The 105534-nt window shown below is 41.2% G+C and overlaps 1 protein-coding gene across 1 annotated transcript; it reads left to right on the forward strand.

The window, feature by feature from the left end:
• The first annotated feature begins 19148 nt into the window (after positions 1–19148).
• LOC124594300 lies at positions 19149–78874 on the forward strand. The gene is made up of 4 exons (XM_047132663.1): positions 19149–19195; positions 62873–63224; positions 63336–63770; positions 76720–78874. The coding sequence occupies exons 2-4, from the start codon at positions 62892–62894 to the stop codon at positions 77113–77115; spliced, it is 1164 nt and encodes a 387-aa protein (XP_046988619.1). The 5' UTR covers positions 19149–19195; positions 62873–62891; the 3' UTR covers positions 77116–78874.
• Positions 78875–105534: the final 26660 nt, after the last annotated feature.

Raw genomic sequence — 105534 nt, forward strand, 5'->3', positions numbered from 1 at the left:
ATTAACTCATCATCAACGTGAGCCAGACAAGCTATCAGCGGACGGTTGCCCTCTACCCAATGGGATGGTACTCATGCCAGTGCCCTGCAATGCTGATGACAAGCCACACATCAAACTGGCAGGCCAGCAGTAGACCAAGGCCCTCATATCGGCAGTACGCTTCTTCTCCTTGCTATGTCAGTCTCCTCCTGTCACACGCCTCCACCTAGGTGACCCAGACACGGTCGGCGTCTTCTGCAGCGAGAAGGCAAGACGGTTGTGCAAATGACATGACCTGCTGCCCCCAAACAGGAGTCTGACGGGAGGAGGTGCAGATGGCAGGTCCACTGTGCTGTGGCACCAAGTCCCACAGGTAGGACTTAGTGCAAGAGACAGCTGCCCCAAACCAGTCTTGAACCCACAGCAGCAGCTGGCGGCAGCCACTCATGTCATCGTGTAGCACAGCCCTGGCATCTTGTTAGTACTGCAGGACTCCAACTGAATCTGCCTCAAAATTTATACAGCTCCAGTATGCATTTGTTGTACTTATGCCTAGCACCTGCACCCTTAGCACATGACATGGTTCATATGACTCAAGTGCTAATCATTTTGGATTACACATCGTGGAAAGCCCTGAGAGACAATTACTCTCTAAGCTGGTACACCTCGCAAAGGAAGCTCATTTGGGTTATTGCACAAACGTTACCAAGACCAATTTCGACGAAAATATATAACTGTATGAGAAAATAGTTAAATGCCATTAGATAAAGAAGCTTAAACTGTGCTTAGGGATCATTGCATGTAACTGACAAGTTTGTAAGTGCAGCACACAAAGCTTTCAACCTGAACTATTAACTGTCATGATACATAACAGTTTTTTTCCACGGTGTGATCGGATAAGAAGTTTATTTTCTTGTTGAGTACTCGGGTGATTTTGACTAGAGTCATCACTGGCTTAGTGTCCTACCTGAATATGTTTAATTTTCCAAGCATATCACGAAGGACATTACACTGTGCTTCTTGGAGTCGCTACACCCGCATCACTACAGAAACTCGCTGAATCTATGTCAAGAGGACGTGCACTTCACTCAAGCTGAATATCCCAATGATTTTAAGCTTCAGGCCGTGATGAAGAAAGAGGTCTTTCCATACTAATATCTGGATTCGGTGAAAGAACTCAATCAAACCACACTGCCCAACATAACTACATTTTACAGTAATCTTACAGACAATGCCATAACAAATGCTAAATATTGTTATTCAGTGACTGTTTGGCTAGAGTTTAATATCTCTGCTATAGGGGCGGTATGCAAAACTTTATATGGACACAGACGTACGCTTACTTGCAGACATTTTCGAAAAATTCGATAATGTATTCATCGAATACAGGGCTTTCATGAGATGAGGTTTTCGAGACACAGATGTCAATGTCAAACTCCTAACCGATGTAGACATGTCGTTTTTTGAGAGTGGGATTCATAGGTACGTTTGTCGATATTAGTCTATTATCACACCTAAAAGACATCAACAAAATATCCGGCGATTTCAGTTACATCCTGTAACTTAATGTGAACAATTTATACAGACGTGCCACTCCATCTTAGCCAAATGAAGGGTTTAGGTGGCTATTTCATGACGAAATTGTCAGCTTAGGGGATTTCTGAGATGTGGTGGCGGATTCTGATGTATGATAGTCTACGCCACGGAGGTGGACATGACGTATCCTATATATAATTTGCATGATTTGCACAGCAATCTACTGCTTCCTCCAGAACCTGAGTTTCTTGAGATGGTTCCCTTAAAACCTGGCTACAGCACTGCGGGATCAAAAGAGATATATAATCCATCATAAAAACGACCAGCAAAGTTACAGTTTGGTGATGGATTGATTAGAATCCTCCTCACTTTTAAATTTAATCGGACATTGCCTGAAGAAATTCATTGACGTTAACACCACACTGAGGGAGCTTTTGTGATGTGTGGGTTTTGAGGAAGATTTTTACAGATTTTGGGAAAACGTTGGAAAATGTTAAAAACCACCATGAAATGCACATAACAAAGAAATGGGATGGGCTTTAGAAAACTTATATAACCAGGTCAAGTACTAAACAGGCCACACACTTTTACAAAGCATTCATCACTCTGGAGGTGGCTGTAGTTTCGGTACAATCTACCCAATCACCACATGTAGGAGTTTCGTTATGAGTTTGCAAAGACAGATTTTGCAGACCCAAAACTACTTTCCATAGATTCATTTACTGAGCGAATGGTTGTAATCTGTATGAAGTAATAGAGTACATGTCTGGATATGTGGCTAATAATGCTCATGGCATAATGCCTGCAAACAACAATGTATTTGCAAATGGGTAGCAGATTGAGGAATTTGTGAGTCTCACTGGTACTCATAGTTATCATCTACTTGGAAAGCCTCTCCTCCTCGGCATACAATGCATCAACTTAATAATCATGAAGTCATGAGATACAAACGGTATTGCAGCTGAAAATCGGCATGGCAACTCGATAAGTGGGTCATTTGTGATAATGGAATCAGAAACCTGTCATACACAAATAACTTAGATTATAGAAAATAAGTAGATGCATTTATTTTCAATTAAACGTGATGTACAAAACAATTTACTATACACACACACACACACACACACACACACACACACACACACACAACCAAAAACTAGTTTGTTATCATGTATTCACTGCTTTTCTTACTTACAAAGAACATACCTTCTTTCCTAAGCCCAATCAAGGGTATGTATATACTGTAAGTTTGACCTTCCTAGCACAGAAACAGTGATAGATGAATGAGTTGAAATCACTCAATATGAAAGGAAGTATTCATGTTTCAATGAAAAATGTGCGGTTTGCAGATAAAGTGTAACTCAGTTCACAAATAATTGTATGAGGTTTTGCATATTGTGCCACATGTATTAGTCCATTGGAGCAGGTGATACTTGATCATTGCTGGTTCCATAGATGTATAGGAAGCATGAGTAAAATACTTTTTCCTGCAAAAGATGTTTGCTCTAGACAATATATGCAGATGGAATTTTCACATACTGTGAATATTTTTTTACTATATAACCTTGATCAAACCTTACACTCATGTATAGAGGGGCCTTTTCAAGCCTACTGGTAAAGACAGAGGGTGATGGTTGACCACATTGTTATAACGCTAATGTATTTTAAAAAGTTATTTATTTGTTACCCAACTTAATAATAAATTTACGCTATGTGAAGCACACATAAAATGTTTGAATCTCTATTTTCTTCTTCAAACTTCTTCTTAAGCCACTGGACTGATGGGTACCGATATGATTCTAGGTTATCAATTGAAGCATAGTTGTAAGTATCATGTTTCCATGAAGCTTTTCTGTCACCTTTCATAGACATGATTGTATCTGTATGATCAATTATTCGAAGTGATGTCAGCATATATTCATACCCTAACCCAGATTCATCCAGAGTATTCCATAGTAATGATGCCATACTCATAATGCACTTTTTTGGCATACTTTATATCTCTGTATGCTTTCAGTAATGCAACTTTTGTGGAGAACACTGTAAGAACACGTCGAACATTTGTGAATGCAATGAAAGCAATATCCTAAAGTAATATTGGTCCAAATTCGTTGTACAAGATAATGAAGATTGCCCTTTATGGTGTCATTGTGAAATGCTTTAATGTGATATAGCATATATTATACTACTCGTTACATATTTCCTATGAGTGGTGAATAATTAATCACATAGTTGTGCAGCATTAATGTGTGTGTTGGAGTGTCCTTGGGAAAATTTTCCGAAGATTAAGATTTTATGCGAACATGTATCATCCTTGAATCCACAGTTTTGTTTTGTCTTGAGCAATCCATCGTGATAATGGGTACCAATTCTTTAAATTTCTGTGGGCTGAGTGTGTATCGGAAGTCATCATCTCTTAACACCCTCATTGCAAGAAGAACAAAACTTCCCATACATGTCAAACAGTAGTATACAGATGTCATTACCCCAGCCTAGGTGTAAAGTATCACTTAGGTAGAACCCTAAATTAATACATTATGGTAAGTTTCAGCAGTTGTTACTTGTTGTTGAATTCAGTTGAATCACATTTCAGGGGCTCCCTGTCCTCTCGAGTTGCAGAACTATAATATTTAATTGAGTGCTTCTACAACATCCAAAAAAGTTTTGCATCATCCCGGTTCCAAGAGTTCTGGAGCCTGTACAGAAAATTGGAATAGTTGTCAACGTAAACATCATTTCCACCCTTTTTATCGCTCATGAAAACCACACATTACATGCTATACCACCATACAACGAGACCTTCAGAGGTGGTGGTCCACACTGCTGTACACATCGGTACCTCTAATACCAAGTAGCGCGTCCTCCTGCATTGATGCGTGCCTGTTTCGTTGTGGCATACCAACCACAAGTTCATCAAGGCACTGTTGGTCCAGATTGTCTCAGTCCTCAAAGGCGCTTCGGAGTAGATTCTTCAGAGTGGTTGGTGGGCCAAGTCGTCCATAAACAGCCCTTTTCAATCAGTCCTACACATGTTCGATAGGGTTCATGTCTGGAGAACATGCTGGCCACTCTAGTCGAGCGATGTTATCTTGAAGGAAGTCATTCACAAGATGTGCACGATGGGGGCGCGAAATGTCGTCCATGAAGACGAATGCCTCGTCAATATTCTGCCGATAAGGTTGCACTATCGGTCGGAGAATGACATTCACGTATCGTACAGCCGTTACAGCACCTTCCATGACCACCAGCGGCGTACGTCGGCCCCACATAATGCCACCCCCAAAACAGCAGGGAACCTCCACCTTTCTGCATCCGCTGGATAGTGTGTCTAAGGCGTTCAGTTGACTGGGTTGCCTCCAAACACGTCTCCGACGATAGTCTGCTTGAAGGCATAAGCGATACTCCTCGTTGAATAGAACGTGATGCCAATCCTTAGGTGTCCATTCGGCATGTTGCTGGGTCCATCTGTACCGCGCTGCATACTGTCGTCAAAAATGGACCTCGCCATGGACGTTTTAATAGGCGATGTTTATCTGTTTGTGATTGGTTTTTTTTTTTCATCAGTCTACTGACTGGTTTGATGCGGCCCGCCACGAATTCCTTTCCTGTGCTAACCTCTTCATCTCAGAGTAGCACTTGCAACCTACGTCCTCAGTTATTTGCTTGACGTATTCCAATCTCTGTCTTCCTCTACAGTTTTTGCCCTCTACAGCTCCCTCTAGTACCATGGAAGTCATTCCCTCATGTCTTAGCAGATGTCCCATCATCCTGTCCCTTCTCCTTATCAGTGTTTTCCACATATTCCTTTCCTCTCCGATTCTGTGCAGAACCTCCTCATTCCTTACCTTATCAGTCCACCTAATTTTCAACATTCGTCTATAGCACCACATCTCAAATGCTTAGATTCTCTTCTGTTCCGGTTTTCCCACAGTCCTTGTTTCACTACCATACAATGCTGTACTCCAGACGTACATCCTCAGAAATTTCTTCCTCAAATTAAGGCCGGTATTTGATATTAGTAGACTTCTCTTGGCCAGAAATGCCTTTTTTGCCATTGCGAGTCTGCTTTTGGTGTCCTCCTTGCTCCGTCCGTCATTGGTTATTTTACTGCCTAGGTAGCAGAATTCCTTAACTTCATTGACTTCGTGACCATCAATCCTGATGTTAAGTTTCTCGCTGTTCTCATTTCTGCTACTTCTCATTACCTCCGTCTTTCTCCGATTTACTCTCAAACCATACTGTGTACTCATTAGACTGTTCATTCCGTTCAGCAGATCATTTAATTCTTCTTCACTTTCACTCAGGATAGCAATGTCATCAGCGAATCGTATCATTGATATCCTTTCACCTTGTATTTTAATTCCACTCCTGAACCTTTCTTTTATTTCCATCATTGCTTCCTCCATGTACAGATTGAAGAGTAGGGGCGAAAGGCTACAGCCTTGTCTTACACCCTTCTTAATACGAGCACTTCGTTCTTGATCGTCCACTCTTATTATTCCCTCTTGGTTGTTGTACATATTGTATATGAGCCGTCTCTCCCTATAGCTTACCCCTACTTTTTTCAGACTCTCGAACAGCTTGCACCATTTTATATTGTCGAACGCTTTTTCCATGTCGATAAAGTGTCTTGATTTTTCTTTAGCCTTGCTTCCATTATTAGCCGTAACGTCAGAATTGCCTCTCTCGTCCCTTTACTTTTCCTAAAGCCAAACTGATCGTCACCTAGCGCATTCTCAATTTCCTTTTCCATTCTTCTGTATATTATTCTTGTAAGCAGCTTCGATGCATGAGCTATTAAGCTGATTGTGCGATAATTCTCGCACTTGTCAGCTCTTGCCGTCTTCGGAATTGTGTGGGTGATGCTTTTCCGAAAGTCAGATGGTATATCGCCAGACTCACATATTCTACACACCAACGTGAATAGTCGTTTTGTTGCCACTTCCCCCAATGCTTTTAGAAATTCTGATGGAATGTTATCTATCCCTTCTGCCTTATTTGACCGTAAGTCCTCCAAAGCTCTTTTAAATTCCGATTCTAATACTGGATCCCCTATCTCTTCTAAATCGACTCCTGTTCCTTCTTCCATCACATCAGACAAATCTTCACCCTCATAGAGGCTTTCAATGTATTCTTTCCACCTATCTGCTCTCTCCTCTGCATTTAACAGTGGAATTCCCGTTGCACTCTTAATGTTACCACCGTTGCTTTTAATGTCACCAAAGGTTGTTTTGACTTTCCTGTATGCTGAGTCTGTCCTTCCGACAACCATATCTTTTTCGATGTCTTCACATTTTTCCTGCAGCCATTTCGTCTTAGCTTCCCTGCACTTCCTATTTATTTCATTCCTCAGCGACTTGTATTTCTGTATTCCTGATTTTCCCGGAACATGTTTGTACTTCCTCCTTTCATCAATCAACTGAAGTATTTCTTCTGTTACCCATGGTTTCTTCGCAGCTACCTTCTTTGTATCTATGTTTTGCTTCCCAACTTTTGTGATGGCCCTTTTTAGAGATGTCCATTCCTCTTCAACAGTACTGCCTACTGCGCTATTCCTTATTGCTGTATCTATAGCGTTGGAGAACTTCAAACGTATCTCGTCATTCCTTAGTACTTCCGTATCCCACTTCTTTGAGTATTGATTCTTCCTGACTAATGTCTTTAACTTCAGCCTACTCTTCATCACTACTATATTGTAGTCTGAGTCTATATCTGCTCCTGGGTACGCCTTACAATCCAGTATCTGTTTTTCGGAATCTCTGTCTGACCATGACGTAATCTAATTGAAATCTTCCCGTATCTCCCGGCCTTTTCCAAGTATACCTCCTCCTCTTGTGATTCTTGAACAGGGTATTCGCTATTACTAGCTGAAACTTGTTACAGAACTCAATTAGTCTTTCTCCTCTTTCATTCCTTGTCCCAAGCCCATATTCTCCTGTAACCTTTTCTTCTACTCCTTCCCCTACAACTGCATTCCAGTCACCCATGACTATTAGATTTTCGTCCCCCTTTACATACTGCATTACCCTTTCAATATCCTCATACATTTTCTCTATCTGTTCATCTTCAGCTTGCGACTTCGGCATGTATACCTGAACTATCGTTGTCGGTGTTGGTCTGCTGTCGATTCTGATTAGAACAACCCAGTCACTGAACTGTTCACAGTAACACACCCTCTGCCCTACCTTCCTATTCATAACGAATCCTACATCTGTTATACCATGTTCTGCTGCTGTTGATAGTACCCGATACTCATCTGACCAGAAATCCTTGTCTTCCTTCCACTTCACTTCACTGACCCCACTATATCTAGAGTGAGCCTTTGCATTTCCCTTTTCAGATTTTTTAGTTTCCCTACCACGCTCAAGCTTCTGACATTCCACGCCCCGACTCGTAGATCGTTATCCTTTCGTAGATTATTCAATCTTTTTCTCAAGGTAACCTCCCCCTTGGCAGTCCCCTCCCAGAGATCCGAATGGGGGACTATTCCGGAATCTTTTGCCAATGGAGAGATCATCATGACACTTCTTCAATTACAGGCCACATGTCCTGTGGATACACGTTACGTGTCTTTAATTCAGTGGTTTCCATTGCCTTCTGCATCCTCATGTCGTTGATCATTGCTGATTCTTCCGCCTTTAGGGGCAATTTCCCACCCCTAGGACAAGAGAGTGCCCTGAACCTCTATCCGCTCCTCCGCCCTCTTTGACAAGGCCGTTGGCAGAATGAGGCTGACTTCTTATGCCGGAAGTCTTCGGCCACCAATGCTGATTAATTATCAAAATGTAGGCAGTGGCGGGGGCCGAACCCGGGACCGAAGCCGTTTTGACTACGAATCAAAGACGCTACCCCTATACCACGGGGTGATTGGTAACATATAATTTTAAACAGTTCCTATGAATGAAAAATCAATAGCAGTTGAATAACAGGATGTACTGCCTTTAAAAATTTTGATTCCTCCTCATCGCTTACAGAAATACACTATGTGATCAAACGCTTCCGGAACCTGGCTGAAAATGACTTACAAATTCGTGGCGCCCTCCATCGCTAAGGCTGGAATTCAATATGGTATTGGCCCACCCTTAGCCTTCATGACAGCTTCCACTCTCGCAGGCATTCGCTCAATCAGCTGATGGAAGGTTTCTTGCGGAATGGCAGCCCATTCTTCACACAGGACTGCACTGAGGAGAGGTATCTACGTCGGTCGGCGAGGCCTGGCACGAAGTCGCCGTTCCAGACATCCCAAAGGTGTTCTGTAGGATTCAGGTCAGGGCTCTGTGCAGGCCACGCCATTACAGGGTTGTTATCGTCGTGAACCACTCCGCCACAGGCAGTGCATTATGAACAGGTGCTCGATCATTTTGAAAGATGCAATTGCCATTTCCGAATTTCTCTCCAACAGTGGAAAGCAAGAAGGTACTTAAAACATCAATGTAGGCCTCTCATGTGATAGTGCCATGCAAAACTACAAGAAGTGCAAGCACCCTCCATAAAAAACACGATCACACTCCGAAATTTACTTTTGGCACTACGTCCAGAGGACGTTCACCAGGCATTCGCCATGCCCACACTCTACCATCGGATCGCCACAATGTGTACCGTTATTCATCACTCCACTCACCGTTTTTCCACTGTTCGGTGGTGCAATGTTTACTCTCCTTACACCAAGCGAGGCGTCGTTTGGCTTTTACCGGCGTGAAGTGTGGCTTATGAACAGCCGCTCGACCATGAAATTCAAGTTTTCTAACCTCCCTTCTAACAGTCATAGTATTTGCAGTGGATCCTGATGCAGTTTGGAATTCCTGTGTGATGGTCTGGATAGATATCTGCCTGTTACACATTACGACCTTCTTCAACCGTCGGCGGTCTCTGTCAGACAACAGCCGAAGTCGGCCTGTACGCTTTTGTACTGAACGTGACCCATCACCTTTCCACTTCACTATCACATCGGAAACAGCGGTTCAAGGGATGTTTAGGAGTGTGGAAATCTCGCGTACAGACGTATGACGCAAGTGACAGCCAGTCACCTGACCACGTTCGAAGTCTGTGAGTTCCTCGGAGCGACCCATTCTGCTCTCTCACGATGTCGCTAAAATGGGGTACCTGGCAGTAGGTGTCAGCACAATGCACCTAATATGAAAAAGAATGTCCGGATACTTTTGATCACTTAGTGTATAAGTCACTTTCCATGCTATTTTCTCATACACAGTTTTATTCTCTTCCTGATCACCTTGCTGTCCCTGTATATAGGAGTTTTTATCATTGCATTTTGTGCGAGAATTAGTTGTTCCTTGGCGTTCATGTTAATACATCCTATTTCTCTGAAGTATCCGACTAACATCTTGAGTGGTATACATGTGATAAAATGCTGTCAGTCACCTGTGGATCTGTTTATGAACCATTCTACGTGTTGTAGGTAACTCAGTGTTGCTGAAACTTATGTTTGAAGGATCGATGCGATTCTGACATTTCTTGTGTGGTCAGATTAAACATCTTTTAGTTCATTTCTTATTTGTTGTAACAGAAAGACTAAAGCATTATGTGTAAGTTGCTAAGTCGCTGTAGGCTCTCCATCTTTTTCAGAAATTATCTTAAAAAATAGAGTAAGCTGGTGCTTGGAATTATTAAAGTATACTGATGTTGAATGAGAATTCTAATCTCATTATTACTACACATCGCTGAAATGAAAGGTTTGTAGGAGAAGTATTTCTGACGTATCATTCATTCATCATATTGGACTCTGGTTGTTATGTTGAATGAATGGTTTTTGTACCTTAAAAGTTTACTGCTCCTATTTCAGTTGTAGATGTATGAAGATTTCTTCACACCGAAAGTCGAATAGATGTGCATTTTGGTCTAGGGTCTGAACAGTCACCCGCAAGGTATATGCTGTTGTCAGACACTTCAACGATATTTTATCCTAGGCCGTTTGTAGGGAAGAACCTGCAGACTGTATGAATCAGTTTATCCTTGAGATATGTACTCATTCCAGTATTACAGTCCGTGTTGATTGTGATAACTGGTAGTACATCATAGTACATCAACAGATTGAGTGGACCTGTCAAGTTCATCACTATTATTCTGCAAAACCTGGCTACTTGAGAGACCTAGTTGTGGTCTTATTGAATGTTTGTATCGAAAGTCTATTGTCTGTTCTGGTATTTTTTTCCATTTTAAACTGTTATCGTCATCGGGTGGTCTGACTTGCCGCAGGTTTTGACTGCACAGCCCTCCATGCTTCTCTGTCTTCTGCGTTCCTCTTCATTCGTTGGTACCCTCCTCGTGACCTACTGACATCATCCAGTATCAGGAACCTTCTTCTGCCCTTCCCTCTCTTTCCCGGAACTAAACCTTCAATTTGCTCTACTACAAAACAATCTCTCCTTACACTGTGGCCTATCCAGTTTAGTTTCCAGTTCTTCAACGTCAGCAGCATCCTCCGTTCTTCTCCAACTCTCCTCAGTACTTTTTCATTCCCGACTTTATCAGTCCAGCTGATCCTCTCCATTCTACACCATATCCACATTTCACAAGCTTCAATTCTCTTCTCACACTGCTTTCTCAAAGCCCACGTTTCTGCTCCATACAAGGGCATGCTCAATACTAAGCACTTAACCAGTCGCTTCCTTAATTCCTTGTTTAAATAACTAGTTAGGAGTCTTCTCTGCTTTTGAAATGCCTCTTTCGCCAGAACCATTCTCACTTTGATATCTTGCTGGCAATCCATGTCTTCGTTAATCCAACTTCCCATATATTTGAATGCTCTTGCCTGTTCTATGATTTCTGACACCAACTTAATTTTCATTGTTCTTTACTCTAGGCCTATGAACATACTTTTGATTTTCTTTTTGTTAATATTCATACCATATGCTGCACAGGCTTCAGTCAGGTCATTTAGCATTCGACTTCTAAGAACCATCGGCGAAAGATACATAGAAAAGGAGACAATAAGTGTATGTTGTCTTTATTGTCCTCGAAAATGCCTTTGATAGAGTGCAGTAGGATAAGCTGTTCGATATCTTGAAAAAGAAGGGAGTAAAGTGGAAGGAGAGGAGCTTGATCGCAAATCTGTACCTGAATCAGAAAGCTCGGGTACGAATATGTAATGGGATCTCTGAAGACAGCACGATTTTGAAAGGTATTAGGCAGGGTTGTTGTCTCTCGCCCATCCTATTTAACATCTGTCTGGAGGAAGTACTGGAAATCTGTTTGCATGGGATAAGAGGCCTCAGGATAGGTGGGCGGAAAATTTATGTATAAGATTTGCAGATGACATGGCGATCCTCGCAGAAAATCCAGAGACGCTGCCTCAAACGCTAAATGACATGAATGAAGATTGTGCAGCATATGGTATAAACTATCATCGTTTACACATAACTCAAACCCATTTAGATATTGTTTTATAAATGCATTTAAATCATCAATATCATATGAGCCGGGGGATAATACCACAACTTTACCATTTCCTACATTCAGTTCATTATTTGCCTTGATGGTATTAGGAATGCTGTTGTATGTTTCCAGCCTTACTTATGCACACTCCTTTTTACAGCACTTAAATCAACTGGTGGAAAGTGTTTCACATGTATAACTGTCTATCGCTCTTTTAAAGGCAGGGCGTACATCACCACTCCCAAACCTCAACTGATGCTTAGATATGCATTGTGCTTGTGTTTATACAGTTTTCAGGAGGAATATGAAGTATAAATAGCCATATCGCTATCAAAGTTTTTGTGATGTCGATAATTATGAAAGATATTACTGTTGGTAATGTAATGGCACAATTCTCCTGTTGACTGTAAGTCTCTCAATGAATCAAAGCAGTAGAAATCCTTCTTTTTTCTTTTACACACGTCAGCCAAGTGGTTCCAGGTCCAACTCCGGCATGTAAATTTACAATCCTGCATTCTTCAAATTTCCACATACTCTTCAGTGCCATATTCTGCGTTAACACTCCACCAAACTGTGGTATGTGGAATTTTTTGCGTAATGTTATTACAACTTTCTGCGTCATAAACCTGCATTTTTCACTATTGGGGAATTGGCCTATGCTCCTCCACATAATGAACCAATAGCTGAGAGCCCCAAAAGTGTGGAAATTAGGAATGAGATAATAATAATGACAGATCCCAAGGTGGTTTAACCAGTCCTTCTCCTCCTTATCCCTTTCTGTTTCAGGATACATCTAGTCACTGACACTAATGACTGGATGCAGTTACTTAAACTTCCCTCAGTTTCCTTCTTCTTAAGTGGGTGACAAGTGGTGCTCATACATTGTTGGAAACTTATCCTTTTAAGATTGCTACACATAGCTCTATTAACTGCAAATTCAATGTTGTCCTATACCAGTGTCCCTTCTCGCACGTATTTGTTTGGTTTTATCAGCTAGATTTCAGTTTTCAGCATGACATTCTGCCAAACATTTATTTGCAGCGTATGTGATATCGTGCTGTTTGTGTGCCTGATCCAAGAGATTAATTCCCTTATCGCCATGTACTAGCCACTTTTATAGCTTTATTCCGGGTTACTACCGGCTATGTGAGTGAATGCGTAATTTTACCACTTATTCAGTAACCAAAGATATCACTGAAAATGAATAATGTTATGATACGCGATACCAAATCTGAGAAGAGGAGGGTGGTAATGCTAGATTTTAATGTAAGTGATGGCAACGAATATGTACTACATGATCTGAACATTGAAGCACCTTTCAGTGCAGTGACTCAAATTAAAATCAAATTAAATCACTGTTAACAGTGAATGATGGCTGTAAGACATTTTTGTTCTCACAACATCTACTACTCATTAGACTGTTCTTTCTGTTCAGCAGATCCTGTAATTCTTCTTCTAGGGCGCCTTGCTAAGGTTCGCGCGGCTACCGCCGTCGGAGGTTCGAGTCCTCCCTCGGGCATGGATATGTGTGTTGACCTCACCCTAAGTTAGTTTGAGTCAGATTAAATAGTGTGTAAGCCTAGTGACCGATGGCCATTGCAATTTGGTCCCATAGGAACTTACCACAATTTTTCAATTTGTAATTCTTCTTCACTTTCAATGAAGACAGCAATGTCATCAGTGAATCTCACCAGATTCCACCTTGAATTTTAATTCCACTCTTGAATCCCTCTTTTATTTCCCTAATTGCCTTCCACTCTGAATTTTAATTCCACTCTTGAGCCTTCCTTCCATTTCCATTATTGCCTCTTCGATGTACAGATTGAGCAGTAGGTGCGAAAGAGAACGTCCCTGCCTTGTTGTTGTTGTTGTTGTTGTGGTCTTCAGTCCAGAGACTGGTTTGATGCAGCTCTCCATGCTACTCTATCCTGTGCAAGCTTCTTCATCTCCCAGTACCAACTGCAACCTACATCCTTCTGAATCTGTTTAGTGTATTCATCTCTTGGTCTCCCTCTACGATTTCTGTCCTCCACGCTGCCCTCCAATACTAAATTGGTGATCCCTTGATGCCTCAGAACATGTCATACCTACCGATCCCTTCTTCTAGTTAAGTTGTGCCACAAATTTCTCTTCTCCCCAATTCTGTTCAATTCCTCCTCATTAGTTATGTTATCTACCCATCTAATCTTCAGTATTCTTCTGTAGGACCACATTTAGAAAGTTTCTAGTCTCTTCTTGTCCAAACTATTTATCGTCCATGTTCCACTTCCACACATGGTTACACTCCATACAAATACTTTCAGAAGCGACTTCCTGACACTTAAATCTATACTCGATGTTAACAAACTTTTCTTCTTCAGAAACGCTTTCCTTCCCATTGCCAGTCTACATTTTATATCCTCTCTACTTCCACCATCATCAGTTATTTTGCCCCCCAAATAGCAAAACTTATTTACTACTTTAAGTGTCTCATTTCCTAATCTAATTCCCTCCGTAACACCCGAGTTAAATCAACTACATTCCATTATCCTAGATTTGCTTTTGTTTATGTTCATCATATACCCTTCTTTCAAGACACTGTCCATTTCGTTCAACTGCTCTCCCAAGTCCTTTGCTGTCTCTGACAGAATTAACAATGTCATCGGCGAACCTCACTGTTTTTATTTCTTCTCCATGGATTTTAATGCATACTACAAATTTTTCTTTTGTTTCCTTCACTGCTTGCTCAATATACAGATTAAATAACATCGGGGATACACTAGAGCCCTGTCTCACTCCCTTCCCAACCACAGCTTCCCTTTCATGTCCCTCGACTCTTATAACTGCCATCTGGTTTCTGTACAAATTGTAAATAGCATTTCTCTCCCTTTATTTTACCCCTGGTACCTTCAGAATTTGAATGAGAGTATTCCAGTCAACATTGTCAAAAGTTTTCTCTAAGTCTACAAGTGTTAGGAACGTAGGTTTGCCTTTCCTTAATCTTTCTTCTCTAGTCGTAGGATGAGTATTGCCTCACGTGTTCCAGTATTTCTATGGAATCCAAACCGATCTTCCCCGAGGTCGGCTTCAACCAGTTTTTCCATTCTTCTGTAAAGAATTCGCGTTAGTATTATGCAGCCGTGACTTATTAAACTTATAGTTCGGTAATTTTCACATCTGTCAACACCCGCTTTCTTTGGGATTGGTATTATTATATTCTTCTTGAAGTCTGAGGGTATTTCGCCTGTCTCATACATCTTGCTCACCAGATGGTAGAGTTTTGTCAGAGCTGACTCTCCCAAGACTGTCAGTAGTTATAATGGAATTTTGTCTACTCCCGGGGCCTTGTTTCGACTAAGGTCTTTCAGTGTTCTGTCAAACTCTTCACGCAGTATCGTATCTCCTATTTCATCGTCATCTGCATTCTCTTCCATTTCCATAATATTGTCCTCAAGTACATCGCCCTTGTATAGACCCTCTATATACTCCTTCCACCTTTCTGCTTTGCCTTCTTTGCTTAAACTGGGTTTCCATCTGAGCTCTTGATATTCATACAAGTGGTTCTCTTTTCTCCAAAGGTCTCTTTAATTTTCCTGAAGGTAGTATCTAGTATAATATGCCTCTACATCTTTACATTTTTCCTCTGACCGTCCCTGCTTAGCCTTTTCTCGCACTTCCTGTCGATCTCATGTTTGATAAGTTTGTATTCCTTCCACCTTTCTGCTTTGCCTTCTTTGCTTAAACTGGGTTTCCATCTGAGCTCTTGATATTCATACAAGTGGTTCTCTTTTCTCCAAAGGTCTCTTTAATTTTCCTGAAGGTAGTATCTAGTATAATATGCCTCTACATCTTTACATTTTTCCTCTGACCGTCCCTGCTTAGCCTTTTCTCGCACTTCCTGTCGATCTCATGTTTGATAAGTTTGTATTCCTTTTTGCCTGCCTCATTTACTGCATTTTTATATCTTCTCCTTTCATCAATTAAATTCAATATTTCTTCTATTACGCAAGGTTTTTTTACTAGCCCTCGTCTTTTTACTTACTTGATCCTCTGCTGCCTTCACTATTTCATCTCTCAAAGCTACCCATTCTTCTTCTACTGTATTTCTTTCCCCCATTCCTGACAATCGTTCCCTTGAGCTCTACTTGAAAGTCTCCACAACCTCTGGTTCTGTCAGTTTATGCAGGTCCCATCTCCTTAAATTCCCACCTTTTTGCAATTTCTTCAGTTTTAATCTACAGTTCATAACCAATAGATTGTGGTCAGAGTCCACATCAACCCCTGTTAATGTCTTACAATTTAAAACCTAGTTCCTAAATCTCTGTCTTACCGTTATATAATCTATCCAGGCCATGTATACAACCTTCTTTCATGAGACTTGAACCAAGTGTTAGCTATGGTTAAGTTATGATCTGTGCAAAATTCTACCAGGCGGCTTTCTCTTTCATTTCTTACACCCATTCCATATTGACCAACTACGTTTCCTTCTCTTCCTTTTCCTACTATCGAATTCCAGTCATCCATGACTATTGAATTTTCGTCTCCCTGTCTTACTCACTTTTTAATCCGAACACTTCAGCTTTGGTCTTCCACTCTTATGATTCCCTCTTAGCTATTGTACAAATTGTATATTACCAGTCTCATCTTATAGTTTACTCCTTTTTTCCTCAGAATTTCGAACATCTTGACCCATTTGACACTGTCGAACGCTTTTTCCAAGACTCATAGATTTTACACACCATAAATAAGACCAGAATCTCTTTGGATTTTCTACCAGGTTTCGAGACAAAGTTTCGTTGTGGAAGCTATTATAAGCAACCTGCAGTGAAATCCGCGCTAAATTTCGAGTTTTTGTAGAAGATCGCCAGTCTTGGAGATTCTGGGTTCGTGTAAATTTGGCATGCATTTTTTGTTGTTCCTGCAACAACGATCTGACCTATTTTGTGTACCATGGGTGATCGGTTCCGTCGTTTGTTAATTTATGTGGCACAAATCTTTCAATTGCTGTCGATTCTGTTTCTCTGAGTTCAAGCCTCATGTGGTCTACGTTTACAATGCTGACGTCGAAGGAGTGCAGATTGCCTCTCAGGAAGGCATCAAGCGAATGTTTATCTACTTTTTCGAATAGATGTGTATTTCGTTTATTTTCGGTGGATTTGGGAGTTACATTATTGAGTCTCGCTGCGACTACTCGGTCTTCACTAACACCGCTATGAATTTGATGTTCATTATTAGCTCAGGATTTTTTTGTTTCTAAGATGTCAAGCGTGTTTTCACAACTGTTTACTATTCGAGAACTAATTGCTCGAAAGAGTTTTCATAGAATGCGTTTGGCAAAATTCCTTATGTTTTATGCATAAGTCGGGATCTAAACATGTATTTTTGCGAACATATTGAGGGTAAACTAAAGTCACCACCAACTATAATAGTATGAGTCGGGTACGTGTTTGAAATTAAACTCAAGTTTTCTTTGAACCTTTGAGCAATTGTATCATCTGCGTTGGGAGGTCGGTAAAGGGATCTATCTATTGTTTTCTTCCAGTTGCCAAGAATGACCTCTACCCATACTAACAGGAACTATCTTATCTACAAGATAACTACTTCTAACAGCAACAAACACGGCACCGCCAACTGTGTGAAGCCTATACCTTCTGGCAGACCCAGGACTGAAAAGAATATTGTCTGGCGTCTCATGTACCACGGTTGCACTATTGTTTCACATTTTTACCTGTTTTAACATTAGTTAAGCATCCTTGTGGTCTCACATTCTAATATGCGCCTGAAGGTGAGACGTGTCCTGAAACCGGGCGGTGCTTTCCTTTTTAGATATTAATAATTTGTACAGCTGTAGCAGATTTTATCATTTACAATGAATAACAGTTGTGGATGTCCCGTGAAGAGAAAAAAACAAACTGTATCGTTGTTTCATTGTATTGTTTCATTAATGTGTAAACAATCAGATGTTTCACTTTGCCCATCTCCACTCACAGACCTTCTACATCTACATCCATACTCCGCAAGCCATCTGACGGTGTGCAATCTCTCTGACTTTATCCTCATGGTCTCTTCGCAAGATATACTTAGGAAGGAGCAATATACTGTCTGACTCCTCGGTGAAGGTATGTTCTCGAAACTTCAACAAAGGCCCGTACCGAGCTACTGAGCGTCTCTCTTGCAGAGTCTTCCACTGGAGTTTATCTATCATCTCCATAACGCCTTCGCTATTACTAAATGATCCTGTAACGAAGCGCGCTGCTCTCCGTTGGATCTTCTTTATCTCTTCTATCAACCCTATCTGGTACAGACCCCACACCGGTGAGCAGTATTCAAGCAGTGGGTGAACAAGTGTACTGTAACCTACTTCCGTTGTTTTCGGATTGCATTTCATTAGCATTCTTCCAATAAATCTCAATCTGACATCTGCTTTGCCGACGATCAACTTTATGTGATCATTCCATTTTAAATCACTCCTAATTTTTGTTTGTCTGCAAGACTTTGACTATGTTTATGTTTGCTGTGAAGTTCCTTTTGCTTCCGTAGCAGTTTTCTAACTCTGTTGTTGTACCACGGTGGCTGTTTTCATCTCTTACGATCTTGCTTGGCACATACTCATCTAATGCATACTGTACGATGGTTTTGAACTTTGTCCCCTGATCCCCAATACTATCTGTACTTGAGACATAACTTTTGTGTTGAGCCGTCAAGTACTCTGAAATCTGCTTTTTGTCACTTTTGTTAAACAGAAAAATGTTCCTACCTTTTTTAATATCTCTATTTACGGATGAAATCATCGATGCAGTAACCGCTTTATGATCGCTGATTCCCTGTTCGGCGCTAACCGTTTCAAACAGTTCGGGTCTGTTTGTCACCAGAAGGTCTAAATATGTTATCGCCACGAGTCGTTTCTCTGTTTAACTGCTCAAGGTAGTTTTCCGATAATGCACTTAGAAAAATGTCACTGGATTCTTTGTCCCTGCCACCTTGTGTTGTCTTGAGCAGAGGCGCAGTTTACTGTTCACGCTTCGAGCGAGGTGAACGGCCGGGATATCCCCGCTCAGCTCCGGTGGGCGAGCGGGGGGGGGGGGAGGGGGAGAGATGAGGGGGAGGGGGAGGAGAGACCGCCAGTGGGTCAGCGAGGCAGTGGTGCCGGCCTTGGCGCGGGCGTTGTTATCAGCTGGGCGGGTACCGCCTACCGGCTGGTGATGTGGGGGGGGGGGGATGCGGCGTGGCAACTTATAGCCGTTTCTCCTCACTCGCTGCGCAGGTGCGGCCAGAGCGGAGAAAGCGGCGCGCTGGCGGCTCCACACGGGTGAGTTCCGCTGGCGCTCAGCTCGCGCTCACACACTACAGTCATGGATAAAAGGATTCATACACCGTTGCTCACGCAGAATAAGTAACTACATATCACCACCAGAGATGTTATTTGCTAAACTAACGATAACCGGGTTTTGCTTCCTAATCTGTAACCTACAGGGTGAACATTAATTAAACTGAAAAACTGCAGGGACGGACTCTAGACTGAAATTGGAAGAGAAAATGTCGTGTGAACATGTATCCGGAAACTGACGGTGTGCGTACAAGGACGATAATTCGTCCGCGAACACAATGCAGAGCTTCATCGCATCCACATCACAACAGATATTCAAAGCGTCCTTCATGGGATGCAATGCACGCGGTTGACGTGCAGAATACATGTAAACCTATATGCGAGTGCAGGCTTTCTCGGCGAATTTCATATATGAAGTCTTCACGGGTTGTCAGCCGAGTAGCATCGTCGTCTCGTAGCAACGTTACGATGGAATGCGTCTCCATCATCTTCAGGCGAAGTGACTCCGCCTGAAGATGATGGAGACGCATTCCATCGAAACGTTACTACGATACGACGATGCTACTCGGTTGACAACCCGTGAAGACTTCATATATAACATGTAAACCTACTTTGGCTTACACTGTGTTGGTGGGCAACTTGCCTGGAGCTTGTACTGAGCTTTGTCTCAGTATCCTGTAGACTCTGGTGTTCAAATCTGGTGTACTCACAGTCCGCCACCTCCTTGTACGTTAATCTATCTGAAAGGACACGTGATCACAGAGGACACACGATCACCCAAATGACCAAGAAGAAAAGGCTTGAAATGTGGTGTGATGTAGCTGGTATCCGTGAGAGTACTTGTTTTGGTATAACAGTGCTGCCTCTCGATTGATTTCATCTGTTGGTCATACACAAACAACATCTCGGCTTCTGTCCGACTTGAACACAGGACCATTCTGCTGCGTACTGTACCGTGTGTCAGTCTCACAGCCTTCAACACACAAAGAGCATACGGCAGGTGGCCGAGGAACTCTCATTCGTCAGCGCCATCTACAGTGGCAACGATGCATTTCCGGATACATGTATACCAGACGTTTTCTCTTTCATTTCCAGGCAGAAATCTGTCACTGAGCTTTGTCGGTTTTATTAATGTTTACCCTGTATAAAAGGATTAAATAATTATCCTTCTGCATAAAGTAAATAAAAATTCTGTACCAGATGGCTTCACATAGAGCGGAGAAAACTATTCATACATTCTAGCTTTTTTTTCATGCTGCACGTCGAAATTTTTATTTTTATTTATGCACCCAGACGCGTTTCGCCTTTTTTACAAAGCATCTTCAGTGGTGTCGGGTAACGTCTAATTCACAGCATATAAGCGAACTGCCTTTTTCATCTGGGTAACTGGTGGACACCTTACAGTTCACTTTCAGTTCACTGTTTACGTTACACATCACTGAACAGTGGTGTGTAACGTAAAAAGTGAACTGAAAGTGAACTTTAAGATGTCCATCTGGTTGCCAGATGAGAAAAAGCAGTTCGCTTGGATGCAGTGAATTAGACGTTACCTGACACCCACTGAAGATGCTTTGTAAAAAAGGCGAAACGCGTCTGGGTGCATAAATAAAAATAAAAATTTCGATGTGCAGCATGAGAAAAAGGCATTTTCTTTGAAACAACTGCAATTTATATACAGCTGCTGCGAAAATGGCCACTACAAGAAACGTATTATTCAAAGAAAATTATAAGTATATGAATTTAATGGCAGTATTAATACTTTGTAACCATTCATCTTCTTTGTATCACTTCTATTAACCTCGCTGGCGTGGAATGCACCAGTTTTTTAGCAGTCTCTGAGATAATCTTTTGCCGTTCTCGTTGTAGACCTTGTTACAGAGCAGTCGGTCGTTTTATCACAATTTTTTCACTCGTAAACCAAAGATGTTAAATTGGATTTAGGTCTGCGCTCTGTGGTGGAAACTTCAGAACATGGGCAGTATGGTACAACAATGACAAACAAGCAACTTCCGCAGAAAGTAGTAATCTGTGCCCAAGCCCAAGCTACCGCCACTTTTTCGAAGATTTTTCTTTAGGAAATTTAAATACTGGCATCTATTCACCTTACCTTCAATGAAAACAAGTTGTCCAGCAGCACATACGTTCCCATACCATAACTCCTCCACAACCGTGCTTTACTATGGGTTCAACATGTTTGGGAACCAGCTCAGCATTTGGACGTCTTCACATCAAAATTCTCCCATCATGTACAAATATGTTAAATTCACTTTCATCTGTGAATAGTATCTTCTCTCAGAAAGTTGCATTCTTGCTTACATGTCCTCGAGCAAATACAGTTTCTCCTTCTTGTTGCCGTACGGTTTCCTTCTAGGTATCTTAGCTCCGTAACCTCCACTACTTAAATTGTAGCAAACAGTCGTTGGTGAGATTTCCTTCCCAAACTGATGATTAACATGTGCAGACAATACAGAAGCTGTCTTTTTTCTACCATCCTCATTAACATATTGCATCCTCTTTGCACTACCTTCTGTGATTGAGCTCTTCTTTCGCTGTTAATAAGAGAATTTATTTCTCTAAATCGAGTTATTATGTACTGCACAGTTGCCCGACATCTTCCAATAATATTAACTATGTCTGAAAATAATTTTTCCTTTTCATATTGGCCTTTCATTTTGCCTTTCGTATTGACCTTTCCTCTACAGTTGTTTCCTACGCTTTGCGGCACATTTTACTCTTGCACGGCATTCATCGCATATCAGAACCAACATGCACGAGGTGCAGCTTGCCTCTGAGGCGTTTCTTGCTGTAACCAGTTCGTTGGTCATTTCTACGTTTACATTTCTAGTTGTGTGTGAATACTTTTTCTCCACTGTATGAAGCCAGGTGGTTCAGAATTTTTAAATACGTTTTGCAGATGGCTTTAGTTAAGCTTTCTATATATTTATATTAGGAAGGAAACCCAGTACTATTATTTTACCAAAGAACTTCTCTGATTACGATCTTTAGTTCTAATAAATAAAGGATTCTATATGAACAACAACTTTTTTCATGACTGTATTTTCATAAGGGGATCCCAAAAAGGGATGTAGTACACCGATTTCCTAGTATCACTTCTGGTTTGTCAAGTAAACCTCCCAGTATCGATTCTGGAAACGCGGTCCTGTACGCGAGTCAGGATAACGAGGTGTTTGACGAGCTAGTTGTTTATAAAAGAACTGCCATAGCATCAACCCAAAATGAACTAGCTTGTCCGTGCCTTCCGTTTCGTTAGCAGTTGCCAAATAGCTCTGCGCACGACAATTATGGTTTCTAACGTTAATGTTGCCATTCCTTTTCATCATATGCTTTCTTTATGCTAATTATTTTTCATAATTCACACAAGAATATCCGTAGCTAATAATGAAAATGAGCAGCAAAATGATGAGGTTATTACGTCCCAGCAAGCCGAACTCAGTACTGAAGAGTAACGAAAAACATTCGAAAGAGCTCATTAGTAAACTAAATAGCTGTTGCTGCCGCAGCCGTATTGGGTTTGCGTGTAATGGTCAACGTAAACGATAAATGTATTTGACAAACTCACTCTTATCTAGTCACGGATTTGCCAAGCAAGTCCGTACACGTACAAGCAATGTTTGTCACTGTAACTTCGCTTTACAAGCAGACGCTGTCCGTGTTCGTGAGTGTTTTGACAGTAATGAGAATACTCACAAAAGCAGACAAAGCCAAAGCAGTCCTGACATTGACTTTGGAACTATGTTTGAAGAAGAAGAAGAAAACAAGACACTGGTCCAGGGAATGGTTTAAAATGAGAGAACCTGACGATTATATCAATTATGTGCGGATGGACATTGAAACTTGTAGTAACTTCACCCTCACGTTGAAAAAGAAAATTTAGTCTCTTCTTCTTGGTCCTGTAATGACAGACATTCATTAAAATATCACAGCGTGGAAACTTATAGCCCACATCGTCCGTCTAAGAACCAGAGATTTCCTTTATTACACTGGACGCCCGCTTGTATGTTATGCATAACATATAGCTTTTGTTCATAACCTCTTCCTACGTAATATATGCCTCTACCATTTTGGTAACTGACATACTATTTCGTTTTTATCCTTGATCGTGGTTTCCATAGTTGCGAAAACTCACGATACAGTGAAATAGCTTACAATAAAACAATTTTTCCTTAAACATATGCGGCAAAATGAAATGATCGTGTGGAACTGCTGGCGTGACGTCAAGTTCAGCGATTTGCGTGTCGGTGATAATGATGCTGACAACACAACACCCAGTCCACTGGCGAGGAAATCTCAGACGCCGCCAGGAATCGAACCCGCGCCACTGTATCGTAGGCGAACCCGTTACCACTCAGATAAACAGTCGGACAACATATGCAGCGTATCATTGACACAAACGATGTCCACCATCTTATCAAACTCTGTCAATTAAAATTTCTCACAAACTCCTCAAGCACAATCTATGCTGGACAAATACGGCAAACAGCACTGTACACGGTCAACTATTTGGCAAGCATAGTTAAGTTTGAGAAAATGTTTGATCGTTTACGGGGGCCTTAACAGCTAACTGACAACGACGACCCTATCCGTTATAACAGTCAATCACTTTGTTATTCTGATCCGGGTGTAGCTGCCGGACTTCCTCTTCCAGAAACGGTTGCTTTCGCTCCCACCCAAACGCAATCTGTTTTTGAAATGTGCTTGGGTTATCAGGTTTCGTCTTGCTTCTAAAATTGTTCGGCTAGTTGGGACGCAGTGACTCTTCGTGCAGTGAAGAACAAGTTGAATTATTACAGCGAGCATAAAGCTGTCTACTAATAATATCTAATTGAAGAGGAACCGAAATTGTAATTACCAAATCAGGAATCGGAGCGACCCAATTTCCAGACGCCGTTGTGCAAAATAACTGACGATCGGAAAACTGATGTTTGATCCATCCAGAAAAACCACTTTAATCCTTAACCTGTAAACACAACAATCAAAAAGATTTTCATAATTCTGGTTTCCTTTTCTGGTGTTCTTTTACAGCTCACCTATCTGTCACTTCGTGGATAGAGTAACAATGAACAGCTTGAAGACCGGTGACTATTTAGTAAAAACTTTCTAAGGCCAAGATAGGATAAATAATTCTTTATTTACAACCGGTTTCGACAGACTTCGCTGTATTTTCAGGTCTTTAAAAAAATTTAATATAAATGTGTTCATTTTGAATTGGAAACTCAAGCCAATCGTAAAATGTAGCACATTATGCAAAAGTTACCTTTAAATTAAACATTTAAAATCAAAAAGCGCCTTGTCCCCGTAGCCATGTCCATATATGTAGCGCTCATTGATGATTGTTGCGTCGTAAAAATCGCAGCACACAATAAAATGTATAGTAGCACATCTGTTTACATTAACTGGATATGCTCTAATCATTGTGAGGTACATGAGTTATATCGTATACGCCGTCTAAGGTGGATCGTTAATGATTAGAGCTACTATGCATTTTATTGTGTGCTATGATTTTTGCGACGTAACAATCATCTGTGAGCGCTACATACACTGAAGCACCCAAGAAACTGGTAAAGGTATGCGTATTCAAATGCAGAGATATGTAAACAGGCAGAATAAGGCGCTGCAGTCACCAAAGCCTATATGAGACAGCAAGTGTCTAGCGCAGTTGTTAGATCAGTTACTGCTGCTACAATATCAGGTTATCAACATTTCTAAGTCCACATCTACATCTACGTGATTACTCTGCTATTCACAATAAGGTGCCTGGCAGCGGGTTCAATGAACCTCGTTCAAGCTGTCTCTTTACCGTTCCACTATCGAACGGCGCGCGGGTAAAACGAGCACTTAAATTTTTTATGGGAGCCTTGATTTCTCTTATTTTATCGTGATGATCATTTCTCCCTATTTGGGTGGGTGCCAACAGAATGTTTTCGCAAGCGGAGGAGAAAACTGGTGATTGAAATTTCATGAGAAGATCCTGTCGCAACGAAAAACGGCTTTGTCTTCAATGATTGCCACTCCAATTCGCGTATCATGTCTGTGGCACTATCTCCCCTACTTCGCGATAATGCAAACCTAGCTGCCCTTCTTTGTACTCTTTCGATATCATCCGTCAGTCCCATCTGATGCGGATCGCACATCGCAGAGGAATACTTCAGAATCGGGCGGACAAGTGTGGTGTGAGCAGTCTCTTCAGTACACCTGTTGTACATTTGAAGTGTTCTGCCAATGAATCGCAGTCTTTGGTTGGCTCTACCCACAACATTATCTATGTGATCTTTCCAATTTAGATTATTTGTAATTGCAATCCCTAAGTATTTAATTGAATTTATAGCCTTCAGATTTGTGTGACTTATCACGTAATCGAAATTTAGCGGATTTCTTTTAGTACTCATGTGAATAACTTCACACTTTTCCTTATTCAGGGTCAATTGCCACTTTTCGCACCATAGATATATCTTATCTAAATCATTAGTTTTGGTCATCTGATGACTTTACAAGACGGTACATGACAGCAGCCGGCCGCGGTGGTCTAGCGGTTCTGGCGCTGCAGTCCGGAACCGCGGGACTGCTACGGTCGCGGGTTCGAATCCTGCCTCGGGCATGGGTGTGTGTGATGTCCTTAGGTTAGTTAGGTTTAAGTAGTTCTAAGTTCTAGGGGACTTATGACCTAAGATGTTGAGTCCCATAGTGCTCAGAGCCATTTTTGAACATGACAGCATCATCCGCAAACAGTCTAAGACGACTACTGGGATCGTATCCTACGTCGTTAATATAGATCAGGAATAATAGAAGGCCTATAACACTTCCTTGCGGAACACCGGATATTATTTCTGTTTTACTCGATGACTTTCCGTCTGTTACTACGAACTGTGACCTTTATGACAGGAAATCACGAATCCAGTAGCACAAATGAGGCGATATTCCATAGGCACGCAGTTTGGTTAGAAGACGCTTGTGAGGAACGGTGTCGAAAGCCTTCCGGAAATCTAGAAATATGGAATCAATTTGACACCCCCTGTCGATCCTGTCGATAGCATTCATTACTTCATGAGTACGCGCTCTACTTCAAACTTCTGCAAAACTTTGCCGGTCTTGGGGATTTTGCGTTCTTTTAAAATTGGCATGCTTTTTTCGCTGCTTCCGCAACAGCGATCTGACCCGTTTTGTGTGCCATAGGGGATCAGTACCATCCCTTAGTAATTTATGTGGTATATATCTCTCAATTGCTGTCGATACTATCTCTTTCAAATCATTCCACAACTGTTGAACGCTTACGTGATCAGATGGGAAGGAGTGCAGACTGTCTCTTAAAAAGGCGTTGAGAGCATTTTTATCAGATTTTTTAAACAGATAGATTTAAGTGAGTTTGAACGTGGCGCTATAGTCGGCGCTCGAGCAATGGGACGCAGCATTTCCGAGGTAGCTATGACGTGGGGATTTGCCTGTAGGACCATTTCACGAGTGTACTCTGAATATCAGGAATCCGGTAAAACATCAAATCTCCGACATCTCCGGAAGAAGATCATGCAGCAACGGGGCCAACGACGACTGAAGAGAATCGTTCATCGCGACAGAAGTGTAACCCTTCCGCAAATTGCTGCAGATTTCAGTGCTGGGCCATCAACAAGTGTCAGTGTGCGAACCATTCAACGAAACATCATAGATATGTGCTTTCGAAGCCGAAAGCCCACTCGTGTACCCTTGATGAGCGCAAGACACAAATATTTACGCCTTCCTTGGGCCCGTCAACACCGACTTGAACAAATCATAACTAGAAACATGTTGCCTGGTCGGACGAGTCTCGTTTCAAGTTGTATCAAGCGAATGGACGTGTTCGGGTATGGAGACAACCTCATGAATCAATGGACCATGCACGTCAGCAGGCGACTGTTCAACCTGATGTAGGCTCTGTAACGGTGTGGAGCGCGTGCAGTTGGAATGACAAGTGACCCCAAATACGTCGAGATACGACTCTGGCAGATGACATGTACGTAAGCACCCTGTCTGATCATCTGCATCCATTCATTCCATTGTGCATTCCGACGGACTTGGGAAATTCCAATAGGACAATGCGACACCCCACACATCCAGAATTCCTACAGAGTGGCTCCAGGAACACGCTTCTGAATTTAAACACTTCCGCTGGCCAACAAACTACCCAGACATGAACATTACTGAGCGTATCTGGGACGCCTTGCAATGTCCTGTTCAGAAGAGATCTCCACCCTCTCGTACTCTTACGGATTTATGAACAGCTCTGCGGGATTCATCATGTCATTTCCCTCCAGCACTACTTCAGACATTAATCGAGTCCATGCCACGTCATGCTGCGGCACTTCTGCTTGCTCGCGTGGGCACGACACGATATTAGCAAGGACACGATATTAGCAAGGTGCACCAGTTTCGTTGGCTCCTCAGTATGTATGGACATGACCATGTGTACAAGATGCTTTTTGACTTTAAATGTTTTATTTATGAATAACCTTTGTATAACGTGTTTCATTTCATCCACTAACATGAATCTGGCCGTGAGTTTCCAACTCGAAATGAACACGTTTCATAGCAACAGTTTTTAAATACCTGAAGATGACAGCAAAATGTCGAAACCGGTTGTGTGAATAAAGAAATATTTATACGATCATGGCTTTTGAAAGTTTCTACTAATGCTGAGAAAGTTTCTTTCTCAGCATCAGAAAATTCTGTCACCTGGTGAGTGTTATTAAACTTCTCGTTAGCGCAGTCTCGACACGGCGTCTCCGAAAGACACTGTGCACTCTCGTTATACCAACCGGTAGTGGTCAAAAACATGGAGACACCAAAAACACAACTAATTACCATGTCTAATACGGTGTAGCAAAACGGTTGAAGTTCAAAACAGCTTCCATTCACCTGGCAATGGATAAATACCGGTCCTGCACGCTTCCCAAGTGGGTCCTATACCCTGAGGGTATTTTCGTTCTGTCATTGCAACTACTTAAAATAGCATTTTTTTTCACCAGACGCGACTTGTCTTTTTTGAGGTAGAGCATCATCAGCCGTCTGTAATTAAATATATTTACAATTTGATTTGTTTTAAGATCGAAAAACAGTTCGTTATTAATATGTTGCTTTTAACTTACAGTGATTTTCGCTTGGTTTCTCACCTACATCGAAAAATGCCCACTGCTTCTTTGTCGTGTTTTCTGTGTTAGACACTGATACTTGTAGTCTAATTTTTAGTTGCTGTGCAGAACTAGGCGTTTCTTACGTTTTACACAGCACACTTTCTCGTGCAGCACTGTTTTCTGTTTATTTTTATGCTTCTAAGTATGTATTGAGATTTGTGTTTCGTAGTTTTGCCAACGTAACACTGCCACTGGTTTGTCTTTGACGTATACTCTTTTTTTCTTTATTTGTTAATTGTATGTGTGTAAGTTTATTTAACTATGTTGCTGCGAATCTATATACTGTGTAAAAGTAGTGATGTGCGAGAAAGGATGCTGTGTAAAACGTAAGAAATGCCTACTTCTGCATATCAACTGAAAATTAGACTACATGTATCAGTGTCTAACGAAGAAAAACACCAAAGATGTGCTATCAGACGGTATTTCCCTATGTAGGAGAGAAAACAAGCGGAAATCACTGTAAGTAAAAACAAACATATTTTTAAAGAACTGTTTGTCGATCTTCAAAACAAATCAGATTGTAAATATCATTAATTACAGACCACTGATGATCCTTTACCTCAATAAAGCGAAACTTTACTGCTGAGAAAAGCACGTTATTTCTTGTAGTTGCAACGACAGAACGAAAATACCCTCAGGAATTGCAAAGCAACTACGGACAATATGGCCACACAAATGAAGAATCCTACATCATTCATCCTGCAAAATAGTGACCAGTTCAGATAACGATGGTGAAAGTGGATAGCGATCACGCATCTTCTCTCCAAAGTAGACCACAAAGGCTGAATAATACTGAGAGCTGGTGACTGGAAAGCCACAATTCATTGTGATGCTCAGAAAATTGCTCCTCAACAACGTGAGCTGTGTGGACAGAGGCCCTGCCAGCTAGGAACACAGCATCCCCACTGGGGATCTAACATGGTACCACTGGAGGGATCTGATCTGCCAAAATGGTCTCATAATCTTAGGCAGCAATGGGATCTCGCAGAATAAGGATCGGGTCCATGGAATACCACGATATGGCCTCCCGAATCATCTCCAAACCTTCGCCATGCTTCACTTTGGACGTAAACTCGACCAGAAGTTGGAAACAGTGTGAAACAAGTCTCATCCCACCAAACGTCATTCTTCCATTACTCCATAATCCGAGTTTTATGGCTTCGACACATCAGTTTCCTGTTACGCGCATTTGCAATCGCTGATTGATGTCGTTTTAGTGCTGATAGAGTTCGCGAGTGCGACATTCAGTTATGCCGTGGTTTTTGCAGGTGTTGTCCTCTTATTTTTCATCACAATCCTCTTCAATTGCAGTCTGTCACCACCATCCACGACACATTTTTCTCCCCGTTGTTACGAAGTGGATGACGAAAAATGGTTCAAATGGCTCTGAGCACTATGGGACTTAACATCTGTGATCATCAGTCCCCTAGAACTTAGTAGAACTGCTTTCACCTAACTAACCTAAGGACATCACACACATCCATGCCCGAGGCAGGTTTCGAACCTGCGACCGTAGCGGTTACGCGGTTTCAGACTGAAGCGCCTAGAATCGCACGGCCACACCGGCCGGCGAAGAGGATGACATTTTTCCTCTTTGCCTGTATGCAGTACAAATCTTCGATACGGTGCCTCATGAAAGACCAAACACGTCGACATCCTCGGTTACGGAATCAACCACCATAGGAGCACCAACAATGTTCTCACGTTCAACTTCACTTACCTTCGACATAATGCACTCACTGCTTCCACCTTAGACTGAAATATATCGGAGAAAGTCCAAGGAAATATAAATAACCCACCAACAAAGTCTCCTTCAACACCTCTGTTCGAGCAGTTCCTAAGTGCCATTCACCAGCGTGGGACGGTTGCGAAATTCCGTCAACACAAGAGAGAGAGAGAGTGAGACAGATGAGGGGCTGGCGGGGGCGTGACGGGGAGGAGGGGGAGGGGGGGGGGGAGGGAAAGTGACGCGTTTCGTCACTTGTTTGCTTACGTGACGCGTGAGCGTCACCGAAATACTCCGGTAACTCCAATAGGATATGCTTCGATCCAGACGTTCAGAGGCTTACTCCGAAAATTTGGTGGGCACGTATTCTAGTAAGAGTCAAAAATATGTCAATTCTCCCCACTTACACATCGCATAGTAAGAACGTAAATAAATTTCGGGAAAACGACACCTAGTCAGAATCCCATGGTCCTACGGGTCTGTTCACGGAGCACGATATTTCGTAACTCAGTTGGGATACTGACAACTCTCTCTGTCTCTCTCTGTCTCTCCCTCTCGCCCCACCCCTCTCTCTCTCTCTCTCTCTCAGTGTGTGTGTGTGTGTGTGTGTGTGTGTGTGTGTCTGTTTTACGAAAGGTGGAAGAAGTTTTTGTTATAAAATCCTCACTAAAAATTATTATCCATTAACGCCGCTTCACACACTTAGCTGACAGCCGGCCCAGTGACCGTGCGGTTCTAGGCGCTACAATCCGGAACCGCGGGACTGCTACGGTCGCAGGTTCGAATCCTGCCCCGGGCATGGATGTGTGTGATGTCCTTAGGTTAGTTAGGTTTAAGTAGTTCTAAGTTCTAGGGGACTGATGACCTGAGATGTTAAGTCCCATAGTACTCAGAGCCATTTGAACATAGCTGAGCCGGCCGCGGTGGTCTAGCGGTTCTAGGCGCTCAGTCCGGAACCGCGGGACTGCTACAGTCGCAGGTTTGAATCGTGCCTCGGGCATGGATGTGTGTGATATCGTTAGGTTAGTTAGGTTTAAGTAGTTCTAAGTTCTAAGGGACTGATGACCTCAGAAGTTAAGTCCCATAGTGCTCAAAGCCATTTGTACCATTTTGTAAAAGTGTATGTTAATTATGTTTCACATTTGCTAGCCTGAAGTAGACCGTGAGCCATTCTCGTGATGTGATGGTTTTTCCAGTATGTTTCTTTTTTTTTCAGATGAACTTCCGAGTTGTTCAGTAGTAATTTGCATTAATTTTCTGACATTCTAAAATACTTATTAAACTTTTCTCGGTCGTCCATCAGTTCACTGTGCAGAGTGGCATATTCTCTTTCTGTTGCTTTATTTTTCCACAACTGATGGATCAACTTCCGTTTTTTCACTTACTTTTCCTTTTCTTCATGCAAAAGCGAACGGCTTGAGATCGTCGTCCGCGAACAAAGCCACCATGGCCGCTCTAGTGCACTGTTACACGCCGGAAGAAACACTGAGCAATGTGAATAGGCGTCACTGTGGCACCATGGCTGGTGTAATCACGGGCCGGGCCTGTCACTGTCTCGTCACTGATGTTTGTGCAGCGACCTTGATGCGTTTCTAGAATTACTGCTTCCTTATTACATTAAAAATGCACGTTGGATACTCCCTGCAACAAGTACATCAACCTCGACACACTGAAATACTAACATCTCTCAGATAACTCGGCAGAATTAGGAAACGTTGATCGCAGCTGAAGTGTCTGATAGCGGAGCAACCATTAACGCTGCTTGCATCACGTACCTTGCATTCTTGCCCGGCTGCTGCAGTTACCGATTAGTGAGGTGAATGGCCGGGACTTTAAAGTGATTTGGAGGAGACAGGTGCGGATACGACGCCGCCAGTGGGTCAGCGAGCCGAGCGCTTGCGACCTTGGGGCGGCCGCTGACCTGGTCGCTACTTGGTGCCTGCATCGTGGATTGGGGGGTCGCGACACGCCCGCCCCTCACTCCAGATCGCAGCTTAAAAAGGCGCAGCTCTGTCGTTCCAGGAAACAGTAGTCGCTGGATGTTCCCTAATAGCTGTGTCTCCGCACTGTATCTGCAAACTGCACTCCTAATCTGCAATTTCTGGAAGAGGTAACAATGAATACTCCTAACTGCACAGTATTTTATTAGGCAGTAATGAAGATCTTAGCATTTCGTGGAAATACTCGGTGCAGAATTCTTGTAACTAGTAGCGGGTGACTGAACTCATTATTCTATATGTCCACATCCGCATGTACGAGTATGTCTACGATTATATCTGATACACACTGTGGTGGTGGGGGAGGAGGGGGGGGATAACAGAAATAACAGTATGTGACTGTGGATCCGTCTTGATGCAAAATACTTATGTTTTGCCGGCCGTTGTGGCCGAGCGGTTCTAGGCGCTTCAGTCCGGAACCACGCTGCTGCTAAGGTCGCAGGTTCGAATCCTGCCTCGGGCATGGATGTGTGTGGTGTCCTTAGGTTAGTTAGGTTTAAGTAGTTCTAAGTCTAGGAGACTGATGACCTAAGATGTTAAGTCCCATAGTGCTCAGAACCATTTGAACCATTTTGAACTTATGTTTTATATTTGTTTATTCCCAAACTACACTACTGACCATTAAAATTGCTACACAACGAAGCTGACAGGAAGAAGATGCTGTGAGATGCAAATGATTAGCTTTTCAGAGCATTCACACAAGGTTGGCGCTGGTGGCGACACCTGCAACGTGCTGACACGAGGAAAGTTTCCATCCGATTTCTCATGCACAAACAGCAGATGACCGGCGTTGCCTGGTGAAACGCTGTTGTGATGCCTCGTGTAAGGAGGAGAAATGCGTACCATCACGTTTCCGACTTTGATAAAGGTCGGATTGTAGCCTATCGCGATTGCGGTTTCTCGTATCGCGACATTGCTGCTCGCGTTCGTCGGGATCCAATGACTGTTAGCAGAATATGGAATCGGTGGGTTCAGGAGGGTAATACGGAACGCCGTGCTGGATCCCAACGGCCTCGTATCACTATCACTCGAGATGACAGGCATCTTATTCGCATGGCTGTAACGGATCGTGCAGCCACGTCTCGATCCCTGAGTCAACACATGGGGACGTTTGCAAGAGAACAACCATCTGCATGAACAGTTGGACGACGTTTGCAGCAGCATGGACTATCAGCTCGGAGACCATGGCTACGGTTACCCTTGACGTCGCATCACAGACAAGAGCGCCTGCAATGGTGTACTCAACGACGAACCTGGGTGCGCGAATGGCAAAACGGCATTTTTCTCGGATGAATCCAGGTTCTGTTTACAGCATCATAATGGTCGCATTCGTATTTGGCGACATCGCGGTGAAAGCACTTTGGAAGCGTGTATTCATCATCGCCATACTGTTCGACTGGTGCGCTGGCCAGAACGTCCTCCAAATCTCTCACCAACTGAAAGCGTCTGGTCAATGGTGGCCGAGCAACTGGCTCGTCACAAAACGCCAGTCACTACTCTTGATGAACTGTGGCATCGTGTTGAGGCTGCATGGGCAGCTGTACCCGTACACGCCATCCAAGCTCTGACTCAATGCCCAGGCGTTCAAGGCCGTTATTACGGCCAGAGGTGGTTGTTCTGGGTACTGATTTCTCAGGATCTATGCACCCAAATTGCGTGATAATGTAATTCATGTCAGTTCTAGTATAATACATTTGTCCAATGAATACCCGTTTATCATCTGCATTTCTTCTTGGTGTAGCAATTGAAATGGCCAAAAGTGTACTTTCAACGACAGTATTGCCGTCATCAGTGGGATCTTTAATTCTAAAACATTCAAAAATAGCGTACTTATAAACACTGAAAAACATTATTACATGTGTTCTGTTTCGTTCCAAATCATTATCGCCTGTAAATCGTATTATAATACCTTATTTATTTTACGTCACAACGTGGTTTTTACGTTCATTGTTACTGTTTCCGGCACATTTTCTGTATTTTTGTTGCTGTTTGTTCGGCATACAACATGTCATCTGTAACTGTAAGAATGGCTCCTAGAAAACAAACATGAAAAAGTGAATTTCTGTATGTCAGCCTTATACTATTGGGATTTCTGTAGTGTTTTGGATATAGTTTTGGTGTGTACTAAGTTGTTACTTAGTCTGTCATGTACTCACGTTCATTTGATGCCTTGCAGCTACTTTTAAACACACAAAAGCATAATTTTTGCACCTTTTTCGTAATCCATAACGTTATACGATCTTGCTGTTAGCGTGTGCCGCGAGAATGTGTTGCATATTGCGAGAATGTTTTGAAAGTTGTAGCAGGAGCTCATCACTTCGAATACTGTTAAAAAATAGCTTGTGTATTCCTCCATTAACCAGATCACTGCGCTGCTTTTTCGCCTGACGTTAGTAGCTTTCTTATGGTCTGTAGACAATGTTAGTCGGTACATTGTTTGTAGAAGTTCGCGCTGTTTGAGTAATACTCTGGGATAATTTTGCAGCAGCTAAGCCAGTTTTCAGAATACGAATAACGGGTCATTAGGATAATGTTGTTGTTGTTGTGGTCTTCAGTCCTCAGACTGGTTTGATGCAGCTCTCCATGCTACTCTATCCTGTGCAAGCTTCTTCATCTCCCAGTACCTACTGCAACCTACATCCTTCTGAATCTGCTTAGTGTATTCATCTCTTGGTCTACCTCTACGATTTTTAGCCTCCACGCTGCCCTCCAATACTAAATTGGTGATCCCTCGATGTCTCAGAACATGTCCTACCAACCGATCCCTTCTTCTAGTCAAGTTGTGCCACAAACTTCTCTTCTCCCCAATCCTATTCAATATTTCCTCATTAGTTGCGTGATCTACCCATCTAAGCTTCAGCATTCCTCTGTAGCACCACATTTCGAAAGCTTCTATTCTCTTCTTGTCCAAACTATTTATCGTCCACGTTTCACTTCCATACATGGCTACACTCAATACAAATACTTTCAGAAACGACTTCCTGACACTTAAACCTATACTCGATGTTAACAAATTTCTCTTCTTCAGAAATGCTTTCCTTGCCATTGCCAGTCTACATTTTATATCCTCTCTACTTCGACCATCATCAGTTATTTTGCTCCCCAAATACCAAAACTCCTTTACTACTTTAAGTGTCTCATGTCCCAATTTAATTCCCTCAGCATCACCCGATTTAATTCGACTACATTCCATGATCCTTGTTTTGCTTTTGTTGATGTTCATCTTATATCCCCCTTTCAAGACACTATCCATTCCGTTCAACTGCTCTTCCAAGTCCTTTGCTGTCTCTGACAGAATTGCAATGTCATCGGCGAACCTCAAAGTTTTTATTTCTTCTCCATGGGTTTTAATACCTACTCCGAATTTTTCTTTTGTTTCCTTCACTGCTTGCTCAATATAGAGATTGATTAACATCGGGGAGAGGCTAGAACCCTGTCTCACTCCCTTCCCAACCACTGCTCCCTTTCATGTCCCTCGACCCTTATAACTGCCATCTGGTTTCTGTACAAATTGTAAATAGCCTTTCGCTCCCTGTATTTTATCCCTGCCACCTTCAGAATTTGAAAGAGAGTATTCCAGTCGACATTGTCAAAAGCTTTCTCTAAGTCTACAAATGCTAGGAACGTAGGTTTGCCTTTCCTTAATCTGGCTTCTAAGATAAGTCGTAGGGTCAGTATTGTCTCACGTGTTCCGATATTTTTACGGATCCAAACTGATCTTCCCCGAGGTCAGCTTCTACCAGTTCTTCCATTCGTCTGTATAGAATTCGCGTTAGTATTTTGCAGCCATGACTTATTAAACTGATAGTTCGGTAATTTTTACATCTGTCAACACCTGCTTTCTTTGGAATTGGAATTATTATATTCTTCTTGAAGTCTGAGGGTATTTCGCCTGTCTCATACATCTTGCTCACCAGATGGTAGAGTTTTGTCATGACTGGCTCTCGCAAGGCTATCAGTAGTTCTAATGGAATGTTGTCTACTCCCGGAGCTTTGTTGCGACTCAGGTCTTTCAGTGCTCTGTCAAAATCTTCACGCAGTATCTTATCTCCCATCTCATCTTCATCGTCTTCCATTTCCATAATATTGTCAACAAGTACATTGCCCTTGTATAGACCCTCTATATACTCCTTCCACCTTTCTGCATTCCCTTCTTTGCTTAGAACTGGGTTTCCATCAGAGTTCTTGATATTCATACAAGTGGTTCTCTTTTCTCCAAAGGTCTCTTTAATTTTCCTGTATTCAGTATCTATCTTACCCCTAGTGAGATAAGCCTCTACATCCTTACATTTGTCCTCTAGCCATCCCTGCTTAGCCATTTTGCACTTCCTACCCATTCTTCTTCTACTGTTTTTCTTTCCCCCATTCCTGCCAATTGTTCCCTTATGCTCTCCCTGAAACTCTGTACAACCTCTGGTTTAGTCAGTTTATCCATGTCCCATCTCCTTAAATTCCCACCTTTTTGCAGTTTCTTCAGTTTTAATCTACAGTTCATAACCAATAGATTGTGATCATAGTCCACGTCTGCCCCTGAATATGTCTTACAATTTAAAACCTGGTTCCTAAATCTCTGTCTTACCATTATATAATCTATCTGAATCCTGTCAGTATCTCCAGGCTTCTTCCATGTATACAATCTTCTTTTATGATTTTTGAACCAAGTGTTAGCTATGATTAGGTTGTGCTCTGTGCAAAATTCCACCAGGCGGCTTCCTCTTTCGTTTCTTACCCCCAATCCATATTCACCTACTATGTTTCCTTCTCTCCCTTTTCCTACTGACGAATTCCAGTCACCCGTGATTATTAAATTTTCATCTCTCTTCACTATCTGAATAATTTCTTTTATTTCATCATACATTTCTTCAATTTCTTCGTCATCTGCAGAGCTAGTAGGCATATAAACTTGTACTACTGTGGTATGCGTGGGCTTCGTATCTGTCTTGGCCACAATAATGCGTTCACTATGCTGTTTGTAGTAGCTCACCCGCATTCCTATTTTCCTATTCATTATTAGACCTACTCCTGCATTACCCCTATTTGATTTTCTGTTTATAGCCCTGTAGTCACCTGACCTGAAGTCTTGTTCCTCCTGCCACCGAACTTCACTAATTCCCACTATATCTAACTTCAACCTATCCATTTCCCTTTTTAAATTTTCTAACCTACCTGCCCGATTAAGGGATCTGACATTCCACGCTCCGATCCGTAGAACGCCAGTTTTCTTTCTGCTGATAACGACATCCTATTGAGTAGTCCCCGCCCGGAGATCCGAATGGGGGACTATTTTACCTAAGAGGACGCCATCATCATTTAACCATACAGTAAAGCTGCATGCCCTCGGGAAAAATTACGGCCGTAGTTTCCCCTTGCTTTCAGCCGTTCGCAGTACCAGTATAGCAAGGCAGTTTTGGTTAGTGTTACAAGGCCAGATCAGTCAATAATCCAGACTGTTGCCCCTGCAACTACTGAAAAGGCTGCTGCCCCTCTTCAGGAACCACACGTTTGTCTGGCCTCTCAACAGATACCCCTCCGTTGTGGTTGCACCTACGGTACAGCTATCTGTATTGCTGAGGCACGCAAGCCTCCCCACCAACGGCAAGGTCCACGGTTCATGGGGAGGATGTAAATCTAGAAACTCCTATAAACCCCTGTTTAAGAGTTCAGGTATTCTACCGTTACTGTGTATTTACATTATGGAGATACGTTTTCTAAGATTAAAGTAATGGGCAAGGAACAGCAGACTATTTATACAGTGATAGGCGTCACAATAACCACGTCGTCGTGATTGTTACGTTCAGACCGAAGACTGGTGTCACGCGGCTCTCCACAACATTACCGAGCGATGTGGCGCAGCGGTTGGCACACTGGACTCGGATTCGGGAGGACAACGGTTCAGACCTTCAGTCAAATGGCTAGATGGTTCCTTTGAAAGGGCACGGCCAATTTCCTTCCCCAGAGTTCCCCAATCCTATAGGACCGATGACCTTGCTGTTTGGTCCCCTCCCCCAAATCAATCAATCAATCACTCAATCCACAATATTCTGCACAAGCCTCTCCATCTCCAAATAACTACGCAACCTACATAATTTTGAACCTGCTTATTGTATTCATCTCTTAAATAGCTTAAACTGCGTAAAAAAATAAGTACATTCCAGTAGTAAATGTAAAACAACAAACAAAAAATGACAAAGAAAGGAAGTGAAATGAGAATAAGCAAGCGACATAGGAGCAGGCAAGCGCAGTACACGCCTTAGCAGCGACTTTCGGAATGGTATAACATGCACAGCCACGTGACCTCTGAAGCTGGTAGAGTATGGTGACGTGATATCAATTTCCGGTCTGAAACGTCAGCGCAGCCTGGTGTTTTACTGGTGCGAGACACTGCCCTTATAGAAAACACGCAGTAACGAAACAATTAGAGTGGTGACGGAGGAAAACGTATCACACTGTCAGATATTTCAAGACACTTGTACGTATACTGTCAAGTGTTTCAGTGTGACCTCGTGAATTATTTCGATACACGCTGTGTCCCAAATCGAAAACCGACACATACGGACCGATACCTGCACAAACTATCACACCACCATCTGAGCCAGGGAAGAGGCATGATTAATACACTCGTAACGAGAGCAGGACGAATATGTGAGCAGCAGCACCTCAAACGCGAAATGCAACACCTGGAAAGTGTTCTGAGAAGCAATGGGTACTCCACAACTTATATTAGAAGTGTAACAGAGCCCAACACTCGGCAAAGGAGAAAAGGGACCCACTTGAAATTTTGGGAATTACCGTGTACCATGCACATGCGGAAAAGTTTATGTCGGAATGACTGGACGATCAATCAACACCAGGATCAAAGAACATAAGCGACATTGCAGGCTGGAGCAGGTGGAGAAATCGGCCGTGGCAGAGCACGCACTGAGTGAGACCGACCACGTAATAAAATTCGCCGACACGGAAGTTCTTAGCCGCCCGCGGCGGTCTAGCAGTTCTAGGCGCGCAGTCCGGAACCGCGCGACTGCTACGGTCGCAGGTTCGAATCCTGCTTCGGGCATGGATGTGTGTGATGTCCTTAGGTTAGTTAGGTTTAAGTAGTTCTAAGTTCTAGGGGACTGATGACCACAGATGTTAAGTCCCATAGTGCTCAGAGCCATTTGAACCATTTGAACAGAAGTTCTTGCTGTAGAGAAACACTATAACACCCGCTTGTTCAGAGAAGCTGTAGAAATAAAAAACACGTGAACAGCTTCAACAAGAAAGAGGAAAGCCTTAAGGTAAACGGATCCTGGCTTCCCGTACTGCAGCGAACGTCAGTCGCAGGTAGCAAGTGGAGAACCGCACCGGAAATGACGGCGGAGAAGCCCTCGGACGTTGGCGCGCCAGGTACATACAGTCTGCGGCCGCGAGCTCGGCTCCAGCTCACCACCGGCAATATATACGGCAAACAGTTATCTTTTGACGTTTGTTTCAAAGATCATACGTACAACAGCAACAAATCGACGGTGAGACTTCGCCTTAGTAAAGAAAAACGTTGTGTTATTAACGAGAATGAAAATTAAAAAATTCTGCGCAGAATTGGTAAAGGAAAACGCTTGCGTATCCTTGAGGAACTACAAATTTATTTTGTTGGACGGAGAGACCTCGATAAATTGTTAATGAGTACGCAAGGAATGAAATGGTTCAAATGGCTCTAAGCACTATGGAACTTAACTTCTGAGGTCGTCAGTCCCCTAGAACTTAGAACTACTTAAACCTAACTAACCTAAGGACATCACACACATCCATGCCCGAGGCAGGATTCGTACCTGCGACCGTAGCAGTCGCGCGGTTTCAGACTGTAGCGCCTAGAACCGGTCGGCCACCCCGGCCGGCGCAAGGAATGAATATTTTAATATATTTAACGGCGTTTTATAAACATACATCTTTCCAGCTGACGTCTGGAGCTGCTTACAGGTGCGAGTACAGACGGGTCGAGTTGAGGCCCAAATGAAAGGAAGACTTAGACTTTCTCTAGTGACGTAACAGCTTGAATGCTACCCACATGCACAAGTGCCAGTAGTTCATGGTGAAATTTCCAGTATCAGATTCCAGAACGATGTATAAACCGTCATATATGGTGCATTTCATGTAGACTGCATTGCCCTGAAAACAAGTTTAGCAGGGGTAATAAAAACTATATACATTTTGCAGTAGTATTACACTACATATAACTCACCTTCCAAGTGCAGCCTTGAAACCTTATCTGAAGTGAAAAATGCAGCTTTTATGTCAGGTGGTTCAAACATAATACACAGGTATCTACATTTAGTCTGAAAACATGACTGATTTCCGTTTACTGTTGTTTACATAGAGATTGATCTTTAATTTTAGAATAATCGTTCATGAAAATATTTACCAAAATGCGACATCACTTTGAACTCATTTCTTTCACATCTTTGTTATAAGTAAATGTCTTAGAAGTCAACTGTCATTTCGAGAAGCTGTTTAAATAATTCTCTATATTTGGGCTGCTTAAGAATGAACCTTCAGTCATCAGATGTAAGTATCTGATGCAACTGGTATCCTCTAAGGACAATTTGAATATTAACTCAGAGGCTGCGTTAAGGCACATCTCCACATAGTGAGTAAATATGAGGTAATGTCACTGTCTATCTCACGTGCAGTGAATTAGTCACCACTGGCAACAAGCCCTCTACACCTATCGCAACCATTAACGAATTTCAATGAAGAAATCGGTCTTTAAACTCCTATGTGTAGCAGCTTATACTGAGGTAACAAAAGCCATGGGACACCTCCTGGTATCGAGATGATCTCCTCTTGCCCCTCGTAGTTCAGCAGCTCGACTTGACATGGACTCAACAAGTAGTCAGTCGGAAGTCTCGTGCAGAAATACTGAGTCATGCCATGTCTATAGCCGTCCAAAATTGTGAAAGTGTTGCCGGTGCAAGATTTTGTGCACAAACTGGCCTCTCGATTATGTCTCATAAATGTTCGATGAGTTTCATGTCAGGCGATCTGGGCGGCCAGATCATTCAGTCAAATTATCTAGAGTGTTCTTCAAACCAATTGCGAACAATTGTGACCCGGTGATATGGCGCATTGTCATCCATAAAAATTACATAGTTGTTTGGGAACTTGAAGTCCACGAATGCCTGCAAATGGTCTCAAAGTAGGCGAACATAACCACTTCCAGTCAATGACAGGTGCAGTTGGGGTACAGGACCCAGTTCCTTCGATGGAGACACAGCCCACACTATTATGGAGCCACCACCAGCTTGGACAGTGCTTGTTGACAGTTCCACGGCTTCGCAGGACCTCTGCCACACTCGAACCCTTCCATCACCTCGTACCATCGGGACTCATCTGATCAGGCCACGGTTTTCTAAGGTTTAACCGTTATGATCACGAGCGCAGGAGAGGTGCTGTAGGTTATATCGTGTTGTTAGCGAAGGCACTCGCTTCGGTCGTTTATTGCCATAGCCCATTAACTCCAGATTTCGCCGCACTGTCCTAATGGATGCGGTCGTCGCACGGCCCAACTTGTTTCTGTAGTATTTCACGCCGTGTTGCTTGTCTGTTAACATTGGCAAGTCAACGCAAACACCACTGCTCGTCGGACACTGCTTTGTCCATGGTGAGAGGCAATGCCTTGCATTTGGTGTTCTCGGCACGTTATTGATGCTATGGATTTCGAAAAACTGGGTTTCTAGTGATCGAACGAGGCCGGAGCGCACCGCCCGCCCGACCTATGGCGTGAAAGTGGAATCGTTGGTTTAACGCAGACACACACAACAGGGACTATTGACAACATAGGCCGCACGAAGAAATACCAAGACCAGAGAGGAAAACGAATCCGGATACCAAGACATAGCAACTATCAGGGACCACAGCAACGATGAATGGATAAACCATCACGAGCGCTGTCGGTACTGGACCGCGTTCTGAGCCTTTTTCTTTTCCTTTATTGAGATTCGATTCCCCCCGAAGGGGGCGGGCTGGCAGCAGCTTAGTACGCCGCTCGACAGCCTACAGAATTTGTTTTAAAAAAATGAAGATAAATAAATAATAAAAGCAGGCGATAAAATCGGTGATTTAAATGGTACAATGGCGGGAAATTTTGGAACTTAAAACATAAAACAAAGGGTTGACGATGCAAATAAAAAACACAGGAAGCAGACAGGTAAAATAATAGACAGACAATTAAAAAACTCGGCGACAGTCTGGTTTCTATTCGTAAGAGATATAAAAATCACACACAGCGACAGCATGATTTCTGTTCGCAACACTTTGGAAAGACGGCGAACACTGCACAATCACTTCAACACTGCACTAAAAAGTTGGCACAAATATGATACACCACAGCTGAGGGCAGATGGGGGGAACCTGGACAGATGATGGGAAAGAAAAATGGGAAGGGGAGGAAAAATGAATAGGGGGGAGGGGGGAAAGGAGCCGACAGAGGACGAGGACTCATAAGGGGGGTGCGGGGGGGGGGGGGCTGGGCATAGGCGAGAGGAAGAGGTGAAAGGCAGAGGAGGGGAATGCAAGACTCGAGGGAAGGGAGGAGAAGGGATGCAGAGTGAGGGTGGGTGGGGAAAAAACAGGATGGAAGGGGGGGAGGGAAGAGGGAGCCTGGGCAAAGGACAGAGGAAAGGAGGGGAAGTTGAGGATCAGAGTTGATAGGAGGGATAAATGGAAGGAGAAAGGGCATCATCTGGGAGGGGGAGTTGATGGAAGCCACCTTGGGAAAGGAGATGAAGGGTGTGAGATGGAGGGTAGGCGGGGGGGGGGGGGGACACAACAGTGAAGGCAGAGGGCGGGGTTGGAGAAGAGCAACCAGGGGATGAAGTGAATCAAAGTGGCGGGAGGTGTAGAGTATGCGGACATGTTCGAGGAATAGGAGCAGATGGGGAAAAGGAATCAGGTCATAGAGGACCCGCATGGGGAATGGGAGGCGTATACAGAAGGCGAGGCGGAGTGCATGGTGCTCAAGGTTCTGGAGGGACTTACAGAATTTGGGGGGGGGGGGGGTGGATATCTAGGTGGGACTGGCATAACAGAGGATGGGACGGATTAAGAATTTGTAGGTGTGGAGGATGGTAGACGAGTTCAACCCTCATGTCCAGCCAGGCAGGAGTTTGAGGAGTCGGAGGCGGTTGTGGGCTTTGGATTGGATAGAGCGGAGATGAGGGATCCAGGTGAGGTAACTGTCAATGGTGAGGCCAAGGTAGGTGAGGGTAGGGGGAGGCGGACAGCACGGGTGCAGATGGTAAGGTACGTTCTGAGCCCCTGCGCTGCCGGCTTTATAGGACCGCCGTGAGCACCGATCGCCGCCGCGTTGGATGTGGCCCGCGAATAGCGCCGTGCCGACGATAGCAGCGCTCCCAAGTTATAAGGGCGCCGCCTTCTGGCCTTCCGGCTCTCAAAGGTGTCGAGCCAGGATACTAGAGAATTTCCTAACGATTTCCGAAATGGAATGTCGCATGCATCTAGCTCCGACTACCATTCCGCGTTCAGAGTCTATCAATTCCTATCACTTGGAACGGAAACCTTTTAATATAAATTACCTGAGTGCAAATGATAGCTCTGCCAAACCACTGCCCATTTATACCTTGCATACATTATACTAGCGCATGTGCATGTGTGCATATCGCTATCCCATGCCTTTAATCACGACAGTGTATTTAAGACATTCTGAGATTTTGCTATTCAGTTACATGTTCATGAACGTTCTCAAAATGCCTAACATGGAGTCGTTTCTCAGGACTTCCTACAGAAACAACACTGATCTCATTTTTAAAGCAAAGATCAATTTTTGTTTCTTGTCAGAATGTAAGATTCACGAAGCTAACACATGGCAACAGGGACCACATACAAGGTGCGACAATAAAGTAAGGAGACTGATGTGAAAGAAATGTTGCTTACCGTTTTAGTCAAGTTTAGTTTTGTCTCCTCCAAAGTAGTTCCCTTCTGATTGCACAAACATTTTGCAGCGCTTCTGCCATTGATGGTAACAGTTCTGGAACTCATCTTCTGTAATATCCTCCAAGACCCTCATCACAGCTTTTTGGACATCTTGTGTTGTTTGAAAATGGTGTCCCTTGACCGCCATTTTGACCCTTGCAGATATAAAAAAGTCGCACGGAGCGATATCTGGTGAATAAAGTGGCTGTGGTAGTACTTCAGTTTGTTTTGAGGTTAAAAATTGCTGTACTAACAGAGCAGTATGGGATGGCGCATTATGATGATGCAGAACCCAAATCTTTCTCATACCAAGATCTTCAGTTATTATTAGACGAACCATTCCTCGATTGATGTTCAGTTCTTCTGCAATCATTTCACGGATAATCTTCGGTCGTGCGGTAGCGTTCTCGCTTCCCACGCCCGGGTTCCCGGGTTCGATTCCCGGCGGGGTCAGGGATTTCCTCTGCCTCGTGATGGCTGGGTGTTGTGTGCTGTCCTTAGGTTAGTTAGGTTTAAGTAGTTCTAAGTTCTATGGGACTGATGACCATAGCAGTTTAATCCCATAGTGCTCAGAGCCATTTGAACCATTTTTGATAATCTTCGATCAGATCGTACGAGTTCACGCACCCTGTCCAAGATGACATCTGTCCGTGAGGTTGATGGTCGTCCACTGCGGTCTTCATCTTCAGTATCCGTTCTGCTTTCACTAAACGAAAAACTTGAGCTCACGACATAACCTCCTGTCCAAAAGCCTTCTGAGGCTTACTGTAAGTTGTCGTCGAGTTTTCACCCAATTTAACGCAAAAAGAAATGGCATACCGTTGCGCAGTATTATGCGGTTCATTTCCGTGACGAGAGGCACAAACACGTGTTAACTTATTACAGCACAACTCACGATTGAGCAGTTTCATCGATGTGCCGCTTGGAGTAGAAGCAGCTTATAGACCAAGGTCGAAGATATTGTGCCTACACAAGCCTGTAGGGTTGCCACATTTTGCAAAGAAAATCAGTCTCATTACTTTATTGTCGCACTTCGTATAAGTCTAAGGTGAGCAAACCTAATCTGTAGACGGTCTGAGAGAAACTTACGCAATAACAGTTGCCGATTTATGTGGATATAACCAGTCTTTTTTTTCTAATTTTAATACAACTTATTTTTTGTATCACTTACGTTCAAACCACTGCAGGGTCACCATCAGATGGAGGTGTTACAGGAACATTATCTGGACTATGTGCTGCTAGAAGTTACGGTCTTGGTGACTGCAGTGCCTCGTGATATCTATGACAAATTCATTCTGATAATGCACATTTTGCAAGTTGTTCACATACATACACTGTATTTAGCTATATGGGCTGTGGGAAAATCTAACAACAGGAGAATCAAGACTTTTCAGATATTGTTTTACATATGCTGAAAATTTTGTGGGCTAATAAGGTAAGAAATAAGGAGGGGTTTCCAGAGCAACGACGCGAAAAGAAATACGTGGTAAATCCACCAGGAATAGGGGACGGGATGGCCGTACACTTGCTAAGGCATCAGGAAATAACTTCTGTGATGTTAGAGGGAGCCCTAGAGGTTTAACAAAATGGAAGAAAAAACAAAGAGGGATTGGAAAACCTGCACAGACAACAAATGATCGCGACTGCCTGGAGGTAATGCCGTTCCGCGTCAAACCACCACGAATGCTGATCGCCAGTACAGCTAACACAAATGGGGCTCCTAACGCAGTACAGCTGGCAGGTGTAACACTTCGTAAAGCCTCAGTATTCAGGCTGTATGGGCTATTTGCAACTGATCTCTCTGGATACCGATAACGTTGGCGTTGCTCTTGCATCAGCACTGTCACAGTTAGAAATACATTAGCGCTCTGTTCTCAACGCGCAGCGTGATCTTCATAAAAGCCAATTTATCCTCTTACTAAGAGGACGACGATATAAGAAGCTTAGTATTACTTGCCGGCGCAGTCGGAAGCCTCGCGTACGGAGACCTTCAGCGTCTAACATTAGTGCTGGTGTCAATCTGTGTGTTCTCAGGGATCTTCATGCTCAGATCTAGCAAGCGAACGTAGCAGTTGTTATGAATGACAAGGTCTTACATCAGCTACGATGTACCGACTCGAAGAGTATCATCGTCTCTGTCCGGAAGTTTTCGAATTTCTTTTTTTTTTCTTAAATCATGATCTGGCACAATAGGTATTTCGCTTTATTGAAACTACCAGTTTCGTTCAAGGAACAGGCCCTCAACAAGGAAAAGAATAACGAGGGCAGCGGTAATGGTCTGCTGTTTGACCGAAACCGGCAGTCCCAATCATAATTTTTGAAAAAAGATTCTCAGGTAAAGTGACTGATGCAGCAGTTCTCTTGGAACTGAGTCTGAGAATCTCTCTTGCTCCTTATCCTAAGAAACCTTGGAGCGGTTCCTCGGAGCTCTTGTTAGAGCGTCCACCCACGGCCCTTGGTGTTTCTTTATATAAACTCTCCACAGCTGTACCCGCCTCCGTAGCCTACGCCGCCAACGCACACTCGCGTAACGTCGCTGGATTCAGAGTTGGCCCAGGCTCGAAAATCGGTAAAGTGGAACACATGTGTCGCACGAATCTAACTAGATCTACGTTTTCATGTGAACCTAGGATTTTCAGAAACAAATTTTTAACTTTAGAATGATTTTATCAGAGTGGAAATTACGGTAAAATCGTAAGAAATCGGTACCGAAACGCAGTTAACGCAATTATTGTTCTGACAATGAAAAACATGAAATAGCGCAAAGAACTTTTCAACATAACATTTTAAGATGGCTTTGACGTGTAACACATGAATGTTTTCTACATTCTATGAAGACTTCTGGAATATATCGTCCCATTACTGTACAAAGAAGCAGAATTACTGAGGTATGTATTAATGCTCCAAATTAATATCTATAACCTATGAGAAAATTGAGCTAGTTACTTCATACATTCCTGGAATGGCGAAGATTGATCTGATTTTCGTGAAACAGACGAGCTGTGTCATCAATAAACACACGCAGCCCCGTTTGATCGCTCACAGCCCTCTATACAGGGTGGTCCATTGATCGTGACCGGGCCAAATATCTCACGAAATAAGCGTCAAACGAAAAAACTTCAAAGAAAGAAACTTGTCTAGCTTGAAGGGGGAAACCAGATGTCGCTATGGTTGGCCCGCTAGATGAACCCTCATTTTTATTACATATTCGTGTAGAACGTAGAGAAATATGAATGTTTTAATTGGACCACTTTCTTCGCTTTCTGATAATGGCGCTGTAATACTCACATACGTATAAGTACGTGGTATCACGTAACATTCCGCCAGTGCGGACGGTATTTGCTTCGTGATACATTACCCGTGTTAAAATAGACCGTTTACCAATTGCGGAAAAGGTCCATATCGTGTTGATGTGTGGCTATTGTGATCACAATGCCCAACGGGCGTGTGCTATGTATGCTGCCCGGTATCCTGGACGACATTATCCAAGTGTCCGGACCGTTCTCCGGATAGTTACGTGATTTAAGGGAACAGAAAGTTTTCAGCCACATGTGAAACGTCAGCCACGACCAGCAACAAATGATGATGCCCAACTAGTAGTTTTAGCTGCTGTCTCGGCTAATCCGCACATCGGTAGCAGACAAATTGAGCGAGAATCGGGAATCTCAAAAACGTCGGTGTTGAGAATGCTACATCGACATCTATTGCACCCGTACCATATTTCTATGCACCAGGAATTGCATGGCGACGACTTTGAACGTCGTGTACAGTTCTGACACTGGGCACAAGAGAAATTACGGGACAATAAGAGACTATTCGTACGCGTTCTATTTAGCGACGAAGCGCCATTCACCAACAGCGGTAACGTAAGCCGGCATAATATGCACTATTGGGCAACGGAAAATCCACGATGGCTGCGACAGTGGCACATCAGCGAACTTGGCGGATTAATGTATGGTGCGGCATTATGGAAGGCTAATTGGCCCCCATTTTATCGGTGCCAATCTAAATAGTGCAATGTATGCTGATTTCCTACGTAATGTTCTACCGATATTACTACACGATGTTTCACTGCATGACAGAATGGCGATATGCTTCCAACATGACGCATGTCCGGCACATAGCTCGTGTGCGGTTGAAGCGGTATTGAATAGCATATTTCATGGCAGGTGGCTTGGCCCGCACGTTCACCGGATCTGACGTCCCCGGATTTCTTTCTGTGGGGAAAGTTGAAGGATATTTGCTATCGTGATCCACCAACAACGCCTGACAACATGCGAACATGCGTGGTCGCATTGTCAATGCATGTGCTGACATTACGGAAGGCGAACTACTCGCTGTTGAGAGGAATGTCCTTACACGTACTGCCAAATGCATTGAGGTTGACGGACATCATTTTGAGCATTTATTGCATTAGTGTGGTATTTACAGGTAATCATGCTGTAACAGCATGCGTTCTCAGAAATGATAAGTTCGCGAAGGTACATGTATCACATTGGAACAACCGAAATAAAATGTTCAAACGTATCTACGTTCTGTACTTTAATTTAAAAAACCTACCTGTTACCATCTGTTCGTCTGAAACTGTGAGCATATGTTTGTCACTATTACAGCGCCATCTGTCACAAAAGGAAAAAAGCGATCCAACTAAAACATTCATATTTCTTTACATACTACACGAACATGTGATAAAAAATGGAGGTTCCTATTTTAAAAAACGCGGTTGATATCCGTTTGACCTATGGCAGCGCCATCTAGCGGGCCAACCATAGCGCCATCTGGTTTACCCCATCAAGCTAGACAAGTTTCCTTCTTTGCAGTTTTTTTCGTTTGACGCTTATTTCTTGAGATATTTGGCCCGGTCCCGATCAATGGACCACCCTGTATAGTCTAGCAAGTGACTTTAGCCTTGGCAGTAGCAAGAATAGCCTTTCATGCCAACTAAGAATTACGGAATAAGTGTATGTTTATTTGGTGTTAAATGTAGAAGATTCTCCAAGTAATTTTAAGATGTTTGTTCAAATAATCAAAATTTTATGAATAAACAATTAGTCAATTCAGTTGAGCGTGCGTGTCTTGTGTTGGACATGTAGAAGATTCTCCAAGTAATTTTAAGATGTTTGTTCAAATAATCAAAATTTTATGAATAAACAATTAGTCAATTAGTCAATTGAGTCGAGCGTGCGTGTCTTGTGTTGGACATAAAATATATGAGTATATTTGGAAACGTCTAATAGACAACTTCAGCGCTACCATTGTAATGAATATTAAACGGTATTGGAATGGCGGAAACCTTGACAATTTAATCTCTCAGATAAACAACTGTCCTTTATCACATACAACACACATGAATACAGACGGTAGTTGACAAACGAGAAGCCAAGCTTAACATTTAATTGAACCAATCTTGGAATCTGCTCTTTAAACGAATGGCATGTTTAAAACGAATTTGTGACACGTGCAGGCTGACACTTTTGCGGAGACTGAATATGTTGACATGGGGCACAAGACACTTAAGGTAGCTTTTGCTTTAAGATTCGTTGGCTTCGGTAACTCACAAACATTTCAACCTAACGTAGACCTCCATCTAAGTCTGTGTCGCCGCGCGGAGGGGCCCACGTGGTTTGAGGCGCCATGTCACGGAGTGAGCGGCCCCTCCCGTCGGAGGTTCGAGTCCTCCCTCGGGCATAGGTGTGTGTGTTGTTCTTGGCATAAGTTAGTTTAAGTAGTGCATAAGTCTAGGGATCGATGAACTCAGTAGTTTGGTCCCTTACGAATTCAGAAACATTTGAACATTTCTTAAGTCTGTGTCAACAACCAGGACATTTTCTTTGATATTAGTTGGCTTAGCCAACTTATAGACTATCTGCGGAATGTCGCTTATCCCAAGCTCTGCAGAAATGTCTTCCTGCAAAAGTGTCAATAACCAAAATTGTTCCAACCACACTGGAAACAATTTCCTTTTCATTTGCCCTTCTTGGCTAAATTTAGTGTTTAACTCGGCTTGTCGTTTGTCTGCTTGTGCCTGTATTCGTGTGCGTTTGCTGTGAACACTCAATCGAAATTTGAAAATAACAGTAACTCTTCTAGAAGGTGAAGAGTCTTACTCAATCCATCACTCAGGTGTGACACAGAAACAAGTGATGTGCTAGCTCATAAAAATGCGTAACAGCTTCCTAGTGATTCAAAGACGCAAATACGCACGCTGCATAAGAAAATTTTGTCCAGGGAACCTGATGCTAACGCGCCTCAAAAACACGTGTAGCCTTGGTAATAGCGTCTTTTCGACCGAGTATGAAGGGCCACACATTTCTTCAGGCTTTTCGTTCCCAGATGTAATCACTTTTTCATAATTTAGATCCCCCCAGATATACCAAATTGTTTATATGTTAACTGATAAATTTCACCCACTGTTTCAAGCAGTCCGCGATACTTTCTATGGAATCTATATCTGGCCATTTAGCGTTCCAGTCAAGAAAAGCGAGTAAGCTCTGTGAGCACTGCTATTGTCATCTTGTCAGACAGCCTACTCTCCATGAGCGTGCAGTAGGAAGCCCGCCACTTGTCCACCAGCATTCGTGAAATAAAACTCTAGTCAAGTTCAGGTGATCTGAACGAGTGGCCCCAAGTCATGGTACGAAAAACTTGTCTAGACTGAACTACACCTTCGACACCCTTTACATCATTTGGAAAGCGCCAGAATGGTGATTCGTAGCACTAACTGTAAATGTCCGGTCTATTACTGTCCAATTGCTATGCTGTTTGGCCCGTTGAAGAATTGAAGCTTTATGTGCTGTTATCAACAAATGGATCTTTTTTTTTGCGAGATATCAGATTTCAGATGTGTGGTGTCATCCGAATTTAGGTAAAGTTGGTACCTCACGACGGAACTACGAGGTAAGGACAGTCGTTGCCAGACGCAATCACGAATGAGAGACGTCGACGAAGACACGTCTCCAGAGGTTCCGTACGCCGTCGTTGCGGGAAGTCTGCTTATGTCAGAACGCAGCGCCGCTCAGTCCTAGTCTTTGATAGCCGAGTCTGATAACAGCAACATAATAATTAATATCGGGGCACCGAGTTAGTATCATTAGTCAGAACTGTGTAAGAAAGTTAATAGTCAAATGCAGTGTGTTCTTTGACTGTCATTCGGTGCTGTTCAAGCGTCACCGTGTTCAGTGATAATAGTGAATATATAGGGTGATATTGCAGCTTCTTAGGGGCTGTAGATGAAGTTTTGATAAGAAACAGATATTCGGAAATGTACCGTTTGGATGTAGAATCAGTCTGAGGATCGGATCACTTTCAAATCTCCCGCTTCACGTAGTCACATAACTGACTCAGTGAGCTCTGACCCGTGTGCTGCAGGAGCACATTTCATGGGCAGTACGTGCCCTCGGGTTCTCCTCTACACGACGAAAGACTTCCTGTTGAAAGTCAAGAGTGCAGCGCGTCCGTGGTGCAACACAGACAACCCTCCTACACTCATGCTCATAAATGAAGGATAATCGCAGAATGTGGTGCCACACACATGGCACTACAAAAAACTGGAGCTAACAGCTTAGGCACATAGGGAACACACACGACACAGATCTGTAAGTCCACGGTATTGATGAAAAGTTGAGAAAACCGTCCCGAAACACATGTACTACAAAACGCCACTGTTTCCTGCGCATGTACCCCGACATCAGTATGGGATAAGATCACCATGCACAAGTACACAGGTCGCCCAACGGGTTGGCATACTCTGGATCAGGTGGTCGAGCAGCTGCTAGGGTATAGCCTCCCATTCTGGCACCAGTGCATGTCTGAGCTCCTGAAATGTCCTAGGGGTTTGAAGACGTGCAGCGATACGTCGACCGAGAGCATCCCAGACGTGCTCGATGGGGTTTAGGTTTGGACAACAAGCAACCCACTTCATTCATCTGACATCTTCTGTTTCAAGGTACTCCTCCACGATGGCAGCTCCGTGGGGCCGTGCGTTATCATCCATCAGGAGGAAGGTGGGACCCACTGCACCCTTGAAAAGGCGGACATACTGGTACAAAATGACGTCCCGGTACACCTGACCTGTTACAGTTCCTCTGTCAAAGACATGCAAGTGTGTACGTGCACCAATCATAATGCCACCCCACACCATTAAACCCTGACCACCATACAGGTCACTTTCTAGTACATTAAGGGATTGGTATCTGGTTTCTGGTTCACGCCAGATGAAAACCCGACGAGAATCACTGTTCAGACTATACCTGGACAAGTCCGTGAACATAACCTGGGACCCCTGTTTCAATGAGCATGCACTGTGTTCTTGACACCAAGCTTTACGGGCTCTCCTGTGACAAGGGGCCAGTGGAATGCACCTTGCAGGTCTCCGGGCGAATAAACCATGTTTGTTCAGTCGTCTGTAGACTGTGTGTCTGGAGACAACTGTTCCAGTGGCTGCAGTAAGGTCCCGGGCAAGGCTACCTGCAGTACTCCGTGGCCGTTTGCGGGCACTGATGGTGAGATATCGGTCATCTTGTGCTGTTGCACACTGTGGACGCCCCGTACTGTAGCGCCTGGACACGTTTATTGTCTGCTGGAATCGTTGCCATAATCTTGAGATCACACTTTGTGGCACACGAAGGGCCCGTGCTACGACCTGCTGTGTTTGACCAGCCTCCAGTCGACCTAGTATTCTACCACGTCATAACGTCACCTGATAACACCAGGGTATCAATCAAATCACACCAGACGTTCACTGAGAACCTTACTTGACATGTTGATTGCCTGGTGTTATGTGGATTCTCCATCGCCCCTGTATGAACAATGCTGGTGTTCATGATACCATTGCATACAAATGTAGCCTCATCTGTAAATAAAGTGCACTGCACGACGCCTCTTTGTACAGCCAATCGTTCGCAAAATTGTTGTCTTCTTACAGAGTCACCTGCATGCAGATGTTGCGTAGGTTGCACATAGAACGGGTGCAAGCCCTCGGAATGTAACGTACGCCACAGTCGTGTTTGTGGCATATCGAGCTGACGCCAATGCGCCGTGTGTCGGTGGCGGGTCTCTGTTGTACCAGTGCGTGATGACTGGGTGTTGTGCGACGTCCTTAGTTTAGTTAGGTTTAAGTAGTTCTAAGTTCTAGGGGACTGATGACCATAGATGTTAAGTCCCATAGTGCTCAGAGCCATTTGAACCATTTTGTTGTACCAGTGCAATAATGTCTTCTCTTTCCTCGGCTGACCGGTCGGCTTCACGTTCTGATGTTGCGTGTGCACTGGGTAGTGTTCTGGATTGATATAATGCTGAAAAACTTGGGATATACCCTGACACAGGGGGTTCATCGATCAGAGAAACGTCTGTGGTCTTCTGTCACAGCTCCACGGGTACTGCGTTTACAGTATTTGTACACAAACAGCATGTCTGCATGTTCTGCATGGGTGAATGTATGTGGCATATTGGTATTTACGGATACAATGGACCTGCTCAGTGAAACAACACTCAAGTACTACACCCAGCCGGTCGGTGTGGCCGAGCGGTTCTAGGCGCTTCAGTCTGGAACCGCGCGACCACGCACCTATAGCGCCATCTGGTTTCCTCCTTCACGCTAGACGAGTTTCGTTCTTTGAAGTTTCTTCGTTTGATGCTTATTTCGTGAGGTATTTGACCTGGTCACTACCTATGGAACACCCTACATATGCGATTAACAACTAAAAATAGTTTTAGTGAAATCATATATGCTTTAAATCTCGTTCTACAAGATAGCACAACTACCGAATGTGTAGCAATATAATGTGTGTGTGTGTGTTTAAACATATTTAATAGTGCGTGCAGCTGAATGCGTCTAGCAAGCGTTTCAGTTGGACACGACTTAGACGGTTTGCCGGTCCCTGATCTAGCACAGGCAGCTTAACGTGGAATCCGAACCACGTGTAATTGAGAGGTAAAGGCTAGATAAATAGAAGAGCGAAAATTTCCATGGGCCGACAGGAATTCGATTCCGTCACCTGTCGATTTTCACGCAACTCTTACCCACTAACCTTACATATGTAAAAAAATTAAAGGAATTTGCATCCAGTGACGCCTGTGGGCTGAGGATGACACGGAGGCCGGTCGGTACCGTTTTGCCTTCCAAGGCCTGTTCGGACGGAGTTCTTCTTCTTCTTCTTCTTCTTGATGCTGCTTTGTATGATGCTCGAAATTATGAATAGCAAATGAGACTACACGGTCTATATAATCCACCAAACAAATATCCTCTGCCACTCTTTAAAATTCTGAGGTTCCGACTTAAAACATTGAACTTTAAATTCTCAATGGGCACTTCATTTTCTGTACAGGGTTTCGAGCATCCTTCAAAACGCATCAAATGATTCTCTAATTTGTTTTATTTCTTACTTTTATGCAAATGGTGTCACAGAATAATTGACCTTTTTCTTCAAAGCTTGTAGTTCCAAAATTTTTTATTGACGATATCACACCAGTGAAATGTCTGATGCGAAAATAACTTCCCTTTGAAGAAATGAACTTTTTGATACTTCATTTAGATTGTTACCAGCTGATATTTGTGAAATATTTATATTTTTACTCAAGTCACTCATTAATGGCTCTGAGCACTATGGGACTCAACATCTTAGGTCATAAGTCCCCTAGAACTTAGAACTACTTAAACCTAACTAACCTAAGAACATCACACACACCCATGCCCGAGGCAGGATTCGAACCTGCGACCGTAGCATCACTCATTAAGTTTTTCCGAATTACCCTAATTACGTCCAAGCAGTTTCGCAAAACTTTGAAAAACTATATCTCACGCTGTATAGTTTGATACCCCATCTGCCCATTTCTAACTCTTCGTCCGGCTAGGAAAATTGGGACAAAAATTCATTGTGTAATATTTAGGAAGTTTGAAAAAAAACTTAAGGTAATCATCTAAATCTAATATAATAATCAATCCTGATTGCCATTTTGTCAAATTAAAATCGCGTGCCAATGGTAGACGGTTTCGATCAGATCTGGATCATCGTCAGATCATGTCTCTGCAATGCAAAAATGTAATTCTCCTTAGAGGTTAACAGACGCCAAAATTATGCAGTCAATGTACAGAATATATCATGGATGCGCGATCATAATGAAAGAGAAGGAGCTATGTACCATTATGTGGTGAGCATGGTGAGCATAGGTGACAAGCGGTGCGCTGACAAATGTCGCCAGATACCTCCGGCTAGGGCTGTGCAAACGATATCGCGTTCGAATAGCTTCGTGATACGCCGCTGCATTCGATACAGTATCGAGCTTGTTCGAACAATCACATGACTTTTGATTCGCTCGGCGGGTGTGCAAGGAATACGCAGGAATACTACGAACTAGACACAACAGTAAGCTATGACTCTTCATAACTGGAGACTGGGTGAAACAGTGGAGAAAATAGCATTGAATCCTACCAATGCATAAACTCCTATTGTGTTTGATCAAATTTACGAGTTCCCATACAGTATTTGGTACGTTTGATGTATAAACATTTATGCTGCATTTTAAGGAAAGATATTATTTATTAGCTGCGTTTGTTACGGATGACCTGCACCCTAGAAGATATTTCAGTCAGTGTTTCAGTTATTTTTCGTTTTTAAAATGCATAGTAGATTAAAAACGTTAAGACAGATCGTTGTGATAAACCAACAAAACCCACTAGATGGCAGGCCGGTCAAAAGATCGAAAAGAACCCGAGATTTCTCGAAGTGTGAGTTAAACTGTTCGAACAGCGGGAGTCGTGCTTAAATAGAGCCCTTCCTCAGGCAATTGCTGAATAGCGTCAAAAAAGGAGAGAAAAGGAAAAAAAGAGCTACGCGTTATGAAGGGGAAGCTCCGCCTCTCACCTGTTGAATGATCTCATCGGGAGCCAATAGCGCTTAACGTACAATGGCAACATACGTCAAAACGTAAATATCAATCGAGATAGAAAATAAGAACAATATGAAAGATTACAGAAACGTAAGTTTGCCGTAAGAATAATTACTATTCTATTTGCATCTCGATTGATGTTTTAAGTTTTCACATACGTTACGATCTTATGTTAAGCTATTGGTTCCCGATGACGTTATGCAGAAGGCCAGGGGCGGAGCTTCCGCTTTATAACGCGTAGCGTTTTGGTGCTGCTTATCAGTTGCTGGAGGTGTCCTTGCGACACACGTCATCGTTCCGCTCATCGTCTCTGGTCGACAACTAATGGTGAGAAAGCCCTCTATATCCTACTGTGTTCTTGTCTCCATATTTTATTGGCATGGGGAGGCTACGACAGATTTATTTCAAACTTTGTACAATTAGAACGCCATCAAAACAAAAATAATCTGATAAGCTGAACTACTTCGACAATTCCGAGAAAATCGCAAGAGAATTTTTATATGTCTTTTATGTAATTGAAGTATCTGTGCGTACGTGCTGCACGTTAAAGTTCACGGTGGTCGAGTGGTAATCTTCGAGGTATGTTAGACAAACGTGTAAGAGGTGACAGTTCAAGTCCCGCTTAGTCTTAATTTTTAATCTATATTTGTTTCGTCATTGGCCATATCATTTAATTTATGACGTTTGAGATGCAGTATAATTAAAAAAACACATGTATTTGCGTAAAGTTTTAGTCCATTTCATGTTTTTGACTACTTGCTATTTTTAGTATTAGGACAAACATATTTATAACTATCGATAAATAAATGAAGACACACTTAGTTTTGCTGAAAACGTATGCCTGTCGTGATTTGCGAAATCCATTATACATTCACTCTGGTAAGGTACCCGGAACTAGTTCGCACATCGACGCTTCAAGCAGCAGACACAGAGGCAGGCCCCATTTGGCAGTTAATCTGCGTAGTGGTGAGACGCTGCTAAAGTAAAATGTTCAAATGTGTGTGAAATCTTATGGGACTTAACTGCTAAGGTCATCAGTCCCTAAGCTTACACACTACGTAAATTATCCTTAGGACAAACACACGCACCCATGCCCGAGGGAGGAGTCGAACCTCCGCCGGGACCAACCGCACAGTCCACGACTGCAGCGCCAGACCGCTTTTTTTTTGTGTTCCCATACTTTTGTCCACCCCCTTTTCTTTCTTTTTTTTTATTGAACAAACGGAGAGTACATATATATATATATACACAAAGCAAAAGTTCTTCAAGGTACCAGTTAAACATATACAAATGAGTGTTAGGTAAACAAATTATTAGAATAACATTAAATACAACAAAATAGAACATATCCTGTTTTCCTTTTTTTTTGTTCTTTTTTTGTTTTTGTTTTTGTTAAAAAATTTGTATTGAACAAACTAAAGTACATATATATTCACTATGCAAGAGTTCTTCAAGGTACCATTTAAAAATATACAAATGACTGTTAGTTAAACAAAAAAAATATTAAAAAAGAAAAACATTAAATACAACAAAATATTACATATTCTGTCTTCTTCCTTTTTTTTAAAAAAAAAAAAAACAAATTTGTGTTTGATTTTGGTCGATGCATGAGAACGTGGATACGGGTGTTGCATCATGTGACAGGTAGGCATGGTACACCCCAACTTTGAGGGGGGTCAAGGAAGACGCTGCGGAGAAAACCGGCAAAAGTTTGTCGGTAAGATGGTTTTCAGGTGAGGGTGCTATGCGCGGTCACAACTTTGTACCAGAAGTCAAGGACTGTATGCGGACCACTCTGAAAGAGATATTCTAAAGCCTGTCCTCGAAACCAGATTAGGGTATGGTGCTTAGCAAGAGGGTAGTGAAATGTCTGGGGCAACAACAGGAAATCCGGGGTTACTGTCGTTGGCGGGGCACGGAGGTAAAAGCCCACGATTCGTTGGATGAGGAACCATACGTTTTGTTTGAGGGGGCACGTAAGACGGTGCTCGTCGGTGTCTTCGAGCTGACAGTCAGGACAGAGTGGGGAGGTGGCCAGTCCCATGCGATAAACTCGACTATTAGTCGAGAATTTTCCATAGACTATAACATACCAGAGTGCAGACACAGACGACGGTAAAAAGGGTGCATGAGGAACCATACGTTTCGTTTTAAGTGGCACGTAAGACGGTGCTCGTCGGTGTCTTCGAGCTGACAGTCAGGGCAGAGTGGGGAGGTGGCCAGTCCCATGCGATAAAGTCGACTATTAGTCGGGAATTTTCCATAGACTATAACATACCAGAGTGCAGACACAGACGACGATAAAAAGGGTGCATGCACACACCCCAAACCGTGCGCCAGTTAATGTCAGGATGCTGTAGCACCATGGGGTCGCAAGGGTTGGACAGCATAAACAAACGATAATAATCTTTTTTACGGGGAGGACGGGTGACTGGAAGATCGGCCCGAACGTAGCTGAGTGCTATGAAACAATTGGCGACGTAGTACAATAATGGAGAAATAGGTGCCACATTGATCGGTGGATCGAGAGAAGCTGGTCGGAGGATATCTAAGAGATTGCGTGTTAAGGACGGGACTGGCCCCTGCCAGTGCCGCAACAGTGTGTGGACAAAGAGTGCAGAAGAGCGTGCCCGCACGTTGATCAGTCCGAGGCCACCTTTTGCAGGAGGCAGTGTTAGAGTGTTGTAGCGGACTTTGAAAAGTGCCCCTGCTGACACGAAATATCCAAAGGCTGATTGGATGCGGCGGCCAAGGAGTAACGGCATTGGGAGGATCTGGGCGACGTGTACCAGTTTAGGGGCGACATAGATGTTGACATAGGACACACGTTGGAGTTGGTTTAAGTTACGGTGCACTTGACCGCGGACATGGTGCCGAATCGACTGCAAAAGCCGCCGGTAAGCCAGGGCCACTGTGCGGTGTGTGGAGCTCGTAAATTCGATACCCAAGTAACGAAGGGTGGCACTGACTGGGAGTGAGGTCGGCACCATAGCCGGGAGGCCGCGTCCAATGTGCATCATAGTCGATTTACGGACATTAACAATGCTACCAGAAAGACGTCCATACTGGTGGATCCATTAGATGGCGTCATTGAGTTCCGTGGAGGAGCGGGTGAGAAAGTGGAGATCGTCCGCATAAGCCCTACAGTGAAAGGTGTGGCCACGCAAAGTGCGGCCCTGCAGTCTAGGGGCTCAAGTGCAATGGCATATAGTAAAGTAGACATAGGGCATCCTTGACGCACAGAGCGGCGTATAGGAATCGGTCCTACAAGCCTCCCATTGACTTGTACCATCGAGACCGCGGGGAGTAGTAACCGGCGAATGGCATCGACAAAAAGCAATGGGAACCCCATACGTGTCGCCACCATGAGGAGGAATGGGTGTCGAACGCGATCAAAGGCACTCGTGAAATCGACGGATACCAGTGCTGCACGAAGGCGACAAACCGACGCCAGTGCGATGAGGTCACGGCATTCTCCTAGGGCTGTTTTTAAGGTGGCCCCACAACCACGTGCAGTCTGCTCAGGTGAAAGGACCGTAGGTAAGACGGTGCGTATGCGCGCTGCTAAGAGGCGTGCATAGATTTTATAGTCTGCATTCAGTAGTGTAAGGGGGCGATATGCAGAGACATGAGACCCTCCCTTCGGTTTAGGCACAGGTAGAAGAATGCCAGTGACGAATTCAGGTGGAATCGGGAAGGACAGAGTAAAGAGTTCCTGAATCATTTCCGTCCAGCGAGGAAGCATTAACGTGGTGAACGCCCGTTAAAACTCCACTGGGAGACCATCTGGTCCGGGTGATTTGTTCTTGTCCCCTTTGTTGATCGCATCTACCACCTCTTCTGCGGTGATTGCAGACATCATGGACGTTGACTCCGCTACGGTGAGGGTCCGATCAGGGGAAGGACGGAGATCAACAGGAATGGGCGTCGCCATCGGCTCATCATCATAAAATTGGCGATAATGTTCATCAAAGGCAGACACGACTGCCGCCTGTGTTGTGTGGTGAACACCATCGGAGGTCGTGATGTTGGGGTCGAAAAGCCGACGTCGACGACTATGGTCGGATGCGGCATGGATTGTGGGTGGGGTTTCGTCGTGGAGGAGGTCTTGTCGTCGGGAACGCACCACGACACCATGCAGTCGTACACGTTGAAGAGAGAGGAGACGAGCTTTAGTACGTTGTCGTTCCCTGTGGGTGTCAGGTGATGGAGGGAGCGCATCGAGCTCACGGAGGATGGCGTAGTGAAAATTTGTGGTGTCTCGATGCCATGCTGCTGCTTCCTTGCCACATTGTATGAAGCCCTTTCTGATCGCAGATTTGGCACATTTGAGCCACCAATGGAACGTGGATGTGCACTGCGGAAGGCGTCTTTCGCAAGACGCCCATGTAGTGGCAATACATTGTCGGCAGTGTGGATCATTAAGGAGGGAGGTATTAAGCTTCCAGTAACCTCTGCTGCGCCACACTGACTGAGGTGGCAGAGCCAGGGAGCAAATGACGGCGCAATGGTCCGAAAATGCAAGGGGCCATCGTTCAGCTTGGGCGACTTCATTGCCGAGGTGAGCAGAGACATAAAACCGGTCCAGTCTGCTCGCAGAATGTGCTGTATAATGGGTAAAACCAGGGGCATTGCCATGAATTTTCTCCCAAACGTCCACTAGATGAAAATCTTCGATTAAGGTGAGCAGCGCCGGGCATGGCGAATAACCAGGCACTTGGTCCTGCGGATGGAGGACACAGTTGAAATCGCCTCCCATGATAAGGCGATCATAGCGTCCAGAAAACAGGGGCGCCACGTCATGTCCGAAGAAAGTGGACCGCTGCCGACGGTTCGTGGAGCCAGACGGAGCGTAGATATTGATGACGCGCGTGTCGAAGATGGTAACAGCCATGCCTCTTCCACAGGGAAGGATTGTCGTGTCCGTGAGTGGGATTCCTTCGCGTATGTAGAAAGCCACTCCACGCCCTGATTGATCACATGTGGACGTGTATGAGTCGTAGCCGTAGACTGGTGGTAGTGTGGCAACGCGTACTTCCTGAAGAAGGGCGACGTCGACGTCAGAGGCCCGAAGCATGTCACATAGGAGTTGCAGCTTAGGTGCAGTGCCAATCATGTTGATGTTCAGTGTGGCAAACCGGTACGTTTGTTTCAGTGGTGGTGGACGCGCATCTACCATCACCAAGGGAAGTAAGAGAAGGGCACCGACAGGAAGTCCCGTCCCATCAGCTGCAGTGCCTCGCTTTGTTGTTAACAAGCAGCCTCGTCCGGCGGAGGCAACTCATCCGGAGGAGGGGGGCGTACCTTCCTCAATGTCGTCGGCACATGCTCCTGTGCCGCGGGTCTGTCCAATGTCCATGGGAATTGCGTCGTGGTGAGAGAGATCTGGAGTTGTCGGCGGGGAGACAGGCGTCTCAACCGGCGCACCGATCGTTACATTGTGCGTGGCGACCTCCATAGTGATCCCGTCCTGCGAAACGTCTTGTTCATCGTGGAAGTTGTCCGCCGACCTCTGCGTGGAAATGTCGGCTGCTTGGGTGTCGTCTTCGTCGTCGCGGGTGGCAACGCTCTGAGAGCCCGTGGGTGAACGGCGACGGCGTTTGCGCCTACGTGGCGAGCGTTGTTTGCGCACGTGTTCCTCAGTGTCGGACGACGGCAAGGAGGAGCGTCGACCTGGTTCGAAGGCGTCGGTGGGTACAATGAAATTGTCAAACAGGTGTTGTGAAGATGTACTGGTCTCCTCAGCGTCCGGTGTGGGAGCCTGTTCGGCGGCAAGGTAGTCAGGTGGGACGTCTGCACCGTCCGTTGACCGTTCGGCTAATCCCGCGCGGCGTTGCTAAAGTAGCAAGAAGTATTAGTGTAGGTGCAGTCACAGAACTTACACTTATATTACAAAAATGGAGTTTTTAGCTGGAGTCGACCCACCGCCTTACATATGTTCGTCTTCGGAAGCTCGAACGCTAACCACTTTCTTTTATTTAGTTTGATCTCATTTTGCTCGTGATGGATCGTTTTATGTATTCGGGGTGGACGTCCCATGACGTTTGTTCAAGTCAGTCGTCATTGCATTGACTCTGTTTTTTTTGTTACAGAGGGCTGCTAACCCTCTGACCGAACACTCTGAGCTACCCTGTCGGCACCACTAGACCACCATTAATGTCTGTAGCCTACGCATAGATACACCAGACATATGAACCTTCCCTTGCGATTTTCTCGGAATTGCCGCAGTAGTGCACTTTACTACTTGCACATTATGTTGTTTTAATGACCAACTAAGGGTGAACAAAGTTTGAAGTATATCCGTCATGACGTCCCCTGGTGAGTATATGCATTGTATAAATTTGACAACTTTTAGCCCCGCGGGATTAGCCGAGCGGTCTGGGCGCTGCAGTCATGGACTGTGCGGCTGGTCCCGGCGGAATTTCGAGTCCTCCTTTGGGCATGGGTGTGTGTGTTTGTCCTTGGGATAATTTAGGTTAAGTAGTGTGTAAGCTTAGCGACTGATGACCTTAGCAGTGAAGTCCCATAAGATTTCACACACATTTGAACATTTTTGATAACTGTTACCCTGTAAGGAGGGTTATTATTTTGCGTTCCAGAGACATGATCTGAAGATGATCTGCGTATGATCGAAATGGGTTACCACTGACACGTGATTTTAACTTTTAATAAAAAGAATTGCAGTCAAGAGTGATTGTCACTTAAAGTTAGGTAACCAGAGCGCTATTTCATTACATTTACGTTTCAAAAAATTATTAAATCACGCAAATGGTGAAAGTGTTACCATACTGAGGATGTACATTATAACTGCCAAACGTAGTCGTTCCACACCCCACTGAAAAATCGTAGTTACGATGGACGGAACGTGGGAAATAGCTAGCCAACCATCTCCCTTCTTGTGCTTTAGGTATTCGTGACGAATCATCATGTCTTCATCAGAAAAGAACGCTGTGGTCACGCCGGCCTGGGTGAACGAGAAATTCGTAAAGAAAGCGCTCAGTGAAGCGGAGGGCAAGCAGGTAGCAGAGGTGTCGTGTGTGAGGGTGGAGCCGGCGGTGAAGCCGGGGGCCAACTTCATGAGCTCGCTGCTGCGGCTGTCGTGCGAGGTGCGGCTGGCCGGCGGCGGCGCGGCGGAGGCGCGCAGTCTGGTGCTCAAGGTGGGGCTGGGTGCGGGGCCCATGGCCGACCTGGCCGAGGAGGCACAGGTGTTCGAGCGCGAGGCGCGCGTCTACCAGGAGCTGCTGCCGCGGGCTGAGGAGGCGCTGCGGGCGGCGGAGGGGGGCGGCGGCGGCGAGTGGCGGCCGCTGGCGCCGCGCACCCTGGGGGCGGCGACCGGGGGCGACGGCCGGCCCGCCTGGCTGCTGCTGGAGGACTTGCGCGCCAGCGGCTTCCGCACGCAGCCACCCGGCGCGGGGCTGGACCGCGCGCACTGCTCGCTGGGCCTGCGCGCTCTGGCGCGCCTCCACGCCGCCTCCGCGCGCCTGCTGGAGGACTCGCCCCCGCTGCGGACGGACGCGCTGTTCTTGCGGTCGCCGCTGACGAGCCGCCAGGCCTGCGACCAGTTGGCCAGCATCGTGCCGCGTCACGCGCTCGCCCTCTCCGCCGCCCTCGCCGCCAGCGGACGGGGCGCCCTAGCCGACAGGTACGAGGCGGCGGCCGAGCGCATCGTGGGCCGCCTCAGGCAGCTGGACGGCAGCGGCCCGCCGGCGCTGCAGGTGTTGCTGCACGGCGACGTCTGGAAGAACAACTTCCTCTTCCGCTACTCGGGCCAGCAGCCCACCGACGTCCGCCTACTCGACTTCCAGGCAAGTGGTACCGCACTGCCTACTCTTCTAGCTTAGCGGGACGGTAACACAATGACTAAACGTCAACAGGACGGTATGCAACCGTGTTCACACGAGTGAAAACACCAACAGGACGTCAGTTTTCGTAGACCAGTAGCGAACAACAAAAGTGAGGTTATGAGATACCGCCCACATTACAGAAAGTCAGATATACACTGAAACTTCCTGGCAGATTAAAGCTGTGTGACGGACCGAGACTCGAACTCGGGACCTTTGCCTGTGAGGACGGGGCGTGAGTCGTGCTTGGGTAGCTCAGTTGGTAGAGCACTTGCCCGCGAAAGGCAAAGGTCCCGAGTTCGAGTCTCGGTCCAGCACACAGTTTTAATCTGCCGGGAAGTTTCATATCAGCGCACACTCCGCTGCACAGTGAAAATCTCACTCTACAAATATACACTGTCCATCAAAATTACAAGATCACTTTTCGAAACCCCGTAAATGTTTCCCATTCCAACGCTTAAGCATATAATTTGACTCAAAGGTACCCGTTTATAACCTTCCTCTGTACTGGTGCAAAAAATGGTTCAAATGGCTCTGAGCACTATGGGACTTAACATCTGAGGTCAACAGTCCCCTTGAATTAGAACTACTTAAACCTAACTGACCTAAGGACATCACACACAGCCATGCCCGAGGCAGGATTCCATCCTGCTACCGTAGAGGTCACGCGGTTCCAGACCGAAGGTCCTAGAACCGCTCGGCCACAACGGCCGGCTACTGGTGCAAAAGCTTGGCGCGCTGCAGCGTCACCGTCCGGCTCGGTGATACTTCAAACGCCAAGGTCTCGACATTTACGGAAAAAAGGCTAGAGTTCAGAAGTTCATTTGAGGTATAAGTTGACTTAATTATGTGATTTTGACACCAAATTTCGCCAGAATACTGCCAAGTGCCACCGTGGACGTGTTACTAGATGGGAATTTCGTCACAGCTTCTCTTACCAACATTTCAACCCTTATTTTCGCGCCCGCGCGGTGGATCGCGATGTCCAGAGTTGAAATCATGCGGTTTCCTTATGAGTGGCTGAGACATACCGCCGCTCAGACTCGACACGAAAGGGCCTTTAGGCGGTGGCATGGCATAAAGAGCGTCACTGAAACAACGCCTTTCCTTGGGGTGTTCACCCCCATACATTTCAGGGTAGAAAATGACAGTTTGCTGCGCAATAAACAAAAGGACGACGTTGTAGACAGCCTTTGGCACTCTTGATGTCTCCTGTGCGATTCATCTGACTTGATAGACATCTCGGAACAGCAGTCTGAAACGTCTCTGTGGAGTCGTTTCATAAGACGCTTGTCGAATTCGGTACAACTTACTCACTTCACTACCTGATTTTAACTCAATTCATGAACTCTTCCAGAAAGACTGAGCACTCAAATAACTCCTGTTGAATAATATATGTGTGTTTTAATGTGGGGTTTCGGTTTTGTTTTGTGGGAAACGCTGAGTTGGTTATCGTCTGCTGGGAACAGACGATGTTGCTTCTAGTTCGAAGGAGAGCACAGGATGGCTAATATAGGTTTCCAATACCTGAACAGAGAGGTTTACCCATCTTAGTCGAAGGCTGTTTTTTGTGTGTGAGGTTGGTGACGGAGGGCTACCCCTCTGGTAGCTTCCGCTGCACGGGGAGCTAGGTAATCTCGAAAGAGAAAGGAGCACACTTCGGTGAATGCTTGGTGAGTACGGATCGTAGCTCTTAAGGGGAGTTTCAGGTGATGAGAAGCAGGTTGAATTAGGACTTCGTTATGTTTACCTGTTGAAATACTTCAGCTTAATTGAAGCGTGTAAAGTGCCATGATTATATTGCTTTAAATAGGCGATTTTTGGATGTTTGAGTTAAAAGTGCGGAAGTTACTTTGTTCATTTTGAACAACGATGAAGTAGAATTTCAAACGGTAAAACTGATTAGGAAAAGCTGGTTAGGATCACTTCAACCGTACGTGAGTGTAGTACTGTGTCGAAGCGAGTATGATTTTTAATCTTATTTTTTGTGGAAGTTGCTTTTGTCTTTGTGTATCGATTTTGGCCACGTGTTTGCTAATCAATGCCCCTTCTGGCCCACCACGGCAGCGCAATACGCTTTATTTTAACTGATTGTTTAATGAGCTATAATTTCTGCAAGAATATCTGTTCTTTCGTGCGCTTTCTACAAAGCAGCGCAACAGTTTGATTCGGAATGCACCACGTGCTCTAGTTCGGCCGTTTGCAAGCAGCAGACGCAGTTAGTATGTTGAATAATTATCGCACAACCTCGTGCATTGGTTAAACCTCTGTCCAGAATACTGCATGCGTAGAATCGTAATGCGAATCTCACTGAGATATTTTTATGGTATGAATGAAGAGGAGATGATAGTATCATTGTCTCCCTCTCCCGTTTTCTGTGTTTCTTCTTGCTGTAATTAAATTGTGCTCTGTTACATTCTCACGCAATTCTTACTTAAATATTTCTAGTCAGGCACCAGTTATGTGTAGTTGGGATGTGCAACCAAATACTTAGATATAATTAATAATCTACGTGAAAGATAAATTCTGTATTGTTGTTCTTACCCACTTACTCCGATTTCCAATCCTGAATTAATCAAGTTGCTTCATGCACGACATGCAGTGCTGCTTATCTGGCTACTTAAATAAATTTACGTACTTGTAATGAAGTTATTAAGGTAATTAAACAAATAATTTTCCAGCTCCGTTTTTTTTAAATGGTTAGGAAGGGCTTGGGCTGGTGGCGACCCTGAATTTCTGAATTTTTATCATTATTTGTGTGAGAGAAGTAGCTACAAATGCGAGATAACGTATATGGCTCTGTGAGAAAAGTCGTAAAGATAGTAATACGCTACAAGTCTCATGAAACATGATATCACCCCTTGGGGTGCAGTGTGATCGGAGTTTTTTCTCTGGTGCAGGGCGTGGAACCACTAGGGACCGTTCAAAACCATTCGACGAAATCTGAATATGATCCGATGCAGCGAACTTTCCCTCTGCTCTATGCTTTTTCAGTGCTTCTGTTCCATACCCTCCTGTGACGTGATTACATGCATGCATAAAACAGAAAAACACCCCTCTAAGACCTCCCTCCCTCCAGTTCAGCAAAACCCTCGGTGGTATCTGACCACATTTATTGTTTTGAAAATGTGCTTGTTCAGAGAAAACCTGCAAAACACTCCTGAGCGTCTGCAGGCACACAACTGGCCTCGTAGAAGTGTCAAGTGGTTGCCTGCCTCCAGGCAGCTCGAGCTACATCACATTTTCTCCACAAAGACACATATGTTTTTAAAATTCTCAGTAAATGTGGGTGGTTTGCTACAGATAGTTTTGCCAAACTCGGAGGTTTTTGAGGAACCCTTCGCCGATTTATTCATGCCTGTGTCGACGTCACACCTCCCCTGATCACGCCACAGGAGCGCGCAAAACAGGAGCACTGAAAAAGCGTGATGAAACTTCGCTGCTTCAGATCACGTTCGCATTTCGTCGATCTATTTTGAACGGTCCCTAAGGATTCCATCCGGTACACAAGAGCAAAAATCGGGATCACACTGGACTCCAAAGTTTTGAGACCAAATTCAATGAGACTGCAGCCTCGAAATGTTCTTTGAGAACGGTAGAACTGCGCAGAATGTGCCGGGAGTGCCACAGGTTGTCCTTCTGCTCGTCGAACCACGAACTGATGTTTCCGACCTTAAAATGTGTGGGAATCAACGTCCTGAGGGAAGTGGTGGTTTCATTGGCCTCCATTATACCGGGTGATCAAAAAGTCAGTATAAATTTGAATCCTGAATAAATAACGGAATAACGTAGATAGAGAGGTACAAATTGACACACATGCTTGGAATGACACGGGGTTTTATTAGAACCAAAAAAATACAAAAGTTCAAAAAAATGTCCGACAGATGGCGCTTCATCTGATCAGATTAGCAATAATTAGTATAACAAAGTAAGATAAAGCAAAGATGATGATCTTTACAGGAAATGCTCAATATGTCCACCATCATTCCTCAACAATAGCTATAGTCGAGGAATAATGTTGTGAACAGCACTGTAAAGCAAGTCCGGAGTTATGGTGAGGCATTGGCGTCGGATGTCGTCTTTCAGCATCCCCAGAGATGTCGGCCAATCACGATACACTTGCGACTTCAGGTAACCCCAAAGCCAATAATCACACGGACTGATGTCTGGAGACCTGGGAGGCCAAGCATGACGAAAGTGGCGACTGAGCACACGATCATCACCAAACGACGCGCGCAAGATATCTTTCATGCGTCTAGCAATATTGGGTGGAGCACCAGCCTGCATAAACATCGTACGTTCCAGCAGGTGTTTATCAGCCAGGCTGGTGATGATGCGATTCTGTAACATATCGGCGTACCTCTCACCCGTCACGGTAGCAGTTACAAAACCAGAATCACGCATTTCCTCGAAGAAAACAGGCCCGATAACGGTAGATGTGGTAAATCCAACCCATACCGTGCCTTTCTCGTCGTGCAATGGAGTTTCCACGACAGTTCTAGGATTTTCGGTAGCCCAAACTCTGCAGTTGTGGTCGTTGACAGACCCTCGGAGCGTGAAATGAGCTTCGTCAGTCCACAACACGGTACTCAACCAATCGTCATCTTCCGCCATCTTTTGAAACGCCCACACCGCAAATGCCCTCCGCTTCACTAAATCGCCAGGTAACAGTTCATGATGCCGATTGATTTTGTACGGATAGCATCGGACGGTACGCCTAAGTGCCAACCAAACAGTAGTGTATGGAATGCCGGTGCGACGTGCGACTGCACGAGCGCTGACTTCCCTGTGCATAGACGAACCAGCCACAATCTCCATTTCTTCCTGAACTGTCTCAGCAGCATTACGCCTTGTGCTCGGTCGGGCACTACGGGGTCTATCGTCTAAACAACCCGTGGCTTCGAAATTCGAAATCATTCTCGCCACAGCTGCATTTGTCAACGGACCTTTACCCGTTCGAATCCCCTTCCTTTGGCGATAGGATCGTAACGCTGAACTAGCACATTCCCCATTCTGATAATACAGCTTCACTAAAAGTGCCTTTTCAGGTAACGCCAACATGCTGCGACTGCTGGCGCATCTGATTCTCTCTCTCTCTCGTTACAGCTCCTTTTATACACGATTGTCATGAGCAGTCACTGACGTTTTGCTGTCCAGCGCCATCTGTCGGACATTTTGTGAACTTTGTTTTTTTCTTTTTTGTTATAATAAAACCCCATGTCATTCCAAGTATGTTCGTCAATTTTTACCTCTCTTTCTACATCATTCCGTGGTTTATTAAGTTTTCAAATTTATACTGACTTTTTGATCACCCGGTACTTTCCCTTGAGGGCTTTACGTTTCGATTCTGAGCAGCTGAGTATCTGAAATGTTTTCATCGGCCACTCGTAAGAAAACTACGTAATTTAAATGCTGGGCATCGCGATTATTTCCTGCACCGCAGAGGTCTCAAAAGGAGGGGTGAAATGTTGGTAAGGGGCGGACTGTGACGACCTTCACATAGTGTGACACGTCCACAACGGCGTTGGGCAGAGTTGTGAAATTTGGTGACAATGTCACATCGTCCAGAAACTTTACACTTCTGAGCTCTGCCTTCTTTTCGCATGTGTCGACTCCTGGCTGTTTGAAGCGTTTTCGAGTCCGTGGGTGGCGTCCCAGTGCGCCACGCTTTTGCACCATTACAGAAGAAGATCGTAGACATCTTTGAGTCAGATCTAAAACTTATGCGTCGGAACGGGAGACAATTACGACGTTTCGAAAAAGTGATCCTTTAATTCTGTTGCGCAGTGTAGTATCAGAAATAAGGAAGTAGCAATGGTAGAGCTTATTAATACCCGAAGCAAAATTCATAATTTACGTTCTTGACGAAGGTCGAATAATAAATCTCCCACTGTGCTGAGGAATGAAAGTGTATCAAGGTGTTATCCACACAGTTCAAGACACCGACAAGTATCCGTCCAACAAAATGTACGCTTAGAAGCCGGCCGGGGTGGCCGAGCGGTTCTAGGCGCTTCAGTCTGGAATCGCGCGACCGCTACGGACGCAGGTTCGAATCCTGCCTCGGGCATGGATGTGTGTGATGTCCTTAGGTTAGTTAGGTTTAAGTAGTTCTAAGATCTAGGGGACTGATGACCTCAGCTGTTAAGTTCCATAGTGCTCAGAGCCATTTGAACCATTTTTTTACGCTTACATACGCGTCAAACGGAATTTAAAAGACCGTATGTAGAGTCTCTTTACCTCATCCATTATGTTTCGTTTTCGTTTCAAGTACCAAACAACGTTGAAAACCACTGTATTTTTATCCCTAGCGCTAACTTTTTCACAGCTGAAAAACGTTTTTCAATTAAAGTTGTTTTAACTATTTTTGTTATTGTGTATGTGCAGTGCAGGCATTTTCTTTGTCCGGTTATTGTAAAACGTAAATCATTTTTCCCTTACGGGTATTTGACCTCTTTAGTCGAAGAACAGTCACAGAAAATATTTGTAAGTCCTCATGGAACATAATCAATCTTTCACGAAAACAAACATAAAATAAATACTAAGCAAATAGAAAAACTTAAGAGACTGCTGGTACCTAAGTGATTTGAGTGAGAACAGATTAACTTCCAACGTTAGCAGACGTCGTCATTGTCCCCCAGAAAAGTCCCTTTTCGTTCCGACCAGTCCCGTTGACGTACTGTGCGCATGCCGCCGATTGAAACACGCTGTGGGAGGTTTTGACGTTCCGTTGCACGATGTCCAGAGCGAATCGACCTTAAGACACTGGACATTCGGGAGGAACATGATTCAAAACTGCCATCCAGTCATTCTGATGCTTCCACCCTCATATGATTACATTGAGTAAACTATCTGTGATATTAGTGTTACTGACCGCTTCAGAACTCAAAGGATTTTTTTGACAAAATGTCTTAGGTAAAGTCTGAATACTGCTGAAACATGGAAGAGTGCAAAAAGGAAAAAAAAAGAGTCGTTTCAAAAGATGGAGAGCAGGTCATATAATTTTTAGAGTCCCAATAAATATAAAAAAAACAGTTATGCACCTGTCGCTAGCCCTTCTTAGAAGTCGAAAATGGGCCATATTTAGTTGTTAATAAAACTTGCAAAGTTACGTTCCTCTTATTGTCGTGTATTCTACTAAAGCCTTACCACATATCATCATTCTGCTCACCCACAAAATTATGTACGCCTAGTTCGGAGGAGAAATCCTCCCAGTGTCCCCTACAGACTCTAGGATCACTAAGCAGAATCCTCCGTTGTAGTGTGCGATGTTTTGAGCTTCTTTCAATAGCTCCTTAAACGTTATCTGTGCGTCTTCTGTGCGTCTTCTGTGCGTCTTCTGCGCATCACAAAGCCTCCGTTTTATTTGCAAACTGACGATTACCGTTCGATCTTCCTCAGGGTACTGCAGAAATGCGACAACTACAATGAAAATTTCTTTCTGTACTCAACTACAAAACCAAACCTGGGTACTAAAGCTGGTACAACTGTGTGTGTACTTTGTAGAACATATGTTCATTTTAAATGGTTATTCAAAATACAATAATAACTAATCACATTACACCTAAAATTATTTTACGAGAAGTTAAATAGCTGTAATACTCTGCAGCACGATGATTGAGCCCGCATCTCGTGGTCGTGCGGTGGCGTTCTCGCTTCCCACGCCCGGATTCCCGGGTTCGATTCCCGGCGGGGTCAAGGATTTTCTCTGCCTCGTGATGGCTGGGTGTTGTGTGCTGTCCTTAGGTTAGTTAGGTTTAAGTAGTTCTAAGTTCTAGGGGACTGATGACCATAGATGTTAAGTCCCATAGTGCTCAGAGCCATTTGAACCAAGCCACTATGATTGACATGCAGTCCTACGGGACCTTTTACATTGATCACTCATACATCTTTCACTGTTTCACTCTTCAAATGCTTTGTGCTGTTCACCTAATCAACTGTCAGGACGTGCAACAGGAAAAACAAGTATGTAAAATCTAATGCGCCTAGGACGTCGTCATAATTGAGGACGAAACTATTATCAGTTTGGGCGAGGATCGGAAAAGGAAATTAGCCACGACTTTGTTGCATTGACAACGCTGATGTTGAGTATGTTGATAGAACGTTTTATGTTCTGAAGATAAGCTGTGCATAATAAAAACCTCAAGCGGTGTGTAATTAATTAGTGATAGCACAGATGACTACAGACTTTCACCAATCACCGTTAACTACATTGTAATTCCCTGTCGTAGTTTACAAATTTATAAAATGGTGAAGAAGATGAATTCACGTTATTGCGAAGATATGGAGTAGAAACAGTAAGCAGAAACGTGTTTATGGACACGTTCACACGCTGCCCGAAGGAAAAAATGAATTTATGATATGTTTTCACGTATTTACTCGAATTGACTACACCAACCTTCCCCACTCGTACTTTTCTTACTCCTTATGTATGCTCCCTACACGGATTCCAACCAAATTCCGTTTCGACTCCTGGTGCCCGTCACTCCCTAATACTCCCACTTAGTTTTTTATTATGTGTCCGTGCCATTCCTTGTACATTAACGAATTTACTTGTCGTTTTCCTGAGATTCCGTGCAGTCATCCTCTAAGCCTCGCCTGTTTTTCCTCTAACAATGCCTTAGCCATGCACCCTGATTTAGCCTCATGATCTTCCTGCTGATTCCATTACCAAGCAATACTTACTGCTGAATTCTGATGGTTAAAGAATTGTTGTAAACTGCGTATTATGAATTTATGTCGTATTCTGAGGATCCAACAAGAACTGGAACGCGTTGTTCTTTACACAGTGCTTTGTTGTTCAATGGCAGTTAACAATATATCTACGATTAAAGCTTTCAGGAGATGGTAAGACACAAATTTTCGTCGTAAATTGTTTGGGGTAGGTGTGGCATAATGAGCAGCGACGTAGATTTTTTTTCCTAACCTCCGTGTTTTCTAATAGTTTCTGATACATTCTTACCAATAAGAATATTTTATAATAATGGAAGTTATGTAAAAATCAGTGTACTCAGACTGAGGAGAGATTTAATGAGACTGGGTTTATGTACAAGAGTACTTACACTGCTTGTAGAAAGACATTTTGCACATTCTTGTTTCAAGTTTTGTATTTCACATGTTGTAAATATTCTGCTGCTGAACAGAAACAGAGATGAAGTAAGAATGACGTTAGGGCTTTACTGAAAAGTGAGAATGATGAAGTAATTTTTACCTTGTGAAGAGAACTATGCTGTATTTTCATGGCGCTACTTCTAATGGAAATTTCATAAGCCGATATCCTTACTAACTGGACGTGGGGCTTTCCTTTTTGCCTTATACCATGTTCATGGATATTGAAATTTTTCTTTATGCAGACTACCGTCAGAACAACATCAGTAGCATGTGGACAAGGGAAGAAACTGTTAACCTAATCAGAAAGCAAAGTTTAAAGTGTTTTCTTCTGTGAAGTACCTCTCATTGTGTTTACCTAACAACAAAAATGTTGGCTTACTTTGCATGTGTTCACTCCTGGGAGCGTATTGAATTTTCTTCTGAGGCTGTGCACCTGAAGTAAATAAAGTGTTTATTCGTCAGAGACGAACAATGAGAATCTTGTGTAAATTAGATAACTATTCACATTGCCAGAATCTTAGAATTCTTTGGCTCACTTCCCACAACATTATTTCCTGAGTGGATTTTGTTACTGAGAATAGTAATCAGTCACGGCTGAACTGTGGTTTCCACACTTACAATACAAATCAGAAAAGTAACTTTCATGTAAACTTTACCTGGTGGTCTAGGGTTCAAACTTGATTATTTACTGTGGTGTGTATATTCAACAAGTTTCCATACAACTTACAGATTTTGAAATCCCTTTCAATTAAAAAACAACTAAAAGCATTTCTCATCAGCTACTCTTCCGAATGATCTGCGTATGTAGAGGCAAGGGTTGAAAAGTTCTGTTAGCGACAGCAAGAGCAGCAGTGTTGGTTGTATATATTAAACATGATCGTTTCGGGTTACAGTTATTAAAATTTATTTTAATTTTTATTTATTGTGGTTGTAATTTCGAGTATTACTCGCCTTCATGCAGATACTGAAATCCAAATATGCACACTAGCATAAATGTAGCCTGTTTCAACGATCAAGCGAGTATGAACGGTGTCAAATCAAGGAGTACATAAATATAAACACAAAACCAGATAAAAACGATGGTCGAAAAATACGACATCTATCAAGTGGGATCATACGAGCGACAGACATATGTTAAAGCGGTGGATTTTATCTGTTTTCGTGTTTATTCATGTAGTCCACGATATGGATATCACTAGTACTCGTTTGATGTTTCTTTTTTTCTTTATTTCTGTTCCATTCCCTTCACACCAGATGGGTGGTGGTCGGCTGTCAGCGGTACAAGATTCCGCTTTTCAGCCAAGGGCTTAGGAACATAAACAAAGACGAAACACACCTGACTTTTTTAAAAGAAGGGAAGTTCCACGTCTTTTTAAAATTTATAAAAAGATAAAGTTTCTTGCTTTCTTGCCCTTTATAAAAAAAACATTAAAGCTGTTGATTTTATTTGTTTGGATTTAAAATCTAAAGACTAAAAGATTAAAAGAAAAGATATATTTTTTAAAATACTGAGAAACTGTGTTCTAAAAAAATAAAGAAAGAAAGAAAAACTGGCTGCATTTTCACTAAAATCTGAAGGGATTTCACTGGGAGAAACGGATACGGGGAAGAGAAAATCTACATCTACATCTACATCCATACTCTGCAAGCCACCTGACGGTGTGTGGCGGAGGGCACCCTGAGTACCTCTATCGGTTCTCCCTTCTATTCCAGTCTCGTATTGTTCGTGGAAAGAAGGATTGTCGGTATGCTTCTGTGTGGGCTCTAATTTCACTGATTTTATCCTCATGGTCTCTTCGCGAGATATACGTAGGAGGGAGCAATATATTGCTTGACTCTTCGGTGAAGGTATGTTCTCGAAACTTTAACAAAAGCCCGTACCGAGCTACTGAGCGTCTCTCCTGCAGAGTCTTCCTCTGGAGTTTATCTATCATCTCCGTAACGCCTTCGCGATTACTAAATGATCCTGTAACGAAGCGCGCTGCTCTCCGTTGGATCTTCTCTATCTCTTCTATCAACCCTATCTGGTACGTATCCCACACTGCTGAGTAGTATTCAAGCAGTGGGCGAACAAGCGTACTGTAACCTACTTCCTTTGTTTTCGGATTGCATTTCCTTAGGATTCTTCCAATGAATCTCAGTCTGGCATCTGCTTTACCGACGATCAACTTTATATGATCATTCCATTTTAAATCACTCCTAATGCGTACTCCCAGATAATTTATGGAATTAACTGCTTCCAGTTGCTGACCTGGATTCTATATGGATGAAGGTTGTGATTAACGTTGTTTGGATCCCACAGATATCAATTATGGAGATGAGAGTAGATCTTGAATTTGATAGTGGGAGGAAAGACAAAAGTGAGGAGAAGTCTGCTGGGTTGAGCAGTGGTTGGGAGGGAGAGGGTGGGTGACGAGGAAAAGAGAAGAGTGAGGAAAAAGAGAGGGAAGAGTGAGGGGGTAGGCCCTATGTATAGTGAGATGGGTAGGGTAGAGTTACTGTTGACAGGATGGATAAATATCATGGCGAATTTTATTGTCTGGTTTTAGAAGTCGGTTGAAGTTACGTTGGGATAAAATACGGAATTTATGTATGTGTAGGGACAGTGGGATGTATTGGTAAAGGCGCGGCAGCATATCGGAATTGATGATCTGAGGGTAAACAGTAGGGTTAGGATTCTAGCTTGCTGACAGCATAGGATATGTGGAGATGTTTAATGTGCATCAGGAGGGGTCGAATATGATGAGGTGGTAGGCGATACAGGTAGGCGAATGATGCAAAGAAATAAGGCTGAGTGCATTACGTTCACGGATTTGGAGGCACTAGTAGGTGGAGCGATACAACCATGTCACATTTTCGTAGGGGAGAACTGGTGAAATAAAGGATTTGTGTGCCGGCCGGTGTGACCGAGCGATTCGAGGGGCTGCAGCCTGGAACCGCGCGACCGCTACGGTCGCAGGTTCGCATCCTGCCTCGGGCATGGATGTGTGTGATGTCCTCAGTTAGATTTAAGTAGTTGTAAGTTCTAGAGGACTGATGACCTCAGATGTTAAGTCCCATAGGGCTCAGAGCCAATTGAACCAAAGGATTTGTGGATGCGGAGGATAGTTGAGTGGTGTAATCCCCGAATTCGGCCAGTCAGTAGTTCAGTCTATTGTAGGCTTCCTCTTGGGTGGTTAGTACCCGAGGCTTCCATCTCAGTTGCTGTTTGACGGGTGGTCCAAGATATTTTAGTGTATCCATTAACTTGCTTAAGTTATGGACTACCGGCTGTATTTACGCCTGTGTGCAAACTTGCACTTGGGATTTGTCCCTGAAAATGAGAAAAACAACGAATAAAAAAACAAATTTTGACAACGGTAAGCGTAAGCGACCATGTTTTGTAATTACATGATTACTATGGACTCATTCAACATTGAACTGTTGTTCACTGTAAAGCTGCCTGGCAGTTAGTAATATACTGTCAACGGGATTCTATATTAAGACATACTGATAACATTGTTTCAAATACCACTGCATTGAAGCAAATATTACGCTACAAATAGAATATGAAGGGTAAATATCTAGTGTAACTGAAGAGGAATACCATTAAGTAGTGTACTGACAGTCCATTGTTAGTACAGCGAACTCATTATGTTTCTACGATACCCATGTCTTTTGTTAACGTGTAACGTAAGTTGTCCTACATCAGTGAAGGTTATCCTATTTGATGGGATCTGCGAAACGCCATTAATGAATTAATGAACAGTCTCTTTACCTTCTACTTTTCACCAGATAATAACAGATTTCACTTCCAAATCCACAGATGGTGAACATTGGAGCTCCCACGATAGATGTGGTGCACTTCCTGTACGCAAACGCCAGCGAAGAAACCCACCGCCAGCACCTGGAGCAGCTGGTGTCTGAGTACCACGGCACACTGCAGGCCACCTTGAAGGCGCTGGGGCTGCACCAGCAAGCTGACGCCTACCCACTGCAGGAGCTCCGGAGGGACATGGACCGCTGCACTCCCATCGCCCTCCATTGCGCAATCCTCAAGGGCGTCATACTCGGGGTGGAGGCCCACGGAGTCGACATACAACAGAGCTACAGCAGCGAAGACAAGCAAGCTGAAATACTCACCAAGGTTTACAGCAACCCTACATACCTCAGTTGCATCGAATACTTGTCTCCTCACTTTCAGAAGCAGGGCGTGCTCTAGTTGACCGTAAACTCGCGTACAAAATGTTTCTTCGACTGAGGTACAAGTAATATTAATGAAAAATGTTTCGACTTACGCGCCCAATTGCCCAAAGACAAATATTTGTTCAATATTTTTGACTATCTTAGATTAAATTTAAATTGTAATATCCATGTTGTCTACATCTTGCTCTACATCATTGGGGAGAAATAAGATTGCACCACAAAGCAACTTAATTCTTGGAGGGCACCATACCGTAAGAAAACTGAAATTAATGCGCATACAGTGCAATGTGTTGATATGTTCTGTGAGAAGAAATGGGCACTGACTGCTCCATTAGACCACCTAACAAAGTTCAAAAAATTCTTGTAAATGAAAATGATAGCATTCTGTCTTGTGTATGCTGCAGGTGAGTCGTGTGTACAGAATGTTTAGTTAAATTAAAATGTACAGTGGAATTGATTACGCAATGGCAGTGAAATGTTAAAGTTCATCAGCTGCCTCAGTTACAAGAATTACTGTTGCTACGTAGATCAAGTACCAATTTTTATTGCCATTAATGTTTAAGAACACTTGAGCCCAGACTATGTAAATTTTGTGTTTTCATGAATTATAAGATTTACTAGTGTGCCAGATATGTGACTACTCGACATTTACAGACTTTTAAAAAAAAATTTAAATTGTTTTTTGAAAATACACTGATTTTTGATTAATTTGCCAGTATTACTGAAACTTTTCAGGTTATATTTGCATGGTTGCATTTAATCTCTCCCACTGTAGACTTACTTTCTGCTTTCGGAACATGGCTGTCTGATCTATTTTTGTTGACGTGCACAATGGACTATGTCGGACGGCAACGGCTGACTCCAGCAAGGGTGTGTATCATAACACTGTCGTGACTGAGGTGGCATCAAGTGTCTCACGTCGTAACAAAAATTCTGAACACAGTCTTTACGTCACAAGAGCCCAAATGGCTCTGAGCAGTATGCGACTTAACATCTGAGGTCATCAGTCGCCTAGAACTTAGAACTAATTAAACCTAACTAATCTAGGGACATCACACACATCCATTCGAACCTGCGACCGTAGCGGTCGCTCGGCTCCAGACTGTAGCGCCTAGAACCGCACAGCCACTGCAGCAGGCTCAAGAGCCCACAAGAGAGCATCTAACCAATATTTAATTCTGAAGTCTAGAAATTTGTATCACTAATTCAATTCATAACCGAAGTCCTGACACCGAAATGATGCTCCCTATAAAGTCTCATTTTCTCTTGTTTGCATAACATTCTACTAATATCACGCTGATATGTCAATAATACCACCAATTCAACCGTTTGTTAAAAATGTTGTAGCATCAGGTGATTTCCATTGCCAACTCTTTCTTTGCTCTATTTTTTACTGTTTCTGTCGTAGGTACAATAATATTATACTTAACACACAAAGTGAAACACATTTGGGTCCCATTCACAGGCAGAAAAGCATGGCGATCGGTCGCCACGACCGTGTGTGTCTATCGTCGACCAGTGTGACAGCATCCACCACAAGAACAAAACAAATCAAAACAAGTAATCAAGGAAAAAGAGATTGAATAAGAAGTGGTGTAATCTGTATAATGGACCTTATCGAATTATTCAGATACCTCATGCTGGAAGTTACCTTCTCAGAGATGAAGTACATAGAAAAGTAAAAGTAGTTTATCCTCATTTTGAGTTAAAAAGATATTTTAGTTAGTTTATAAGAAAGAATTTTATATCAAGAGATTTGTAAAGTGATACAAGATCAAGACAGTTCATATTTTCTATTTAGATTAGTAGATTAATAATTTGTAATCGTTAGTGTTTTCTTAATTAAGTTTAATTAAGTCAAGATGGATTAATCAATGAATATAAGTTCAACTGAGTTATTAATTGATCAAACCATAAAAAAGAATAATATATTGGAATTTTAGTCGATTAATTATGTGTTTGTTTTAGATTAAGATGAGTGTTTATTTGGAATATTGTTGACATGTTTTGTGATAACAAAGGCACCACATATACACACGCAAGCACAATGAAAACTACACTCAGGATTAATGGGGATAGGAGATTAATTTTAAAATAAGATCACTTATTTTGGGGAAAGCAAACGAAGTTGCTATGGAAAGAGACCAAGTAACCATGAAGGTACCAGATAGTGAGAACTATTTTAAATGACATAAGCAAAACAATTAAGTGATAATAGTGTGAACAATCCAAGAGTAATAAGCTAAAGAAGTCTCCATAGAATAATCAGACACCATTCAAACTATTGGATGACATTATTAGGCAGAAACAAAATATACTGTCGTTAGTAAACAGTGAACCATTAGTGTTGGGTGGGTGTGTGCACAAAGAGAGGGAGTGTAGTAAGTTTTTTAGATTTACGACTGTGATGTTGCGGACAGCCAAGCTGCAGGCTGCACTAAGCTGTGGTTCAGTGTACTGCTGATGTCACCACAGGAAAACGAGATCAACCCTCGACCAGCGACAATCGGATCGTAATCGCTGCATTGTACGATCTGATGCAGTAGCAGCGTCGCCAGCGGTTCGGAGCGGAAGAACAGGCTTCGAACTGGGCCATGTCTCGCAGACCACATGGTCCAGTGCTGTCGCAGAGACAGTGCGACGATGCGACGTCAACAGTGCAATAAAATGGATTATTTGAGTTATGAACATCACGTTCATTTTCTGTAAAGGACGATGTATATGTATGAATGGTGTACAGTTCAAATTTGTAAATGTATGTGAGAATGGAAAACCCAAAATAAGGACCCGAAATAAGTAAGGACTTCGAAGTAGGAATGAAATACCCACTTCATCATCCAGGGGGCAAGTATAACACGCCAACGACCCCCTCACAGTCAATTAAGACAGAATATCATAATATGAAGTAGGAAAGCGTTATCTTGGCAAATACGACATCTTAGCCGATAAGCTAACACCAAGAAGTTTTGATAACAACAACCTTATACATTACGGAGAGTTTTTGTTATGAAAAGAGGAGGAAGAACCCTCAGATTTAATTAATGTACAAATAGGCAAGTGATAATTGCAATTAAAATCTTGAAAGCTAAGTCCAAGGTCACGTTAGTCAGAGATATCTTTTATGTGTAAGAGAGTTGTAAGCACAATGAAGAAATTCAATGCGCCTACAATACTCTTTCACAGAAGAAGTCACTTGCTGGCTCTCATCCTGTAAAGACGTGCGAGAACAATTCTTGTCTTAGTTATTGAGAGTACGGAACGCGACGAGATTTTTTTGAGTTCAGGAGTATTTCTTGCGTGACGTGATTCACGAACTTCAGAAACTGATTTTCTAAGCACAGACACGAACTGATAGATGCGTTTAACCATGCATAATGGGTTAATTGAACGTTATTGACGAAACTAGTGAATGTTGGACTTGACTTGCAAATAGTTGGAACTAAAAGAAGAGTGGATAGTATATCAAAGGACTACACTCAATTAGTCTCGAGTTGTACACAATTACACGACTTCACGAAGATAATACAATTACATTGAAGAGTCAAGTTGTCGTAATTGTCAAGAAACTCAATTTTAATAGAACTGACTTTACCAACCAACTGCGTGTGCATGTGGTGCGAAAGCTATGAAGTATTTAGTGGCCAAAGAACAATAAACTGTTCGTTCCAAGTGAAATATCAAGCGTGGACTACATTATTAAGTGATTTAATCAATGATAGTTAACCAACGACTGTTCAGCAGGGACAATTTAATGTGAATATCAAAATACCTAATTGAAAAGAGAATTTTAGAACAATTTGTTTTTAACGTTACGGCATAGGTTCACTCAGACGTGATCTCGCTTCGTACAGGTTCAACAACTCAATAGCAATGAGCCAACAACGTACGAGAAGACTGATAATTACAACGTTTCCTTGCAATTGGTGGTGTGTATGATGCGGATGTCATAAGATTTAACAACTACTGCATATCCAGGCAATGAATCATTCAATCTTAAATCAGAAGAAGCATCCATCGTACAAGTTCACATTTCTGTCTCCCGTTCACCAACGGCGACCTATGTTATAGGCATACATTTTTTCTCTTAAAAACGAAATTTTCCATTATTTTACTGTTACATTCATCTTTCAGTATTGCTACCATTCTTTTGTTTACTTGGGGAATATTGTATATATTAGCTGTTGGATGGTCACTAGTACCAAATATATCAGTCATTGATTTCATTTCATCATAGAAATCTTCGGACTCCTGTTGTATATGTAACTATCTATTTTGATAACATAACTACATTTTCTCACCATTTGTTGATTCCATAGCTCTATAGTGAAAATCATACATCAGTTCTTTAGATAAATCAAGTACACCCATTCCAACATAAACTGTCTTATTAAACACAATTTTTGTTTTATTCATATGGATAGCAGCAAGATTTTCATTAAATGTATTATCTATTTAACGTTTCGCTTTGCTACAAGCACTTCAAATTTTTCTCCATCCAAAACTAATTTTATGTCTACATTGCTTTATATATTTTCCATCTTTTTCCAAATATAAAATTATTCATCAATTTGTAGACATCTTTTTCAAAATCATTCTTTGCCTTAGTTCTCAAATCTGTGTTCAAATTTATATATTTTTTGACTAATGAAATTCTTTAAATTTTAAAGCTTTATCAATTATTATTCAAATTTATATATTTTTTTGACTAATGAAATTCTTTAAATTTTAAAGCATTATCAATTTTTGCTATCTTTGTTCCAAGATACAAATACTATTTAAAATTTCTGTGGTGAACTACATAATTATGCTTGCCTCACAGAGTGGTTAATAACTAGCTTTCCTTAGATCCAGACACAATTTTACTTGCTAAATCTTTATGGCATCATGGAAATTTTTTGGATATTTTAAATCTAATTGAATATATATCCAAGTGATGACCTGCTAGAAATTTCACTTATTTTTGTAAAATTGAATGAAATTGGATGATCCCAGTCAGACCTCTCATATGGTAAATATTGACTCATAGCCTAGTCATATCAATTATTTGCATTTAAATATGCTAAATATTTCAACCACTTTCTTACATCATAGTACTTCATATATTTATTATTTGCTTTCACTTTCTTCTTACAATACTTGTATATACTCCCTCTTATTCGTTTTTCAAGTATTAAAATCATATTGTAATCATGTATTAATTCAAGTGTTTGTCCAGACATATTTACCACACCATCAATAGATAAATCATGTGCAGAAAATGCCAAGATAGGTCTAAATAATAAGCTTTTATACAAGTCTGTCTAAAATTTTCAAATACATCAGCCAAAAGAAAACATCAGTTTTAAGATATTAAACATGTTAGTCAGAGATTTTTGTATTAAATTTTTTCGAAACTTATTGTGCATGATTATAGTCTTTATCACTTATTTCACAGTTGTTCAATTTTTTCAAAAGTTCATGTCTTGATGGATGCTGTTTTTCTTCCAATTTCTTCCAACTATTCATGTAATCTTGCAGATAGACAACTTTCTTAATTACCAGATTTACTAGCGTTTTGGGAAAAAAATGTTTTTCATTTGATCCTTTTTCAAATTTGATGAAAGGTTATCAAGACTTGAAATCATAAATGAAACTGTGTCAAAAACCCTCATCTTCATGTTTTCTGTCTTCTTGCCAAAACTAATATATCTGTCTTTATTATTTGGTATTAAATCTATATCCTTTCTATCATAACCAAGTTCTTTTACAAATAAATGAGAATCATATCCAGATAAATGATGTAGATAAATAGATATAAAATTTGGGTGTTTTCACTGTAAATTACAACCATTATATAATGTATTATATATTTTGTAGTCCAATGTTCATGATGAAGAACTTTTTTGTTCGTTTGTAAATAATGACATCTACATAATGAACAAATTTTTGATCTTGCATGTCTTGATTGTTTTTCAGATGTAAATGGTCTCATTTCTTAAGTTGCAGAATAACTTCTAGTTTCTTCAACCCCTTCTTTCACAGATTTAATATATTATTTATGGCAATTTGGCTAATGATAAACAACCGGATCTTTGTAGTGTCCAGTTATATATTTAATGTAATAGAAATAATTTGGCTTTTGGTTCTTATATATCATTTATATGAATTTTTGGGGTCAGGTTGGGAACTATCTGTCTTCAACAGAAACTCTCAGTATCAGCATAAATAATGAACAGAACTTTCTGCGTATACTGATAATTTTTAAAACTCATGTGTTCAGCTTTCTATCATAATTTAACTTAAAGTGTCTTGTTAACTTAGCAATGTGATTTAATTTTTCTTTACTATTGAAGAGGAGTAAACACATATCACAAATTAATTTCACTTTGTCATGTTTTGTAATTTGACTTGAAACAAGCCTAGATAAATTTTTTTATATGACAGTAGTGTGAACTACTTTCATTTGTGAAACAAGGGGATTTACATGATTCTGTCTTTTAGACAGTGTTACTTTTAAGAGAGACAATTGATAATTTTCATCAAATGATTAAACATTACTAGGCACATTAATTTAGTTTTACTTTTCGGAATATTATCAACCACTACAGGAAATTCAGAATTTTCGAATTTCTGAGCAATACCATGACCAATATCTCCATATTTTATGACTCTATCCACATTTTTATTCACAGGTTATAATACAAATTTTATCACATACAGAAATTATATTTGACCTTTATTTATTACACTAATACAATCTTTCTAATATTTTATTGTTTCTGGCAAGCCAGTACCAGATAAAGCTCTTAATGGAACATACCTATTAATTCCTAACTCTAGGCCAATAATTCTATTTAAAGACCAAACAGAACCACAAGGTTGAAAAGAAGATATTTGTGAAAAAACACTTTATTCAACAATCTTAAATGAGGGGTTCATGCAGATATGATGTAGGCCACAAGTACCCATTTTCTATATTTTTCTGTTTTTGGTTACTTCATTACATTGTTTTTTATAACCTATCATTTTGGTACTTCTAGCAGGTGTCATTCAGGAGTAAAACATTAACGGTGTAACTTGTAGACAACTATTTTGATATTAATTGAATACAAAATTGGTGTAACCCACTTTGGATTCATTTATTGAAGAAAATTTTAGTGATTTTGATTCAGATTGAGATGAAAAATGTGTTTCAAAAGCTCCTTCATACAAAAATAACTCTGATTATGAAACTGCCCAAAGGGAGCTTAAAAAGAGGAAATTTGAAAAGACAGGCCAGTGCTGAAACAGCAAGATTACGAGCATCTGTTGTGCCTATAACTGATCCACAAAGTAAAAGAGATAATCCTACTTTCACAGATCGTGGAAATGATGGACAAATGCCAAGTACTTCAACTAAAACAAGTTCCTGTCCTTGAAGTAGATGAAATTCCTGATCTGGATGCAAGTGGAAACATTATTGATGTTTCCAGAATGAGATTTTCACTCTGCAGCGGAGTGTGTGCTGATATGAAACTTCCTGGCAGATTAAACCTGTGTGCCTGACCGAGACTCGAACTCGGGACCTTTGCCTTTCACAGGCAAGTGCTCTACCATCTTGGCTACCGAAGCACGACTCTCGCCTGGTCCTCACAGCTTTACTTCTGCCAGTACCTCGTCTCCTACCTTCCAAGTTTCATTATTGATATTGAAAATGACCCTCCTGCCATTCAAAAAAAGGCTGGAAGGAAAACAAGGAATATTGATTCTGGGAAAGAAATGAGAAGAAGATAGAATGTGTTACTGGCAAGTACATGAAGTTTAGTTTCTATCATTGCAGTTCTTCTAGAAACTGTGAGGTTAATGTTGCTGCAGAAGACAGGCAGTGCAGTTTTAAAAGGTTCTATTCTGTTGGCAAAGAAGGTGAGTTAGCTCAAAAAAGTTTTATCTGTGTACTTGTACAACAAACAGTGAAAAAGCGGTCATATGGAACAACAGAACCACATCTTGCATTCACTTGTACATACACCTTAAAGAAACAGGGTGGTACTAACGTTAATTTGTGGTTTCCAAAACAACTTTCATATTTCGTGTGGCTTTTTAAGCTTCCTTTTGGCAGTTTCATCCTGGTAATTCTTACAAACAAGAGGAGAAGTCGCCTCAGACAATCGTGGTAAATGTGAACCTGCAAATAAAACTCTTGCAGAAGTCAAACATCAAGTCAAAGAACACACAGATTCATTACCAAGCTACCAGTCACTAATCCAGAAAGGAAAATCGAAATCGAGAATGCCTTAATCCCGAACAGATCATTGCAAAAATGCAACATTTGTATTTGGATTGGTTCAAAGAACAAGATTACAACCCCATAACGGAATCTCCCTACTGTCAAGTATTTACTTCAGATGTCACTCTTTCATTCCATCCACCACATTATGATATGTGAAAAACTCGTGAAATTAAGAAAACAGAAATAGCACCTTTAACTGATGAAAATACTGGAACTATCACAGCAATAACTGAAATGATAACCTCCCAAATGAAGGAAGATGTAGAACTGGCCAGATATGATCCTGAGATGTTTTTTGCATTTGATTTTTTTGTATCAAGACACTCTTCTTTAGTGTGTGACCACGATTTCTCATGTGTAGATAATGGGATGCTGAAGAAACAATATATTTTTGATTCTGAAAGTCTTATTAGAATTTGGGGGGGGGGGGGCACATAAGAAAGGAAATAAATTTCGAGTCACTCATCTATAGGAAGACAATTTTAAAAGCATCAAGCCTTTGAAACATATAACTGTTAAAAATAAACTATGTGTGAATGGTGATAACATCACCTGGCTTAAGATACAGTGGCTGATATTTCACAAGGCAGAAAGCTTTTGAAATCGATTTCTGTGAAACAGTAAATCGAGATATGCCATACACGTCCATGAATTGCAAGAAAACCAAAAAAGAACATCAAATACATAAACCAAGTTTTCTCACACTTTTGAAATTATCTGAGATGAAAAAACTGACAATAACACATGCTAAAGCTAAAGATTGAGAAAACTGATGAAATATGTTCCTACCATTCATCACAGCTTTTATGAAGGTATTATTAACTCACAGGCTACGCTTCCAGAGTCTGGTACAGGCATACCTTTGAGTGAACAAGACGAAAATGAGTGATTGCTTGTTTACTGGGAGAAATTCCTAGACATTTTTGTAATATTACCTTAAAAAGCCAAATTATTTTGAGCAATAAAGTCAGTAAAGAATGAAGTTGTACTTTGCATCTCATGGTTGTAGCAAACTGTTAAATAAATGTTTATTTTCTTTAATACACACTGTTTATTTCCATCATTTTTCTTACAACTATGACAATGTAGGTTACTTCACTCTAGCTGTAAATACATATTTTATCTGTAGAGAGCAATAATGATGTATAAAAGTACTAGTTGGAGGTAAAATGGTGTAACCCACAATTTTGGCACTGAAAACCCATTCTATAACTTCAAGTAGAGAGCAAATATATACATTTAATAATATCACTACAAGTAAAAAGAACAATATTTTTAGCAGTAATTTTTAATTTATATGGTTTGTTAAAATTTCACTCCCTTTTTCTAAAACCAGAAAATTTGAGGGTAACACCAATTTTTACAGCAAACCCCTCAAATTTTTTTAATTGTCTCTTTCTCTTTAGTGATTCTGTAGTTTCCTGTTTGAAATATAAATTCCATAATATTTTCATACGTCTGCATCATGTATGCACTAAAAATTTTAATTTAAATTTCAAGCCATGTTGCATTCTTAGATAGTGTTTCAGAATTTTCAGAATAATCGGCTTAGATGCATTGAATAAGAAGTGTGGGTCAAGCAAGGTTAGATTGTTTTCGAAATTTATAGTCCATAGTCTGTTTTCAAATGCTGTATCATTGATATAATCTAATTATTCTTATGTTTCATAATTTCCCCATACACCATTAGAAAAAGGAAATATTTCTTTCAGTGGTTTGCTTTATTATTTTGGAAAATTTCATCTTCATTGGAAATTGTAGAATAAGCTAATCGTTTCCAAACATTTACACTGCAGTGTCTGTTAATGAATACTAGTAGATCAGATTTTCTTAATTTACTATACATGATTAAATTATTTTTTCCACAATAATCACCAAGTTGGGCAATCGTGAATCACTCCATTTTCGTCCCTTATTTAATATAAAAAAGTTACTACGGCATTTTAAAATGGGCTTTCGTATTTTTGATGCATTCTAGAGTAATTTTTTTACATTTACTTGCGTGTTTGTCTAAACGTGATAGATCTGAATAATAATATTCTATTTCTTTACCCTCTTGACAGTCAACACATTTTTTTTCATGTTATGTGTCTTAGTCTGTTGTTCATCGTTTTTGATCGACAACAATAACTTTGAATGTTCTTAACTCACAATTTGTCATAAATCTTTTCATAATAATATATAGAAACGTTTTTTCCACTCGTAGGCGGAATTTGTCTACTATTGAACACTCTTGTGTGGTTGTCATTTATACATTGTCTACACATTCTCGTATAATCCCCTTCTGTGTATTTTTGTAAAGTAAAATTGTCGATTGACTCCTGGGATATGCAAATTTACACATTTTAGATTGAATGGCTTCCACTTATAAAGAAAAAAAATTCTTAGATTTTTAGTTTTATTAATCAAAATTATTTTTATTAAATGGAGTCAGTCATCAACCTTGCCAGCAACAAGCTTACATATAATAATAAAAAAGTGTGTTTGATTATTGACAAAAGGAATAACCTATGGTAAAATGTATGTCAAGTTGCCAATCTTTTAGGATATAAAAGTCGTAGGAATGCAACTAAAGACCATGTACCTAATGAAGATAATAAAACTTGTAATGAACTGAAAAATAGTTCACATGTTTATGAATATATATAACCTTGTACAGTGTTCATTAACAAAAAAGACATAAATTCATTAGTAGGAAGCATAGGACATTCACTTCAGAAAATGAAAAATAAAAGATCATTAGTGATGTTGATTTAAAACTAAATTTAGTTTCTTGATCAAAGGAACAATAATTCATTAGTATTAGTATTAATAATTTCGAGAACAAAAAAATTGAGAGTTCTCTACTGGAAAGCACAGAATAGGATTACGTCAAAAAATACAGAATTGTGTTTGAATGCGATGAAAATGGTCATAATGCCCAAAATATAACTGCAGAAATAAAAAGACAGAAATTCATAGAAGAGCAACTACCTTGTAAATTTATTCACTTCAATCCTGATGATGAAAACTTAAATTTTAATATCATCATTGAGGATCAATAAATAAAATGAAAATACAGGCCAGATGTTTATCAATGAAGTATGTTTATAAAATAATAATAAAAAGTATTTCTAATGAAAATTATTTTTAATAAATGGAGTGAGTCATAGACCACATCAACAATAAGGTTACACATAATAATGACTAATGATAAAACAATCTATGGTATTACGCAAATCAAGTTAGTGATCTTTTAAAGTATGCTTATTCTCGAGCTGCTGTAGAATTCCATGTTAAGGAAAAATATTGTAAAAGATATGAAAATTTCAGTAGTGCTACAGTAGTGCTACCAAAATAAACACAAAAATAAACAAATGTTACCAATGAGCCTGTTCTATATGTAATGACTTTTGCAGTAAATTCCCATGCTTGGCTTTCTGAACAAGTTTTACCATCAGATTGCAAACATGGAGAATGTAATTTAGAGATGTATCACGGTCAATTTAAAGGGAATTGTAGATAATGCTTTAGACATAGTACAAGAAAGAGACATTGGTACTTTATTACCTCATGTTGTTCCTCAAAGATTCGATCAGAATTGAAACCAGTTTTTATTCTTTTAAAATTATTTGATGAAGACTTTGAATACAATTGTTATGTAATTTGGGCATTACAACAATTTACAACGGAAATTGTATAGAATCTAAGATAGAACTCCAAATTGTGAAGGAATGTTAGAACGTAAATATTCAGTAAATTTATACCAAAGAATTAAAGAAACTTTAAGAATTGCTTGTTGACACAGTTATTTTATTACTTTGCAGAACTACAGGTAACACACCAACAACTGATTATTGATATAATTAGTCTTCATCAGATATATTTTTTAATGTCGTTTCTATACTTTGGACATATAGAATTGTCTAGATCTTCCAACCACTTATTAATATAGACTGTTTGAAAAACATGATTATATTTTGTTTTTATGAAATGAAAAATTTTCCCCAATTAAGCAAACAGAACAACCTTTTTCTGAACTAAATAATATTTCATAAGGTTTTATTATCATCCCAATGTAATTTATTCTGAAATTCTCTCATTAAATCTTCAGATAATTTTTGGTTATATGCTATAACACTGCAATTTATTTTATTTTAAATTCACACGTAGAGTCCTCAGATAATTCTTGGTCAACTGGTAAGTATTTCCTATTTAATTTATCTTCTTATTCTCACATGAAGTCTTCTAATAATTCTTGATATGCTGATATAATATCCCAGCCCATTTTATTTTGATATTATCTTATACATTTTTCACATAATATTTGATACCTTGATATATAAGATCAACTTAATTTATCTCATGAGTCACTTATGAAATTTTCTATGAAATCTTTCTCCAACAGATGCTTTTAAATCATTAAAAGCTGAATAATGATTAATAATATATTTCTTCATAAGTACCCAAAAATATTTATTGTAGAATTCTTTGCCAATATCTCTTTGTAAATTTCTTGAAGTTCTCTATGTAAATATTTTTCGAAAAGCATTAACTACATTTTTATTAGTTTCATGTTTAATTGGAATAGACCAAGCATATTTGGAAAAAATATCAATTAGAGCTAAGAAATATTTACATCCTTTATTTATTTCTGAAATTCCTTTTTATTTACCAGTATCCATTTCTACTAGATTGACATGACATAAATTGTCTACATCTAGTGATATTACATCTATTCTTTTAAAATTTTTTCTCATTGGTTTACGTAATTCATCAATAACTTTTTCAAAAATATGTCCTGTAGGACTAAGTACTTCTTCAATGTGTATGCAGACAGTAATGGTGAAGCAGTGAGAGCTGATACAATCTCTGCACTGCACACAGTAATCAGACTACACCCCATAACTCATAAAAATTATTTAACAAATTTACTCTTCTTAGTTTTAGATATTACACAAATTCTTTCAGTTGTTTGTCTTCTACGTTTTGTTGCTATTCTATTTGGATGATTTGTGTTGGCAAACAGTTTCAACATTATAGGCATCAAATATAACAATCTTAAGTTTCATTTCTTTGATTATCAGGAACTTTATCCACTTTCATTTCTTAATTCGTACTAATTAATGGCTCTAATGACTTAAGTTGACTTTCTAGTAAATTTATCTTATTTCATGTGTGATAAAGGCTTGTTTTCATATTATTTATTTCTTTATTATAATGTTCCATGATGCCACCATAAATCCTTATTCTTTGCTTAATAACTGTGGGAGTCTTCATGTATTCAGGTTTTCTAGCAAGACTAGCTGACTCATTTTCTAATTATTGTTTAGTAAGTGCATCATAAACTTTCACAGGACATTTTGTATCTACTAGCATTCTACCTTCAAAATCAATATAACCTTTTGATGCTTTAAAAATGTCACTTAATTCATTTTGAAACTGCTTAGTTACACTATCTATTTTTCCATCTACTAATGATCTTAATGCTGTACATGTATTATTGACATAAGCTAGAATCTTGTTGAAGTTTTTAATCAAATTTTTTGTTTTTCAATTTATTTATTTCATAGTATTTGACTGAAAGTATGCAGTTTTTCATTCTGATTCCTATTTTTAAAAATTTTTATACGTTTAGTTGCTTTTTTATGTTGTAACGCCATGCCTTAGTTCAAGAAATATTCATTTATTAGATTCAAAATATCATTAAACTTATGATTATCTGACAACAGCTTTAACTCAAATAGACACAGATGGCCACAAATGTTGTTGTTGTTGTTGTGGTCTTCAGTCCTGAGACTGGTTTGATGCAGCTCTCCATGCTACTCTATCCTGTGCAAGCTTCTTCATCTCCCAGTACCTACTGCAACCTATATCCTTCTGAATCTGCTTAGTGTATTCATCTCTTGGTCTCCCTCTACGATTTTTAGCCTCCACGCTGCCCTCCAATACTAAATTGGTGATCTCTTGATGCCTCAGAACATGTCCCATCAACCGATCCCTTCTTCTGGTCAAGTTGTGCCACAAACTTCTCTTCTCCCCAATCCTATTCAATACCTCCTCATTAGTTATGTGATCTACCCATCTAATCTTCAGCATTCTTCTGTAGCACCACATTTCGAAAGCTTCTATTCTCTTCCTGTCAGAACTATTTATCATCCATGTTTCACTTCCATACAAGGCCACACTGCATACAAATACTTCCAGAAACGACTTCCTGACACTTAACTCTATACTCGATGTTAACAAATCTCTCTTCTTCAGAAACGCTTTCCTTGCCATTGCCAGTCTACATTTTATATCCTCTCTACTTCGACCATCATCAGGTATTTTGCTCCCCAAATAGCAAAACTACTTTATTGCTGTGTCTCATTTCCTAATCTAATTCCCTCAGCATCACCTGACTTAATTCGACTACATTCCATTATCCTTGTTTTGCTTTTGTTGATGTTCATCTTACATCCTCCTTGCAAGACGCTGTCCATTTCATTGAACTGCTCTTCCAAGTCCTTTGCCGTCTCTGACAGAATTACAATGTCATCGGCGAACCTCAAAGCTTTTATTTCTTCTCCATGGATTTTAATACCTACTCCGAATTTTTCTTTTGTTTCATTTACTGCTTGCTCATTATACATATTGAATAACATCAGGGAGATGCTACAACCCTGTCTTACTCCCTTCCCAACAACTGCTTCCCATTCATGACCCTCGACTCTTATAACTTCCATCTGGTTTCTGTACAAATTATAAATAGCCTTTCGCTCCCTGTATTTTACCCCTTCCACCTTTAGAGTTTGAAAGAGAGTATTCCAGTCGACATTGTCAAAAGCTTTCTCTAAGTCTGCAAATGCTAGAAACGTAGGTTTGCCTTTCCTTAATCTATCTTCTAAGATAAGTCGTAAGGCCAGTATTGCCTCACGTGTTCCAGTATTTCTATGGAATCCAAGCTGATCTTCCCCGAGGTCGGCTTCTACTAGTTTTTCCACTCGTCTGTAAAGAATTCATGTTAGTATTTTGCAGCTGTGGCTTATTAAACTGATGGTTCGGTAATCTTCACATCTGTCAACACCTGCTTTCTTTGGGATTGGAATTATTATATTCTTCTTGAGGTCTCAGGGTATTTCGCCTGTTTCATACATCTTGCTCACCAGATGGTAGTTTTGTCAGGACTGGCTCTCCCAAGGCCGTCAGTAGTTCCAATGGAATGTTGTCTACTCCTGGGGCCTTGTTTCGACTCAGGTCTTTCAGTGCTCTGTCAAACTCTTCACGCAGTATCGTATCTCCCATTTCATCTTCATCTACATCCTCTTCCATTTCCATAATATTGTCCTCAAGTACATCGCCTTGTATAGACCTTCTATATACTCCTTCCACCTTTCTGCTTTCCCTTCTTTGCTTAGAACTGGGTTTTCATCTGAGCTCTTGATGTTCGTACAAGTGGTTCTCTTATCTCCAAAGGTCTCTTTAATTTTCCTGTAGGCAGTATCTATCTAACCCCTAGTGAGATAAGCCTCTACATCCTTACATTTGTCCTATAGCCATCCCTGCTTAGCCATTTTGCACTTACTGTCGATCTCATTTTTGAGACGTTTGTATTCCTTTTTGCCTGCTTCATTTACTGCATTTTTATATTTTCTCCTTTCATCAATTAAATTCAATATTTCATCTGTTACCCAAGGATTTCTTCTAGCCCTCGTCTTTTTACCTACTTGATCCTCTGCTGCCTTCACTACTTCATCCCTCAAAGCTACCCATTCTTCTTCTACTGTATTTCTTTCCCCCATTCCTGTCAATTATTCCCTTATGCTCTCCCTGAAACTCTGTGCAACCTCTGGTTTAGTCAGTTTGCCCAGGTCCCATATCCTTAAATTCCCACCTTTTTGCAGTTTCTTCAGTTTTAATCTACAGGTCATAACCAATAGATCGTGGTCAGAGTCCACATCTGCCCCTGGAAATGTCTTACAATTTAAAAAAGGGTCCTAAATCACTGTCTTACCATTATATAATCTATCTGATACCTTTTAGTATCTCCAGGGTTCTTCCATGTATACAACCTTCTTTCATGATTCTTAAACCAAGTGTTAGCTATGATTAAGTTGTGCTCTGTGCAAAATTTTAACAGGCGGCTTCCTCTTTCATTTCTTAGCCCCAATCCACATTCACCTATTACGTTTCCTTCTCTCCCTTTTCCTACTACCGAATTCCAGTCACCCATGACTATTAAATTTTCGTCACCCTTCACTATCTGCATAATTTCTTTTATTTCATTATACATTTCTTCAATTTCTTCGTCATCTGCAGAGCTAGTTGGCATATAAACTTGTACTACTGTAGTAGGTGTGGGCTTCGTATCTATCTTGGCCACAATAATGCGTTCACTATGCTGTTTGTAGTAGCTTACCGGTATTCCTATTTTCCTATTCATTATTAAACCTACTCCTGCATTACCCCTATTTGATTTTGTGTTTATAACCCTGTAGGCACCTGACCAGAAGTCTTGTTCCTCCTGCCACCGAACTTCACTAATTCCCACTATATCTAACTTTAACCTATCCATTTCCCTTTTTAAATTTTCTAACCTACCTGCCCGATTAAGTGATCTGACATTCCACACTCCGATCCGTAGTAAGCCAGTTTTCTTTCTCCTGATAACGACATCCTCTTGAGTAGTCCCCACCCGGAGATCCAAATGGGGGACTATTTTACCTCTGGAATATTTTACGCAAGAGGACGCCATCATCACTTAATCATACAGTAAAGCTGCATGCCCTCAGGAAAAATTACGGCCGTAGTTTCCCCTTGCTTTCAGCCGTTTGCAGAACCAGCACAGCAAGGCCGTTTTGGTTATTGTTACAAGGCCAGATCAGTCAATCATCCAGACTGTTGCCCTTGCAACTACTGAAAAGGCTGCTGCCCCTCTTCAGGAACCACACGTTTGTCTGGCCTCTCAACAGATACCCCTCCATTGTGGTTGCACCTACGATACAGCTATCTGTATCGCTGAGGCACGCAAGCCTCCCCACCAATGGCAAGGTCGATGATTCATGGGGGGATGGCCACAAATAACTTCATTAAAACTTTGTATTCATTGTCTGGTATAGTACAACTCACTTGAGTCAAGATATTTTCTTCTTGACGAATATTTCCTCCAAATGAATCAAACACATTTATTAACTTTATTCTTGTAATAACAGATCCAATGTGAGACAGCATGATCAGATGTCTCAATTGGTAATTACCAATTCCAGAGTCATATTGTCTAAGATGATCAAGTGTTTCATCAGTCATATTCCTTTATTTATTTATTTACTATTCAGCTAATGCAATCTATACAAGATGTAGCCTCGTTAAGTTATTAAATACATTTTTAAGGGGTTTTTCCATGCGCCTCTGTCAGCTGCTTTCTTTTGCCAGTTGAAGCGTGCAACTTTCCTGAGTTCCTTATCCCAGCGATCAGGTAGTCTCCCTGATGGTCTTCGTTTTTCTCTGGGACTCCATCTTCCATCTTCCATCCTTCATTCGTGCAATATGTCCTACCCACTGCCATTTTAAAGTCATAACCCGCCCTATAATATCTTTTACTCCCATTATTGCTCTAATTTCTTCACTTTTCTTTCGATCTTTCTTAGTGAGACCTAACATTAACCTTTCTATAGCTCTCCAAGCAGTTCTAAGTTTCCTTTTGAAAAATTAATTTAAAGTGCAAGATTCACACCCTACTTAAAGACCAGTAGGACACATTGATCAAAAACTGTCTTCTTTAAGTAGAATGGCATGTTAGATTTGGAAACTGTTGCACTCCTTCCATAAGCCCTCCAACCCAGTTTAATTCAACGAAAACTTTCAGGTTTCAAATCCCCTTATGCGTCAATTAAATGCCCCAGATAAACGTATTCTGTAACATTGTTTAGGATGTTGCCATTCAGCGTTACTTGTGCTGCAGCTACCAACTTATTATGCATAACCTTAGTTTTATAGTGCAACTTCCTGACAACGATCTGTTAAGTCTTTTATAGAGTACTACATTTCTATCTTACTGTTAGCTAGGACCACTATATCGTCAGCAAATCTCAGGTTGGTGAGCCTTTTACCATTTATCGTTATTCCTCTGTTGTTCCAAATAATTTTGGACATAGCCATCTCGAGAACAGCTATAAATAACTTCAGGGATATAGGATCGCCCTGCTTTACTCCTTTTCCAATAGGAATTTCGCACTTGTTTTTTCCTATGTTGATAGATGTTACAGACATGTCATAAATGCACAATATGTTTATAAATTTTGTTTCCACTCCTTGCTCGTCCAGTGCTTTTATGACTACAGTGTGGCTGACAGAATCAAAGGCTTTTTCGAAGCCAATGAAGACTATGCATACTGGCATTTCACACTCATTGGCTCGACTGATTACCTCATGCCGTGTATTTATATGGTCAATTGTACTGAAACCACTGCAGAATCCAGCTTGTTCTGTGGGCTGTGCAGTCTCCACTAACATTTTAAAGCGACTTATCAGTACTTTAGTGAACACTTTATATATGACAGAAAGTAAGCGGTAGTTCTTCAGATGGTGAATACTTCCCTTCTTATGTAGTAAGATTATGTTTGCTTTGTTCCAGCAGGTCGTGATGCTGCCTTTCTGTATACACCAAGTAAAGACTTTAGCCAGATGGTTTTCTGTTTGTTCCCGTGTAATCTTCAGTATGTCAGTTGTCAGACCATCATGACTCCCTGCTTTGCCATTTTGCAACTCTTTTATGTTTATTCTCGCTCTTACCAGTCTATGGTCACTACCACTTTTAAATTGATTTTAAAACGAAACATCTTTGATCAGTCCTATAAACAACATCTAATAATTTGATCTCTAATTACTTAATGCCTTAGAATATACATGAATTATTTTTTACAGTTTTTTATTCAAGTGCTGGCTTTCTTCTCCATGGTTCAATCATGTCATTTTTGTTCTTCTACTCTTTACCTTTCAGTTTTTTATTTATTACTGTGTTTGCTACTATACAGACTACTGTACTGGCAGCAGCTGAATATGGTAATGCCACCTAAAGTAATGAAAGAAATCCTCCTTTGTGTTTTGTTAATCCAGAATGTTGTTTCTTTTTTATTAGGTATTAAATAACTTTTTTCACAAGAGGTATACCTAATGTTAATGTAAATGTAGTGAGTAAATTACCACTAGTGTTATTTCTCTAACTGCTACTGCTGCTAATTTTTCTCCAATTGAAGGATCAGAAACAGGCTTTCTTTCTTTTGCAGCTACTGGAAGTTTTTTATTTGCCTTATGTCACTTTCCTAAATCTTTATTATCTCTATTTGCAATATCATGTTTTTTGTATGCTTCATCTTGAGGATTTATTCCTTGATTGCCTCTAACGTATGTTTCATCTAATTTCCTTCCTGGACCACAATAATTATAACCAGGGAGATACTTTTCCAATGGGAATTTGTTATTGAAAGTATTAACACACATTTTTCCATATGTTTCATTTTTATAAAAGGTGTGTAGGAAATTATTCAAAAATATCAAACATGGAATTCCCTTAGGATTGTTGATAGTAAAATCACTAAATTTATTTGTTAACATTTCTGTTATTCCCACTTATTCATTACTTTAATTTTTATTTCCAGGTGATTCTTCTCCATGAATAACTGATAACTCATCGATTAAATATCTAACATCATTCACTCAAACATATTCAATTGGGAATTCTGCATTATCTTTTTATTAAGCATTAAGCTAGTTTCTCATTTTCTTCTGAAGAATCTGTATTTTATTGTAACCATCTTAATTTAGGGGAATGGTCATCAACAATTTCTTCTATCAGATTATATTATTACCTTCACTTGATTTTATTTATTTCGATTCTTTTTTTAATTTAATACTCTTGAATGGTACAAAATATCTGCATAATTTGATAAATCAACACCATCAACTTTCTATACCCATGTCATATATAGAAATGTGTTTTCCAAATGATAGATTCATTAGCCATCTGTACCTTATCATCGACTGTTAATTTATCTCTATCCAATTTTGCTAACAAGTTACCTTAGTTAAAAATACTGATAGATTTTGATCAAAAAACTGTCTCTTCACTATGGTTGATATATTTCAAAACTCTTTCGCTTATAGTTAATTTTCTAATATCACCCTCCTTAATTTTTTTAACAGCAAACTCAGCTTGAGTCATCTTTCTTCTATCTTTAACCTCTTCATCACATTTGGCAAGATACATTGTATTCCTTATTCACTTAGCATAAAGTCATATTGAGGACTATCATATTGTTTAATTTGCGGTGTCATATATCAAAACTGTTTACTAAGGATAAAAATCGTTAAGAAAACTTATTTTTAATTTATAGATTTTAAAAAGCTAATATTGCATTCTGCTTTTACACTTATCATAAAATAACAACCACAAGTATATGTTCCACAGGTATCTTCATCACTACACAATGAATAGTTTGTGACAAATTCTTCGTAATTCTTCATATTCTGTTATATGGTAAAGAGCTTCTTTAAGTTCATTTTTGTGTTCGTGTAAAATACTATCACCATGGTCTAACAGATATGCAATATCATCTTTTAAAGTGCTGCTTTAATAAGTATATAAAAATACTAACATATTACTTTCTGTTGTTAAAAAATCTTTACCTCTAACATTCCTTCCTTTTATGAATTTTTCTTCATGTAAGTCTATATGGCATAATTATTTTAATGTGTTCTCCAGTTGATTCTTTTTATAATAACATTCCCGTCCATATAACTTTCTGTTTTATCGATTTTTATAACATAGTTATCACTGTTTTACTCTTCTTTTTCTAAATACTATGTATTTTCTTTATTCTTATGCTATGTGTTTATTTCCTTATTCCTTATTTATTCTGTATTTTCATTATAATATTCATTGGTTCATTAATTTATTTTTTCTATTTTGTTAACATAATATTTTTTATTCTCTAATTTCCTTGATCTCAGATACTGATATCCATTAATCAACTTATTTACATCAATTTTTTGAATTTCAGTATATTCTTTATCAAACAATTCATTTCTATCAGGCCTGTTACCACTTTTTCTAAATCAGTAGGACTTATATTGACATAAAGCGGAATATTTTCACTTCTTGTTCTGCTAGAATCAGGTTTATGACCTCCCATTTTATTTTGCAACGGCTTTGTAGTAGATCCAATTTATACTATATTATCTATTGTATTAATTACTTGTATTTTGCAATGGTTTTGTTCAGTCATATATAATTTATATGTAGTTAATGGAAGCTTTTATAAGATATCTGTATTTCCCTTTGTTAGGTTTTCTAGTCACATCTATTGAAAAATGAGATCATTGCAACATTTAATACACATTTTTTTAAAAAAATATCAAATTTTAATCACCACCAGCAAAACTCATGGTAGATACTATTTAAATGTGCATCATCTTGCATAAAAATATTTTTAAAATTTACATATTCCCTTAGTAGTTGCAAGGTATTTCTTAATATGTCTGAGCTAAATAAAATCAACCTATTCCTCTGTGTCTTCTTCTATTATAATATTTTATAACTATGTATTGATTTCCAAGAATGAAATCATCAAATACTACAAATGAAGTATCTCGGTATTGATCTAGTAGTATAATTCCTTCACTATTTCCAAAAAATGAAGTAATTTTCTCATTATGTTGAGCTTTTTAAACATTCTCATAAATTCTTGATATTTTCTTTGATTTAAACTATTAGAATAAATATGCAAATGATTTATCTTATTCAAGTTCAATAATCCTGCACCTAGAATATAGCTATGAAACATTAACGTTGTTTTTCCACAATAAGTTGGTTCTATTTCAGCATATAAAAGAAAGTTATGTAAGAGTTTACCATTTGTATTTTTTCGTTCTTTTCTGGAATTCTTATTTTTCATTACTAAAGTGTTTTCCATTAACTGAATAAAATTTTATTAATATTAAATGAGTCATTAAATGCATCATCTGTTTCCATTGAGTCGTAAGTCATCTGTTCTCAAAAACATGCAAAAGTTTTAATAATGTCACATTAATCGGTTTTTGTATGACATTTCAAAGTCCAAATATTACACAAAAATAATAAATTATATTGTGATGGAGAACTGACAGAAATTCCTGTGGGCCAATATAGTTTAGGAAGCTTGGAAAAATTTATTCAGCCATGAAAGCTACATATTCACATTTCAGTACATGAAATATTAATTATATTTATCATTGAGAGTGATGTTAAATTGTACATGGATGTAAAAGATAATAATGGAAGTGATCCTGGATGTAGTAACCAAATTATTGAAACAAATAAAAACTGCTGCTAATGATTCGAATTAATCAGCACAAATTTTAATCTAGCTGATAGAATGTTTGTGAAGCAAGCTGATCATTTCCATTGAGAAAGTTATATTATTGCTTCTTTCAAGGCTAATGCTGAATTTGATGGACCAACAAATCGCAAACCACATTATCCTGTATATATGCCAACTTTTTGAATTATAGCTGGATTAGAAATAACTATAGCTGATGAAAATAATACTTTGATTGACTTCAGTGGTGCGACTTAAACAGTTATTTTACAGTGTATCAGTAATTTTTTGGCTTTAATAAATAATAAACGAAAGTTCTACATATTCCCTGTGAATGAAATGTCAAAAAATTATTTAGCTATTCCTAATAAGGATACAGTAATTACCATAAATACAGGAGATAGACAGCTTCGTCCCGATCATCCTCACTTGCACATGAGCTTCAGTATTATTAGAGTTGATTATCAAACTTGTGCAGCAAAATATGTTAAAAAATTAATTGTTAATTACATGGCAAAGCTATTAGATTTCATAAGTGTAATGAAAGGAGATGATGTTATATGTAGAATAGAAGATCCTTTTATTTCATGTAGTTTTGTTGTATTTAACTTCATCTCTTGGTGATAAAATAACTATGGAGCAACATATACTCAATAATGGTAAAGTACAGAGTAAGAAAAGTGAAGTGCTCTATCCATTCAATATGCTTGGTGGTTTCTTTAGGGAGTACAGTAAGTTGAAGTACAAAATACACTTCCAAAAGAAGGTAAAATTGTAGTAGAATCTATGGAAATATTGGTACCTGTTGTTAAATATTAACCAAATTATGAACTTCAGCACCTAGAAAATATAATGAAAAATCCTAATATTCCAGTACCTTTCTATAAAATACAAACAGCTGAGGTAGCAGGATTAAGTGGGAAGAACAATTTCAAGTTAGATATCATGACATGTTATTATTCAGTAAACCTTGAAATAACTTATTTTATTTTCGTTATGTTTCAAACTAATCAAAAAAATAATCAGTTGATTGATTTTTCATTGTATAATCATGTTAAAAATCGGAAAATTTGTATTCTGATTAGAAGGAATGAAATATTTCCTCATTAAATGTGAAATTTGGATCCACCAAATAATTATATGAAGGCATATTACGTATTTCTTGTTGAAAGGCTGTGTAGATATAAATCCATTTCTTTCGGAATTGACTGTTCTATCTCTGTGATAACATGACTCACAAAAGAATATTGCTACTACTCAGAGCACTACTATGAAATTATATGCTACATTCAATGATAAAATAGCGAAGGACATGAACGCCTCCTCAATTACATATAGAAGGAAGATATCCACATTTCATGCAAAACACTGAAAACCTACCGAAAAATTTTAAACTGAAAAATTGAGTTTCTAGTGATACCAGTTTTGTTCATTATTATTTTTCTGAGTAGCCGTTTTCATATACATTATGTCAACATTTAGAATTTTTAAAACTGGTTAATATTTGGCTGAGAGATTGACGAAAATCCGTCTCTTCAGCAGACTGACTGGTGGGAAACATTTCTTAGTTTCTGTCGCTAGAGTCACTTGTGAGTGACTGAAGAATTTATCGCTATGTGGTGCTACGTGGTGCTATCAATCCAGTTTCCTGGATGGCAGCAGAAGCTGGATCTGCTTCAGGAAACCACCAACATATGTCTCATTTTTGTTGTCAAATCAATTTCAGTCCTCAGATACCATATATATATATATGGTATATATATATATATATATATATATATATATATATATATATATATGTAGGGTATTACAAAAAGGTACTTTCAGGAAACATTCCTCTCACACAAAGGAACAAAATGTTATGTGGACATGTGCTGGGAAACGCTTACTTTCCATGTTAGAGCTCATTTTATTACTTCTATTCAAATCACATTAATCATGGAATGGAAACACACAGCAACAGAACGTAGCAGCGTGACTTCAAACACTTTGTTACAGGAAATGTTCAAAATGTCCTCTGTTAGCAAGGATATATGCATCCACCCTCCATCACATGGAATCCCTGATGCGCTGATCCAGTCCTGGAGAATGGCATATTGTATCACAGCCGTCCACAATATGAGCATGAAGAGTCTCTACATTTGGTACCGGGGTTGCGTAGACAAGAGCTTTCAAATGCCCCCATAAATGAAAGTCAAGAGGGTTGAGGTTAGGAGAGCGTGGAGGCCATGGAATTGATCCGCCTTTACCAATCCATCGGTCACCGAATCTGTTGTTGAGAAGCTCGCATTCGGGAGTACGACGGTTCAATCCCGTCTCCAGCCATCCTGATTTAGGTTTTCCGTGATTTCCCTAAATCGTTTCAGGCAACTGCCAGGATGGTTCTTCTGAAAGGGCATGGCCGATTTCCTTCCCCATCCTTCCCTAACCCGAGCTTGTGCTCCATCTCTAATGACCTCGTTGTCGACGGGACGTTAAACACCACTAACCTAACCTGTTGTTGAGAAATGTACGAACACTTCGACTGAAATGTGCAGGAGCTCAATCGTGCATTAACCACATGTTGTGTGGTACTTGTCAAGGTACATGTTCTAGCAGCACAGGTGGAGTATCCCGTATGAAATCATGATAACGTGCTCCATTGAGGGTAGGTGGACGAAACTTAAATGAGCTCTAACATGGAAATTAAGCGTTTCTGGACACATGTCCACATAACATCTTTTCTTTATTTGTGTGTGAGGAATGTTTCCTGAAAGTTTGGCCATACCTTTTTGTAACACCCTGTGTATATATATATATATATATATATATATATATATATATATATATATATATATATATATATGTATATGTATATATATATCTGATTTGTGAATGTTATTTCCTTGCCCTGGAGGGCACAGTGAATACCTAATGGATTTTTTTTTACTTGCCAGTACTACTGTTATTTGCTATCACGAGCCCATCGCAAAGAAAATGATAATGCCCATGCATCAGCAGCTATATCATCTACACAAGTTGTTGCCGAGATGCCACCTGAAGATAAAGATGGATGGATCTATGGATCATGGTTAAGATTCATGTTGGAGTCCAACAGTGACATTCAGTAAAAAAGAAAAACAAGAAAAATTTCCTTTCAAAGGGTTTTGCTGAAATTTTGCATAATTTTGGGGCCTGAATTATTGTTTTAAAGTAGTTCTCGTGCACTCAGTGCTGTAAGCGATCTAAAGTAAAGTGCTTCTTTTTTAACCTTGTTTTAATTTTAGGTAAACGTGAATAATTTTATTTTGCTGATAAGGTACAGTCATCAGACACTGTATATACTTGTCTATCGAAAGTGAGCCATAAATTAGGAATGGGCTAGTTGATAGAATTCGTAAGTAAAGCTACAAATTCTGTTTCCTTGTCTATGGAAATCATACATCTACCTTTAAATGAATCATAATTAGTGTCAGTGGACACACTAACAAATAATATTTCATATTACTTACGTAACTTAATTGTAGAATTGTTTAGTATAGGAATGGTGTTCAATTTATATTTACATGTACATTTAATGTTCATTCCATTTTAATTGCATGTGGTGTGTCAAAAGGTTGTAAGAAGTGCGTTATGTGGTGGGTGCAGCTTGTGATCCCATTGGCTAATAACGTATGCTAACATCGGTGGACATGGTGGTGAGAGATGTGCTCTTGGGAGCTGCTGGAAGAGTTAAGACGGTTATCCTACGGCCATTCGACAGTGAACGATGGTTTGGTTTTTCTAACCTGAGAGTTGATGTTTGGTTACGACCATCAGAGACGTGTTTCTCGCATTCGGGGTGCCGGCTGGTGGTACATTCTGAACAAAGACCTATGATTGTGACTTCGGCTGTCTGAACATGGAACTGTATTTCGTTGTACACGAATTTTAATTTACGCAACTGAGCGTGGTATTAGAAGAACTGGTGTATAAACTCACTTACTGTCGATGTGTGTGAAACTTAGACATTTTGTCCACAAGAATCCTATTGCCCCAGTATACTTCAACTTCGGATTACGTTTCCAACTGTCGCGCGATTTCACTCCCACACCCCGATGTACCTGTTGCTATCCATCAGAAGACTTTCTGCAGGAATTCCGAAACATGTACTCTGTCTTGAAAATGCACTAATCGAGTCATGCAAATGACTGAGTCGACATTTGTAACTTACTTTCTGTAGTCTCTACTATATCGTCCGTGAACACTGTCAGAGAGACATGTAAAGAGATATTTTAAAATTTCCGTCTAGACCAGCAATCGAATCTAAATTTCCTAGATTTCACGATCATCTCCCTTAAATTTTTGCCTGTCGAAGCAACCTTTCTGACTCAAAGTTATATTGTGACTCTCATACGCAGAGGTTCCTCCATCATCGAAGTATTTGCCTATTTCACTTCCATACATGTATCAGTTCTGGTAGGGGCTCGCGTTGAATGATGTTTCTCGCTTAAATCATAGCGTATCACTTTAGACACGTCTTAATATGGTCACTACGATAAGTATGAGGAGATTCACGCAGCTGTTACTTCTTGTTCGTATGAGTAGCTCCCAAAAGGCCAATGAGATGGAACTGAAGAGCCAAAGAAACTGGTATACCTGCCTAAGATCGTGTAGAACTCACAAACACACAGAAGTGCAGCAACACTACATGGTGTGGACTCAGCTAACGTCTGAAGTAGTGCTGGAGGGAGTCGACGCCATGAATCTTCCAGTGCTGTCCATAAATCCGTAAAGTACGAGGGACTGAAGATCTTTTCCGAACAGCACGTTGCAAGGCATCGCAAATATGCTCAACAATGTTCATGTCTCTATAGCTTGGTGCCCAGTGTAAGTGTTTAAACTCAGAAGAGTGCTCCTGGAGCCACTCTGTAGCAATACTGAATTTGTGGGGTGTTGCATTGTCTTGCTGGAATGCCCAAATCCGTCGAATGCACAATGGACATGACTGGATGCAGGTGATCGGACAGGATACTTAAGTACGTGTCAGAGTTGTGTCTAGACGTATCAGGGGTCTCACGTCGCTCCAACTGCACACGCTCCACAACATTACAGAGCCTCCACCAGATTCAACAGTCCCTTGTCGACATGCAGGGTCCATGGATACATGAGGTTGTCTCCATACCCGTACACGTCAGTCAGTCTGCTCGATACAACTTAAAACGAGACTCGTTCTACCAGGCAACATGTTTCCAGTCATCAATAGTCCATTGTCGGTGTTGACGGGCCCAGGCAAGGCATAAAGCTTTGTGTCGTGCAGTTATCAAGGGTACAGGAGTGGGCCGTCGGCTCCGAAAGCCCACATCGATGATGTTTCGTTGAATGGTTCCCACGCTGATAATTGTTGATGCCCCAGCATTGAAATCTGCAGCAATTTGCGGAAGGATTGCATTTCTGTCACGTTGAATGATTCTCTTCAGTCGTCATTGGTCCCGATCTTGCAGGATCTTTTTCCGGCTGCAGTGATGTTGGAGATGTGATGTATCACCGGATTCCTGATATTCATGGTACGCTTGTGAAATGGTCGAATGGGAAACTCCCGCTTCATTGATACCTCGGAGATGCTGTGTGCTGTGTCCCATTGCTCGTGCACTGACTGTAATACCATGTTGAAGCTCACTTAAATCTTGATGACCTACCATTGTATGCCATGCCGTGTGCTGTGTCCCATTGCTCGTGCACTGATTATTATACCACGTTGAAGCTCACTTAAATCTTGATGACCTACCATTGTAGCAGCAGTAACCGATCGACACTTGTCTTACAAGGGCGCTGCCGACAGCAGCGCTGTATTCTGCCTGTTTACATGTCTCTGTATTTGAATACGTATGGCTATACAAGTTTTTTTATTTTT

This window comes from Schistocerca americana, chromosome 2, assembly GCF_021461395.2.
Source record: "Schistocerca americana isolate TAMUIC-IGC-003095 chromosome 2, iqSchAmer2.1, whole genome shotgun sequence".
Lineage (NCBI taxonomy): Eukaryota > Metazoa > Arthropoda > Insecta > Orthoptera > Acrididae > Schistocerca > Schistocerca americana.

Bases quoted from the DNA above. Each gene is read 5' to 3' on its own strand.
- LOC124594300 (XM_047132663.1), top strand. From the start codon at position 62,892: ATGTCTTCATCAGAAAAGAACGCTGTGGTCACGCCGGCCTGGGTGAAC. The intron at 63,225-63,335 runs GCGCTGCGGGCG...CTGCTGCTGGAG, and splicing joins TGCTGCCGCGGGCTGAGGAG to GACTTGCGCGCCAGCGGCTT. The intron at 63,771-76,719 runs GCAAGTGGTACC...CCAAATCCACAG, and splicing joins TCCGCCTACTCGACTTCCAG to ATGGTGAACATTGGAGCTCC.